The sequence below is a fragment of the Epargyreus clarus genome, unplaced genomic scaffold (assembly GCF_041222505.1).
Source record: "Epargyreus clarus isolate Ecla_fem2 unplaced genomic scaffold, WU_Ecla_fem_2.2 ptg000008l, whole genome shotgun sequence".
Lineage (NCBI taxonomy): Eukaryota > Metazoa > Arthropoda > Insecta > Lepidoptera > Hesperiidae > Epargyreus > Epargyreus clarus.
In genome coordinates this window covers 7610312-7754490 of record NW_027332216.1, presented here as the reverse complement: position 1 = coordinate 7754490, position 144179 = coordinate 7610312, and the positions used below count along the sequence as shown (strand labels likewise).

Sequence of the window (144179 nt, the reverse complement as noted above, 5' to 3'; positions counted from 1 at the left end):
ATTCCGTAAATCATTTATATATCCAAATGGACGTCACTCAACATGAATTGGGTTTGATTTATCGGCCGGGTAATCTAAGTTATACATATACGATATCCAAATGTTATTTTAACCCACAGTACATTGATATTGATACAAATTAATGGCTACTACCAACATGTTTCTATACAGCTACTGTTTTTTTTATAATATAGGAGTAGCAGACGAGCTTGCAGTCCGCCTGATGGTAAGTGGCTACTGCCGCCCATGGACATGTGAAATCATCCCCAGATAGGATTAGATATTCCTACCTGAGGTCGGCCACAGATGCGCCGCTACCCCTGAGGACTAAGCTGGAACGCCTCGGAAAAGTCTGTCTCCCTTACCACACCCTTCAAACCGGAACATAGCAGCGCCTAACACTGCTGTTATTAGGTAGAAATAGGTGTGGCGGTGGTGCCACCGGAGTCGAACCACAAGGGGTTCAACCTTCAATTGAATACCTATGGATTTGGATACCTATAAGATAAAACAAAAGCCCGGATTTGTTTTTTATGATTGGAATAACAAACGCGTATGCAATCCACCTGATGGTGAATGATCACTGCTGTTCATGGACATAATTATGTAATCAACTCCATATAGAACAAGGGTTCTACCTCAAGCCGTTCACAGAGTTATTGCCACTGCTGGGAACTAAGATGACTCATAATATATGTAAGTCAGTTGGCATCACCACCCTTCCACTGAAACGAAAGAACCGCTTTACTAGAAATAGTTGGTCCCTCCTCGCACGAACCAACTAGCTAGCACTAGTTAGCTAGTTCCTGCTAGCTGCTAGGGAAATCTAGGGGTAACTGAAGAATCATCTAAATCTATTTGTTAAGTGCTTCAGATAATCTACGAGTACGATCGAAATAAGAGCGGTTTGTCAACATAATTGTAGATATCAAGATTCTACCGTACATTTTTTAGGTATGTTTCGTAATTTACTTCGAATCTAAGCGTATCCGCAAACCAATGCAATTATATATTAAAAACTTCTTTTGAAATCAAAAGGAGCTATATCAGAATTGCATTGGTCGACTCCGTTTACTTTTAAGTACAGCCGTAACCACATTTCTCTTGCCTGTGTACTTTGTGTACTGTGTACTTTGTACTGTGTACTTTGTAATAAGGTTAATGTCAATATAATTGAGATATCCAACGTAGACCTGAAGGTAGCAACGCATCTGTGACCGACATGAGGTACTACTCTAATTCTATCTGGGGTTCATTACAGATGTCCATGGGCAGATGGGCACTATTTATATATGAAAAACCTGTATGGGATAAGCCAATAACCCACAGATATATTTAAAACCTTTGAGCTACGTTATTTTATTTAAACCTACTTCAAGCCTACACTCAAAGGCTCTTTCGTAGACGTGTAAAAAGCCAATACGATTATTTAAATTCGTTGCTAAAGTGAAAATCGAAGCTGAAAAATACGCTTCGATGCCGAAAATTCTTTTACGTGCAACGGTGACTTTTTCAAACAGACAAGATTCATTTCATCATTCAGACGCTGAGATCTGTGATAGCATTGAGACGATGCGAAGGTTATTTCGACGCTAGAAAAGTTAATAGTGTAATTTCATACTGGCGAGCTGTATGCATACATATGTCGGAGAAAGACGGCTCCCAACGACATCATTGATAAAATCTATGGGTTTTGTGGGCGTTGTCATAGGGTAGATGCAGGCACAAATACAGTAATCACAGTATTTATTCTTCTTAACATTTATAACTTCGGATTTACAAAATGACTATACTATACTTTTACTATTACTTTGCAAACAAAGGATTTGAGCAGCAGGTTCAAGGTAGTGACTACACGCCTCAAAGCACAACAAAATAATAATCCACCTCGATCGCAAACATCAGTTCTTATCAATGTTTCCCCACTGCGCGGTCACATAGAGACCTCTTAATATACATATATACATACATAAATCGCGTCGCTATAACAAATTGTATGACTACACCTGCTCGTAACAACTTCAGAGCGGACTACCAGTTTGGCACGGATTATACCATCATACATGTTGCCAGCGGATTATTGCGTAGTTTTTTATCCTTTTTATAATATAAGAGTAGTAGACGAGCATGCAGTCCACCTGATGGTAATTGGCTGCTGCCGCCAATGGACGTCTTTAATCAACTCCAGATAAGATTATATTCCTACCTGAGGTCGCCCACAAGTGCGCCGCTACCCCTGAGGACTAAGTTGGAATGCTTCTGATAAGTATATCTCCCTTATTGTAATAAGGGTGTACCCTTCAAACCAGAACACAGCAGCCTTTAACACTGATGTTATTAGTCTAAATATATATAACTCCAAGGTGATTGACTGACATAGTGATCTATCAACGCACAGCCCAAACCACTGGACGGATCGGACTGAAATTTGGCATGCAAGTAGATGTGATGACGTAGGCATCCGCTAAGAAAGGATTTTGATCAATTCTACCTTCAAGGGGATAAAATAGGGGATGAAAGTTTGTATAAATCTTCTTAGTAATAATATTACTTCGTAACGCGAGCGATGCCGCGGGCAAAAGCTCGTCAGAAATAAGTGTGGCGGTGGTGCCGTTTAATTTCATTAATGGAGTCAAGTTTTATTTAAATTAAATCAATGTTGGATTTCCGCAAAGTAACACGTGATTCTATTAATACTCTTATTCACTTGCAATGCATCGTAACTTGTAAGCCATATCTTAAAAAGTATTCAGTTTTCAAATCACAACGGTGCTAAAAAAATCAGTTAATGATTTTGTGATATATTGAAACGCGGAATTGTTGAACTTACTCTAATTAAATTACTAAAACTATAAGAAAATGAAAATATCGTCACTATTATTTATTTTCGGGAAGGTTCTAAAAATATTCGTATTCAAACAGATGGTATCATTCCGATTCGAGATACCGTTGCAGTAAATACCAAATGAATGAATATAGAAAGTCAATATTCAGTGGAGGTGTTTCTAAAGTAATTGGATTTAAAATGTTTTGGTAAAGAGATCTCATTCAGTATTTTCCGTTGGTACATACTGCATCGTCCATTGATGACTTTGGATGAAACATTTTCATTTGATTTACATTAAATTGGTCTATTTTCGTAAATGTCATTGTATATTTTTCGACACTAAAAAGGCATTTCTAAGGATTTTGCACTTCGTTTCCTTGTGACCAATAATATTCGGTTTGTCTCATTGGTTTATCATTGTCATTTTAGTGACGTTTTGATAATAAAGACTACTTTTATCTACTAATTTATTGGGCTGATGTTTCAGAATTAAATAAATTAGTCATTATTCAATTAGGCACCTAAAATGTAAAATGAAATATAATGTTATAACGAGATTATTTTTTTTATTTCATTTTTAAACTTCTAAATTCGTATATGAAAGTGTTTAAGAAAAATGTAATGTACTTGTCAAAATAATATTTCTACATAAATTTTAAGAGGCGAACATATTGTAATAAATGAAATACAGATATGTATTTTACTGTTATAATGTTTAAGTATTTTTACCTGCAACACAACAAGTACATGTATAGTACTTACGGCGAATATCATCCTAATAAATAAAAAAATGCGTAAAGTAATGAAAATTGATTAAACTATCTATCTTCATTTTACGTACATCGTTCAACACCCTCAAGGCACCTTCCGTGAGCCCTTATGAACCTTCTGATGGAATTTACTTTAGCGCAGGACCATTTTTTACAAAGTTTCATTATTTTTTGTCGCTGACGAATGTCTATAGGTACGCGTGAGAGAAAATGTGTTACGTCATGAGTCTTCCAACATTCCATTTATCATGTACGATAGGTAATTTTATTTACTTAAGTTGGATAAAAAATAACCTTCTACGCTAATATATCTTCACTAGAATTCCCTGTGCCGTTATAACGCGTTCACTTATACATATGATTTTAAAGTAACTTTTACACACTCGCAGACACACACCACACACACTCATTCATATTTAATAATCACTCTAATCGTTTAGATTTTTGATTGACTGAGGACATAGAGTAGTATAGATATCTCATCGCCTTGTAACTAAAGGAAGCTACAAATGGCAGACACATACATGAAATAGCTGACTGTTTTCCCATTACGTCTCCGACTGTCATGGTATAATTTAAGCGGAACAGTGCGAATATGTGTAGTTAACTGGTGCAAAAACAACACGCAATGAAAGGAAAAGTCCAGAGAAATATTATTTCATTCGTAAATGCTCTAAAAACTACATTTTTTAATATTTTTCAAACACGAAAATAGATGACAATTGCAATTGTCAGAGCTTGTTATATTTTCTTGTTAGGAGTGAGTAATCTTTACTAATCTATGACTGAGGATTCAACCCGCAGCTTGCAAGTATCAGGCTTGTATTTCTACTGTGCCAAGCAGTTCGTCTATTAAAAGAGGTTAGAGCTCCTTGATATTTAGTTACTTTATAAAAGAACTTGTAATACATTTATATGTTACATTACTTAATGTTATAAAAGAGTGCCTTATACAGTATACAAATTATTAATAACTAAAAACAAAAGAAAAACAATAAAATACCATAATGCAATTGAAATTCGAGATAAAACAAATTGTCCCAAGAAAGCTGGCTACGTTGCCATATTCTGTCTAACTGTCCAAAATACGCTCCAGCCCTTCGGTCTCCTGAAACATCAACGAAATAAATAAATAAATTACAGGGTACTCGTGAATAATTTACTACTTCAATCTCATTGTAATATTACACCCCAGTAAGCTCTCGATAACTCAAGCGTCGCGACCGAGATGAGACAATGTTAAACCTCTTACAAACGGGCATAGTATAATAATTATTGTGCCCCACAATTTGTTAGATATTAGAGGTAGATCTCTTTGATATCGAATTATTTTATAATAGATCGTATAATTCATTTATATGTTATATTTTTAAATATGATTAAAAATGCCTTATATAGTATACAAATTATGAAATAACTAAAAACAAAAAGAAAACATAAAATACCATAATCCAATTTAACTTAGAGATATAACAAAGTATCCCAATTAAGCCTCTTGAAAGAATCTCCAGAATGCTGACTACGTTGGCAATATTGTGTGTCTAAACTTTGTCCAAAATACGCTCCAACCGGCCTCCTGAAACATCAACCAATCGGACGAAATAAATAAATAAATTACAGTGTACTCGTGAATAATTTACTACTTCAATCTCATTGTAATATTACACCCCAGTAAGCTCTCGATAACTCAAGCGTCGCGACCGAGATGAGACAATGTTAAACCTCTTTTCCATAATCGAATAAAACCCGTTTGATGTGCGCAATTTGTTTTAGAAGTGTTCATTATTAGTGAACTGATTGTACTAAAAGGAAATTTTCAAGTGTATTTTTATGATATTGAGATATATATACTAGTGATATACAAACGTGAATGCAGATTACATTAATAAGACAGTAGATTCCAGTTCTATCTTACGTCCGCCTTAGATGAAATACGTTGTGTAAGTCATTACTTAAGCAAGTAAGCCTATTTTGTTGATATATGACTGCCAAAGGAGGGTGGTAATCATTTTGAGCGTATTTTTATACACGTCTATTTCTTTGCCACTCTTTGTAACTTAATGTAATGTAAATACTTAATTAACTTTTCATAAGAAGTTATATTTTCATAGTAGATTAAAGTCGGCTTCCTAGATTTATTTATTTACATAATAGGCAAATGTTTGTTTAGTTACGTAATCCGTAAATACAAATAAAGAAAATAAAAGAGTTTTGAAAATCATGTAGAAATTATTACCATGTTTGTCTACGAGACCTAGAGGGCTCTGTATAAACCTCTACGAAAAGAAAAGCATGAGAGAAACAAAAGTGTTCACTTTTTGACATTTGCTCAGCCCATAACCTTTTCACCATTGACATTTAAGCCGGCTTGGAAGTTCGGTCGATTGAATCCAATAATAGACATTGTAACAAATAAGCCAATATAGCAGAGAAAGAGACATTGCTTTATATTTGTCAATTGTGAACGAAGGGAAGAATCAAAGTCCCATGCTCTGTGAATTGTCCCTGCAGGTCATTGACCTTTCCACCCTCGTCACCTTCATCCCTCTTCCGTGACACTTGATTACTTTACATAAAATTTGATTGCGAATGTTTTATTTTCTGTTGTTATACTGTAGACTGTTTCTACTGTTTAATTCATTTGTTTGCGTGAGTTATAAAATCTATGACAATATTTTGAAGGTGGTAGAACCCTTTGTGGTTCGACTCCGGCGGCACTACCGCCACACCTATTTCTGCCTCATAACGGCAGTGTTAGGCGCTGCTGTGTTCCGTTTTGAAGAGTGTGGTAAGGGAGACATACTTTTCCGAGGCGTGCCAGCTTACTCCTCAGGGGTAGCGGCGCATCTATGGCCGACCTCAGATAGGAATATCTAACCCTATCTGGGGTTGATTACAGATGTCCATGGGCGGCAGTAGCCACTTACCATCAGGTGTACTGCATGCTCGTCTGCTATAAAAAAAAAATTAAAAAATGTGTAAAAATCTTTAGCACTGTCTCTTTAATTTTGAATAGACTAATGAGTTATATATCTACATATGGATTAATAATGAGTAATTGGATTAAAGACACATCATGCAGTTATATTAACTGTCAGCATATTTTGTGTATGATTTATGGTTTAACTAACTTCAATGTGGGTTGCAACTTAAAGTTAACAGATTTTATTCATTAAATCTAGACCAAACACTGTGAAATGACTGCAGAATAGTTAGTATGTAAATACTTTACCTTTCCAAGGCAAGGGAAGCCAGATTTACATTTATATGAACTAGAATAGCGATTCAAGCCACTGATTAACGTTAGGTAGTTTATTCGGAAAATCTTTTCAACACATTTTCTTGCTTTATAAAAAAATAAAAATAAAATAAAATTCCTTTATTTCAGGCAACTAAGAACCCATAATATATGTTAGTAACAGATTACTTAGAAGCTATGTTTAGTATTATAATTCATTACCATATATATTATACCGTTTTATAGAAGAGAGGAGCATTTGAAAATTGCTATTTTCTAGCTACTAAAGTAAATTTAAAGGGGATGATAGAGAAGTGGTTGAAATTTGGCCTCTCAATCGGAAAGTTTGAGGTACAAATCCCAGGCATGCTTGGTATTAGAATTTAATTAACAAATGCGAATTGGTAAACATCTCTTTCGAGAGATTTTTTTTTAATTTCTAAGGTTTTCTTTGTAAAATCATCTCCTTAATTTTTTAAAATCAGAGGTGCGTGCCTGAACCTCGGACCCCTCGATTTCGCGTTTCAACCTGCTATTACTATCACTATCACCTGTCACTGTCTATCGAGTACAACCTACATAGATACATCTAAAGCCATACAACGTCTTTATCAACAACGATAAGACTCCATTTAACGCACGACTGCTGAGATACATCCGCACGTAACCTGAATGCCCTTCTGTATACATAATGTTCTAAGATTCGAACCCTTTAAGCCCTTCGTTACCTTTTCAGGAAGGCAGAAAGCGCGAACTTGTAGCTCTCATATAATTTTATCGCTCCAAAGGTGCTATAATCGATGAATTATGAAATTAATTTAATTGAATACAACGTTTATGACATTTTTATACTTGTATTTTTTAGGTGTTTAGATTTTAAGTTTGGTGGTAGGTATTGTTAATTGTAATAATAATTACTTTTGGCAAATTATTACTAGAGCTGTGGCCCACGGTTTCACCCATTTTTAGTAGTGAAATAAATATAGACACACAAAAAAAAAACAATTTTATTTATTTGTTTAGATATTCCTACCAATAGTAATAATAACTAGGAATATTAAAAGTGGTACTATTTAAACAACCGACTCAGCGAAAATAAAAAGTTTGCCAAGGAAATAAAACAAATTGCCGTTATTCCCTGAACACCCGTTTTCCTAGTAAGCAAACCCTCGGATTGAAGAAATTGTCTCAGGACCCATAAAATATTTACCGAATCATATCCTTTCCTGTATAACATAAGTATAATATGCGAAAAACATACAAGTATATTAGTGTATTTACATTTTTATCGGCGAGAAATTCAAGATTTTCATAATAGAAGTAGCAAAGAACCTGCAGTGCATCTGATAGTTAATGGTTACTGCTATCTCTGTGAAAATCCTAGATAGAATAAGATTCCTACCTGACGTCGGTCACAAATGCGTTGATACTCCTATGGCATAAGTTAGAATGCCTCGTATAAGTAATTTTCCTTACCACGCTCTTCAAACCTGAATAAACCGAGATTAACACAGCTGTTATTACGCAGAAATCGGTATAACAGTGCTTCTTAAGTCGAATATGTGGCCCGCGTTTCTGTCCTTTAACTTCCCTGTCCTTCTGTCCGCTGTACTACACCTTTTGTTATTACTATCACTACTATTTGGGTAAGTTTAATACCATTTATAATAATATTATAATATACTCAAATCATAATGATACACGTCAAGTCAAGTGGTAAAATGGTCGATTCCGCCCATTAATATCTGTACCCGACACCAAATAAGACAAGGGTCCTACCGGAGATCGAATATAGATTCGTTGATGTTGCTGAAGCTAAGTTCAAACGTCTTGTATTAATGTCTCCCTCACAATATACCTACCTACCCTTCAAACCACAATACCTCAGTTAACACTGCAAAGCCGAAACAGGTGTGACAAAGTTACCATTACAGTCTATCAAAAAGAGTGTATCAGAAAATATTTCTGTAGTAACAAAAAAAATAAGACCAACTTAACAAACCACAGAATAAGAACACAAAACAAATGTTCACTTAAATGTTGTAATATTAATGTTTAAACATATTGCTCTAATAAATTTTGATTTATGGTAGCGTCTTCAAAAGGGATTCTCGGAGCGCCCTATTCGGGTACTGCGGTGAAAAGAACGGAATCCATTGTGTCTTCAGTTTGCCATCCAATTTTAGTGAAGGCGACTCCAATCCCCTCAGGAAATCTCCTCCAATATTTTCTCTCTTGTTTATTTGTATCATTTTCTCCTAACTCCGCTTCAACACACTTCTTTATCTAAAACTAACATGTACCAGATTTTGTACACTTAAACTAGATAACTATCTTTTAATAAATTGTAAAATTTAATGTAAAATGCAGAATACTTATATTTTAGACATATATATTATATATATATATATATATTATATATATATATATATATATATATATATATATATATATATATATATATATTTTAGACATATATATTTCAAAAAATGGATAAAAGATTCCAAATAGAATGTTGTAAATGAATATACGGGCTAAAATTATAAATATTGTGTCCTATGATATTGAAGCAGCAATGTAGCATGCAGTACACGTGTGGTAACCGCTGCTTATGTATATCTACGAGTATAACAAACTCCATTTAGAATTGCAATTCTAAATCAAATTAATCACAGATACGCAAGCACAGATAGCCACCAGATGGCTAAAGTCTGATATTCAGGGAGATAACAGCCAAACGGAAATAGGTGTGTCAGTGGTTACTCCCCGATCGAACCATGACTTTTCTACCGCCTTTGTTCTGTTCTTCACTGGTCACTGATGGCTTTGTACTTACTTTGTACTTACTACAAACATCTTCAATAACATCTACACTAATATCATAAAGACGAAAACTTTGTTTGTTTGGTTGATGAATAGGCTCAAAAACTACTGGAACAATTTTAAATATTCTTTCACCATTCGAAAGCTACATTATTCACGAGTAACATAGGCTATATTTATATGAAATATATTTGATAAATAGATTTTGAGGCTGTACAAAGTTTGCCGGGTCAGCTAGTACTATGGACTACAACTAAAAGGTATTGATAAAGAAAGTGATATTACCAAAAACAAAATGGCCTACACGTACAGCCTACTTTCGACATTTCGGTTACGAGTTAGGGACGCTGCAAGAATATGTAACACAAATCAATTTGAAGCAAAAGGGCTGAGTGAGACGTGATAAACTGGATGGTTGTGATGTGGATTCAATTCGGTTAGTGGCAATAAGTTAGGCCGCTTTATGAGATAACGTTTTCTATAACAAGAAAAAAATGGATATATTATATGTTCGGAAGTTTTACAAAACATTCGTAAGATTTTAATGTTATTATTTTGTATATTAGGCCATTGTATATTATATTTGAAAGGTATGGTAGAACCACATATTTTGACCGCGAAGCTGCCACAGCTCTACCTATTTCGAGCGTGACTTCCTTGAGTTTTAATGCCGGTTGACTTATCTACACATGAGGCAATAATCTTGGTCCTCAGGCGTGCAAAGTATGTGACTGGCTTCAGGTGGAAGCCCTGTTGTATGTTTTAGCAGTGTTAAGCGCTGCTGTGTTCCGGTTTGAAGGGTGTGGTAAGGGAGACAGACTTTTCCGAGGCGTTCCAGCTTAGTCCTCAGGGGTAGCGGCGCATCTGTGGCCGACCTCAGGTAAGAATATCTAATCCTATCTGGGGTTGATTACAGATGTCCATGGGCGGCAGTAGCCACTTACCATCAGGTGGACTGCATGCTCGTCTGCTACTCATATATTATAAAAAAAAATGTGAAGTTAGTTACAGATGTCGACATCAGGTGGAAGCGCTATTTTATGTAAGTTGATTTCAGGTGTCCATTAGCAACAGTGAATGCTTAGGTACTAGTTTGCAACTTTTTATAAAAAATAATGTGATGGTAGGCAATAGGTGGCTTTGTCCCATTTGTTAACATATTTCTTGGATATTTGTAAGTTTAATTAAATAATATTTATGATATTTGGATATTTGTATACTTTTATTTTACATTTACACAATTTTTATGGTTTTATTTACATTTATTACATTATTCATAAAAAATATATTTACAATACATATACGAGTATTATAACTATAATTACGTAATACACATTCGCTATAAAAAATGATGTGGATATAAATGTGTGTCTTCTCCAACCAGATCATATAACGTCATCAATCTTTATGAAAGAAATTATAATGAAAAAATGTAATGAAGAGGAACGAATATGAGGTTGTGAAGTAATAAGCATCCCATTCTCAAGAGCATCATTCAATCTTCACTCAACTCCAGGTACCTGCTCCACTCAGCTTTCATTATATGTCATATAAAATGTCGGCTCATAATCCTGAGCCCTTGACCCGTAAAGAAATAAATAAATATTTTTCATTTTCTCACAGCGAAGTAGAAGGTCCGTAGGGTTGTTAGACCTACAATATTTACAAAAGTATACATTTTTAAGATAAATAAAAATAAAACAAAATAAACGCTTTCTACACTCACAGCCCGACACTAGGATTCCCTGTGTCGTGGGTGCCATGGACACACACATAGACAAATACACAAACACCCAGACCCAGGAACAGAAATCTAAATTCATCATTTAGATATCTGACTGCCGGGGATCGAACCCGCGACCCTTTGCGCGTCAGACCGGTATGGTGATCGCTCCGCCACGCGGGACGTTAAGATCCTTTTGTTACTGATTTTTATACCCAAAAAGTTATTATATTAGTAATATTAATACAAGTAGAAACGTATAAACATTGTATTATCGAATTTCAATCATACTTGATAAAAAAAATACATCAGCTGTTTTACCGTACAAGTAAATTACTTAATGGGATAATAAATAGCTTAAAAAATTAACAGACATTAAAACTGCAAAATACAGTAATTACTAAAAAATACACAAAATAGATAATGTACTTAAGCTTTATTTTAATTCTTTCCAATGCGCTCTAAACTTTCTAAAAATAAAATTTCAGAATTAAATTTAGATAAAATATAGACAACCCTACACAAGGATCTCAGTAAATTGGTTTGTCTAATGGATCGTAGAACCGGAGATCCTCTGAATTTCCCTGTGATTGCGGTTCTCAAATTATTTTAATGAACGTCATAATATCTGGTGTTCTTAAACACATCCCAACTTTTTAATTAAGAGGACTCGCTGAATGACATCTGTTGATTTCTGAATATTACAGGACCCTTTTGGATTCCACGTTCGTGATCGTTTATATTGTGGTTTTTATAATATATGAGTAGCAGACGAGCATGCAGTTCACCTGATGGTAAGTGGCTTCTGCCGCCCATGGACATCTGTAATCAACCCCAGGTAGAATTAGATATACCAACCTGAGGTCGGCCACAGATGCGCCGCTACCCCTGAGGACTAAGCTGGAACGCCTCGGAAAATTATGTCACCTTTACCACACCCTTCAAACCAGAACACAAAGGAAGAAATAGGTGTGGCGGTGGTGCCGCCTTAGTCGAACCACAAAGGGGTTCTACCACCTTCATTTAACAAAATTAACTAATATAGATTCAGAGCTCAGTAGCTAGAAGTAAATGACTATGTCTTATGTAAACGTTAGGAAGGTAACACACAAGGGAAACAGATCTATTACAAGAGCAACTGCTCATGCGACATGCGGTGACCATCGCCGCTTTCAACAATGCTTGCTGGTGATAGACCGCGATAGTTCGTGATTATCTTCGATCATCGTCGGCTTGTCTTAAGCGACCGTGATACAAAGTCGTCGTAGACTGTCGCTCGTCTGTATTGAAACCTTTTTCGGAGCCCAAAAATATTGAAACAGTAACGTGAGTTTTGCTCATTTATGCAAGATACTATAAAATGAAATACTTTTCTATAACAAGCTATCCCATGCTTTTACGTAAATTATCGATAGCTGTGACGCGAAGCAAACACTTCCAATGTCAACGCATTTTCAATTACGCTTGGGCCTGAAGCCCCAATTAAAAGTGTATTTTTAAGCAGGTATGTAAGCCAGTAATAAGCTGACATTAAATTAACCTCAACTGATGGTTACATTTTGCATTGTGGAATAATTGGAATGATTTATTCTGCAAACGAAAACATAGACTTTTGAATAGTAATATAGACCTATTCTATTAACAACCTTTTTGCTCTTCCACTACTGGATGCAGTGCATTTCTTACAGAAGTAATAAATAATTTACGAGTAGGTTACATCACAAAATTCCTTTACCGTTAAATAAAGTGATAATTAATTTGCAATACGCACAAATGATTTGAACCATGGACTCTCAGGATGATAACTAAATTTTAGGCTATTGAGCTATCACGAACTATTTATCTTGAATATCTGGATAATAAAAAAGTTTCGTTAATCAGTAAATAATTGAAACAATTATTCAGGTCATTTAACTCAGTTACAACAAACTATTACAATTTAGGTGAATATTACGACATTCCATAAGTTAAAATCAGTCAAGCCGTTTGGGTAGTGGAGTGTGCCAATTAATCATCAACAACGCATTACTGTCCCACTGCTGGGCACGGGTCTCCTCTCATAATGAAAAAGATTAGGCCATAGTCCACCGCGCTGGCCAAGTGCGTATTGGTAGACTTCACATATATTTGAGATATTTTTTTATAAATCTCTCATATATGCAAGTTTCCTTACGATGTTTTCCTTCACCGTTTAGCAAGTGATAATTAATTTCTAACTTGCAGTGATAGCCTAGTGGTTAAGAAACACGGCCTCTCGATCGAGGGGTCCGAGGTTCAAATCCCAGGCACGCACCTATGATTTTCCTAAGTTATGTGCGTATTAGAAATTACAATGAATAAAACTTTAAAACATTGAAACAACAACAAACAAACAAAGATACATTGAGTCTTTACACATTAACTATAGTTGTTGTGGAAGACTAACAATGTCGCGTTACAATGGCAGGGCCAGTGCTACTTGAATTACGACTACACAGCTGTTTGAAACGATTGTAAACTATCGGCGGTACGATTCACTTTCGCAATAAGAACAAACTTCGCGTTTGTTGTATCTTTCTTGTTTATGAGTTAAAAAGTTTAAAAATTATTAGACAAAAAGTAAACATAAGTTACTGTCTAAATGATCACGACTACAGTATTCGAGGATGTATACAGTTGGACAATTTAGTGGTTTTAAACATTGCTATTGTATGACAAAATTTAACATTTTTTTGAGTTTAGTACAACTTTCGGAATGCACTGAATATTAATATGACAGCGAATCATTTTGATAACTATATTAAGCTGTATAAGGAGAGCACTAGACTAGTATTTCAGGAGACAATAACGTTTATGCTTTTTTTTGTATCTTTTTTTTTTATAATACAGGAGTAGCAGACGAGCATGTAGTCCACGTGATGGTAAGTGGCTTCTGCCGCCCATGGACATTTGTAATCAACCCCAGATAAGATTAGATATTCTTACCTGAGGTCGGCCACTGATGCGCCGCTACCCCTGAGGACTAAGCTGGAGCGCCTCAGAAAAGTCTGTCTCCGTTACCACACCCTTCAAACCGGAACACAGCAGCGCCTAACACTGCTGTTGTTAGGTAGAAATAGGTGTGGCGGTGGTGCCGCCGGAGTCGAACCACAAAGGGTTCTACCACCTTCTTATTATGTTTATTTTACTTTGAATCTGGGGATTTGCAAGAAAAATTTTTAGTCTTAGTTTTAATAAAAAATCAGGCGCCTGTACTCTCAGCTTATGTAAAACATTGTAATGCGCCCTCTCTTCTTCTATTCAGATAATCCAAGTATATAAATATTTTACTACAAGTACAAATACAGGTGCCGTCAAATTTTAAATAATTTATATTTATAGAAAATTGCAGTACATATCACCGCTACACCTACATGTACTACATGACAGCATTTCATACATGCAAAGGAAAAATTTATAGATAAATATGTACTAGTATATAGTATATTTATTATAATATAAAAGTAGCAGACGAACATAATTATAGCATGAAGATATATGGCTACTGTCAATGAACATTAGAAGGTAGCCATATATCATATAAAAGATAAAAAGAAAACTAATCTTCTGAGCTGAATCTGCACCCCCGAGGACTTCTCTCACTTAAAACTAGAACACAGCGCTCAATTATGTTGTTGCCAGGTGCTTCAAAAATGCATTAAAAATTTTTAACCTTAATAAATAACGTAGCAAGTTAATTAATACCTGAGATAAATAAAAAAAAAGTCTCAGAAAAGTCCATTTATAAAAATTCATTCAGCATTGTATTTTACTTAAGTCAAAATAGATAGCTACAGCATTGAACAGAAATTATCACTTAACATCCGTTTCCGGATTTTACGGATATAAAATACTCTTCTCCGTAATTTAAGCAAAAATATATTTGTGCTAAATATTTTTTAGCGTAGTAATATCCATTTACAGACCCGAGTACCGGTATACTCGACAGTACTTCGGCAAGGCGGAAGTTTGCTAGACTCATTAGGGAGATGCCTCGAATTTTTTCACGCATTTTCCGTCTGGTACGCAAATACCTGAAATGTTTTTCCACATCGCACCGCTGTAATAGGTGTTAATACCTTACACTTTTAGAGGTAATTTTAAAAGACTTTTTAGGCAAATATGTGGCTACATGATCCGTTTCCATCAGGTGAAATAAGGTAAAACGCTTGTTCGGAGTTATCCAATGAATGTAAAAAATCTCTCTCATAGATTTAAAGTTGTCAAAAGTTACATAACATACTAACCTAACCTAACCTATTTCTGTGACCCAGTAGTATTTATATCCAATAAATATTTTATAGGAACTCTACAAGGTAAAATTAAGGGCACGTTCTAGTAAACGCTACATTAATTTTACCCAGAAACAATTACCCTACTTGAATTATTATTTTTCTTTATAAATATTAGGCCTAGAACTCCGCGTAAAAGCGCGGTAAAGTATATCCCTGAGTTTGGTGGACGCACAGTGCGTCTAGATTTCACAAAAATGAAGAACCGCAGTTTTTCGCGAATGCCTGCCTGCCGTGGAGTAGGCCTCCGCAAACTCGGACGGAAAGAGACCGATATTGCCCATCATGACATTTTTATTTAAAAAACTAAAAACCGGGCCCGTATGTTACTAAAATCGTGTATTATCAGCGGTTCTTGATTATTTTTCAACATTTTGAATTAAACTGATCGTTCAAAGTAAATAAAAATCGAGTTTTAAGATTCCGTTACATACATTCATACATACAGGCTAAACTAATAAAAGCGTGGTAAAATGACAATTATTCATTACTTACATTTTAATACTCTACGTGTCCGTGTGCATTCGGCTGAAAAATGCTCCGCGAATTCCAAGTATTAATATGTTCAAAACAAATCTTTAAAATACTCTCCACAAATTTCGATACAAACCAGAAAAGCCATCCACCCTTTTATTTTTTATATTGGCTTTGCTTTCGAATGCTGTGCGCTCTCTGCCTTTTCCGATGACCCGAGCTCTAACCAAAAGCAAAATATAAATAGAAAACCTTCTGAAAACATTATATGCATACAACATAACATTAAAACTTCGCGAAATGAAATTCTTAAGGTATATTTAGGTTAATGAGGAGCTGCGTTATGCGGGAAACTTGTAAGGTAAGTTTTTAAACTTTTAAGACCTACAATGGTAATATCTATAATCCTACAAAATAATTCAAAAGTGGTACTCAGAATAAGAGCAGCGTTGACGGTTGCTTGGTTTTGTCTTGAAGTGTGCCAAAAACATATGGAGACAGATTAATTCGGGGTGTTCCAATTTAGACTTCAGGGGTAGCGATGCATCTTAAGGTTAAGACCACAAGTGCTCACTGCGGTAGTGAGCACTTGTGGTCTTAACCCTCTTTTGCTACTTCCATATGATAAAAAATAATTGGCTAAGTGCGATTCGAACACGCACAAGGTGGTGTTCGGACCACCAAATGTTCAATTATTATTTTATTGGAGTTTACTCCTTAAGAAACGATTTGAGTTATAAGGCCCGGTACGGAAATTTTATGAGGAGTAAAATCAAGTGTAACACGAAAAGTTGAGGCGTTACGTAGAAAGAGACAAACATACATATCCACACTTTACGCGCAACACCAGTGAAGTCACTGAATAGAAATGTCATAATTTTATTTTTTTGTGACGTGAAGGAATGCGTTGTATCGGTAAAATAGGTTCACAGACTACATATTAAAAGTATTTTTAGCCACAAATAAAACATAGATAATTTAAAATAACCCAAATACGAAGGTGCTAAACTCGGACATGTATACATGTCCGTGGACGGTTACGGTACATTTCGTTTCGGACATGTATACATGTCGCTGGGCGGCAACGTATAATGATCCATTACAATCCCTCCTTTTTATTACAATCATCATATCCTCTCAAAAAGGAAGTAGCGTTTTTAACCAAAATATGAATTAAGAGTGCTTTTATTAATTTAAAATACAGTAAGTTCAAATCCCATATGAAAGTAATTATTACAATAAAAATAATTAGCAATATATAAAACATTAAAACGTCATTAACTATTTTCTATTCGATATATATCATAATTATCGTTCGTAAGGAGTAAACTCCAATCGTGCGTCGTAGCTGACACACGCACACTTTTTTTTTTTAGTATTTGTTATCACAGTACAGGCAGTGATAGCCTAATGGATAAGAAACTCGGCCTCTCGATCGAGGGGTCCGAGGTTCACATAGGTACCTTTGAGATTAAAAAAAAAATCTCAAAGGTACCTATGTGAAGTCTACCAATACGCACTTGGCCAGCCCGGTGGACTATGGCTTAATCCTTCTCATTATGAGAGGAGATCCGTGCCCAGCAGTGGGACAGTAATGGGTTATTGATTATATCTATGTAGCAGTAGAAGTAAATGCATTGTGAAAATTTGAACTATCTACCTACTATGGTTCAATAGATAAAGCGAAAAACGCCGAAAAATAACGGTTCCTCTGTGGCGATCCGCTTTTAATTTGAAGATTTTTATTTTTAGTATTTGTTGTTATAGCGGCCACCATTATACATATTTTGTCAAAACTGCCTATCTATTACCTATGGTTCCAGAGATAGGGTCCTGTGACGGACAGACAGACGGTCAGACAGCGGAGGCTTTTTAACCCTTTGGGAACGGAAACTTAAAAAGAGTCAGTGCTACACACAGACAAACAGACATAGTCGTCAAGCTCTGTATCTGTGTCAGAGTTTAAAAGAGCCATATCTAGCTAGCTATATTGTGTCACCCGGCTTTGTATTTGCTTACAGCCAACTCACATTTCCATTTCCACTCGCTTTTACTAATATCTAGATATTTTAGGTTAATGAGAATTCAGTCGTGTGTAAGCAGTTATTTTGACCTATTTGATATAAAATATATTTTGCCTTCGGGGAGGGCGTTTTTAATATTTGCTAATGTATTACTTCCGTATCTTAGCAAGACTTATTTATTTTTTGCATTGAAGCTTTATGCATGAGTGATCTTATTTTTTTTGATATAGTGCATGTTTAAACATAAAGTAAACGAAACGAAAGTAAATGTGTTTTCATAAAAATGTTGTCGTTTTTCATCCGATGAAGTTCCGAGTGCGAATTTTATTTATATTTTAACAGTTCATATAGTTCACTAATACGGTGAAGGTATTACAGTTACTAATACGAAAATTTACCAAAGAAAGGTTTAATTTAGGTACTGCTTACGATATGTAGCAAATATTTCATATAAAAACGAACAATGTGTGTACAGTTGTACATACAAAACGATCTCTTTAAATAATGAAGATGAAAATGTAGATATTGTAATAGCTACCGATACGGTTATTTCTGTCGACATTTCTCCATGAAAACAGAATTGGGCTGGCCACGGGTTGAATAAATTAGCTCAACGACAAGACAGAACCCAGATGTTATTTTACAAGAATCTGTTCTGTACCGTAACAGTAGTTTACGAAATCCCTTAACAATACACCGCCCTATAAATAGCCCTTCTATTATTTACCAGTTAAACATTATACTCGTAAAATAGGGAATTTATCATTCGTAGGTACGTAGGATTTTAGGTGTTCAAAATGATATTTGTTATAAAATTTTATAAACAATACTTTTTGAATATAGAATTAGTTATTTAAAATTATAAGGGCTCTTTTTTGTTTTGACGTACCGAATCCTAAAATTATGAGATGTTCCATCTAAGACTTTGTAAGGTTTGTAAAATTATTTAAGATCGTCCTAAACAGATAGGCAAACAAACATACAGGTGCTTTAACAATGAATTTCAAGTCACAGGTGGACTTCAATTTATTTGTATAAAAAAAGCTTGTACATAGATTTTATGAACTAAAAATTAAGGAGATAAAGGTATATCATCGTTACCAAATAAACCTTTTAAAAGTATTTTTCAATAATCTTATTTTCACAGCACAGGCAAAACAAGGTTTTCAAATTAACATGATATATGATATGGATGTGTATAAATTTACACACCTCGCCGACCACAACGTAGTACGTACACTAAGAAATTTATGTCCGTAATAATTATCCTGCTGTTATGGCATAAATTGAATTTATTGTATGTAAAATTGTATAATGTATTTTCATTTGTTATTAATTAATGATTTCCATTAAGATTTTATAAAAAGCAAATCATCTAATTATATCTTGCCCTCCTTCAGGTAAGAGTAGAAAGCGTAAAAGGCGTAAAATTTAATTTGAAATTACTTAAATTGGTTAATTACGAATGGAGGTTTCCATTTTTTTATAGATTATTATGTGTCTAAATTTTCTTATTCGGAATTTTGATTCCCAACAAAAATGTCTAAAGCCAAAAATATCGCACCACGTGATACACGCTACGAGAACGTGACTGTAGCACTGTAGCACTAGTTCATATAAATCTACCATTCCATCCATCGTATAATACGAATTGTACAATGGATTTATCTATTGAAACTTCATGAAAATTACATAAATGTATAGCTGGTACTACGTAGTTCTTGCGATTTGGTGGAATGGTGTTGGAAACTAGCTGAGTAACATATCAGGTATCTTAGTCCTTAAAAGTAGCGACGCATCTGTGATCGTCTCGAGGCAGAACCATCTATACGGAGTTAGTTACAATCCATTGGCGACGGTGACCACTTACCATCAATATTGCATGCCGGTTAGCTTCTTTAATCTTACAAAATTCCGCACATACAATATCAGTATCGTCTGCTTCTAGCACTGCCAAACAATTCATATTCAACATCTTATATTTATGCCTCAGCTATACGTTCGACTTCATAATATATTCTTAGGAAATCTCATTTTATTAAATCTCTGTCGTCACAAATCAGATTTAATCGTGTGTAACACAGTGTAACGACTACGTTTCCCGATCGTGGGCGACTTCCCGCATGATCTTGTTGCCAACTTTTAATTTATCTTCCCAACTAGTTAATGCCAACGACTTGTACTATTTGTTTATGAACGCGAAACTTTTACGTTATTAACTTGTCCAGTAATATAACTAATTATTTAAATGTACCGAAGTTATTCTTTTTGGGATTTTTTTTATAAAATAGGAATAGCAGACGAGCATTCAGTCCGTCTGATGGTAAGTGACTACTGCCGCCCATGGATATCTGTAATCAACCCCAGATAGGATTAGATATTACTACCTGAGGTGCGCCGCTACCCCTGAGGACTAAGCTGGAACGTCTGGGAAAAGTATGTCTCCCTTACCATACCCTTCAAACCAGAACACAGTAGCGCTTAACACTACTGTTAATAGGTAGAAATGACTGTAGCGGTGGTGCCGCCGGAGTTGAAACAGAAAGGTTTCTTTAAAATGATAAACATGAAATGATAAACATATGTATGTGTGTATAAGGGATAGTCCGTACTGGCGACATCACCGTCTGTCGTAAGCAACCGACGTCCAGCAGTCATCGGCTGTTGCCGCACGTCTCTAAGGGTCGCAGACCATTGTGAGCGTCGACAGGTTACACATGCGATCGCGATGCGAGTTGTCTTTAGTCGCTATGACAATGCTATATGTGCTGACTGTCGTTAGTATGTTGCACCTATAAAAAGGAATACTTCATTTAAAATTAGCTTTTAGATTTCTGATGAGGGATTAAATACCTATAGGCAACTGACATCGTAAAAAATAAAGCCGAATCGATTTACCTGTTTCCAACATTAGCTCGTGGACAGCTTGACGGCCTGATCTAAAGAGCAAAAACAGATTTAAAGTAAAAAGTGCTTAAACTACGTGTTTAAAAATGGGTTTTTGACGTTGACTATTATTTTTATACGTAAATGAGAAATTTAGAAGAATACGAAAAAGACAAACAACTAGACATATGACTATATTGTATGTACGTAAATGAAATGCAATTACGTAGAAAGCAAATTACAGTCTTAGCAGGTATCACTACGCTTAGTATTCGTATTTTGGTCGTAGCATCGAAGGTAGATAACGTTTGGGCAACTAGTGCCGTTCGGTCGCGGCATTGAAAGGCACGTGCGTTATAGCGTAGTCGCTATTTAGTCGCTTAGTGTGGTAATGAATACTGCATTACATTTTTCTGATGGCGATGCAGCATCGGGCGTGAATATAACTTTCGAAAAATAGTCGATTTGAAAAGTAGCTCGCTAGCTAGTTAAGATTAATAATTCCGTATAAGATAGTTTATTGACCAAACAAACATAACTGTCAAAAATCTTTTATCAAAAATATTTCTTATTTATGAACAATACGGGTATCTACGACCATAATACACATTGTGTGGATTTATTTCCTTTGTCTTTCCTCCCTAACTTGCCCTGGATTTGTGCCAGAAAACACGTGTTATGACTTTGTTAACAGCTGTTTTGTAGACGGAAGAAAGTAATACACATTGGTGCTTTGTCTTAATTTTCTTCTAATGTCTATATTTTTAATATTGGCAATGCCATCGTTTATAATAACGCTTAGTTATTTTATATACGTTATTTGTGATCATCATTAGATATAGAAATGAAGATTGGGGGCTCATCATAATAGATACTAATAAGCTGATCTTTAAGCAACTTCAATATCAAATCAGACAGACATTCAACTACGTACTCATAGTAGCAATATACTGAACATGGGAGGAAAAGTGTCACGAGTTATTACCAACTGGTAGTAAATCGGTCTATCTTATAAGTCAAAATGAGTAAAACGGGATGAATATTTTCGTATAAAAACTAAATAGCCACTCTATTTCTATTTCTCTATTTAAACCTATTTTTGATATTTTTGATTATAGAGCAGGTTGAAGTTATAAAACGCTTTTAAATTTATGGTACAAATTTACAATACCTTAAATATCACGTTTCTAGAATTCCATTTTAGCACGTATACGAATTTCTGTGCGAATTTCAACACGAAAAACAGATTAAATATCACATGTCGCTGCAGCACGCTTGGCTGCAGTCTTGTCAAGAAACTGCAGCATTTGTCACCGGCAACGTCTTCCTACATTAGTCACGTGTTTATGCGCGGGTATAATATATTACCTATATAATTGTATGCTTAAAATATATTCTACGTACAAGAAAATAACATTATTCGCCGTAGACTGGGGTAAATATCTGGTAAGCTTTCAACAAGTGTCCATAAGTAATTCCATTGATTTATTAATTTATTGAAGCAAATCATCGTGAGCAAACCTGGATACCTGAGATATCTTAAAAAAAAGTTTTCAAGGGTATGTTAAAATCTACCAATACTCACGCCAGAACGGTGGACTATGGTTTAATCCTGCTCATTCTAAGAGGATACCCTTTCCCAGTAGTGGGACAGTGATAAGTTGCTGATGATTCATCCATCACCGTTTTATCATTCACTGTGTGGTAGTTTTAAACTTCATCACTGTCTGTCAGACTTCATCCGTCCAGAAAATAAAAATCACAGTTTATTTGACGTAAAACCATATTAAATAACATTAACACCAAATAATTTATGGGCATACAATAACCAAAAACCTGCATGATTCGTATGAGCTCTTGAGCTAGAAATTATTATTACTGTTGTAAAAGAATTTGTAGGGGTATACATGAACAATTTAAGATAAGGAAACTGTCACGTTTTCTCTTGTCGAGAGGCCTAGTACAAGATAAATAATGGCCACCCATTGAACCCTCCGTGGCGTGAAACTTCCCGAAGCCACAAATGTAGGAAGTCACCGCACTTAAAATTTATGAACATAGCCGATACAGTCCCTTCCTCACTTGATTTCTTAAAGCTAAATATAAGATTAACAACTCAATTGTATTATGAAATAAATTGTGCAGGAGGTAAAACCCTTTGTGGTTCGACTCCGGCGGCACCACCGCCACAACTATTTCTGCAGCATAACAGCAATGTTCAGCGCTAGTGTGTTCTGGTTTGAAAGGTGTGGTAAGGGAGTCATACTTTTCCGAGGCGTTCCAGCTTGGTCCTCAAGGGTAGCGGCGCATTTGTGGCCGACCTCAAGTAGGAATATTTAATCACATCACATTTCCATGGGCGGCAGCAGCCTCTTACTATCAGGTGGACTGCATGCACGTCTGCTACTCCTATATTATAAAGAAAAAGTTAAATAATACAAGTAAAATAAAAATGTAAGTATTCTATAAATTCTATACATATATGTCGATCAGTTCCATCCGTCGACATAAAAACTCAATTCCAAATAAAACAAATATAGTACCTAAAGTCGATTACAGTAATATTCGTTTTATTTCGTTGTAAAAAAAAGATCATACACATAAAATAAATATATCCTCGTAACATTGGTGAAGGCAACCATGCACATAACGTTCAATATGCTGAAATAAAATATTTTATCAATATGAGCGGTAATACCTCGTAAAAACAAACCATTGTTGATGTAGGTATTAGGGAATATGCGAACTTGGATATTTTTCTTATTACACTTTTAGCTAAAGAAATTGGTACATAATAATATATTTTATGAATTTCATTAAGATTTTTTAGGATTCCGTACCCAAAGGGTACAAACCTATTACTACCTTCGCTGTGTATTCGTTTTTCGTCTGTCACAGGGCTCTTTCTCTTAAATCGTAATAGAACCTTTAAATGCATGCGTTGCATCTATGGCTGCTATGATAACACGTACTAAAAATAATTGGTGGTACGGAATCCTAGATTTAAAAAACGAGTCGCACATCGTTTATTCAATCCAATTTACCTTTACTTGTCTAAATGATTATGAATTTATCTAATGCTCCCTATTATATAAATATACGATATTCTGGGATTAACATTGTTATTTACAGAACTTAAACAGACATGCATCGATATTGAAATAGTAATTGATTGATTTATTATGACAAATTGTACAGCAGTTTGGCACAGTGTAATGAGCATATGTTATTTGACGTAATGTTATGTTCATTAGCTTTTATTGAATAATTTTAGTAGTAGTATAGTCAAAGGTTTTAAATGAATGGGTGGTATCAAAACCCTAACTGAAATGGTTAAAATAATTACATACACAAATTTAAAAAACTACTTTACGTTAAAATAATGCATTTAAAAGTAAAAAAAAAGTTTCGATCGCAGACAATAAAAACGTTAGAAAATTTCATTTCGATTACAGACAGACACTAAGTTTTATTTATCACCATAGATAGTTACACCAGAAGTTGGGAAGACCTATTTCTTCGCACTCGTGTAAGAATGTTACGAGGCCCTTGTGTTTTGTACTTCGTGTTCTTGTTATATTTGTTGGTGCGAACATAAAAGTGTCTACTTGTTGCTATGTTACGTACGCTAACGACAGGATGTGACGTTTTTAACTGTACGTTTGTTTTGTGCAGCTTTTCCTGTTTGTGTATGTATATATGGAAATGTATACACGTATAACGGCAATGTAAGTGAAGGAGTAATAATGTTCAGAGAGGGTGCTTTGTTTGTTGTATAAATGTTTCGAAATAAGATATTTAAGAGAAATAACGTTTATTTATGGCATCGAAATAAGTTATCTTATTATGGGGTTATTAAATATTCATATAGATGACAACTTAATCTGACATTAATTATTTAATCTAACGCAAGCAAAATCATATAAAAAATCTACGAAATAAATATTAATTGTTTGAATTTGTGGTAATATCTACAATTACCTATCAGATTTCATAAAGTATTTTTGATATTAATAATTAATTTATTATAAAGAATCCTCTTTCATCAGCTTTGATCTCTACAAAACACTATTTGTCAATGTAGACAAATTCGCGGAACACAACTTGTACAATTTATTTAAAGTGTACCATATTATATAACATATAGTACCGTCTTCATATGTCTATATATAATCTAAATATCTTCATACATCTATATATAATCTAAATATAGGTAACAAAGAAAAGGATCAAATACCATTCTTTTACATTACTCTCCCTGTGGGTCCATTTTACTTACAGGTGTGATTTTTCAAAGCGTTTCCATTCAACTGATTTGATCTGCCAAGTGATTCGGAAACACGACAGCTTTGCAGATGAATATGTAATGTCGTGAGATAAATCCTTTATAGTGGCTTAAAGGGGTTTCTGTATTTTTGCTCAAAGAACTATTGAGGCACATGATGTGTTATAACTTAGCCTTTGAGCATCTATGAGCGACAGTGATGAGTAAACATCGGTAAGTGGTCGCTGTCGTCCACGGGCATCTGTAACCAAATCCATACTCCACATAGAACAGGCTTTTCTAAAGCTGAAGCGGTGGTATTCTCGAGGATTAAGATGTTCTCGAAATATTAAATATGTAAGTCTGTCGGTATCCACATTCCACACTCTAGAATCAAAACGCAATATATGCTGCACACTAGATATATGTAAGTGTACTTGTAGTGGTAAATTTTCGTGATTTTAAAAATATTTTACATATCTCCAATTATGGGAATACTCACCCCAATCACCATTGCATCTATATACACGGAGAAGGAAAAAATCAATTGCCCTTTTTACCCTTCGACTCCATTCTACTAACAGGTGTCGTTTCAGAGCGTATCCCTTCAACCTGATTCGATTTCCAAATGATACGGAAATAAAGACACTTCCTTAAACGGGTATGTAAAATGCGCGATATATTTTTATAGTGTTGTATATCGTACCCTATATAAAGTGAATCTAAAATGTATTGAAAGTTCACAATAGTGTTGTTGATCGATAATCGAATATTGATAATCTATCGATATTTATCGATAGTTTATCAAACGTTTCCATTATGTAGATAGCTTTTTTTGTAAGATTACTATTGACCGTACTGCACTCCAGTACACATAGAATAAAAATTATCGATATTATTAATAGTATATAACTGACGAGCTGCAATATCGTTTTTGACGATAGTGTTTGTTATTGATTTATTTATTTATTCCCTGAATCCCTTTATACTAAGGGTTGCAAAGGGTTGTACTTGATGCGTTATTACATTAAGTCAACACCATTACCATTTTCTAAACTATTACATTTACATTTTCTATGATACGAGTATAATCATCTTATCATACTGCCTGTCTTCTCATCGATAGTATGACTAGATAAAAACTCTCCATAGGAACTCTATCGATAGTGTTATACATCACTAGTCACATCAAGTATGTGCATGTGTAACGATGCATCGTGCAAGGTTTTGTGCGCTATATTCGCCGTGCTATTGTCGCTTTTATCAGACTTCAGCACATTGAAAGTCTCCTATTCATATAAATGCGAACAATATAAATGCGTTCAAGTTTAAATAAATATTTCATACGACTCATACAAGTGCTAAAAGATTTTAGAACTTTTTCTTTATTAGAGATACAGCTTTAGTGTATAAGGGATAGCATAGTGGTGAAACTCGGCGATTCAATCGGGGTCTGAGGTTCGATTCCTGGACAAGCAAATCTAATTCTTCTAAGTTATGTATGTATAACACATTTATTACTTGCTATTACGGTGAAAAAAACAAAGCGCCTCCATACAAAAGAGTTCTTTAAAAAAATCTCAAAGATGAAGTGAAGTCTACCGATTCGTACTTACCATCGCGGTGGACTATGGCCTAACTATTCTCACTCCAACAATGAATCTCGTGCTTAGTAATGGGCCAATAATCGGATACCAATTACTTTACCTGGACCTTTAAGTACGTACGCTTGTAGATAATTGTTGATAAATGTAAGACTTTAGATATACTTATATCATCTTACATAACTGAGGTAAAGGAATTGACTAAAGCGACTTGTGGTGTTTCCGTAAAATGAGCCCATAAAGTTTTATTCGGCCGAATCACGACGGACGGTTAACCCTAGTGCGTGCAATGAATTCGACTGTCTCTGTAATTCCAACGATTTAACGCCCTTTTTAACGTTGTTTTCATGGGATGAAAATGACGAGATTTTCACCCAATGTTAAGTGGCTTTTGTTTCGAAACTCATTAGGTATAAAGTCCATAGAAAAAAAATTTGGCCAAGTGCGACTCGAACTCGCTTACGGAGGGTTGTCCTACCTTGGGTACGGAACCCTATAAAGACGGATTTGCTCGGTTTCTGGCCCACAACTTTTTGGATTTAGGAATTTATTTTAGGAGTGAATGGATAAGGTACTTTAATTTTTGTTCATATTGTGATTTATAGATTAACCTCATAGATGTATGCATCCATGAAGTTCTATTTAAGTAAATGACTATAAAATATCTTTTCATGAGCTCGCGGCTCAATTTCTGGACATAATGACTGGGTCAAACTATCCGAGCTGAAATAGCCCTTTCATATGCCTAGAGGTCAAGTGGGCGTCATTCAAAATATTTTCTCTCTATCGAAAATGTTAAAGTTGACCAAGCGTTTATTATTTTCAAGAATTTTCTAGTTTAGAACCCAAAGGTAAAATATGGAAAAAATATTTATATTATAACTTTACGAAATTTAAATAATAAAATCGTATTGATTTTCTTTGTTCAGACTCAAATAATTTATATACGATTAATACACGTATATACAAAAAAAACGTTCATACATCAACTTAATCTAATATGTTTTAAAGGAGAATGCCCATTCTTGGTACTGATTTTTCTCATGCGTCAAAATGAAAGTAATATTAAAATTATTTTTTTATTTTTTTACATAAATTGTCGATCAGAATAGTTTCTTTGAACAGGGGATTCCATTTACCATACAATAAGACGAAATGTTGATTGTTGTTCTTAAAAATTAAAATGGCGGTATTTTATACTCGGAATTCATTATTTTAGGTTTTTAGGATTATTTTAGGTTTAATTACCTACTACGAGTACCTTTAAAAGAAAATAGAATATGTTAATCGAACTACATTATAGGTACCTACTATCAGTTAAAACCGACCATCAATCTATCGTCGGATATTTTCGATTTTGAGGTTATGTAACATTTCGGTAAATAACTTCAGAACCCGGGTGCTGATCTAAAAAATAATTATTGGTGGTAGTATTTGGTTAATTATACATCGTCCACAACAAGTTTCAATTTGATGCAATTCTGGACGGCGGTCCATACTTTCATGGGCATTGTCCTTTAGTAGGTATTCCTTCATTCTTATGTACTTATTTTACGCTAATGGAAAGTCTTTAGAGGCCACTGTGAAGCATATTATATTTAGAAAAACAATCGTAACAAGATTACAAATTCATAATTTATCTTTGTAATATAGAGTTCAAAAATACAATAGTATTTTTAGATACGTTATTTTATACACCGTCTGTTTTATAGTTAATGCATAGTCTCATTTTATCTGCATTTGATGTTTATCTCTCAGTTGGTAAATAAAAATAAGGCTCAAAAGTTTAAACGATGCTATAAAAAACTCAATTTTCTCCAATTGAAGCTATAAAGCTAACCTTCTTTTAGTGCTCTCAAAGAACGCACGATTCTCTTGTTGCTCGTAAAGTATATTATCCAACGCGAATGATTAAAAGTTGAAATATAGGCTCTGTTTTTCAAGATAATTCTTCAACCGTTATAATGATTCTACGATACCAAATAGACGTTAATGTTTTTTTTTCATTATATAAGAGTAGCAGACGAGCATACAGTCCAACTGATGGTAAGTGCCTACTGCCGCCCATGGACATCTGTGATCATCCCCAGATAGGATAATATTCCTACCTGAGGTCGGCCACTAATGCGCCGCTACCTCTGACGACTGAGCTGGAACGCCTTGGAAAATCGTGTCTCCCTTACTACATCCTTCAAACCAGAACACAGCAGCGCATCACACTGCTATTATGGGGCAGAAATAGGTGAGGCGGTGGTGGCGCCGGAGTGGAACCACAATGGTTTCTACCACCTTTATCCGACTGCGGAGGGTAATGTATCTGGAGGGTTTGTTTGTGTGTGTCTTATTCTTTGGAACGCCCTACAGCCAAAACAGTTTAACGGATTTTGTATCGTTGGATTCATCTAAATTGTGGGAGTGATCATATTATGTTAGGTATATATTAGGCAGTCATGTTTTTTATTACCTATATAATAATTGCTAGTTCGTATTGCGCCAGTAATGATAACATTTGCATTTTCATAACACGAGTTTTTCGAAATAATCTTTAGAACTTTGGTCAGATTTTTAGAATTCTGTACTTTATCTTAAATTTAATAAACGCTATAAGTCAACGCTGTACTTCATATGAGAGCATTGTTCATACAGGCTTAGCCGCATTCACCACAATAGTGGTATATTCGTGTCATTGTATATAGCTAAATTGCCTCGAAGACTTCAGTACATTTGGCAGCTGAAGATATTTCGCTGTCGGTAAACGCTCGCATATCAAAGGATTTCACCGTTATGATATTAGCTTAAGTGCCCACATATTGGCCCGCACACAGAAAAAACTGGCGTAAATTAGATTATACTCTTATTCGGTATCCATAAGTTAGGAATAGGATATCGTCCAAGTCTTACAACTACGACATTCTTAGACGTTTTCCGTCGTATCGAAACGGAAACGCAAATATGAGTATGGTTATACAACTTAAATATGTGACTACACCTTCACTGTCGTAGGGTGACGATCAATCTTCATAATTTTGCGCCTCCTGCCTATGTTTGGAAAGAAAGTGAACCATAATAATATACATTGAACAGAACAGAAACCTTAGCCAATCTTGACTATAATCAACACTATGCCACTATGTCCAGTGTACTGAAGCCCTAGCATACTACCACTCTAGGAAACATATTACCGAGTTTGCAAACCATCTCCCAACCATTACGCTCCAAGTAAGCTCGCCCGAGGGGGTCCCATATTATTACTTGTGATACATTCTTGAAACATATACGATGCTAGTTCCAGACAGTTACGACCTCGGAGTTTGAACCGCAGAGTAGCTACCATTATTTAATTTCATAGTTTCGACCTATGCAAAATGTGGTTTAATTATGTACAGCGGTAAAGTTTTGACGTTAGTATTAGTCTGTTATTATAGTTACGGATTAGTTGTTAATTGCTATTGACGTTAATCTAATAGCAAAATGTAATTTTAAGATGATTAACATTCAACTATTTAGAGGTCAGATAGAGGTCCTTTTAGTACACTATTATCTGATTAAAAATACATTAAAGTTTAATCTAATACGTGCGTGATGTTTTCTGACAATCGGTTTCAAAATATTGACTTTATTTCAAAGATTATGGCCCCATATATTTAATCCTTGTTTCATTTTTGTGGTCAGTATTGTCATTAATTTTTAAGTACTTTTCAGGGCATCCAACACCTATGGCTGATATTACAGTTATACCTAAAAGACCTACATGTATACATAGTATGAATGAAAATTTATGTCAGGACATCAATTTTCATTGAAAAGTATCTAAGCCGTTATAAATTTATTGATCCGTCCGTCCATTCGTCTGATTTTCTTCGGTTTGTTCGTCTATCCCAATATTCAGGGCACAAAAAGAGCCACGTTTAAATCTACTTAAGCAATTGTTTATTTGTTCATTACAAAAATTGAAACTATCACAACCATAAACCACAATGAAGGGGCTGCGTAGTTAGTACTCAAACCTAACGTATTATATGGTTGTAGGCTGACCGCAACATTTGTTAGAGCCAAACATATTTCAGTGAAACTAAATGCTGAAAGTCATTAAAGGGCACTGGTCATTTACCGATAGAATTGTGGTTCAGTATTTGATAAAACTTATTTACTATCACCAAATAATATGTTAGTATTCATTGAAGTAATAAGTTACCACTTTTATTATAAAAGATGCTTCGTGTGTAATAGAATTCCAAGAATACATTTATTTCATTCTTTGCTATTAATATTTACCAGTATTATAGCAGCACTATTAAGCGCTGCCGTGTTCTGGTCTGAACGATGTAAAACTGACTTATAACTGAGGCGTTCCTTAAGGTGCTTCATTTTCCGCCCTGGTTTTAGTCTGCAAGCGCATCCTACAGCATAATAATAGGATGCCGAACTCTAATGTGTAATTAGAATTCATCGTAGACTCTTCGCGACCCATGTGCGTATAAAACAAAAGAATTCAAGTGGCACGCGTATAGTTGGGACGCGCGTGCGAGCGAAAACTCGCGACTTGGACAGCATACTCCGGTCTTTCGTCTGATCAAGAAAAGGTAAAAGATTATCAATAAAGAATAAAATTAAAGGCATGATTATCATTAAATCACACTACTCAGTCTAACAGGTATTTCTCGTCAAATCCTTTATCACTTGAAACACTTACGTCAATTGAAGTTGATACGATTACAAATGGCTCTCAATGACCTTTAGGGCCGTCAGGCGAAATGACTTTCTGATTACTGGCCCTTTTATCGAACGATTTTGGCTCGACAAATTTGTAACGATGAGGCCCTGAAATTTCCGATTTAAGAGCTTTCGCAAACTCATCAGTGAATCCCTAACTTCTGTTACACGTTATAAATTGAGAGATAAATTCGTGTTTTATTGGTCAAAGGGTCGGAGTTTGAAGGTGGTAAAATTATTTAAATAGAGTTTGAGAAGTTAATAAGCGATCTCAGTTATGTATTTGCGCTTGTAGTAGCAATGTTTACAATAGTATTTTCGGAATTACAGAGTAATAACAGACTGCATTAATATGTTCGCTATTGCAGGTTTCTATTAAATAAATAACGTCACCACAATCTTAGTTGATTAGAATATACCAAAAATAGTTTGTAATTCTGATAATATTACCGACGTAATACTTATTATTACTTAACATAAAAACAAAGCATTATGACATTATTATAAATTCAAAAGTACATAAAAATTATGACATTATAATAAATTCCAAACTAATGCGGCATTTATTACATTTTACCTTTATACCTAGTGGTAATAAAGCAGTACGGAAATGTGCATAAAATATCGTAATAAAAGATTCCGTTTAACATTTTCTTCGGTATCGTTTATGCATATTACGAATACTGAAGCGGAATGAATATGCAGCATTAGGGACTGTCGCTGTGCATTCACTTCATTCGTATTCCGCACGTCTCTAGCACCAATCTGAAAGAATGGAATGAATACTGCGGTGAATGAAAACTCATTTATTTAACTGAACAAATCTGACGTGTGTCGGAATTTGTTTTTAAAGCTATTGCAAGCCGGTGGGAATGTTTGAATGAATGCCGGGTTCCGAATGTGTACGAATACGGGTACAAGTCTATAGTCTGATTCATAATTAGGTGTCCAAAATGTAAACAAAGAAATGTCACTGTCAAAATTAACAAGAAACACAAACTTTAACAAACTCAACAAAAAAAGAAAATTTAACAAATATACACAATTTAACAAACGCATTATGTAAAAGAGAAAACATTAGAGTTTGATCACAATCACGAAAATGAATAATATCAGTTACGAAACTTAAAAATGACAGCTCAAGAAATGCCTTGGGTTCCGATTGTGTTACCATTATCACATTTTAATTTTCTACCATAAACTTAGTTTTTTATTATTATAACTGTATGGAATGAAATTGAGGTGATATAAATATTAAAAAATGTGAATTAACCTTAATTTATTTAGATTATTATTTTATTATTGTTGTATTACTTAAATATCGACAAAAATAAAAACTACCATTTCTAACGTATTTTCTTGATAGGTCAACACCTTTGTTTACATTTTGGACACCTAATTATGAATCAGAGTATAGTAACTTTACTTTTAATAAAAACACAAATTAATATAAAAATAATACACTCCACTCCAGACGAAAAATAACTAAAACGAAGTGTATACAATTTTATATCAGTAATGTAGCGTGAAGTATATTAAAATGTTAATTAAATATTATAAATTGCTGCATACGAATGACATAGCTTTAGTAATTTATATATTTTTTGTCTATCCCTGCCTACAGCACTTTACAATATTTAATTTTGTATTTTAATATACTTTATTCTACATTACTCAGATAAAAACTCACTGGCACAGACAGGCCAATAAAGTTGTAAGCATGCAAATAAATAAAAATAAATCCCCACTCATTTCATAAAGAACTAAAGTTTAGTGTTATTCATGCGTGTATGCGAGAATATAGCAAAATATAGTTCAATGAAACAATGAAATTTTCAGTTGAATTTGGTCCATATTCAAAAGTTTCATCAATAAATAACTATACAATCATTTGAATAAGTCTGGCGTGATACAACAAATAGTCTAAAATTCAACTCTATTGAGGTATTATCTGTTGAGGTGAAATTATTTCAACCGTTCTATGACACAAAATAGCAAAAACATTCAAATACTTCAATTTCAATAACTTAAAATGCACTAAACTATAATTAAGGTAAAGTCACCTAATGCCGAGGGGTTCTGAAACTGGCACCATATTCCGTGGTATTTAAAAAAACGGCTTTTATAAACTATTTACCAACTCATTTTTAATAAAAGGTATGTTATTTAATAGATAATTTATCACTCTATTGTCATATGGCTATCGTAATAGTATTATGTGTATGGTTTTTTGAATAATCGCATAGTTTTGCATTAGTGCCTCCATCAAACGCAATCTTCATACATTTTGGGCCTTTTGCACGTGAATGTCACGATTTCGCAAATAGTGATTTTTTCAGTAAATTTGCATGTGTGTGATAGTGTTTCGATGAAAACATTATATTGAATATATATGAAATCGATAACATTTAAATTTTGTGCTTATTTGTTAACAGATAAGAGTAAAAATAAGTTTAAAAATACAGCGGCGTTAGGTGCCAAATATTTTGGGCTGTCCTTAAAACTGAGGTATACCACGGAATAGCAATTTCATAGACTTGTTTTTAATTTCAATTTATGTAGTTGTTTTTATGAATAAGCACGTCTTGCTTCGGATTTGACAAATTTAATACTCAATTAATATCAAAATCATTTTCCGTGGTACTGCATTGTACTGCATTACCTAATTATATAATATCAAAGATGACCTATTTATGTACTTTCCTAATTTCTTCTATGGGACAACTAAGGAGACAAAATGAAGTTCATCCAGATATGGATGTTATATTGAACAAGTATTGTATATTATTATGTACATATTTGAATACGGCATGTTTCTGTCTCTAAATTGTGTAAAAGTCTTTTATTATTTAATAATCGGAATTTTGAAACGTGATTTTTAGTTATGAAACGCTATTCCGATGTATATAAGTCGGAATTAGGTTATATGGGCACATTAATCCGCGGCATAACCGAAAAATACTATAAAGGGTGTTTAAAGTTTTCATCGGTATTTAAGAACATTTCTATTGTTTGTATCCGTAATTCGCTTAATCCTAATTAATGAAGAATTAACATTGTTATACGATTATAACGGATAATTAAATAAGAACTAGAACATTTTGCGACGTTTTCATTTGATTAAATTATTTAAAATGAAATAATTCTATAAACTTCATGACGGTATTCCATATTATTATTATTTATGGTGTACGATAATAAACCTTAGTAAAGTACACGAAGAAGAATGTCTAAAATTGTATTGCAGATACACGAATTGACTGCAGTTTTAAAAAAAATACATGATATACATTAGTAAAATTAACCTATCAAGAAACTATACTATAAAATATGTTTATTTCGGCAGCTTCCCTTTAATCATAGCTAAGAACAATTTTGATAAAGCTACTCTTTAACTAATAAAAAAAATTTAATCGAAATTGAAACTAAATTCAATAAATAACATTTATTTTTATACACCATATAGCAGTCGTTCTATCTCTTTCTCTCCCTTATTTTGTATACTCGGAATTAGGAACCAAATACATCGGAATAAGGATTTTTACATCGGAATTAGGGTTTTCTGCCTTGGTTCATATTTATTTAAAATACACATTTAAATCAATATTTAATCGTAAAATGTCGAGTTTATTTCAAGAGTACAGATAATAAAGCTTCTGCTAAAATTATCTAATTCCTTATTAAGCCGTAGCAAATGCTTAATATCTGACGCTCTTTCTAGTTTTAGTGAAAATACCGCGGAAATAGGTGACTTTACCTTACTCATTAATATTTTCTAGAGTGGATGATCATAAAATAAAGAAATTATTTTAATTTTTTATTCGTAAAAGGCATATTTTTTACCTAATCTATATTCAACCGTATTCCGTGTATCTTCTTACAAAACAATTTCAAACCTTCAATAATATAGGTACTGTATCCTAATTTAAAGTGTAGTGCAGACATAGGTACATAAAACGCGTGAAAACTTATACCTCAAGAATAACAACAGATTTCCAATTATATAGGGTTTCTTCCTGTTTTTTTTAGTGTATTATGTGTTGTTGACAGCGGAGTTTCTTACCCTTTCGTTACTTTAAACGCTAAAGTTTTTTTTTATTATATAGGAATAGCAGACGATCAATCAGTCCACCTGATGGCAAGTAACTACTGCCGTCCATGGACATTGGACGTCTATATTCTATAATCAACCCCAGATAGAATTAGATTCTTACCTAAGGTCGACTACAGATGTGCCGCTACCTAGAAGGACTAAGCTGGAACGCCTCGAAAAAGGATGTCTCTCTTACCACACCCTTCAAACCAGAACACTGCTGTTATTAGGATGAAATAGGTGTGGCGGTGGCGCCGCCGGAGTCGAACGACAAAGTTCTACCACCTTCAAAACTTATTACCCATTAGCTTTACTCGTAAACACTGAAGCTTCATCAATATGCACGCTTAGTTCATACAAATAATAGCAATATTCACTGTATTTGCCTATTCTGTATTCTACTCGAACGCTCTTAACTGTAATCGTATTGAATTAACTGAGTGCCTTAGCGAACGTTGTGATCTGGAAATATGATCGTAAATCAGATTATTAATAACATATTTTTACTTTTGCCTTCTGCAAGGGTGCAGGGTTGCATCCCGTTCAGGTAGTTATTTAAATGAAGGAGCGGTTAGTCCACCTGATGATGTCACTACTTGAACACTCCTGAAGACTAAGATGGTCGACTCATATGTAGATCAAACATGGAGCAAAATGAAAAAGCTTAGTACAACGTAGTAGTAGTTCTGTTGGGAGCAGAGCTCTTTCATGAGTCTTATCCGAAGATAGACTGCCTGCATCAGCCAGGATGAGCTCTTATATAGGGGTAGACCACGCCCCTAATTCCCGCCAAACAGCTCTGTTCTATGGCGTTCGGAAATACGTCAAGACTGTACCAGATACAATATATATATGTATCTGGATCTGGAGCCAAGGAAGGTATGTCAGGATTAGGAATTCCCATATTGCAGGGATTAAATAGCCATAAATAATAATCAAAAGGTTTATTTACACACTAATCTTACAGGATAGGACAACACTCAATATAATAACAGGTGTACAAATAGTAAAACAAAGTTAAAATAGTTACGAACAGAATCTTAATTCTACGTTAATATAATGGCAACACTACCACCTGAATAATGACGAACAGAACCTTAGTTCTACGTTCGTATAGTGGCAACACAGCCACCCGAATAGTGACGAACAGAGTCTTAGCTCTATGCTCGTATAGTGGCTTCACAGCCACCCGAATAGTGACGAACAGAGCCTTAGCTCTATGTTCGTATAGTGGTTACACAACCACACAAATAGAGACGAACAGAGCCTTAGCTCTATGTTCGTATAGTGGCCTCACAGCCACCCGAATAGTGACGAACAGAGCCTTAGCTCTATGTTCGTATAGTGGTTACACAACCACCCGAATAGAGACGAACAGAGCCTTAGCTCTATGTTCGTATAGTGGCCACACGTCCACCCGAATAGCGTATCGCCTTGTTCAGGCAATACAGCTAAAGCATAGGGTATCGCGCTAGCGATTCCGCTTATGCAATATACAGTGCTAGACTGTACCAGGTAAACCAACAGTTCTGTTGGGAGCAGAGCTCTTTCATGAGTCTTATCCGAAGATAGACTGCCTGCATCAGCCAGGATGAGCTCTTATATAGGGGTAGACCACGCCCCTAATTCCCGCCAAACAGCTCTGTTCTATGGCGTTCGGAAATACGTCAAGTGTTTACTCGATACAGTTCCAAATTTGAATTATTAAAATTAAATCAAATATTCGTTCAGAAATTATCGTAAAGTTAATACAGTGTTCTTTATTTAAAAACTATAATCTAAATACACCAATACAATATTTGGACAGAAACCCACTTAATATCGAGTTATATTCTCAACTGCCTGCGACATATATATATATATATCCTATATATATATAGGATACGATAGCAGACAATACAACCCCTACGACAATAGGACTCCTATATTTATAATATAGGAGTAGCAGACGAGCATGCAGTCCACCTGATGGTAAGTGGCTCCTGCCGCCCATGGACATCTGTAATCAACCCCAGATAGGATTAGATATTCCTACCTGAGGTCGGCCACAGATGCGCCGCTACCCGTGAAGGCTAAGCTGGAACGCCTCGGTAAAGTCTGTCTCCCTTACCAAACCCTTCAAACCGGAACACAGCAGCGCCTAACACTGCTGTTATTAGGTAGAAATAGGTGGTGCCGCCGGAGTCGAACCACAAAGGGCTCTACCACCTTCAAAAATATAAAAAAGCATATTTTACTTAATCTATTAGTAGTTTTGAAATCGAATTATTATAATAAACACCTTTTTTAGAACAAAATATTTTATTATGAACTTCTAAGCAGTATTTATCAAAGCTATTTATTTATTTATTACTAGCTGACCCGGCAAACTTTGTACCGCCTCAAAATCTATTTATCAAATATATTTCATATAAAATATAACCTATGTTAGTCGTGGATAATGTAGCTTTCGAATGGTGAAAGAATTTTTAAAATCCGTCCAGTAGTTTTTGAGCCTATTCATTACAAACAAACAAAGTTTTCCTCTTTATAAAATTAGTGTAGATATACAAAGATTTTACGCTCGTATACGTCATACAACGAAAGAACTCAAGGGCTAATTTTCACACGCCTAGGCCTATCAATTCCAGTCAATCAGTATTGAAGTATTTTACCTAGATTATTTTCAGCTTAGTTATAATAGTCATCAAGTATCTTTATGTACCTAAAGATCTTAAAAAACTCCTACCATATTAATATTTCCTCCGCTATTTTTGCCCAAGGACAGCCCATCATTTATCTCTCTCCGAACGTACTTTAAAAAGGTGACGGCTTTCTTACCTAAAATAGAAAGTTTTATGGGCGGCTTTATCCGCTAATAATTTCGTCAATGATTGGCCTAAAATAAACATATAGCTTTTTTAAGGGTGTGTAAAAATTTATGTGATTTACAGTTTAAAAAACATTGCAGCTGCAAAAACAGATAAATAGAAACTGAACACTTCTTTATTTACTAACCTAATTTGCAATATTTGGTAAACATTTGTTCATTTAAAAAAAAAATATTGAACAACTCCATATTATTATAATTGTATATGACTAGCGGTTGCGTAGCCGAGACCTCACAGAGGTTGGGCTTCGATCCTCAGTCAGGTAAACAATTGGAACCACTTTAGTTTACTGTTCTGGGTCTGGGTGTTCATGTATTTGGCTATGTGTGTGTCCGTAAGACAATGCTATGAGCGTAAAAACCCCATATGTATTTTCTACATTTTTTTTCAAATAAACGGCTCCAACAAATGTTCTTAAGAATGATGTATTACTTTAAATAAAACTAAACTGATAGTTTTAGTTCACGTTAAGTTACGGTTAAGTTATTGCTAACCAAAACACGGTTATGGAACAACTTTGTACCCAGCATGTGGAACGTGAGATATATTGTCAAAACTCGGAATGGACGACCTCCCTAAGGGGCATTTAGGTATTTGCAAGTAATTCACGCTCGGCTGCCTCCGCTCTGCTGGGTATTAGTAGGTATGGTTATACTAATGCGACCATACGTCCTGTTTAAGTTGAGAGTAGTACGTTTTGACATTCGTATTTCCACTCAGTTGTACCACAGATTAATAAATAGTTACTACGTTGTACCTATGGATCACGATCCAAGAAAACAGTGAAAAGAAATTAATATGTTCTAAATCTAAATCTTAAATTAATGAGTGTCTGTTATTTATTAAAATGTGTTCATGCTGTCATGATATTAGTCTTAAGTCATATTAAGTGGGCATTTCTTATTGTCCAAAAGACACATTTTTTCTGATATAAGTCTTAAGTCATATTAAATAGGCATGTCTTAGTGTCCCAAAGGCACATTTTTTTCGAAAATCTGTACCAAATGATACAGGATTGTGTGGCCTGTATCATCCCATTAATTAATCTTAATCAAAGATTTTTGCTGATTCTCAAAAAACCCACAAATGAGGTACTACTTATATATTGCTTCTTTGCATATAAGAAAAATGCATTTAAAATCTTAGAATAGGGTAAATACCTATACTTGTCACTTTGGGAACCATGCAACTTACAGTTTCAAAAATATAGATATCCCAATTTTGCTTTAAAAATAATGGTTACATTAGTGGTAGGTACATTATCCGCTCTTACGCCATTATGGATAAATAAATTACATTTCATTGACGATACCTAAATTAGTGTTATTTTGTCGGGACACATGACCACATTTTTGTGCTGGATACAGACGTCTAGGAGTATCTACGTATTACACGATGTATCTTAGTCTAGAGTTGCAGTTCAATTCTAGAACCCTTTTTTATCCGACTGGGAGTGTAGTGTTTTTCGAGCGTATTTATGTATGTCTCATTCTTTAGCATGCCCTCCAGGTAAAACGGTTTGACGGCTTCTAACACATGAGGTGGAATTGGAAACGTCTAAAATTGTGAGAGTAACGTCAGATATAATTTTTAATATTCAGGTTTTTGTTCTTAAAATAATTACTAGAAAATGACTTATACAAGATGTAAATAAATATATAATCCATTTAAAGTATTGTCGTTTAAGATCATATATAATTACCGTTAAACAGGAGTTTTATCACGAAGATTACCAAGTTTAAAAGTCATACATCAGACGACTAAGTTACAATATATTATATTAAAAAGTCTCCGAAGTCACCGGTAAACGTCAAACCCATCAATTTAGAAAACGGTATAGTCCGCGTCAAACTGCTAGTCCGCTATGAATCGCGTCGCCATAGCAAATTGTATGACTACACCCGCTCGCAACAACTTCAGAGCGGACTAGCTGTTTGACGCGGACTATACAAAAGTATTAATTTATCATAATTCAACCAGAAATACTTGAAGTCATATTACGAATATTAGAACCACTGAAAGATTCACGAAAATCTTTTAATATCCTAAATTGTTTTTTTCATACGTTTTCTTATTTCGTTCCATAATTTGAATATTTTGCTTTTGGATTTCATTATGAGAAAGAAGAAAATCTTTGGGCTTACCAACCTTCTTTGTATTCAATTTTACTAAGATCTCGTGCTAAATAATACCACCATTCCCAGACTTTATGAAGCTGAACTTTTTGCTTTTTATTTAGAGAATTTCATAAAAGTAAAGAGTGATGCAAAGTTATTCAATAATACGAGACAAGGGACCCTTATACCGTATTCAGTACCCTTAGTATGAGTTTTTACGTTTCTACAAAAATGACTGTTTTTGTATTTGTTTACGTATTTGCCCATACATTTTCAATCAACGCCCCTAGCGGATTATATCAGTATCCTTACCAGGAGTTTTTACGTTTCGACAAATATGACTGTTTTGGTATTTGTTTACGTATGGGCCAATACGATTTCCTAGTTCGGACACAATCCGCTAGGGGCGCTGATTGGAATTTGTATGGGCAAATACGTGAACAAATACCAAGACAGTCGTATTTGTCGAAACGTAAAAAATCCTGGTAAGGGTACAGAACTGATTGGAAATATAATGGGAAATACGTAAACAAAACAAAAACAGTAATTTTTATCAAGACATAAAAACTCATACTAAAAGGAAATGAAGTCGACTCGAGTGCTTTGAGATTTTGAAACTAAGACACAGAAGCGGGGGCTTGTAGAGGCTTTAATTAAAGGTGCGGTGGACAACAATGAATCTCAACTAGGTCTTTTAACGGGGCTTGAGTAGAAAAATAGAATGAAAAGAAAAATAAAGCCCGCCAGCGGTGAGTTGTGTACGTAGATTTTACATTTTTCTCACATTATTTCTACATGAAAATGTGGTTTGCAAACAATTTTGAAGTTTCTGAGGGTTCAATGGTAATGTGGTTCACAAAAAATGAAGCAGGCCTCGCGTATATTTGATAAGATAATGAAAATTATAGCTATTATTATACAATTAAAAAGACGGTAAGATTCTTCATAGTTGGAGGCACCACTGCCACTTTGCCTTACAACTTATCTGTGCTGATTTGTAAGGTGTGTAAGAGAAAATCTTATACTAGGCGTTCCAACTTAGTCCTCAGGAGTAGCAATACATCTATGAACAACCTCCGATATTACCTACCTCTAATCCTATCTAGAGTCGATTATAGATTACTTATCACTAGGTGGATTGCATGGTCATTTCCTACTTTTTTTTTATGATATGGGAGTAGCAGACGAGCATGCAGTCCACCTGATGGTAAGTGGCTACTGCCGCTCATGGACATCTGTAATCAACCCCAGATAGGATTAGATATTCCTACCTGAGGTCGGCCATAGGTGCGCCGCTACCCCTGAGGACTAAGCTGGAACGCCTCGGTAAAGTCTGTCTCCCTTACCACACCCTTCAAAACGGAACACAGCAGCGCCTAACACTGCTGTTATTAGGTAGAAATTGGTGTGGCCGGAGTCGAACCACAAAGGGTTCTACCACCTTCAAAACACTTATATACTGTAAAAATCCGCCTTATTTCCGTTTAAACTCAAATGTTATAAAACATCCGTACAAACGTTCCATTTATATATAGGTGACCTAAACCGTAAGTTACGCAGATATAAATAACTTATATCTCCACGTTATGCTCTATGTAGCGTGTAAATTTATGTGCATCCTTAGGAATGTATCATTTAGTTTACTGTGGGTATTAGTTTTGTTGCGTTAACGTTGTTGATTAATGTTTTGTGGTGTTTTCCGAATTTTGTTGTAAATTTATGATGTACGAGGATATTGTGTTGCTTAGATTTTGGTGATACCTCAGCTTTAATATGATTGGAATAAAATTAAATTTTGACTTAGTTTGTAAATATCTTGTCTTCTTTATATAGGGTCATGCCAAATTTATACTTATTGGAGTTTATTGGAGTTTACTCCTTAAGAAACGATTTGAGTTATAAGGCCCGGTACGGAAATTTTATGAGGAGTAAAATCAAGTTTAATAATGATCCATTACAATCCCTCCTTTTTATTACAATCATCATATCCTCTCAAAAAGGAAGTAGCGTTTTTAACCAAAATATGAATCAAGAGTGCTTTTATTAATTTAAAATACAGTAAGTTCAAATCCCATATGAAAGTAATTATTACAATAAAAATAATTAGCAATATATAAAACATTAAAACGTCATTAACTATTTTCTATTCGATATATATCATAATTATCGTTCGTAAGGAGTAAACTCCAATCGTGCGTCGTAGCTGACACACACACACTTTTTTTATTTTTTTCTTTATTTACAGATTACCTTGTTTAACCCACTGGAAGGCGCTCTCTCCCTGGATAATGTAAGAATCCAAAATTTGATATTTTAAACGACTAACCAGAATTAATTCACCACGGACTCTTTTTTAAGTTACAAATCATGTGATTACAGGTTGTGTAATACTCGGTTCTTCTTATTCACTGATGTAATGCTTGGATTAAAACTGTTTCATTTTTTGTAAAGGAGTATCCTAAAAAATAAAAAATAAATACTTCCCGTTACTTTTCCTGGCAAACCTAGGTAGGTGTTAAACATTATTAATTAAAATTCAACGTCAAGCACAGCACAATATCATAATAAGAAAGTATTAGAAAATTTCCTAACATTGAAAATTTACTGCACCTCGAAAAATTGTTTTCTATACACATTCCGTCCGTTGCATATGCATGCCAGTAAAATTCTCATTTCGCTTTTAATCAGACGTCAGTGGCTATGCAGTGAAATGGGAGAGCGTAGCCGTGCTGCGGAGGAAAATATTTACCTGTGAGGCATTACTTCCGCCTTTTATTATGAAAAGCTTTTACCGGAAAGGTAAGCTATATTTTGGAAACTAAGTTGGATTTAAAAGGTCATTTTCGGATATGTTTATATTCGGAATTGCTGTTACTTTTTCCCTCGGTTATAAAAATAATTATAAATTCGCCAATTTTTGAGGAAGAGTAGTCACATTTTAAATTAAGGTTCACGCAACTATTTTGCATAATTTAATACGGTAATATTTTTGACTATAACATTGTGTTAGATATGGGTTATGACAATAATAATGATCGTAATTTTTTAACAAAATAACATAATAATGTTCCGTCTATATGCAGATGAAATCACGTGCTACAACTAGTTCTGTATAAATCTGCTGAGGTCTTTGAAAAAATATTCGTGGTCCAGTAGTGGAAAGTAATCGATCGTCTCCGGTCGACTGCTTCGTGAATATTTTAGGTTTCACGCCAATTTCGGGTTAACGGTTTCTTTTGATTGTGTTAGAATTTTCGAAACTTTTCACTAGAGTATATTTTTTCTGAAAAAAGTTAATTACTTATATTACATTTACTGCATATATCAATGAAATATTATTAATAACATTTTAGATTCAAACAAGCAAAAAGGTACAATTTCAATTTTTTGTATAGTCCTCGCCAAACTGCTAGTCCGCTCTGAAGTTCTTGCGAGCAGGTGTAGTCATACAATTTACAATGGCGACAGGATTCATTTGTATATTCAGAGCGGACTAGCAGTTTTACGCGGACTATAACGATGTAAAGAAAAATCCTCGAAATTGTGTATTACGCTGAAAAGTTTTTATTCCAAGAAATATATTACAATGGATTTCACGAAGGAATTTCAGTATTCATAATAAATAATAAAACGAGTATTAAAGCTAACTGATAAAGTATTTTACTGTAAAACATTCAGATACTGAAATTATGATACAATAAAATATATTCAGATTTTCAGTTGCATTCCGTGTAATTTAATTTAGCTGACGCTTTTTCATCAAAGCGTATTAATTACTTTGCGTCTTATTACAATGGAGCTATTTATTTCAGTTAATTTTACAGCTTTGAACAGCTGCAATTATTTTCCTCTTTGCTTGAAGTCGCTTCGTTAATTGCATATTGTTTTTGTTACGGTACTTTATCCCGGAAACAGTATACTTTTCTGCAAGAATTTTGTACCAGGGCCTTTAAGTAAAAACTCACTAAAGCCTCTCAAGCGTTCTTTGATAAAATACCTCATTATCAAGGCTCTGGCGTAAGTTAATAGAAAATCAATAGTGTTATAGCGAAGACCAAAGTCTTGTACGTACCTACAATATTTTGTGCAGTAACTTATACGTAGGTATGTATATCACTGACAGTTATGTATCATGTAAAATGTTAGTAAAACACTTTGTGGTGCGACTCCGGCTTCACCACAGCCACGCCTATTTCTGTCTAATAACAGCAGTGTTGAACGCTGCTGTGTTCTGGTTTGAAGAGTGTGGTAAGGAGAGGAAGTACTTTTCCGAGGCATTCTCAGGGGTAGCGGCGCATTTTTGGCTAATCATGATCTCAGATGGGCGGCAGTAGCTACTTACCATCAGGAGGACTGCATGCTTACTTACTACTTTGTTTAATATATTGTAATTAAAATATTGTATAATTTCGAAATGAGGCCTACAAGAAGTACCTACATGTTATGTTTTAGCAGGCATAAGTCGTTTGCTTGTTAAGTTAAGAAATCGTGTAGCACGGTACAAAAACTGAAAATGTATAAATGCCAGTTGAAAATTACGCGCATGACATTTCTAAAAGTATCTACTCTTAACGTGACCTAAATATATATTAATGTGCTCTTAGAGAAATATATTTATATCCATTCTCAGACCAAAAAATTAAAAGAACGCTTCGTGGAATACGGCGGAAAAATAACTTCCATTTATGTAAGTGACTAAGCGTCATGGTAGATTTCGTGAACGTTTTTCTTAGTTGACATCAAATTGTATTTACCTGAACAGTACACTTACAAGATTTTTCTGTGTTTATTGTCATACCATTATACGTAACGTTCTTTATTATACTCAATTTATCAAAATTTTGCTCACCATATAACTTAATTTGACTATTTGAAGATCTTGAGATTTGAAGAAGACTGATTTGACAATCCAGAGTTTGGCAAACGTCGGCCTTTATTAACCAACACATTCGATGTATTGATTATTAATTATGAGCGTTAGAATCATAACGTATCATAATATAAATTTACTTAATGGTATAAACCACATAACAAATCATTTTAGATTCTTGTTTATTTGCGATAATTCAAGTTTGAATTGGCAGAATTTGGTATGCTTGGATTGTGTTTAAAGAGTTTAGTCTATATTTTTTTATCTGAGTTTCCATGTACGTCATTAGAATCAGCAGAAACTCGACACGTTGGAAACTACATTGACAAAATGAAAATTTACCGTAAAAATATTTTTGCTTGGAACGCCGGAGCGGGTTTGTATTTAAAATATTAAGTAAAGTTTATTTTTAATTCATCTTAAAATATTATTTTTCTTTGCGTGGCCACGGTCTTAATAACTACTTAGGTGGCGTTGGTAAAAACTGAAAGTAAGCAACCTATTACTTTCGGAAGAACAAAGTAAGGTCGCTATAGTCGTCATCAACTCATTACTGTCCCACTGGTCTGATGTGAGGAGATATATAGACCTGACCAAGTGCTAATTGAAACGTCTCACACACCCTTCACAACTTATTATTTTAAAAGCTCTGGTATGCAAGTTTCCTCGCGATTGGTTCCTTTCCCATTTAGGCAAGTAATAGTAAATTTCAATCTCTTATACACAGAGGCTTGAAAAATGAAAAGTGCACATCTGGGTCTAGAACTTTAGACTCCCCCATTGAATAGCATTTTCTACTAATTGGCCTTTTACTGCTAATAATTCTCAATTTACATAGTGAATCAATAGTTAAGATAAAATATATATTTCATCGAAAAATGTTCTCCGTGGAATTTTCCGAATTATCTACTAAGTAAAGAGAAAATGATGAATGAATACTTACAAATACAAAGAGTTTTGTGAGAGAAATGTTTCAATTTATCAACCGTAACAATGTGATGTTAGCGTCTAGAATAAATTGGACAAAATGAAACGAGAGCGTTCTTATTCGATTATGGAAAGAGGTTTAACATTGTCTCATCTTGCCGCGACTTGAGTTGTCGGGAGCTTAGCTGTAATATTACAATGAGATTTTATATCAGCTTCCTTTACAGATAATAAATAAGTAAATGGTGTTTACTTAAATGGAACGAAATATAAGAAAACATTGTGTATAGGTAGGTGCTTAGGTATATAAAAAAAAACCTAACGTAAAAAAAATTGTCATCACCAAATACAATTTTAAAAATTCATCCCGCCTGCCAGTAGTAACGTAGAGTACGTTTGTAAGAAAACATATAAAATTAAATCAAAAAATATTAAAACAATTGACTTTCATCATTGTGTAAAGCGAGTTAAAACAAGTATAATATAAATTGAATACACTAAATTCCAAGTCCAATTCCACAATCAAACATATACTATGTAAAGGGTTGTTGTCACATTAAAATATTTACATAGCTGCAAGGAGGTAATAATTTTATTTTGTTTATGAAGTATGCCGCCCATGGGCATCTGTAATAAACGGTCACAGATGCATCATTGCCCCTGAGGACTAAGCGGAAATGCCTCGTAAATGTACGTCTTCCCTTACCACACACTTCAAACCAGTACCCTTACCAGGAGTTTTTACGTTTCGACAAATATGACTGTTTTGGTATTCGTTTACGTATTTGCCCATAAGATTTCCTAGTTCGGGGTACAGAACACAAGCGCGCTTAACAATATTGTTATTAGGCAGAAATAGGTTTGGCGGTGGTGCCACCGAAGTCGAAACCCAAAGATTTCTATCACCAAAGGACTACAAAGTTGATTAATATGTTAAAGAGCATTGCTTGTTCCTGTAGCTCACATATGTAAATCAAGCACACTTCAAAAACATAATAATTTTTCAACAAAATAAAAAGAATTCCTTTATTCGATCACAAATGCCATTCCTGAACTAAATTGGACCGCCTGAATTTGCCAAATACTTATAAACTCTACGGATATTTATAAACCCTCTCTGTATTTCAATGTAAATAGTAAATTCAGATTATAATACTCTCATTTATTTCAATATAGCGTAATATTCATTTGGAAAGCCAACTGGCTCATTACCTTTTATTGGATGTTGTTTTCATGTTAACTAGTGGGTCCGCACTGATATGAACGTTATCAAATGGTATCCAACTGGTTTTATTATATTCGTAACCGCAATGAATATAATCATCAACGAAAATCTCGCAATACTGAAATTGCACGATTTCTTTCATTTTAATTAAATTTAACAAACGAGCCATACCATTATTATAGCTTATTGTTGATCCATCCATGATTATTTAATTATTAAAAGCCTTTTAAAGAATTTGGAAATTTTTGAAGAATAAGGGTTCAAACAAAATACTGATTTTTCAAAGTTATGTGCGTATTAGAAATTAATTTTCACTTGCTTAAACGATAAAAATGCGAGGAAACCTGCACACCTGAAAGATTTTATAAAAAAACATCTCAAAGGTATGTGAAGTCTACCAATACGCACTTGGCCAGCGCGGTGAACTATGGCCTAATCCTTCTCATCCTGAGGAGACTAATAATGGGTTGATGACACTTGATGATGATTTTAAAGAATTGGAAAGACTTTCTTTGTTAGTATCAAATGTTGTCTGGATCAAATATTGCAACACGTAAATTTTGCAAATACGTTTGGTCTGTGTGACTATATGATTAACGTTTGTATGACTATGAACTTAGTTGCGGCATTGACAATCCAATATGTTGGATCCTCAAGATAACGAATCAATATTTGTTTATAAACTGCCACGATAAGCGTATCAAAGAAAATGTTATCTCAGAAAAATACGACAGTACTAAAATATGTTATTAAAAAGCTTGTTTTCAATTTTTTTTACAAATAACTTCATTATTCTGATGTTAATTTAATGTTAAGTATGTGTAGAAAAAAATGACTGTACTACCTTCGTTTAATTAATCTATAAGTTTGTATGTAGTTACTTAGATGGTTACATGGATCTTTCCCCATAACTTATATTCCACCATGTGTCGCATCAAAGATTTCCGGCAAAGTTTGACGATAAAATATAACAACTGGGGCCGGGAAGCATAAATCTTATCTATGCCAATGAGTTCACTGCGTCTCATGTCTCATTTAAGGATGAAATCTTGGAGGCCTGGTAAAAGGAGGTGTGATCGAACGTGTTTATAATCTGTCCATTAAATATCTGATACATTAAAAATAAATTAAATTAAATTTGAATTCGTGCTGCAATCAGAAGAATTTTTAAAGCGCCTTTCAAATGTACATCAACTTCCAAGATTCACACATACAAACATACTGACAGTTAAAGAGGCACACACGTAAGTACTTGGAAGTTACATAGCGTCACAATTATTTTTATGCACGTATTTGTCCAGATTATTAAATATACAGAAAGGAAAATTTTAAAGCTATTAATAAAGGATTTTAACGACACCTTCAATGAATTTTAATGAAGAAGATTCACTCGAATAATGTATTTCGTACGGATGAATATTTAAACAGTCACAAAGGGTTAACGTTTCGGATCAACTCCTTTGTTCCTGAAAGTACACGTAAACAATGGACCAGGTTTGCTGACTTGTTGTATCATTGACGAGTTTATTTACATCTACAGACATAGAGCGTGTCAGACACGTGTCGTAGTATAGTCCGCATACAACTGCTAGTCAGTTCTGAATATAGAAATGAACGGTGTAGCAAATTGTATGACTAAACCTGCTTGCAACAACTTCAGAGTGGATTAGCAGTTTGGCGCGGACTATGGAAAAAAAAAATTCTTTCATACAATGTGCTTGGCCCTAATTATAACCGTGACTCAGCGCGGCTGTGCTTGGCTAAGACACGTCGTGTTACTGGCCGAGCCCCGTCAAAGTTATGAAAGAATATTTAGTCTGCCACGGCCTGTGCCTGACACGTTCAATGTCTGTAGGCATAACCTAAGGAGATCTGCGATGCTTAAGTCAAATTATGTTTTTATGCCACGTTTTAGAAGTTGTTTATTTATAAAAAAAATACTGTTGAATTGAAAAAATACTTACATTTTATTTACTGTAAAAAAATCAAATCAATCAATACACGAACTTAACTTGACATATAACACTGATTACACGCACATAAATATTACATTCTAAACAACAAAATAAATTATTTTCTTTTATCGCCTATCGTTTACACCCAGCGGTTAGACGCTGCAGTTACTTATATTTTCCTTTTAGAGTTGAAATGGTACGATTTAATCTAATTTCTTAAGAGAGATATTAAAACAGTAAGCACATTTAATAAAAATAATTACGTTGCCGTTACAGTTTGTTTATAAATTTCAAAAGATTAAATCGTAAATACTCTCTCATCTAGACAATGAAAATTAGCTTCACCAGTATGGCATATATATACTAATATATTTTTTTGTAATCTGTCAATTGTGAGAATAAGTAAAAACAGCTCATTAACTTAAACGTATAAAATATTACGCAAATGTTAATAATATTATTAGCAGGTAATAACATAGTAATATAATTGACACCTATACGGGATATTGATTGCTGATAAAGTCTAAATAGATTGCTTGACAAATTGCTTAAAAATTAGATTCCGAATTCACACGAACCACAAAGGGTTCCATCTCCTTCTAAACTTTCTATAATCTTTTTTTTTTTTTTTTTGACGAGGGGGAAACCTTCAAAAGGTACCCTATGCCGTGGGAGCGGCACGGGGTTATGTGGGATTCTTACCGCACTAAAACCCCCCCGGTGGCCGTCCTCGGCGCTGCGTAGAGGACTCCGGGATCTCCAACGGAACGAAACCGGAGTCCACTTGGCGCGTTGCCCCGTCGGGCTCCGCCCAGGTGAACTTGAAACTCACCACACCATCTGGTGTTCACGACGGTATGCGACCACACATACCACCGTCCATCCCGGGGTTGCTGGCCAGGCGGTTCGAGCTCCCACTTTTGCCGTCCGCAACCCCGGAAGCCCCCTTTTAGTCGCCTCTTACGACAGGCAGGGGATACCGTAGCCCTATTCTGGTCCCGGAACTACAGGGACAAAACTTTCTATAATCTAAGAAACTATTAACTAAGATTAAAATTTAATCTATCGTAAAATGTTCACCAAAATAAAATATCTAGTGAACATTATAGTTAAGTTAATATAGGTAACCAGAAAAAGTAACAACAAAATCAGCATTTAGCCGACAGCGGATATTTCAACCATTCGGTATTTTATACCGATACCTTTGAAAAACACTTCGTATTTAATAAACTTTTTCCAAGCGAAACACTTAAAATTCTGTACAACATTAACAGCTACTAAAAGGCTGCAAATGGAAACTAAAGAATGTTCCACTTCATTTCAATTTTTTTGTAACACTAGCTTATTTTTGCTGTACATAATGAATAACTACTAATGCTTTGTTCGGCTTATTTATTATTGGAAACATTATGATTCTGTGTCATATTTTCAAAACCTGACATTTATAGTCTAACCGTCCATTGCCTAGCCTTTGCAACCATCGCCCACGCAATGATACAGCTAACATCTTGTTGCTTAAGCAACTGAGCAGTAGCTTGATCCGCTGCTCCTTGGATGTCCAAATTATTGTTTGAACGACCAACTTACCTTTTAGTCAACTTTGGGCTACAATATACGAAAGCTTATAATATTAAAAGGCAGATATGACAGATATCTCCGCAAATAATACAACAACCACAAAAGGGACCATAATCTGGTTATAATATTCCTTTTTAAGAATAACACATTTTCTTTTATGCAATCCATCATCTGATTAAACGGATAAACCGTAGCTCGACTACGGATAAAAGCTTTTTAATATTCTTTCTATGAGATTATTAAATCGCTTATAAGTGAATTGCATAGGGAATACCTACTTTTTTCTACTTTTGTTTCTTTTTTATCAATAGAAGTTTCTGTTTTATTAATAAGCATGCATAGTATATGGTAATGCTACGTTTTTATTTTATGTTTCTACGCGTATATATGTATTATATTTGAAAATAATCAAATATCAGAGGGAATTACCAAAATATGCTTTAATTCCCAGTACAGTAAATTGCGAAAATTAAAAACACTATAGCACGCTTCATTTTAAAATAATTGGAATCGTTGATCGTCAGTTTAAAAATTGCTATCTATAATGTAACCCGGGTATACGGGTATGATCCGGGTATATTCGGGTATAACCTGGGTAAATCCGGGTATGAGGATCTAACGCTTAAAAGAAAGATAGTAAGAAATTCGAACGTCAACCATATTTTCAAAATTGCTATGTGTATTGCGATAAAGCAGATATTAATTATTTATGTATCTGTGATCCAACTTCTTCACTGAACCGTTAACGATTCATAATACCAAATTTGAAAAGGAAACATATAATTCAGATTAGTTGAATTATAAACCAACCCAATTCAGTTTGAGTGACACTGGGATTACAGACGTATTTGGCTCTTTACATAAATTAGAAATCAAATTTATTTCGAATGAATTCAAAATTTTAGGTTAAAGGAATAGAAGATTATGAATTTTATAATTAGGTCAGTTGTAGAGAAATATTTAGAGGGCGGCAGGCATAAAAAAATATGGAAGTATAACATCAGTTTTAAGCGCTTAAGTAACAGACCTAAGGTAGGTCTCTAATTCTTCCTGCAAATGATTACAGATGTCCAATGTCCATGTAAATGATGTATATGTAGAATAAATATAGTTAAAAAAACTAAAAAAAACACGATTTTATGATAAAATCAACTAAAAAGTAGAAAATAATTTTCTTTTTACCCTTTAAGTACGGAACCTTAAAAAGAATTCTACAAGATGGCATTATAGATATGTTTCAGTTGAGTTATAGGGAAATAACATTATTATTTTCAAAACTAAAAATTAATCTAGTAACTTTGCGTGTACTTTCTCTAAGGCGCTTTCTCTCGCCTCGAAAATCGTTATTTAATCCTGAGGATGTTGATAAGGACAATGATACAAAATTATTAAAATCGTGTATTGTCATCGGTTTTTGATAATTTTTCAAAATTTTGAATTAACCTGAACGTTCAAAGTGGATAGAAATCGGGTTCAAAGATTCCGTTACTCTGTTACGCACATACATACATACATACACACATACATACAACCCAAGCTAATAAAAGCGTGTTAAAAAGAACATAAAAATATTTTACGATCATGAATTCTTGACATGTTAATCAAAGTTTAAAATTAAAATAACCACATGACGTACAAATGAAAACGATAGCAATAAAGTATGATATCATAAATTCAATAATCATATGGATATAAAATTCATTAAATAATTAAAATCAGTGAACAAATAATAAATCAAATGCGCTGGCAACATTGCCAATACGAGTTAATTTCCGATACTAATTATGTGGCATATTTATTGCTTGCACTGCAGTTTATTTCTCTGATTAATATCTTAAATTATTAAAATTGCATTGTGATATTATTTTATACATACGTGTTATCAACTTATGCGTAATAAATTACCATGTTGTAACACTAAAGCGTAGACAACTAAATTAAACAGCAGCAATATAATATGCGACTGCTCTTGAAATATGACATCAATCATATAATTACTGATTTACCATGCCCTATACTTAAATTAGATAATTAAAAACCTGGAGTTTTAAAATTTCAATTATGATGTTATTTTCCTATCTATAGTACTTAGAAATTCATTGCCCCTGTTTACAAAAGAGTTTTACGTTACGATCTCCAAGATGTTTTAACTCTATAATAATTATGGTCATGATCATGATCAAGGGACAGTAGATCTGATGGCAGTGACTACAAAATAGAATAAAAAATACAGCCAGTTGGTAAGGTGCAAAAATTTTAATGTTCTCCTATGAATGTAGAACTTACACTGAAATTGCTACAATTCCAATGTCATTTAAAAGGCGCTGCAATGTCTGCAATAGAATTTAATAGCGATAAATATTCCCGTCGCGGCTTCCACGAATTAATCGCATGTGCACCGCGCATTACCGCCAGACCGCAAATTACGACGCAATCTCCTACGAATCTACGGCATTTCCATCACATTCAAAATGTTTTTTTTTTTATTTTCACACCAATTTATTTTAAATTGAATTCTGGCTTTGGTAAACGACTGAGTAATGCTGTTTTTTTAGTTGTAAGTGGCTAAATATAAATAAGGTTTTTGAACAAAAAAAAAACATAAAGAAAATAAATTTAAGGAATTAACCGCATGGCATATTCGTCACTTTAAAAATTCTGATTTTTTCCTGTCGCGGCTTCCACGAATTAATCGCATGTGCACCGCGCATTAGCGCCAGGCCGCAAATTACGACGCAATCTCCTACGAATCTACGGCATTTCCATCACATTCAAAATTGTTTTTTTTATTCTCACACCAATTTATTTTAAATTGAATTCTGGCTTTGGTAAACGACTGAGTAATGATGATTTTTTTAAGTTTAGGTGGCTAAATATAAATAAGGTTTTTGAACAAAAGTCAAAAAAGATTCCGTTACTCTGTTACGTGAGTACATACATACATACATACAACCCAAGCTAATAAAAGCGTGTTAAAAACACAAGGAAAATAAATTTAAGGAATTAACCGCATGTACGCCGCACATAAGCGCTCCATAGCTAGTACAACATAATCTTTTACGAATGTGCGTCATATTCGTCACTTCAAAAATGTGATTTTTTCCTGTCGCGGCTTCCACGAATTAATCGCATGTGCACTGCGCATTAGCGCCCGGCCGCAAATTACGACGCAATCTCCCACGAATCTACGGCATTTCCGTCACTTTAAAAATTGTGTTTTTATTTTCATACCAATTTATTTTAAATTGAATTCTGGATTTGGTTAACGAATGAGAAACGGATTTTGACTATGACTGTAAAGTGATTCTTTGAAAAAAAATAACTTAAGTTAACTGAATAAAAACAGAATTTATTTCTCATATTTATGTACGAGGTACATTCAGTTTCATCTATTCACTTTAGTTTTTGACTTTTGATCTATATTCTGTCTACAGAAGCACTGATACAACTTATCATACTTTTAGATTTAACGGTATACAAATTATATTTTACGGTAATAATATAATTAAAACCATATTAGTAAATACAATATACTTACCGTTTTAATTAATTAACCCATTAATTTAAAACCCATAGCAATTTACTGCAAGTATTTATCTAATTAACGTCCTGCCCAATTACGTAATCCGATTTGGGTGGATCCTAAAAGGATTGAACAATACGCATTAACTCTTTGTTATGGGAAGTTTAATGTGTAGTCAATTTATTTGCTAATACTAAAAATTGTGCCGAAAATATTTCAATATTTTATATTAACTCTTATATTATAGTCACGTCAAGGCGCTGGATTGATATGTAATGATATAGCTACACTTATAATGAAATATAATAAAATATTACATTTTATGATCTCAAACCTAGTAAATAAAATGATTTCATAGGCACAGTTAGATTTAATATTTTTTTTATTAAAGTAGCAAAAGTAATTCAATAGATGTTATTGCCGTTCATGAACAAGAGGGATTCGTGAGTTACTGTCGCTCATGACGGTCTCCGCCGTACCACACTCTTCATATCCAAACAGAGCAAAGCTTATACAGAGAGGCGCTATACTAAAATCGATACTTGTAAAATATTATAAAAACTCGACTGTTAATAATAAACTTATAAGGGATGAAATATAGGCTACGTCACTCCCACAGTCTAACGACATCTCTTATGTTGATCTGTAAATGCCGTTTGGGCTGTAAAATGGGCCAAAAATGAGATGTATAGGTATACGCTCGAAAAATATTACTCTCCTAGTAATTTCATATGTAACATAATATAAAACTCAGAAATAAAATTCCATAAAAAACGACGAATATATTCTTATATAAAATCCTACCCTTTTGTTTCAACATTTTGAGCCGTAATTATCTTTTAACTCAGTAAGCAAAACAAAAATACAACTTAAGTATGACTAAGCTAACAAAAAAGACTCACAAAGGTCCTGAAACAAAAACTGTAACAGCAAGCGTAGCGATTATCCCTTTTATAATGGATAACTTGCTTAGCACAAAAATGATATTAAGGGAACAAACATTTTATAAATGGTGGGCTGCCATTCACGGCTCTACTACGTTTGTTCTTCCTTTATGAATATGAAATTATCATTCAAATGGTACGTTTTGTTAAAATTTCGCAACAATAACAACATTTTTTTGTAACCCTAAGTATCTGTCTTTTTAGGATTTGCTTGTCTTTTATATCTATCAAATAAGTATGTAGGTTGCCTGTAATAAGAGTTCATGGTCATCTATAGAATGCTAGCAAAACCGGGGATTGTCGATGTGACACGCCCTCTTCGATTTTCAAAAATCGATGACACATGTGTTATTATCCCCAAGCACTATATTAAAACACTTTACCACCTTTAAAAACGAAAAGCTGTGCATACATAAACTGGGCGGTATACTACCATCTTCCAAACAAAATAGGTACACATCATGTTAGTACTATAAAGACCAATTCAAATTTATCATGTAAGCGTAAAAAATATCGCGGAATAAATTAATTAATTTACAGAAAAACAATTAATTTGTAGAAATTTAATGATTATATTAATTATGAGTTAAGTTTCCAGTCCGAAATGAATATTAAAATTACGATATAAGTAGATTAAATATAAATAACGCCTTTCCAAGAATTGTAATAACTGCGATATCGCTTTAAAATATTTCTCCAATAATTTCGTACACACCATTAAATATGTTTTATCGCCAACATTATTGCCTATGAAAACTATCGCTTACTTCCGAATCATTTGGTCGATCGAAGGAAATTGCTTTGAAATATGACACCTGTTTGGTGTAAGTCGAACTGGCATGAAAAGGACGTATAATGGATTGGAATTTACGAATAAAGCGTTTAACTTCGGGGACTTTCGTGTTGCTAAGGGCTCGTATAACCGGGAATAGAACTCAAGCAAATATAACATAACACTTAACTTTTAAAAGTATTATAATTGACTAAAAAAGATCCGTCTTATCGCAATTAATAACGCTTTTACACTTGTATTTTTGACATACATAAATACGAATACACAAACACCACGACACAGAATAGATATCTAAATTAATCATTAAATATACGTCTAGTCGAGTTTCGAACGTACCTTGTGCACTAGTGTCAGCTACTTTTGATTCTCGATTCTAAGACTAAATACGAAAAATACATTGTAACATTAATTATGCAGTATATATCACTGCGTTGGGAATTTTTACCTCTGTTGCTTGATTGCTGCGTTTACCTTTGAAAAAGCAGCTTAAATGTCGATCTAAAAGTTACGTAAAGACGTTATTGCCTCTGATGTTAATATAACTACATATTTCGAATGTTAATATAACTACTATTTTAAGTTCATATATAAAATACTTTCTGATTGTCATTGAATCATTTTATATACTCAGTACCTATGCCTTATTTTATTAATAAATAAATAAATAATATAATGTATACAGAAGCTATCAAATCTTTTACACACGTATTTTACATCGTATGTAAACACGAAGTTCGTAATAAAATTTAATACAACATTACGATTTACGTGGAAACTTTTCCTATACTTTAATCTAAATCCGGTGTAAACAGAAAGTTTCCGCGTCAAAGTATCGTAAAACGTTACCATGTACGGAGACAGGATTATGAAATTTATGTTACATTTTAAAATGATGTACGCTGTGAAGTATAAAGTTTAAAGTTTTGGTACATGCACCACAAACTTCGGAATAATTAAACAGTGACACATATAAAGCGGTGAGGAGAGATTACGTCCATGTAATCAAAATCGTGCTAAATATGTTAAAAATTCATAACTGATAATTTTCGCAACACATTTATTTGCAAGCTTTTTACTTATAAAATTTGTTCTCTGTAAAAAGTGTATATCTATGTTCAATTGATAGAGCCCTGTGACAACTACAGGGATTGAAACCGGAGACTAAGTAATAGGGTTCCTTTGAGTACGAACCCCTGAAATAATATGAATACGCAAAATGTTAGCGTTAGTTCGTACAATTTTCTATCAACAATATGCCTAAGGTTTATTCTATAACTCATATCATAACGTTCAAAACACATGCTTGGCAGAATTCCAGATTAAGTTAGGAACTAGAAAAACAAAGGAAATAAATCTTCATAGTTCCGGTATTTGCTAGATAAACTAAAAGTTGGCAACAAGATTACTTGGGGAAAATAATTTAATGATCAGAACTTGTTTGGTCTTGTAATAATAACAAATAATAAAATATGATAAGTCCATTGTTTGCTTGTATGATTTATTTATTTATTATTGTAGGTGAAATTACTATAATAATAGCAATCGTAGCCTAGAAGTATGAAATTCAGAATCGATGTTGAGGTACCAATTCCATGCATTACCAACTTTGATGATTCATGATGATGAATGATGATGAAAATTATATGCGTAGTAAGATTGATTATCATTTAATATAACGATGAAGGTATATTACTAGGAAAGATATTCGCCTTAAAAATACAACAAATACAAATTGTCAAAGATGTGTGAAATCTACTAATGTGCAATTGGTCAGCGCGGTATTATGACTGAAACCCATCACCCATCAAACTAAAATGACCAGCCGTGGGACAGTAACGAGAATGTATATTAACTATACATACAAAATGAAATATTATTTAATTACAACTTATCAGCATTTAAGTTCAAAATACGCCATAAAATTATGTATAAAGGTCGTTATGGATTTCCAATTTTTGAGGATTAGCTGTAGCTTAGGCGACAATTACCTAAGCTTTATTTAAAACTTCAAGCTGACTCCAAGTTTATTTATTTATACAGTGGATTCCGGCCCATATTGGAATAGAAGGTAATGAGAAGGTTGTTTTGCTAGCTAAAATAGCTATATTTAAAATTAAAATTTAATTTTACACCCTCTTTTCAAAATTACCTGATATCTTTAAAATATGACATTCGTAGTATGTGGACTGCTTTGGTTGTGCCATATAATTAACCTATGGATCAATAATTTCAATAAACTCAATAGATACATTGTTATACATAGTATTAAAATTGTTTCTACTTTTGTATAATTGACTAACAAATGCAAAATTAAATAATATATTTCTTATCCTCACTATATTAAAAAATCATCTCAAAGCGTAATGCTATGCTACGTACATGCTATGCACGTATCCTCAAATATACGTACGGATCCAACGTAACATTTGAATTCACTTCAGTCATTTCTACAGCTTTACTTTCATATTAGCCGACCGCAGCACGGATTTATTTTCTTCGACTTAATTTTATTTTTCTTGCCCGGTCTCTGCTTAAAGACGTTGAAATTCATTGTTATCCGCAGCACCTTTTAATTAAAGTCACTGAGGGCCGCCTGCAGCTACGCTCACGTATTTCAAATAGCAAAATTAACTCAAGTCTTTATTTCCTCTAGAATGCCGTGTGAGTCTACTTCTTGTGTTATTAAGCATTTCAATTTCTGTGCAAGATTTTAGTTTTAAGAAAAGTAAGTTCAAAGATTCGTAATGAAAAATATAATTACAATGTTTATGTTCAAATATAAGTATAGTGGGTTACCAAATTACTTAAGTATAATTTAGGCATGAGTGCATACAGAAGAAAATTGAAATATGGTTTAATAGGACGCGAATGCACTGCTTAACTAACACTATTCTTTAAGATGATGGTATTTTATACCCAGCGATATGAAGTAATGCGCTTCATCCTTGTCAAGTTAAAATAAAATTAAAACAACTTTTTTACACAATGTTGTTCCTAATTCCTGGTAATACAAATTAGATAATAGAAAATGTGGCTTATTAAAATTTCTTATTTAATTTTACGAGTTCCTTTGTTATCAAATCCTAATTAGGCAGATATGAAAATCTAATTAATGTTCCATAACAAGGTAACCCTATGAGCTGGTAAACATCCCCTCATATCAACATATGCTACAATCAGGAAAATCAATACCCGCTAACAATGTTTACTGGTAGTCATAGTGAGAGGGGACGCTTGTTTCGCTATTGGCTTAACGGCATCTGTTTTTATATGCCATGGTTACTTTGCTACGTCTCCAAAAGCGTGCGAGACAATATTCACAATTTTACACAGTGCTACAATAAAATTAAACTATGAATCAAGAGGCTAAGAAATTAGCTACAAGTTTATATGGAAGAGTGAACGCACCAGCCGCCGAGAGATGCCGAGTAAACTTTTGCACAGACTTGGAGAAATCAGTTTTAATGAGCAACTTCGAGAGGCGTGGGTGGCACCAAGTTGGACCAGATGATGAATGGAACTTCTATTGGGCGTCCACTCAAACTTGTCGAAACCTATTCAGCGTCGAAAGCGGATATCGGATGAACGACAATCAAATGATAAATCACTTTCCGAACCACTACGAGCTGTCGAGAAAAGACTTGCTTGTGAAAAATATTAAACGATATAGAAAGGAATTGGAGCGAGATGGAAATCCACTCGCTGAGAAAGCAGAGGTCATTCTCCACGGAGGTCAAGTCGTCACACGGTACGTACATCTTGATTTCGTGCCTGTCACCTTCGTTCTACCCGCTGACTACAATATGTTCGTGGAGGAATACCGCAAGTCCCCTCAGAGTACCTGGATAATGAAACCCTGCGGAAAATCTCAAGGTACCGGAATTTTCCTTATAAATAAGCTCTCCAAGCTTAAGAAGTGGTCTCGAGAGGCGAAGGCTCCATTCCATCCGCAGCTAAGTAAAGAAAGTTACGTCATATCTCGTTACATCGACAATCCTTTATTAATTGGCGGGAAGAAATTTGATCTCAGATTATACGTATTAGTGACGTCCTTCCGGCCACTCAAGGCTTATCTGTTCCAACTTGGCTTCTGTAGGTTTTGTACGGTGAAGTATGATACCAGTGTCACGGAGCTCGACAATATGTACGTGCATCTGACTAATGTGAGTGTACAGAAGCATGGTGGTGATTACAACAGTATTCATGGCGGAAAAATGAGCGTTCAGAATTTGCGTTTGTATTTGGAAGGCGCAAGGGGAAGAGCGGTGACGGAAAAGCTTTTTGCCGCTATGCAGTGGCTCATTGTGCACTCGCTGAAAGCAGTCTCGTCTGTAATGGCAAACGACAGACACTGCTTCGAATGCTACGGGTACGATATAATAATAGACAACCAACTGAAGCCCTGGTTAGTTGAAGTGAACGCTTCGCCGTCTCTGACTTCCACGACTGTTAATGACAGAATCTTGAAATATAAACTCATTGATAATATTTTGTCTGTTGTTTTGCCGCCCGAAGGAACGCCAGATGTGCGTTGGAATAAACAGCCTGCCCCGGAGGCTTTGGGTAATTTTGATTTGCTAATTGACGAAGAGCTTTTAGAGAAAGATGAACAAACAACACCGGTTGGTCGGTCCACCAAAAATAAAAGGCAATGAATACCTAAATACGTTTGAGCCGTGTTTTTAACTAATATTGTCGGAAAAATCAAATAGGTAGGAATTATTATTATGATTGTAATTAATAATAAATAATTAATATAGACATTATTATATTGTTATTGTCATCATCATCGGCCCTTTTCGGAGAAGAGTTTAGTCAGTTGTCAGTAGTTGTCATTTTTTTATTAAGTTCTCAGTATAAAATGTCTAAGGGTTTTAGAAAAAGGTTTTTATTAATAACTTTCATCCTTATTATTAAATTTTATTTGCATATAAAAGACTAAGTTTTCTCATGAATAAGAGGGAACAATTTTATTTATAAACACTTATCAGCAGTATATTGTTCGGAGTGCATCAAAGAACGATGCGGTTAAGGCTTCTACGAGTATTTTGCATATTAATGTTTGCCGTCGTGGAAAAATAACGCGCCAGCCTTTTTATATGCTAATGGCCAGTAAAAAGCCCACAGGCTAATGGTTAAACTTTGTTACTCAAAACTTTAGGACATATTCAAAAGTTTTTATATTTTAAAATTCGAATAAGGTGATGTGTTAAGAAAATGTCACTCATGTTAGCCAGAGAGAATTAGATTCCAAACTTTATAAAAAGGTATCTACGAGTATTAAACAAAGATTAGATATATATTCTAGGTCTCGACGATATAGTCTTATATCTGATACGTCAAATAAATGTATTTTTCTAAATCTGAAATATATCACAAAAAGACCTTAAATGTTTTTCGTATTTTATCCTAATTTTTTTTATGACTTACTACAATTGTACGTGTAGATGCCCACCTTTATTCAGGAAGGGGTATGACTTTCAATTTATTATTATTTCAATATTAAGTAAGTAATGCTATATTTTTATATAATTAATTATATTTCGATGTTATAATTTCCAAGTTTTTTTTTACCATTAACAGATTACAAAATTGTAACATTTTGCCATTCTTACAATTTTCTTAGCTTCGCATTTACCGGGACATTTTACTTTGAATACAATGGGTGTTAATGATAAAATCTGTGACATTTTAAACGGCACAAAGCCATTAAAATTAAAATAAATATTCTTGTAATATAATAGTTTCTTAATGCGGAAAAATCAGAACAAAAGGCGGACAACCTTTTGTTCATAGTGCAAATGTAGATATTCTATTTTCATTGTATCTTTGATCTACAGTTTTATTTTTTCCTTCATTATCTTGCGCCAGCTAGCTCGTTGAACAAAATGGGTATTGTGCAATAGAAAAATGCGTTCCGTAAAATATTCGAATATTTTTCATTTAATTGAACTTGGATACGATACCTTCGAGTACTTTGCAAATAGCAAAATCATTCATATTAATTTGCACTATATTGCGATTATGATAATGGAATTTAATCTTATACACATTAAATTTCACAGAGTAATTACAGGAAAATAAAGCCAGAGTAAATTCGAAAAACCAACGCAATTTTAATGTTCCCTTGGTTACAAAGAAACTCTCACAAGATTAAAATTCAAATTCAACCGCGAAGTAAAAAACAGAATTTAAGGATTAAAAATCTTTGCTTGTAAGTTTTAAAACGGAACTTAGAACATATGTATTGTAAGCTGCTTATTCCTGACTGGCTATTTTGTATAATAAGAGATTCAATAACATCTCCATTCTTTGTTTTCTCTGACAATCCTTTCTATGACAATTTCTCTAAACAATATAATATCCTTTTTTTTTACATATTTTTCCGGTAGATAGCTAGCCAGCAATTAAATAGCCTACTAATAACATACAATAATTGTAAAGTATTTTAATGAAAGTATACCCGTACAGTGTGTATATACGATTTTGGGCACAAATTACGTTCCGTGGCTGAACAGGGTGGGAGGGGGCACGGAAATTGCCATGGAAGACGTGCCTATGGATCGCAAATGGAATGCAATGGGTTTCCAATCACTTGGTAGATTGTCGAGTCGTATCTATCTAATGGGTATAGAGGATAGGATTTCAAAGATATGTATTGAAGGTATATAGCAAAGGATTTAAATACAAATGAATGCTAAGAAATCAGTTTATTTATCTATTTTCCACGCTAAATGAAATTATTTATGTCGGAGAGGAATTTGCATATATATCAAAAGTAGTAACTAAGATAGGGGGGCAAGCAGAAGGCGTCAAACCAGTTTTTGCTACACGCATAAGCATTCACATACATTATTGATTATTAACTTAAGGTGTTTCAATTTAAAAACAGCGATAGCCTAGTGGTTAAGAAACTCGGCGTCTCGATTGAGGAGTCCGAGGTTCAAATCTAATAAAATAATAATGATGTGTGTATTAGAAATTAATTATCACTTGCTAAACGGTGAAGGAAAACATCGTGAGGAAACCTGGATACCTGAGAGATTTATTTAAAAAATCTCAAAGGTATATGAAGCCTACCAAACTTGCCCAGCGGCGGACTATGGCCTAATCCTTCTGATTATGAGAGGAGACCCGTGCCCAGCAGTGGGACAGTAATTGTTGATGATTTCTCACTGATGCTCCTATTATCGATCTCCAGCAATACGACAACAATAGTAAACAGCAAATTGAGAGTTATTGTTCCATTTTAATCGTATAATAATTCCCATAAATTGTAATGACTAAGAAACATTAAGTCAACTTTTGGTTTTAACATATAAAAAGTTGGAAATAAATACAGAAATACTTTATTTATGTACCGATGCATTCAAACACGGATCATCAATGTATATTGCCTATACACCACATTCAATTCAGTAACGAAGGTAGAGGGGTAGGGGGACGGAAATCACACCCAATAGGACACATAACGTGTCTTCAATGGATTGTAAATGGATGCGATGCATTTCCAATCATGATCGCCTGTAGGACTACCATGAGTTTACAAAAGTATTACTCGCTAGCGACTGCGTAAAATAAATGTATGAAAAATTGTACAGCGCCTCTGGTGGTTACTCGTAGAACTAAAATCCGTAGTGACGTAACTCGATACGTAAAAAACCTATCGAAATCAAATCGCTAGCGAAGGTCATTATGATCTATTGCCATACAAATTCGGTCTCATGAGTCATTAATTTGACAGACGTTGTCAAGAAATACCGTAACGATAGTAGTTATGTTATTCACTAGCAAAATGACAATAGTTTTCTATTTACCATTTCTATAGTGGCGTTTCTATGCCAACTCATGGTAATGCTACTGGTATGGCAATTTTAGTTAGGTAGGTATATCGTTGACGTTTGTTATTACTGCTGCTTTAAAAACACGTAAGCTTTAGTAATTATTTTAGTTATGAAGATAAGTAAACATGCTAATAAGATTACTGTTTACTGATGTGTTAAGGAAGACATATTTTCCGAGACCTCAGAAGTCTTCTTTTTTATAATAATAAAGTAACACATGTTTTTTTTAATTATAAAGAAGTAAACGAGCATCCATCTGAAGGTAAGTGGTCATTACCGCCCATTGATATTTGTAATTACCCCAGATAAGATAAGAGGTCCTGCTGATGTGTTGCTACCTGAGATGTGAGTTGGAACGCGTCGGGTAACTATTTATCCCTTACCACACCCTTAAAACCAGAACACAGTAGCACTTAACACTGCTGTTATTAGGCAGAAATAGGTATATTGATGGTGCCGTCGAACTGCAAATGGTTCTGTCACCATCACTAAGTTTCTGTTATTAATAATGTAAGTTTCAATCTACGTTTAGAATTATGACTCACTCAGGAAATATTTTTGAAAAGGCGCAAATAAAGAACCTGATGTAGGTAATAATTGAGAAATACACAAATTGTTCAATGTTCTCCTTGTCGCTCAAACTTCCACTCTTAAATCCGGTAATTACGTGTGGGATTTTGTGCGGTTAAGTTATAAATTACGTCGGAAAAGTTCCACAATTATATAAAGTTTGAAGCGTAAAGTTGCGGGAAAACATCTGAGTTATTTACATTGAAGCAAAATATGCGTGGAAAAATCTGCGGCGTTTCTCTAATGAGTCCGGTGAACGTCCGCAGCGGGTCTGAAGTGCCGCCGAGTTCTGGTACTCGTATCTAATGGACATTTGTGGACTTTATATGTAAATACATAAAACTTCCTAAACCTCTATAATGTTCATGGAAATATAAATAAAAAATCCTTTACGAAATTGAGAGTCTGTTTCCTTTGAATATAATTATGAAGTAATGATGCTCGAAATCTAATTTTACAAATTGCTGCATACTTTTGCTTATTTCGTTGCAGTTACAATAAAAACGAGTCAAGAATTTATTTTTCACTAGAAATTATCTATTTTCCAATACGTACAATAACGCACATTACTAGTAGATAAAAACTTACAATAAGCTAAATTATCTACAGATAACATAATTTGCTGCTTACAGAAAAAATATTAATATATCTTTAGGAGGGAGTATTTTGTACTATTAATTATTCTTTTACTTTTAAAGCAACTACATAATTTATACTCCATATAATCCATAAAGGAAAGCATCATAGTAATAAAGCAGATGTGCAGTTAGTTATAAGTCAAGTTGCCCAGGTCACGCCAAATGCAGTTCCACTACACTGTTTGTTGCCGGGGTTCGCTAATAACTTCAGCAGTTGAGAGTTATTTATTGCGCGCCGGGGATTATCCATTTCAGTACATACCTGGAATGTGTTATGTATGCATAATTTGTTCTCAAAATTTGATTTCAAGAATATATTCATTTTCTTCTTCAATATTATAGCAAAAACTAAAAAGCCTATAATTAACACACTTGCTTATCACATTATTTGTTTACTGACGATATTGATACATTATTATAGAATATTAATGAAGAGTAATTAACTCTTTAAAACAGTAAAGGCTTATTCACACTCCATATAATCCATAAAGGAAAGCATCATAGTAATAAAGCAGATGTGCAGTTAGTTATAAGTCAAGTTGCCCGGGTCACGCCAAATGCAGTTCCACTGCACTGTTTGTTGCCGGCGTTCGCTAATAACTTCACCAGCTGAGAGTTATCTATTGCGCGCCGGAGATTATCCATTTCAGTAGCTACCCAGAACGTACTGTGTATGAACAATTTGTTCCCAAAATTAGATTCCACGGGGAATATTCCGTAGTCGCCAGGAAAAAAATATACACATACGAGTATAGTAAATATTTCACCCCAAACAATTTCTGAATAAGTAAATATTTCACCCCAAACAATTTTTGAATATTAAATTTAATGATAACTTTTAATGCAGCTAATATTCTTTAGTTTCTGTACTTTTACAGGTTATATTTATAGCTATTTGACTATGAATAAATTTTAAATACGTAAATGTTAAGTAGGTATTTCGTATCAATTAATTTAATACATCATACAAATATATTGTCATAATTAACTCAATTAATTCGAAACCAATTATGTTGTTCTCGTATATATAAATGGTACAATTAATTTTCATACAATGTAGCCTTTATGTACTCAGTTTAGTGTTAAGTACTAACATTCACGATATATATACATACCTATACGTAACATAGTAAATAGCGTAATTTTTAGGGTTCCGTACCCAAAGCGTAAAAACGGAACCCTATTAGCCTCTGCTGTCTTCTGTCTATCAGAAGGTTCTATCTCTTAAACTTAGACACTATTTTTTTTCAGAGTTATGTCAAAATATCAAGTGTCTATCTGTTACGGTTCATGAGAACACATGGACATTGTGACACATGGACAGACGGATAGGCTTATTAATAGGGTTCCGTTTTTACACTTTGCGTACGAAACCCTAAAAAGTATTGACCTTTACCAAGCGTTAAACGTAGCGAAACATTTTCGCAGTAAATGCAATACCTACTGCAATTTGACAGTCGACAAGGTTTTTAATTTGGGTGTTGGCTGCCGAGGCTTAATTGGAAATGTGTTGACACTACGAGTGTTTGCGCTCCTACCGCAGATGTCGATAATGTTGGATAATGTTCCCGTGGATTCAGAATGAAAGGAAATGGAACGTGGCTCATGTATTCCTAATTCTGCCCTATAATTTCCCTCGGGTATTTGATAAGGGTACGTATGTCCGCGATACGTTATTCTTGGTGTTGTGTTATTGAATAAAGAAAGCAAACAGTCTTATGTTTTAACCTGCCGAGGGCATAGATTAGTAAAGATACTTTGCCGCCTTGAAATTGAATGAAGCCGCAAATGGCTTATTATAGTAAGTTATTTTTTTGAATTCTTGACAAATAAAAACATTTTTAGAGAAAATTTACGAATAAATAACCAATACTGCGTAATTTACAATTACAATGTACAATTTACATGATAAATAAAAAAATATTTCAAATATTTTAGGGCCATTTTAGCACGGAGACGTGGCATAACTTTTTTACGCAACTATTTCAATTCTCAAAACTGGGTACATTTTCTTGTTAGGAGTGAGTAATCTTTACTAATCTATGGCCGAGTGTAATATTTTTTAAGCGTCTACATATCAATATGTACTGTAATATAATTTTTTGGAACTTTACATATTTGGATTTTAACATTATGTGGTATCGTTAGATTCACTTAATTGCGGTAGAAACTATAGGTTATACTATTAAACAGTTTGGTATGATTCCATAGTTCGTTTCTATGCCCTCACATAGAAACGAACGCAGTGTAGTGTAGTAGTGTAGTAGTAGTGTAGTGTAGTAGTACTCAAACAAACACAGGTCTGTGGTCAAATCATACAAAAGATTTTTTATCCAGTTAACATTAACTAATTTAGCTAAACTTTTGCATGCACGTTTAGTTTTGATGATAGTGCATGATTAGTTTATTAACATTACTCTAAATACAAAATGGCGGATACCTCAAGATGGCGGACCAATTATTTTTATACACCCCCGTGATATGAGTATCAAATGAAAGGGTTCGCCACATTAGAATCTTGTTTTTTTTTTCAGGATTCATCAAAACCAAATTTTGTATGAACATTTTCAGCTCAATAGCTTGGATTTAACTGTTTTTTAAACTCAGTTCCAAGATTTGACGCTCTCATACTAACGAGGCAAGATAAAAGCTTGTAAAAAAGATATTTGTTTTCGCTTAGTGTTATTGCGAGTCGCGCACGAGACGTTTTTGTGATATCCGTTAGAGGCGAGAACAGATGCAAACATAATTTACGAAGACAAGAAAAACTTTCCTTCCCTGTTTCTTCAGAGAAATGATTGCAGCTGTATCACGTAATGCTGCTTTGATTTATTATAGGAGGTATATATGAGGAGGTATATATATGGTATGTCTGTTTGTAATGCCAAATTAACAGTTTTTTTACTAAATACAAGTATACACATTACTTATAACAAAAGGCAATTATCTATTTATTGTCTCTCTGTGTGTCTAATTGTTTCAAAACGGCTGGACTGATTTTGAGGGAATTTCATGTGCTGCTAGCTGATGTTGTGAGGAGTATGTTAAGCTACTTTTATTGTAGAAAAAGAATAAGGGTGTAGTGCAAAAATACATAAAACCACCCGACTATTTACACTTTTGAACGCGAGTGAAACCGCGTGACAAAGCTCGTATGTACATAAACGTAATTATTAAGGTGATAATTGATAACATATATTCGTGGGTAAAACTAATCGCGTTCGAGTATGTGTATGTTGTATAAACCAGTCTAACGAAGGTATAGGAGGATTTACTTGTACCTATGTGATCACTATCGTTTATTATCAACACCGTCTGAATCAATGCATTAGGTAATTTGATATTAGCTTTACAATACTGATGTAAATGAATTCACCTTTTTACAATACATATACATAAAGGTCAACGTACTCGTACAGATAAAAACGTGAAGTTTCCAAAAGGGTAGGATATCGTTTATATTCAGCAGCAAATAAAATATATTGCGATTTGTTTTAGAGAGTAAATAATATTATCCCTTTCCTTCGTCATGCAGGTGCCACTCTGTTTGATAGAGGTCTTGGATTTTTTTACAACGATGAAATATAATCTGAGAACGACTGAAGACAGAGGCATTGATTTAACACAATGATATTTAATTTTAGAAAGTTCTCGTAATTACGTGTTTAGAATAGAACTATGCAACAACATAACAACAACTGACTGCTGCTGCTGCAACCCGTTTAGTCCCACTATTGGGCACGGATGTCTCCCCACTACTAGGATGAGCGCTGACGTGTACTCCATCACGCTACTCACGCATTGGTGCAGCTGATGCAAGTTAGTGGCTCACCCATGATTGGTTTCAAACTGCCAAAAGGACCTTTAAACCTGAAGAGGTTTAGCGATTGCCATTCTATAATTTAAACCGCGAACGGTCTAAAGTGCCCTCCGAAGGAAGAAAGTACGCATGAATACTTTTGTCACCAGAGTCAAACTACAGAAGGTTCTTCCAACTTTAAGCCCGTTAATTTGCAACCAACATAGAAGAACTCCTTTCGGTTACAACTATCTACGAGTATGTACTACAATGTCCACTTAACTTCAAGTAAAGTGCAAGCACGTTCGCTTCCATAAAATTATATTAAAAAGCCTTACAACAAATTATGTACAAGATATAATGCGTTCAAGAGAGATAATATTAACGGAAATTTCCTGAGGGGATTCGAGTCGCCTCTACTAAAATTGGATGGAAAACTGAAGACACAATGGATTTCGTTCTTTTCACCGCAGCCCGAATAGGACTCTGAGGAAAATCCCTTTTCATCGCGTGACCATAAATCAACATTTATTTTAATTTGCGCTTGAAAGCATCGAGGTTGTTGATTTTTTATACACCTGCGTTAAGTGGTATAAATGATAATGTTACCGCGGATTTCCTTTATCCGAATAAGAAAATATTTCTTTTTTATTTTAGGCATATACCATTCGTTACTTAGTATACCATAGTTAAATAGGCATATACCAGTAGTTAATGACTTATCATTATATGTTTTTTTAATAAATTAAATAATAACCTTAAAGTACCTTTATATGACCGAAACTATAAAAAAGCAAAATATGTCACTATGACGTCGTTTGTTACTGAGACAGTTTATTTTTATTTTTTTATGCTATTATTTAGTTTTATTTATTAAACACAATATTTATTTTTATATGTAACAATTGTAGACATGGCACAAGAACTCAAGAAGCTTCAACCAAATACCCTCGGCAAAATAGCCCTACCGGTCAACGTAGAGAAAGGGAGAGTGACGTATTGCACCGACTTGGAGAAATCTGTAATTATCAGTAACTTCGAACGGCGTGGATGGGTTCAAGTAGGCCCAGAAGACGAGTGGAACTTTTACTGGTCCTTCACCCAAAATTGTCGAAACATCTTCAGCATCGAAAGCGGGTATCGTATGACCGATAATCAAATGATAAATCACTTCCCAAATCATTATGAGCTGTCTCGAAAAGATTTATTGGTTAAGAACATCAAACGATACAGAAAAGAACTCGAGAAGGAAGGTAATCCGTTAGCTGAGAAAACCGAAGTCACTCTCCCTAATAACCAAGTTGTAACGCGCTACATACATCTAGATTTCATACCCGTTACTTACGTGTTGCCCGCGGACTACAATATGTTTGTGGAAGAGTACAGAAAGTCACCGCAGAGCACTTGGATTATGAAACCGTGTGGCAAGTCACAGGGTGCAGGCATTTTCTTAATAAACAGACTTTCCAAACTGAAGAAGTGGTCGCGTGAAGCGAAAACTCCTTTCCATCCTCAAATCACCAGCAAAGAAAGTTATGTAATATCGCGTTACATCGACAATCCCCTTTTGATTGGTGGCAAAAAGTTTGATCTAAGATTATATGTATTGGTAACATCGTTTCGACCATTAAAGGCTTATTTATTCCAGCATGGCTTTTGCAGATTTTGTACTGTCAAATACGATACAAGTGTTACTGAGTTGGATAACATGTATGTTCACTTGACGAACGTAAGCGTTCAGAAGCATGGTGGAGATTATAACAGTCTCCACGGAGGAAAAATGAGTATTCAGAACTTTCGCCTATACTTAGAAGGGACTCGTGGGCGACCTGTGACAGAAAAGCTGTTTGCGGACATGCAATGGCTCATCGTGCATTCCCTAAAGGCTGTAGCCCCTGTTATGGCAAATGATCGTCACTGCTTTGAATGTTACGGTTATGATATTATAATTGACAATAATCTCAAGCCATGGCTAGTCGAAGTTAATGCATCTCCATCACTACAGTCTACGACCCATAATGATCGGATTCTGAAATACAAATTGATCGATAATATCGTATCGGTGGTTGTTCCAAGCGATGGCATTCCAGACGCGAGATGGAATAAAATTCCCACCAAGGAGGCTTTAGGGGATTTCGATGTTTTGATTGATGAGGAATTAATTGAGAGAGAGGACTCCAATTCACGTTACAATAAATTTCACCGGTACAAATCTTAGCTCCGAACATTGTAATTTTTTATTTGATGTTTTTATTACTTAAATAAACTGAAATAAAAATATATTGTTTTCGTACAGATTTTTATTACACGAATAAAATACCAAGACATTACATAATTTTATCGACAGAACCAATACACTCATAAAACGTTTCATTTAATAAACAACTTCAGCTAAATCCCTTTTACCCATAAAATCTTCATCGATAAGTATCTCAAAATCCTTTAATGCTTTAGTACTGGGGTTCTTGTTCCATCTTGCGTCGGGGACCCCATCCGGAGGAAGTACTACCGATAAAAGATTCTCAATAAGATTGTATTTCAGTATTCGGTCATTAACGGTCGTGGCAGTCATCGAGGGGGACGCGTTCACTTCAATGAGCCACGGTTTCAACTTATCGTCAATAATAATATCGTAACCATAGCACTCAAAGCAATGGCGGTCGTTACACATAACTGGTGATACGGCCTTTAGAGAATGAACTATCAGCCACTGTATCTGTTCGAATAGCCGCTCGGTCACTCGCCGACCCCGCGTCCCTTCCAAATACAATTTTAGATTATGTATGCTCCATTTGCCTCCATGTTGCGTGTTGTACTCCTTGCCGTGTTTTTGTACGCTCACATTCGTAAGATGTACATACATGTTGTCGAGCTCCGTAACGCTCGTGTCATACTTCATTGAGCAAAACCTGCAAAACCCATTCCGAAACATGTACGCCTTTAAGGGTCGAAAAGACGTAACAAGAACGTAAATCCTTAAATCGAATTTCTTTCCGCCGATCAAAAGCGGATTATTTATGTAGCGAGATATAACGTAAGTATCTTTGCTAGACAGATGGTGCTGTATATATTTCTTGGATTCGCGAGACCATTTCTTCAATTTGGAAAGTTTGTTTACGAGAAAAATTCCAGCGCCTTGGGATTTGCCGCATGGCTTCAGAATCCATGTCGTTTGTGGGAATCTTTGATATTCTTCTTTGAATAGGTTGTAATCCGACGGGAGGATAAAGGTTGTGGGTATCAAATCTAAATATAAATAGCGGGGATGATTTTGACCGTTTGTGAGTGTGACATGGGTTTTCTCGGCGAGAGGATTTGCATCTTTTTCTAACTCTCTCCGGTAGCGTTGTATGTTCTTCACCAATAAGTCTTTTCGAACTAATTCGTAATGATTCGGAAAATGATTTATCATTTGGTTATCGTGTAGTCTGTAACCACTGTCCAAGTTAAATAAGCATCGACAGTTTAAAGTACTAGACCAGTAAATATTCCAGTCTCCTTCAGGAGACACCTGCCTCCATCCTCGACTCAGAAAGCTGTTGATCACTATAGATTTATCGAAATCTGAACAAAATGTTACTTGCCGTCGCTCATGTGGTGTTTTCATATGACCATACATGGACAAAGAAGACTTTTTACTGAGAGACGACATCGTTTAACTTTGCAATATAATAAAATTGTTTATTTGTATATTTTATAGAATAAATAATATTTTTTGATTTAGTTCTGAATAAACTTGATTGACATTAACTGTCACTGTTACAGATTTCTATTTATCAATTCACTAAACATCATTGTCTGTACAAATTTATGTTCAGCTAATTTACAATATAATTTTATTAAAAAATGGGAGTTCATAAAATATATACATTCTAGTGCTAAAAGTGTAATACCTTTTATTTGAATGGTAATTAGTTTAGATTACTTTAGAGTATTAATCTTCAACATTATATATTCGACATTAATATTACATATTGGCATTAAAATCGGTTCCACATCCAGCCCTACAACTTGTTGTAACATATATACATATATTGAAAAAAAAAAACTTATAACTATTTTGCAAAAAATAAAAACGGCGAAACTATAAATAACTTTAAAGAGATTATTTCAATAGCTTATCACGAGTTGTTGGCTCGGCAAACAAAATACAGCGCAATAATGAGTATATTCTGTACACATTTCGAATTCATCAAACAAACTGTAGGATCGATAAAATTACCTTTTAAACACTTTGTATATAAAATCAGTAAAATAATGAGTTGAGTCATTAATGCCTCTCTTTTAATTGCCACCTTTAAAAACCACAGTGGTAGATTAAATTAAATTAAATTCCGTGTTTCACAGGGCTCTATCTCTTGAACAGTATTTTTATGTATTTACAGCTTTACTGTCAAACGAGGACATTAAAATAAAAAATAAAATAAATATAGTTTAAAAAACTAAAAAACACGCTTTTATGTTAAAATCAACTAAAAAGCAAAAAATAATCTTCAATCTAGGAATCAATTAAGGAACAGTAAATAGTATCATTGTGGAAAAAGCGTGGGGTGCTCCATTTATCAGGTTCGAAAAGCGCCCCACACTTTTTCCACAATTATACTATTTACTGTTCCTTAATTGATTCCTAGATTGAAGATTATTTTTTGCTTTTTAGTTGATTTTAACATAAAAGCGTGTTTTTTAGTTTTTTAAACTATATTTATTTTATTATTTTTAGTATTTGTTGTTATAGCGACCACCATCATGCATCGTTTGTAAAAAAATCAAGTGTCTATCTATTACGGTTTAAGAGATAAAGCCCTGTGACTCAAGAACAGACAGCGGAGGGTTTCGTTTTATCCTTTGAGTACGGAATCCTAAAAATCATTCTACAAGATGGCATTATACATATGTTTCAGTACATTTGAGTTATAGGGAAATAATATTATTATTTTCCAAAGCTAAAAATCAATCTAGTAACTTTGCCTGAACGCTCCATAAGGCGCTTTCTCTCGCCTCGAAAATCGTTAATCCTGAGGATATTGATAAGGACAATGGTACAAAATTATTAAAATCGTGTATTTTCATCGGTCCTCAATAAATCTACAAAGTTTGAACGAAATCTGGCCGTTTAAAGTGGGTCAAAATCGCGCCCAAAGAAGTCGGTTACAAACATACAAACAAACATACAGGTGAAGCTAATAAAAAGCGTGTAATAAAAAGCGTGTAATAATTAATGCATTATTGTTTGTTTGATTACTTAAATTATTAGTAAGTAATTCTTTATTACGTAACTAACTCATAAATCTTTAAATATTATAAATATAACGTTGTATTAAGTAAAGGACGATATTTTAATTATTTTATCAAAAAATTATATCATTCGCGTAGTAGCATGTTACATTAAGCGCCATTTTCCGGCGTGGGCCTACTTTTTGATATTCTGAATCTGTCCGCGAAAACTAATAAACAACAAAGTGATTTAATACATTAACTCGTACGTACATGCGGTTTGTTAGAAGTTAGAAGTTGCACATGTAACTTTTATTACTAGTTTATCTCCAAAAAACTAACGAAACGAGCTGCACAACGTGCTCCAACGTGGTTTGTACAAAGTTATGTGTTTTTTTTTACTGATTGTACTTGTATATTACTTAATATACTTAACCTTAATGAATTTAACTTAAGTACTAGATGATTAATGTATAAAGTTGATTATAATTTCAATGTACTCACATCGTTTTTAATAATATAAATATATACTTTAGGGCATATTAAAATTATAAGAATGATATACATGGGTTACAAATCTATATACAAATTTGATTTTATTTGATTTTATTGTCTGTTTGAAACATCCATATAAAATGTATGTTATTCAAATAACAATTTTAAATTGAAAAAGGAGATCATATTATAAAAAAAATATGAAATGAAAAAACAGGGCTTACGTTACTTACCACAAACATTGCAAATTGCTTATAATGAAGCTATTTGTAACAAACGTAAGTCGAATCTACACAATACGTAAACCGCAATAAACTGACTAGGCACGCAGAAAACAGGTTGAAAGTTACAACAGTTTTACTGCTCTACCTATTCATGAAGTTTCCGCTGATGGTGCTATGAACTAGCCGGATAGTTCGTGGAACAAGATGAGCCGCATAAACAGGAATCATGTTTACCCACATTTTGGGAACTCGGGTAGCTAGTTAAATTACAAAAAACTTTAATGCATTTCCGCATATGTGATACTGTTATCAAACCACTGTTGGTTTCGTAGAAAAGAACATTTTTAGTTGTTATTGAAGTTGCGAACGAGAATTCAGTCCACCTAATTATGAGTAAAAAGTCGCTTATGAATATCTGTAATCGACTCCATATGGAACAAGCTATAGCTGATCACAGTATTTGGATTACCACACTTTTCATTATACCTAAATATAGATTATGTAAGGTGGCTAGATCTTTCATGGGTAACTGTATTACTACAATAAAATACCCGACCACATCTTGAATCTCACAGAAAAAAAGTTTAAACTTGTCATGTAAAAAAACGTACTATAGGCTGAGTGATTATTTAACCGATCAAACGGTGTGGTTTGAAGTAGCCCCAGCTCCACATGTACCACTAGGTTAAGAGCCATTGTATGAAACGTTTATTTATTAAAAAATATATGTGTTATGGAGTTCCTTTCGCCGCTTCTTCTCCATAACGAAACACCTGGTGAAGTGGTGGTAGTTATATTGACTTTCAAAAAATGCTCTGTAAAGGACCTATTTTAAATTAAAAAAAAAGTGTGTGTGTGTCAGCTACGACGCACGATTGGAGTTTACTCCTTACGAACGATAATTATGATATATATCGAATAGAAAAAAAGGGTAAATGAACGCATCTGCTAAAATTATAAGAGAAACAAACATATATCTGTAATTATTCGGATTATTTATATTACTTCAATAATGCGTATTACATAAAGTATGTTACAAAATAATATAAATAATAATAATAATAATAATTGTGTTCAATTTATACAAGTCCAATTTTATGATGATTGATTTCTTTCACTTTGAATTATAATATCATTCTTAAATACTGTAATTATAGGTTTGTGGTAACTGAAATACGATACGTGAACTTCGGAAGTTACATGAGTTATGAATCGTGAAAACACCGCATCAATAGTTGTACCATATCTAGCGTGCAACAAACACGTACAAACATACGCACACATTCAACTCTCAGACTGGAGGTAGTGAACTATACAGTGAGACTACGAAGTATCGCGCAAAGAGGAGACCCCGAGAATAAGATACGCTGTGTAATGTATTCCATCTCATTCTTTTACACGTTCAATCCTACAGATATATATGTTTGTCTCTTTCTACGTTACGCCTCAACTTTTCGTGTTACACTTGATTTTACTCCTCATAAAATTTCCGTACCGGGCCTTATAACTCAAATCGTTTCTTAAGGAGTAAACTCCAAAAAATGATTTGATTTGATTTGGTTCAAAACAGAACAGGGGGTTGTTTTACCACTCTTATATGGCAAAATAATATGATATTAACGCACAAAATTAGACTGTAGCCACCAAATTTTACCACCACAATATTATCTTTTTTTATCATGTTAGAGTAACAAATGAGCATGCAGTTCAGCTGATAGTTAGCTACTGCCACCCATTAACATCTGTTATCAACCCCAGATAGAATTAGATATTCCTACCGGAGGTCGGCTACAGATGCGCCGCTACCCCAGAGAATTAAGCTGGAATGCCTAGCAAAAGTATTTCTCCCTTACCAAACCCTTCAAACCACAACCCAGCAGCGTTTAACACTGCTGTTATTAGGTAGAAATTGGTGTGGCGGTGGTGCCTCCGAAATCGAACCACTAAGAGTTCTACCACCTTTAGAGTCTAATTAAAGCGTAAGAATTTGAATTACTGATTATATTGAACGATTCAATTATCAAGACCTGTATTCAACGGTAACTGTTACTTAACAGATACACATTCAGTAGATCGGGTTAATTACAAATGTCTCAGAAATCACGCAGCGCTACTAGTGTCTTCGCATTTAATTATAGTCATACTTGCGAGCGAGTAAGCGATAGGCGATTAATTTGTTGGCTAAATAAATATTTTTTTTAAATAAATTTCTGACCAATTAATTTGTTTTCGACCAACTAATTTCTTTACAAATAAATAATTTCATTAATTTATTCATTCGTTTATATGTAAAAATGAGCAAGCTATTTACAGCGGTTTTTTATCAGTAGAAAGATATAAATAAAGGTTTACTTTTGTCCATATTTTTAATGTATTAAAGTACTTTATACAATGTTAACGGATAAGAATTTTTGGAAGAAACTAACATTACATCTGTAACAGTTAATTTTATAGACCGCAAAGGCTGCCCCGACTACCGTCTCCCGACTGCACTCAGCCGGCACGATGGAATATGACCAAAAATTTTTGTCAGCCTGAAATAATTAAAAACAATGATAATAATTTTCTAAGAATACAATTTAACATCAAATTATATTTACACGTTACAAATAGTTGTTTTGAAAACACATATCGCTTCTCAATCTCCATTGGTACGACATGTTCTTTAGTCTGTTATAGGTTTATTATGTCATATAAGCTTAGCGTTTCTGTAACGTCACTAAATGAGCTTCAACATAAAGCTCCTTATTTAAGCAATGTTCTCTAACTACCAACCTTTACTTAATTAACTTATATCACACATATTTACTTAAGGAGTTTATATGTGCTCACGAAATTGGGATTCGGAAGTATTTGCACTGCTTATTGCATAAATTATTTGTGCACAATAATTAGAATATTAATATTTATAGTTTAAAAACTAAAAACCACAAACCATCGCCTAAAAGAAATCATTAATCCTGACGATCCTGATGAGAGACATGGGATAAAATTATTAAAATCGTGTATTGTCATCGGTTCTTGATAAGTGTTCACAATTTTAAATTAATAAATCGGACCGTTCAAATTGGGTAAAAATCGAATTCAAAGATTCCATTTCATACATACGAGTACTTACAGGTCAAGCTAATAATAGCGTGGTAAAAAGGACTTTACTAAGTCATAACTGATGATATTATGTGAACTGATATTATGCACATATAGTTTGGTTTGGCTTTACATCTCGCTCATTCTCTATAATGTGTGCACGAGAAGAAAATATAAAATGTATACCATTTTGGATTGCAAACTTTATTGAAACGAATTATAAATAATAATAATAAATAAATATTTCAATTTGGAGGACAAAGCATGATTGGATTAGTGACGTCATCCTAAATTCAATATGGTGGAACAATTATTTTTATACGTTCCCGTGCCATGAGTATCAAATAAAAGGAGGTTTTGAAAAGAATGCGAATAACTTATTTTAACACCTGCCGCAAACTTTTTCCATTCAACCCTGGGCTGGTACATAATGCCATCAGGCATTATGTTTGCCCTTTTGTACCTTAACTTTCTGTTAGTGTTACAATAAATAAATAAATAAACTTATTAATGTACACTAAAATTATTTTCAAATGAAGTTTATAATACCCTCAAATATTGAACCTATTTCACATAATGTCATCATGACGTTACACAGAGTCAGTTTGATCGTAGCATCCGGCCGATGCGCGCGCGCACCGCGTGCTTGGTAGAACGTGTAGTGTAGTTATAAAACAACTATTAGATTAGATGTGAGTAGTGAGTACACACTACACAGTGTTTCTTCTTAACTAACATAAGCGTAATATTTTATCTCCTCGATTGTATACTTACGAACTGCATAATATATCCTGTCGATGGATAAAAAATGGAAAAGACTTTCTATAATGATTACATAGTTATTAACATTATATTTGTTATTTAATTATGTCAAGCCCTCTCAATGTGCATTATATTTGTGGTCGTCACACACATGTCCCTTATAAAATATGCTTAAACATAAATATGAATTTTTCACTTTTAATATTTTGGCACTGCGTAGTCACATTCTGTACCCTTCAACTCCAAACATGTTATTCAGGCATTTGCTTAAATAAATGAGTAAATATTCTTCAAACGTAGATTTATTGAGCGCCTATCAACAGCCTTTGGAACATTTTTACACGTGACAGTGATTGACGCCGCGAGGAACCAGCCATGTATAAAAGATATTGTGTTTGAATATATTTGAGTACAAAAAATAACTCAACATGTGTAAACGTGATCGGTTATGGACTTTTTTTTATTCTAGGTTCGAGTAGAATACGAGTTGCTGCTTCGTGGCTCGAAGCCACGCTCCAGCCGGGCTCCAGCGGCACCGCCACATCTATGTCTGCCTAATAACGGCGGTGATAAGCGCTGCTGGGTTCCAGATTGGAGAACGTGATAAGAGAGACTATTTTTTTCGAGGCATTCCATAAGCAACGTGATTAAACTGTTCATAATATTAGTTACTTATGGAAGCTTTAATATAATTATGTAGTTTTAAAAGAAACGGAAATATTGTAAGGTATTGTTATTTAATAGCAGCTACTTTTTCCAATAGCTATTAAGTAGATAATATTTGTAACAACCTTTAAATGTTGAACAAATCTTCTGCAAGCGTCTTTTAAATTCTGTGGCACGTTTCCAAAACTTCAAATTATACCTTCCTGCCACGAACGATAAAATTGGTCATTTATTTTACGATCTACGATTTTATCTCAGATTTACAGATAACTTCAACATTTTCTTATTTATCCCAAATTGAACTGCATCGTAGAATATGCACTAGAACAGAGTTCGTGGAATACGGTTTTGTCTCTCAGAAAACATACATAATTTATAATGTACTCTCCTTTCTGCAAATGTGATGGTTTCTTAAAACTTTTCATGTTAATAAATAAATTATAGCACATTAGTAGTAGTAGTAAGATATTTCAAAGATGTAGGTTTCCTCACGATGTTTACTTTACTTTAATTTGTAATACACACATAGGTAACGTTGAAACCGAATCAGATATAGGAACCTCAGGCCCTACCACTGTTTTTTATACAATGAAAAAAAATATTATAAAAAACTATTACCAATTTATAGTTCTATCGCAAAAGTTAATTACCGTCTATTCAAATGGAAATGTAATTCAGAAAGTCAGACAAATCTACAATTCCGTTTATTCCTAGAATTTCAATCGCTGTAGGTACCCTACATTAATTAGGAAAATTAGAGAGTTCAAGGGCTGAATAGCAAAACTACTATGAATTTATTACGACCTGAATAGATACTTCTGATACTTGTTTTAAAATCAAATAACATTGAAAAATGATAAAGTTTCCTTTTTATTTAAACTCTACATGTATTTTTCAGTTTGAGTATACTTTAAAAAAATCAGAAGCCCTACATTAGAACTCTGACACTAACATAATAAGGCAACACTTGTATTACTGTTAATCTTATGTATAAAATTCTCTTATTCTCTCTTCTCTCTTGGCTGCGGAACATTCGAGAGTGGACGGGGATAGCAAGCGCAGCTGAACTATTCCGCCTCTCAAAAAACCGTGAGGGATTTAGACAGCTGATAGCCGACCTTCACTAGTTGGAGAGGCACCGCAAGAAGAAGATAAAATTCTCGTGCCACAAAGTTAGTTACCATACTCCTCCGAAACAGCTTTACCGATTTTCACCAATTTTTATATGCATATTCAGGAGGTTTGAGAATCGGCTACTATCCATTTTTCATACCCCTAAGTGATAAGAGTTGTTCATCCTTAACATTTTTTTATATTTATATGGCAACACAACGTTTGCCGGGTCAGCTAGTTGTACAATAAAAAAATTAAGTTGAAAGTGTCTTAGTACTCAGATTCTTCATTTTTTATATATTTTCTAACCTTTCACACATTATCCCATTTTTCTCACTTTTCCTCTTTCTATTAGATAGAACACATATTACGTATTACTCTGTTTGCATCTATAGAATACAACCAATTTTAAACATCTCGTGTAGTTTTTTTAGTTATGTGCTATATACTATTTTCTATTGTAAGGTAATAGAGCTATAATAATTATTTAAAAACTGTACCATACTAAACGTATCAAAATAAAAGCCATCTAAGCTTATTATACCCAACGAATGCGGTTTACTTTCTAAGCCATTACTCAGCCACTAAATCCCAGCATGGCAGTGTATCGTGACAATTCTGAGGGCCATATTAATGTGCCTACCTGGTGGCTGACTGAGACGAATGGTCGACCCACTGGTTGACCCCGGTGCCTTGAGTAAGGACATTTGTTTTATCAGAAATGCGTATGGAATTCTGCTGCAAAAATAAACCTTGTTACATGTACTTTTCATATATAATTTATATCTTAGCGTAGCGAAAAAAATCAAAAAATTGTAAGTCTAAGTTAGGAACAGATTTTTTATTTAACTCGTCAATTTGATTGTTAGTAAACTTTTAAGGGAACTCGAAAGTTATGAAAATACTCTATTTGGTCTTCTAAATACGTAGAGAAAACTAGTGAATTATTATAAAAAAAACCGACCGTTTAAAGATTGTCTGTGTTACTTCCTTCATTTAGATTCCTGTAACATTATCCTCCGCAATCAAATAATTAACTTTCACACTGAAGTTCGGAGTAGACTTATGTAACTCTAGTTACTCTAGTAAGAACCGATTTTTATATTAGGTACTTATTTACAATATACAGTTAACGTGTGTACAGTACCCTTAGTATGAGTTTTACATTTTCACAAAAATTACTGTTTTTGTATTTGTTTACGTATTTCCCATACATTTCCACTCAGTTCTGATACAGTCCGCTAGGGGCGTGGATTGGAAATGTATGGGCATATACTTAAACAGATACAAAAACAGTCATTTTTGTAAAAACGTAAATTCTTTTACTAAGGGTACAGGTCCGAATTTAAATAGGAAATGATTTATTAAAATCTCCTGTAGCTAACAAAATAATGTGCACGTTTAATTTAAACGCGGACGAATTTGTATAAACCATCGGTATCTGCGTATAGGGAGATTAAAATAAATGTAATTGGATCTCAAACAAGCGTAAATGATTCTACAGAGCAAATGTTTTGAGGTTCGAAAGTATTTACATTTTTATTTTCCACATTGTTTCGTCGTATTCAAATACGTCGGTTACGAATAGAATATTTAACATTATTAAGTAGTACAAAAGGTTGTAAACAAAGTGTATTAACTTATATTGTCATAGGTAGATGCTTTTTCAAAACAAACTATTCTATTGTTTGTAGCAACTTCTGTCTCGACCGAACTACATCAATTTAAATGGATAATAAAAAATGAAAACCAAATGACCGACTCAAAATCTGTTTTCTTGTGAAATTTTGCAAACAAACATTAGAAAAAACAATAGTTAAGAAACCCCAATATTAAATGCCATTTTCTATACTAATATTATAAAGAGAAAAACTTTGTTTGTTTGTTTGATTGTAATGAATAGGATAAAAAACTACTGGACCGATTTTAAAAATTCTTCCACCATTCGAAAGCTACATTATCCACGAGTAACATAGGCTATATTTTATATGAAATATATTTGATATATAGATTTTGAGGCGGTAAAAAGTTTGCCGGGTCAGCTAGTATTTAATAAGAATACAAACCTACTTAAGCAGTGTCATTAAGATCTTCATTTAAAAAAAGTTACGCGAATCCTTCAATCTTAGTATTTATAATTTTATACGAGTATTACATACTTAAATTAACTATGTACTGTACTAGCGCTTATTTATTCCTGGAGGCAAAAACAAAAGAAATTAGAATAAAAGATTATATTCATAAGATCTTATTTCAATGAAGTATAGGTTTCATGAACAATTATCTTGGTAAAAGACTTATCTTGGCTGAGCCATGTATAGGCGTTAGTTAAGAAGTTCCCTAATTTCCCAAAGTGGAAATGACTATTAAATGACGGAAATTGAGCTGCTCACTTCTACTTAGATATCAAAGAAAACAGGCATAGAAAATAAAATATGCGAGTATTATTTAGGGTTTTAATACAGGCCTCTGAGGTTATGGTATATAGAATAATCCGTGTAGGAGGTACAAATTAGACAGCACGTTTTTTTTGATGACCGCCCGTTAGCTACTAGTGCTTGAGCAACTAGTACTTTTATTTAAGTTGTACCGCAACTGTCAAAATTCTAGGTGACTAAATTGAAGCTTATGGATTTATACAGATGCGTAAACAATCAACTAAAATATTCATTACGAATATCGTAAACAATCATTAGAATAAAATATGTATCGTTAGGCCGTCGCTCAAAACTAAAGTTGGACACCCGAGCAGCAGTTACTTAAGCAATTTCTTTGTAGTTTAAGCGACAAAATGATAGCAACTATCGTTCTGACGACAGTAGCTAATAGTCGGTAAACCTAAGATTAAGAAAATGAACAGCTTGAGTATTGTACGAATGGATGATAGTGTAAAAACTAATATCCAATTTCGTGTTTTGTCAGCCACGATAAATGTTACAGTTTTTTTGTTGGTGACTGTAGTAGGTGCTTAGATGAATAACTTCGCAAGAAGACGTAATTTATGTCTTGCGTTAGTTTACTAGTCCTTTCTTGTGATATTTACTGTAGTTAGTAGTAATGTAGACCGACATCAAATGGTATACGTTGTTATAAAGCTGCTATTTCATTCTACTTTTATTGTTTGAGTTTTGTTCTGTTACTGTACCTAATTCTCAAGGAAACATTGGTAGAAAACCTATACTTTCTATAGTTTAAATGAAACCCATAATTCCATATAGAAGAAGTAAACTACCACGCAGGCTACCTGACGATAAGTGGTCAATGCTGCCTATGGATATCCGAAATCAACCCCAGATAGTATTAGAATCCTACTTAAGGTCGGAAACCGATGCGATACTAACCCTGACTGCTAAAATAAAAGTATTTCTCTTTTACCATACCCTTCAAACCAGATCACAGGAGTAACGCTGCTGTGCTGCTGCACAAATAGAAACCTATTTGTGTTAATTAGTTATCTAGACTCGAAAACATGTGCGCTTAAGTATATCATTATGATGTCATTGTAACTCTAAGACTTAAGCCTATTTGGCATCGGTATGTTCCCGTATGCGAGAAAGTTTCGAGAGATTTCACAATAATATACGCAATATCCTTGACTTGTTAGTTTACTTACCCAAGTTTCTAAATGACACTGAACAGACAAAATAGATACCAAAGTTTCCATGTGAATTGGTAGATTGAGACTTACTTTCCTTTGTATGATGTTAGAAATGATCCTTCTACTTTAATAGGACATGTAAAATAATAGTCATATGAAATATGTTTTAGTTGCCACTGTCGTAAATACGTAAGGTATACCTATGTGGTTGGAGTCTGGCGGCACCACTGTCACACCTATTTCTGTTTTATAACAGTAGTATTAAACACTGCTGAATTCTGATTCAAAGGATGCTGTAAGGGAGACATACTTATCTGAGGCTCTCCAACTTAGTCCTCAGCGGCAATGCATCTGTTACCAACCTCAGATAGAAGTCAAATCTTATCTGGCGTTGATTATAGATGGTGTTAATTACAGATGGACGGCAGTAGCCTCTTACCTGAAGTCCTAAATACATATATTTCTGACGTAGATACTAAATTACGCAATTGTGCACGCAGTAACTAAGGGTATTACGTCAGCTTACAGTTCAGTGGAAGACAATCGGTAGCCAACGTATCAATAACACGGCTTATTAGCAATTATCAGCTATTAACTGAGCGCGCTGGATGTAGGTAATAATCTCGTTAGTAAGTACCTAAACTACTGGTGTTCTAAAGCTCCACTTCATAATGTAATAGGGAATAGGGTGGAACAATTTAGTTTGTAGTTCATTATATTAAAGAAATAACTAGATGCCCCCGGCAAACGTTGTGTTGCTATATAAATAAAAAAAATGTTAAGGGTGAACAACTCTTATCATTTAGGGGTACTAAAAATACATAGTAGCCCATTCTCAGACCTACTGAATATGCATATAAAATTTGGTGAAAATCGGTAAAGCCGCTTCGGAGGAGTACGGTAACTAACAATGTGACACGAGAATTTGATATATAAGATAAATATTCTTAAAGCATTTCGACGACCCAATACGGCCCCACTTCTGGGCACGGATTTCCTCTCATCTCATAATGAAAAGTGTTCACAGTATAGTCCAAAGCGCTGGCCGGTGTGAATTGGTAGACTTCTAGAGACTTTTTTTTTTAATTTTAAATGAAGTGAAATCCTTTCGGGTTATGCAGAGGTGGTACCGCACCTGCAGAGGTGTCCTATTACTGCCTTACCTACACTAGACAAATAAAACGATGCTTTCTGGTTTAAAAGGTGTAGTAAATTGGTAATGAGAAAACGTGAAGACTAGGCAAGTAACTTAATCATCAACAACCAACCCACGCATTCAATTGAAACAACTGCGTACCTTATTAATTAAAATTTCTTTATAAAATCTCTCTTGATGTAATTAATATGTTACAAACATGACGATCTTATAAAATTTAGTCAAAAAATACCTACATAGATGTTATTCACTAGTTTTCACGTATTTTTAGGTACTCATACCTATGCTTTCCGCGTTGCATTTAAATCCGGCGTCTATTTGCGGATAGCCTTTACAATCAAACCAGCATTCAGCTTATTTCAATTGGTACAACACAGAGCATGCATGGAATAGCAATGACCTAAATGAATTTGATATAGCAAATGCCTAATACTGAATGGTCTAAAATAAAATTGAAGTTTCGTTTGAGTTTTATGTGTTGACTTTGTATCATTGATACATCGCTACTTAGCGATAAGACCGCCTATTGCGTACTGCTTGACTGTTATGTATATTGCTTATTGTTAAAATTGAACTGTAAGTGTGCAATAAAGAGTATTTTATCTTATCGTATCTTATCATTAAAGCAAATTAGCTTCAGTCTACTTGATGGTATGTGGTTCGGCATCATATGCGAAGCCACCCCCGAAAAATAAGTTATAAGGCCTCGGATAAGTAAATATGTCTCCCTTAGCACTTCCTTCAACCAGAATCAGAATCCAGCCATTATAATGTAGAAGTAAGTGTGGTGGTGCCTCCGAAGTCAAAACAAAAAAGGATCTGTCACTTTTTAAATAGTTTTAACAAATAACTTCAATACTTACATTACAAGTAATTATTTGTATTACAAAATCGTTGCATATACATACCGTCAACTTAATTATAGAATAGAAGGTCATTTATCAAAGAAAACAAAGAATAACAAAACTAATAATAATTCATGAGTAACAACGTCTTTTATGCCTACGCTTATTATCGAATACTAATATTGTAACATCAGCACATCCATTTATTTCGTGTTTCTTTCATCTTTTGTGCCACATTTCTATTACAAAGCTTCTGTTTGGCGAACGTATTACTGGGGTCCTATCTTGTGACCACAAAAGGCTGTACTGTACGCTATGCCGGCAATATCGGTTGTATCGGATCACTTTTGTTATAGAGAATTTATTTGGCTACTACGTACCGTAAATAATTGGTTTTGCCTGTACTGTACTGTACACTAGTTTAAAGCTATGGTTCCTCCATCGGTTTCTCTACTTCGCAAGGTTTCTAAGCATTCACATATCTGAAATATGTGAATGCTAGTATAGTTTTACCAAGAGGGTAACACCGACACATCTATTTAAGCGTGGTGCAGTTCTTCCGTTTTAGAAGTCTGTGGATACCGATTAGATCCTTAGTCCACTTGTCATTAGTCCATTCGGCAGTGATCTTATAATTATTTCACGTATTAAATTACTCACTTCTCAATTTTGTATGAGTCTGCTTTTTTATGCAGTTCTATTATTAAAGTTGGCTCACTTAATCCAATTAAACATATAATCTAAAATTTCACACGCAGGTTCGCATTAAAATGTTCACAATGGCAACACGTCATAAACGTCATAAACGACGACATAATTAAATGTGGGTTTTTAAATATTTTATGTGTAGACCAACCGTTACAACAAAACGTTTAATGCCGGTGTGACGCGCGTGATTATCCCTCTTCACGAGGGATAACTTGGTTTGCACAAAGACGTGGAAGGAACAAATATTTTTATATAATTGTGCCTCTCCACTAAGGTTTGTTTGAATACAAAATGATAATTGAAAATGTCTGAAACAAACTTCAACGTAGGTTCTTTGTTTAAAATAAAGTCTAGAAGATTACTAGGCTTTAGATATTCCGTTATAATTATTCATTGATTAATAATGCCCCGAATAAATCAATGTCTTAATTATGAATTTTGGTACAGGCAGTCCTCGACTTACGTCGTTTCGATTTACGTCGCGTATTTCGAGAACCTAACATGCCGTAAGTATGAGGACTGCCTGTATTTGTGTAGACGTGTTACAGGAACAAATGTTAATATTTTCACTTTGTTACGTAAACACAACATAATTAAACGCATGATCTTAAATATTTTATGTGTAGAACAACCGCCTCAACAAAACGTTTAATGCCGGTGTGACGCGCGTGATTATCCCTCTTCACGAGGGATAACTTGGTTAGCACAAAGATGTGGAAGGAACAAATATTTTTATATAATTGTGCCTCTCCACTAAGCTTTGTTTGAATACAAAATGATAATTGAAAATGTCTGAAACAAACTTCAACGTAGGTTCTTTGTTTAAAATAAAGTGTAGAAGATTACTAGGCTTTAGACATTCCGTTTTAATTATTCATTGATTAAATATGGTATTTAAAACCTAATGGGAATTTAATAATATCATCGTGCCGAAATATCCAAAGTATTGTTTTCAAGCCTGAAATATATACTACATATTTAGAGTATTATTACGCGTAACATATAATATTACCAATAAAGTATCTCATTATGAAAACCAGAAACACAATATGCCGCCCTAATTAATGTGTACTACCAATATTAAATTTCACGTAACCTACATGACAGCAGTAATAACACATTAGCACATTAGATGTCAATAACAGCGTATTCCGCAGTTCTAATACAGAATTTTTAGTTTTAAACTTGAGAGGTGACATACGAGCGACAATTAGCTAATATACCAACGACAATCTGTGTTGACGACCGTTGCCGACTACTAGGCTAACGACAGTACCATTGAAGGTGGTAGAACCATTGAAGGTGGTAGAACCCTTTGTGGTTCAACTCCGGCGGCACCACCGCCACACGTATTTCTACCTAATAACAGCAGTGTTAGGCGCTGCTATGTTTCCTTCTGAACGGAGACTTTCCCGAGGCGTTCCACCTTAGTCCTCATGGGTAGCGGCGCATCTGTGGCCGACCTCAGGTAGGAATATCTAATCCTATCTGGGGTTGATTATAGATGACCATGGGCGGCAGTAGCCACTTACCATCCAGGTGGACTGCATGCTCGTCTGCTAAATATTATAAAAAAAAGTCTACAACAGTTTTATGCTCGTAAATAATGACCAATTTTTACTTATGAATGAAGAAATTGTCAAATGACGAACTTTAATAGGCAAAACATTAGGTAGATTAATTATTAATAATAACGGTTATTATACTATTACAAATATACTAACTCATATTAAAACGAGCTACTTCATGACACGTTAGCTCTTATTATTTTAATTAACACATCAAATCTAATCTCATGCACACGTTTTCACACATTGCCTTAAATAAACTCAATCATGGTTCCTTCCAATTTATTCACACAATAACGCTCAAGCAATCTCCGTAATTTCTAACTTGAGTGCCGCTTACCTACTGCCAATAAAATGTAAAATTACGGTATAAATTTGTAATGTGCCGCTGAAGTTAGGGGTTCAAGTGATGAGTTTGCGAAAGCTCTTAAAACGGACCTTCGTCCTCGTACACAAATCCGCCGGGCTAAAATCCCTCGATAAAAGGTCCAGCAATCAGAAAGTCATTTCGCCAAATGTCCTTTTAGGCTATTGAAAGCCATTTGTATACCCAACAATTTGGGAGACATAAGTGGTTACGGTGAAAGGACGTTTACCTGAATCTCTGTCTAGATAGAAGAGATTTACTTAAATATATATTTTTTATAACAATGAAAGAACAAGATGCATGCTGTCTACCTGTGCTGTAATTAGTTCCAGGTAGGTTTAGATTCCTAAATGGGCTCAGCCAAAGCATTGCTAGCCCCAATTCGGTATGCCTTTCGTAAAGACGCTTTTCCTGTCGCGCGTGTTAATGCCCGCATGCGTTCCCTCACACTGCCTACTGCGCGTGAATAGCATGTTATAGCTTCATACCGACATGCACACGTTTTGCAAATACTGAGGCGCGTTAATTTATTTCTGTGCGCGTGGGAAACGCGTGCGGGCGTAAACACGCGTGACAAGAAAAAAGATCCTTCATGTTTTCCCTTACAACTCTGTAATCAGCAATGAGTTTAGTGTATAACTTTATTTTCAGTATTTTTTTATATAAAATATTTCGAGTAATGAGTGAAAATAATGATGTATATTCTAGTTGTTACACTAGCCGTTTTGTTACGATACAAACAGTATTTTGTTAGAGACTTAAGTAAATCCTCTATTATATTCTCCATGTCTAGACAGCATTGTATATATTTTCGCCCATTCAGTCCTTAGCTATTGTAACAGCCTTATTATACTTTCTAGACACATTATTTTATAGTACAAAACTGTTTCTTTCGTTCGCTTTCTTTTCGTTTTCTAAAAGATTGGTAAGTATTTGTATAACAAATAAGTGTTATGATTTGTTACGCACGAGGAAAATATGCTCACTATACTTATTACTAAAGTAGGGAGAGAAAATAAATTACAAATTCCAAGGTGAGAATAACATTCCTAAGGTTGACTGGGAGAAAATGCTATTTAGCATTACGTCCGCCTTTTGCACCACATGTTTTTAAGATGGTCATTAAAGAGTAAATAAATAAATAAACTATCTTTGGAATTAAGTAGGTAATAGCGTCTGTAGTGAAATTATAAATTCGGTATCTCAGTAATTCCATTAAACTAATGTATTAAGGTTTGTGAAATATACGAAAAGGAAAACGGAGTCTCTTTTAACGTGTAGCAACTGAATTTGAATAATATTTACTAACTCTGAGTAGTTGCAATACTAAACTTGTTTTTAATAGGTTTAAAAGGACTTAACTTGCTCGACCGAAGAGGTAGGATCAACTTACCTTCCTCCTACCGCCACACTTATTTCTAACGTGAACTTGTACATTACAAGTAGGTACGTATTGAATTACAAGATCTTTACCTAAAATTTATTGCTCTTTCCTCCTCTTACAACCTTTTTTACAGCAATAATTTGTAGCGGTAATATTCTGAACGGAAAACAAATGTGCCTATCAAATATCTCCCTTGTTTACCACACCGCGAATGAAATACCGAGCCATATAAACTAGAAGTCACTAATAAAATGGATGCAAACATATTCGTTGAGACAAATATTTGTTAGCGCTCTACATATTTCTGTATCATAACAAAATTGTTTTGACGATAAATTCTTCCGATAAAATGGATGTATTACGGTACATATGATAACAAAGAGCTTATTTCGTGAAACATAGGTATGAGAACTGTTGTTGTTTTGGTAAAAGCTGCTTACATAGGGATAGAGGGAATACATTCCAAAGCAGTCAATTTACTTCTCCTATCTTTTAATCTACAAAAGTGTTTTTCTCACGAAGTAACAAAGGATCTTAGATTATACCAGGACAAAGTTGATACCAGGATTATCCAGCCTTCGATTAGGTATCTTACCTACCTACCTAAGTCTGATAAAATCTAATCTATTCTCAATAAACGTCTAATACTTACACACTTTACGTTTAGATAATTTCAAACAAACATTGTAACTATGGTAAACAGACAATAAATTATATTGACTAAGCTAAAATACCTTAGTGTACATCGTTATTGTGCACCTTACTGTATTAAAAGATTATAATAATATTAATTACAATGATAATATTTAGTACTTACATCACTACGAATATAAAACAAGAATAAACTAAGTTAGTAACGGCTTTCCTTAATGTAAAGAAAACATAACATATTTATGTTACTTTACACTATAGACAATTAAATATAAATAGATTAACTTTTTATATCATTTAATTAAGTTTAACAAACATTTCAGTAACCTATTCAAAAAGCAATTTGTCTTTTAACATAGGGCATTTTTATGACCTTACATGGTAAGGTCACATTTCTACTTGACCCTTTTGCTATTAAGTGGCAGTAATAAAGTTAGGAGGGTCCCTATCCTCGCTATTAAGTTCAGGATCCGTTGTGTTAGTCTCTACTTATAAATAACAGTATACCTATATACCTACTCTGTTTTTATTGACTAGAACTGATATAGGACGTTGTTAATTCTTACACGCTTTATATTAGCTTCACTTGTATGTATGTCGGTGAGTAACTCCGTTTTCCAGTAGAAAGAGATCATACATCCTTATCTTACCCTGCATGTATGAAAGAATGAAATAGAATACTTTTCTACTTTTTAGTTGATTTTATCATAACAGCGTGTTTTTTAGTTTTTTGAACTATATTTATTTTGGAAAATATGAGTAAGGCATGTAGATGCCATCTAAAAAAATCAGTAAAAATTACTATAGTTACATTACATTACAATTGCAGAAAGAATTGCTTGTAATTCTACGAGTATCTATAATATCAATTATTTGAACACTTAGGTAAGTATTATAAGTAGGCTATTTTATTATCAAATCTATGTTTCACAGACACGCCCCTATATAGTTTATTACTTTTATTTATTTTACGGTTGTCGAAGTCTGTTATGGCAGTAATAAATATGCGAAATGTACGTATTTGTTTGTGGACCTGACGTGGACAAACAACAATGAATTTTGTACTGTTCCTATCAGCCGTATCATGTGCAAAGTTAAGTATATCATATTTTCACAAGAACTTACCGTTATGGAAAATAATCTTATAGGTATATAAAATTCTCGTGTCACAATGTTAGTTACCGCACTCCTTCGAAACGACTTTACCGTTTTTAGCAAATTTTATATGCATATTCAGTAGGTCTGAGAATCGGCTACTATCTATTTTTAATACCCCTAAGTGATAGGGGTTGTTCACCCTTAACATTTTTTTATTTATATGGCAACACAACGTTTGCCGGGTCAGCTAGTAATTTATAAAACTTAAAATATAAAGAAATTGTATACAGTTTGAAAAATATAGATCTATACCCGCTCATATGCAGAACCATTAACAATTCGTAGACCATAAACCAGGGAATTTAGGATACTAATGTCTGTTGTCGCTTTATGAAGAGAGCATACGGAGCATAGAAACGGTCGAAATTCAGTAGCAAATAACTTCTATCGCTAGCAGAGCCACTAACCACTGGCTGTTGTGAAGCTGCGTTGAAGCTTTATGGGGTAACTGGTTTATGCCCGTGACTTCGTGCGACACAAACTGTATCGCTTTATGAGACGGAATGAAATAGCTGAATTGTGTTGTCTAAAATTTGTTAGACATTGTTGTTAAGCGCGAAACAAGTTAAAGTACGTGTTAACTTGTTAGTTTAATTCAACCGGAATTTGAGTAGCTTGACTTCATATTTATTGATTTTATTCCAACGTTGTACTCACAGACCTATATTTGTTTTGTATTTGTTTTCTGTGGTTATACTTAACTGTTCTAGAAAATGGTCAATACACCTAACATTTTCATGATATAAAAATTAAAATTAACACTGAAAAGATAATCGTACATACTTACATCAAAACTTAAAAAAAAAATTCCCTCATTTCGAAATCGGATAAAAAGTAATAAGTGTTGAATAGGTCCCCTGTGTACCGAATTAAATGCATTTTTTACATCAATTTTAAGAAACACAGTGTTGAATTATAATGGTATAGATAACATATTAAAATGGTATCTAGGTACCTAATTGTCCCTCTCTTAAATGAGGACAAAATCGCAGAAATTACCTGGTTAGCTAATAAACTTCCGTCTGTCCATCAGGATGAGTGAGCGATAGAACGTGCTTTGAATGCAGTTATTTCATTCTCACAATGCTACAGTGTATTCCCATGAAACTGGAAAATGTATGAACCTCGTTATCTTCAAGTGAACATAAGAGTCGAGACTATTTGAAACAGATCTCCATTTAGTCTGCTTTATGTTGTTACGTTAAATTAAAATTTTTGCCCGAAATTTATAAAATGAAAACACGTAGTTGAATAACAGTGGCACTCAACCTAATTTCAATTTAAAATGTGGTTTCATGACATTTCAGAATTAATAATCCAACTTTTTAATTTTGGTAAAACCTTCATTAAAATGGTCATAAAGATAAAATTTTGGCCGATTCTTCAAAACGAATGTGTATGTTTTATTTTTTAATACAAGAAATATGATTTTGTCAAACATAAAAGTACTAAATATAGCTACAACTCCAGAGTTTAAATTTGGTAAGAATTTTTTTCTATTTATTTTTAATTCAAAACTGTATAGGTGGTTTTTGACTGTTGAACTAAAGGTTTAATTAATGAAGTTCTTGAACCTCAGAAAAAGTTTGATTGCGCCTGTCTTTAAAATAAAATGCGGCTATTTTAAAATTAATTTACCTAGGTATGAAAAGACTAATCTACGTGTGTAGATAAGTATATCCAAGTTATTCTGAGCAACTGCAGACTGCTTTCTAGTAAATCCGACATAGTAGGTAGCTCATAAAGTTTCATTTGGTCCACGTCCGCAAGCGACGAATGGTTAGCGGCAGTGCGTGTGGCGAATGTTACCAACTAATTTGAAGCCATTAAACGGCATGAGGCAGTGATAACGACGCACGCTGAATTATGGCCATGTCCCATAACAGTTAGGGTGATAATTCGTATGGATTACTGTATGTCCTTCCGAAAACGCGTAAATTGGTGCAAGATAATGTTCGTACAGCAAATAGCATTTAAATTTTTCATGGTTGTAAGTTGTAACTGATTGTTTGCTAAGGATTCAAACCTTGAACCAGAGCGTTTATCTCACTCACACTATTAAGATTTAAGTTTTGCATACACAATGGTGCAAAATCTTTACTAATACCTACTCTCACTACATTTCTTTTCACTGCATATTACTAGAGGCACATCTGTTTAGGTAGACATAGGTACGAATAGGTAGCTAGGTAGGTACTATTGTAGGACATAAATAAAATAAAATAAAATAAAATAAAAATAGCCTTTATTTCTACTATATCCTATACTTTACATATTATAATTATTGTTTCAATTTACTTTCAATATATTAACTTTCAAATTACTTTTTTTACTTGTATATTACTATACATACTTTTTTTATAAAATAAATATTTAGTGATTTTTAACAAATAAACTATTTCTAACAAAACATTGTAAGTAAAAGTAATTTTAAATATTAAATATAGTAGTCGCCTCTTCGGCGTAGGCCTCTCCTAAACTTTTCCATTTATCACGTTCCCGTGCCTCACGCATCCATAAGGGTCCACGTCTCTTGTTAAAGATGTCATTCCACCTTTTACTTGGTCGTCCTCTTTTCCTTTTCATGTCTCTTGGTATCCATTCCGTTAGTCGTTTTGCCCACCTAGTATTATTCATCCTACAGATATGCCCTGCCCAGTGCCATTTGAGTAGCCTTATTCTTTTCCTTACATCTACTATTTTAGTTTTTTTTCTGATGCTGATATTACTAACTTTATCTGATAGTTTTAGACCAAGCATACTTCTTTCCATCTTACGTTGGCAGATGGCCATTTTATCTTCGTCTTGTTTCCTCAATGACCACGTCTGGCATCCATATGTTAGACAAGGCAATATCGTTATTTCATAGAGTTTTTTCTTAATATTTATATGAATTTCGTTGTTTTTCATTATTTCCTTCAATCCCCAGTATTTCTTCCAGGCTAGAGTTATCCTTCTTTCTATTTCTTTTCCTGTATTGTTTTCAAATGCCACGAGTTGTCCCAGATATATATACTCTTTTACATATTCAATCTTTTCATTTTTTACCATAATGTCTTGAGGAATTCCATTGGTTAGGATCTTGGTTTTCGTCATATTCATTGACAACCCTACTTTTTGACTTTCCGTTGCCAGTTCATTCATCATGCTCTCTAGATCAGTGGCGCATTCTGCGAAAATGACTATATCGTCCGCGAAACGTAAGTGGTTCAATAGTTCTCCGTCTATGTGTATTCCCCTTGTTTCCCATTCTAGACGCCTGAAAATAGATTCGAGCACTGCTGTGAATAATTTCGGAGAGAGCGCGTCTCCCTGCCTAGCTCCTTTTTTTATTGGAAATTCAGCACCTTCGCATTCTAGGCGTATTTTGGCAAGACCTTTTGTATATATATTTTTAATTAAGTTTACATATTTTTGGTTCACGCCTTGTTGTATGAGTGCTGTCCATATGGCTTCGAAGTGTATAGAATCGAATGCCTTTTTGTAGTCTACGAAACAGATATATATCGTCTTTCCATACTCTTTTGTTTTCTCTATTACTTGTGTGACAGTTTGAATGTGGTCTATAGTCGAGTATCTTTTCCGGAAGCCTGCTTGTTCGCGCGGTTGTTGTTCATCTAGAGTCCTCGTTATTCTGTTCAGTATAATCTTTGAAAAAATTTTGTATACGTTGGACATGAGACTAATAGGCCTGTAGTTGCTTAGATTGCTTCTATCTCCCTTTTTGAACAGTAGAATGATGGTGGAGTTTGACCATTGGTCTGGTGTGGTTTCCGTTCTAAGGATATTATTGAACAAAGCTTGCAGAGGTTTCAAGAGTGCAGTGGATAAAGTTTTAAGGGTTTCGTTTGTAATATTGTCGCTCCCTGGAGTCTTGTCATTTTTTTGGCATTTGATAGCGTACTCGATCTCTGAAGTAAGAATCGTTGGTATCTCTTGGTCTGCATTTTCCCCATTAATCTCGTTCGGTTTTATGCAAAGGGGAGAGTATGTTTTATCTATACTAGTGTAGAGTTCTTTGTAGAATTGTGTGGCTTCATTTATGATATCAGGACGTTTTGTTAGTGTAATTCCCTGTTTATTCTTCAGATTTCCTGTCCATTCTGATTTATCACTTAACTCTTTGTAGGCTTTACGTAGACCTCCCGTTTTACTAATGAATTTTACGAAGGTATTCTGTCGTATTGTCCTTTTCTGTTGCATAAGATTTCTATTAATTTTTTTGCTTATTCTTGTTAATTCGAGTTTTACTTCATTCGTTCTCTTTTCCTTATATAATTTTTTCCTTTGCTGTAGTAGACTTTTTGTTTCGTCATTTATATATTTATTTGTATGTTTGTTCTTTCGAGGTAGTTGTTTTGAAAAATTTTGTAACTCCTTTTCTAGGTTATCGTATTGATTTTGTACCCCTGTATGTGTATTAATCGTTTCAATAAATTTATTTTCCCAATGTCTGGCGTCGTTATCTGAGATATTCAGTGTGACTCTAGTATAGGCAATAGATTTTATTTTTCTTCTTGGTGGCTTTGAAGTCAATAACAGCTCACATCTAATCATCCTGTGATCAGAGTTGAAGTTCAAGCTTTTTATTATGTCGAAATTCTTTATACTGGTTGGTTGGTTGGTTGGCTGATTGTAGGACATAGAGAGACATAAAAGTTATTTTAAAGTTTTCAAAGATTCGTAAAGTCTACTAATCCGAACTTAAACGGCGTGATAGCCCATAGCCTAAACCTCCTCAACAACATAATATTGACTACATGTGGAATTCACATAAAAATATGCCACTTTTAGAACAAATAACTGTAAACATTGTACAAGGTTCCAGTATATTTTTCGGCCAGGCCATATCGTATAAAATATTAGTACGACATGTTTTTGTTACGAATCCTTCTTTCAACGGCCAATGTTGTGTCGTTTTTATGAAATATGAGATCGTTACTCTACATCATGGGCCGATAACGGCTACAACGGCCTGGGAAATGTCGGTTTTTAAATAAATTTTAAAATCCGTAATATATGACATGTGCGAATATGTCTATAAACAATTTATGTTACGAGCTATTAAACAATGCGGCTGTAACAAAAAATAACGGAAATTACACGAGTACGTATGTTAATAGAAAATGTTCACAATTTTTAACGTAGTGTGTGCAATTACCTTACCATAATTACATTTACCATAAAAAATATGATATTTTCAAAAAGTACTTTACTAGTTTCTATAATTTTATAACATTTAAAAGGCAATTTTACACCATTGTGTTTGTTAATCGGATTCATAACTAAATACTCATTTTCTGTAGGCACATGTAGCCAAATTACATTAGCCAGCTTAATGGGCCCTAATAGAGTAATGGGCCCTAATAGAGTAAGCGTCACCGCTGAGTGCTGTCGGTAACAAATTATTAATATTGGCAATGTTTAATAGTCTAGTAAACAATAATGCTTGTAGTTTTGAAGGTGGTAGAACCCTTTGTGGTTCGACTCCGGCGGCACCACCGCCACAACTATTTCTGCCTAATAATAGCAGTGTTAAGCGCTGATGTGTTCTGGTTTGAAAGGTGTGGTAAGGGACACATACTTTTCCGAGGCGTTCCAGCTTAATCCTCAGGGGTAGCGGCGCATTGTGGCCGACCTCAGGTAGGAATACCTAATCCTATCTGGGGTTGATTACAGATGTCCATGGGCGGCAGTAGCCACTTATATTATCTGCTACTCATATATTATAAAAAAAAGTTGGCAATGTCACACATGCTGCAATGATGGACGAGTCTTCTTTCAGAATGAAGAGAGCTTAGGCTATGGTCCACCACGCTGGGCAAGTGGGTCAATTTCGCATACCTTTGAGAACATTTTTTTATAACCCTCACCCATAGAGGATTCAACAATATATTTCCTTCATCGTTAACAAGTGATCATTAATTTCTATTACGCAGATAACTTTTAAAAAATGAGTTACGTTGCTTAGGATTCAAACCTTGGACCTCCTGGTTAGATGTAGAGTTTTTAACTAGTGTATCGCTATCGCACAAATACCTTGCGGTTAAGCTTCATTATTTCATATGATTCGTGTGTTGAGATAATAATGAAAAACAATGTTAAATTCAATAGAAACTTTAATTTGTTTTCACTTATACATATAACTATTACAAGTAAGAAATATTTTGGACAAATAATAACAATTTTTGATAATAAAAATACAACTTTAAATATTATTATACCTTTATTATATCTGATAATCGTAGCTTAATAATAATTATTCACTTTTTTCAGTATTACTTATAATTATTGAGAAAAAAAAATAAAAATGTTAAAACCAAAGGCCATCCTCTGCTTCCTCTTCACTATCCGTGACTTGTAAATCGTCTTGTATAGCGGGTTCCGGCTGAGAAACAAGAAGTTAGCGATTGATTATATGAGTGCATAATATAATTATAATCTAGCAATCATTATAATAAACCAACACCTGACTGCTTAAGAATATAGACAGTCATTCCCTCAATTTAGACGAATCCAAAACACCTCATACGCAAAAAACGTTAAGCCGTTCTGAAGGGTATAATAAGACACATACATACATATCTATACTTTACATACAACTCAAGAACAAATGCCGTTCACAGTCTAAAAAAATGTATTGAATGTCGCCTTTAACTGTCTCAATTACACTAATATAAAGAAAAGACAAAAAATTAAAGTAAACATAACCCAAAACATTAAAATTAAAAATAAATAATAATAAAATGAAACTTATAAAATAAATACGTTGTCCAAAACTATTTTTGTGGCAATTATAAAATCAGTAATGAATAGTTTTAGATTGCATACCTGCCAATTCTCCATCGGCTCTTCCTTGAAGGTCGGAGTTTCTCCAGGCAATGGCATTCTGTCCATCATCGGCGGATCCATATTCATGTCGGGTTCTATAGGCTCCTCCTAAAATAAAAACAATGAGGTGTCAAAATTATCTTCAAATGAAAATGATACTTTTAAATGTCTGTACGCATAAGCAAAATATAACGTCACCTATGGCAGAAAATGATGTTAAATTGCGAGTTTCAGACAAAATATTCGCGTCTTCACCTCGACTAAGTGTTATCTCAAAAAATATAGGTAAATATCTTCATTACGAAGAGATAAGATCTACGAAAAGATTATCTTTTCGTAAAAGATATTTTACGAAAAATAGATGTTTATTTAATGTTGATTCCCAATGATTTGGAGCAGCTATGATAATAATAGACGATAGCTCTCTATGCTGAGGTCACAAATTCATTTGCATAATTTGCATAAGTTAAGGAATAGAATCGTAGAAATAAATCAGATAGATATGCAAAATAATTAATTAAATTTATATCAAAACTCATTAGTTCATAATTTGCTTAAGGATAAAATAAATCGTATAAGTAAATCATGACAGATGCAAAATAATGAATTCATTTTAATTCGTCGTAACGTCGAATTACCTTGACAACTGGCGGGTACGTGTAATCCGTGTGTTGGTCGAGATCGACAAGTTCGTCGGACGCTTGCGGCGGCTCGTCGGGGATCTCGCGTTTTATCAGGAACTCCGATGTGTCGAAAGTCGAATCGCCTGGCATGTCGTCGTCTGTGAATAAAATAAAATTGTTAAGTATGATTTTTTTTAAATACTACTCTAATGTCTAAACGATTTTTAAATGCACGCTAGCGTTGTTAAGGCATGACATGAAAAATATGTATAACATTTTTTTAAATATTTTTAGAAATTGAAATGAGACAAATATATCTTAAAAAACAAGTTATGTCCGTTTGTTAATCGGTGAATGGGTTAATTCGGCGCTATAAGGTATTCTTGTACGTAATCATTATGATAAAATACTGTTTACTCATTTTGACAGACTATACTAAAAATAAATGCTTTTGTTAAATTTCATACATCATTTTTGTTATATTTCATTAATTTGGCCAGTAAATTACTTCAGTAATAATGAGTAAATACCTGGTCCCGGATTTAGTTGCACCATGGTCTCGATGGCATCTTTCTGTTCAACCTCTTCCAATCCCGAGCTACCACTATCAGAGTATTGTAGATCTGCAAAAAACATAAGAAAAAAACAACATTAGTATGTTGACGAACTTCTATTTTGCAAGGAAATAAGTTTTTTTATAATATAGGAGTAGCAGACCAGTATACAGTCCACCTGATGGTAAGTGGCTACTGCCGCCAATGGATATCTGTAATCAATCCCAAATATGGTTGCCTATCTGAGGTCGGTCACCGATGCGCCGCTAACCCCTGAGGACTAAGCTGGAACGCCTCGGAAAAGTCTCCCTTACAAAACCCTTCAAACCAGAACACAGCAGCACTTAACACTACTGTTATGAGCCTTCAATCAAAGTAATTGCTAAATCTTACCATCAACCAAGCTGTTTTCGTCTTTTCGCGGTCGTCCTCGCTTCCGGTGTGGACCTGTGACAACATAGAGTGTCAGTATAGTATTATAATAAGGTCAACCAATATTATTGACCCGCTGGTCTTGGATCAGAATGAAAACCGCTTAGGCCATAGCACACACACAATTAAAAACATTACATTGAACTTTAACGAAATATAACTTTCCTCGCGGTGTTTTCTTTCGCCCTTAAAGCCAACCCACGAACCTTTTTACTGAACAATATTGTTTCACATTACATTAGTTTATTTGCAAATTGAATTTTAAACATATAACAATTAGAAGTATTTAAGTAAACAGATAATATGTAGGTTAACACCTCGTATTGTAATCAATATTTTTAACTTTTTTGTAATACTTTTGGATAAGCGATAATACTACTATTATATACTACTAGCTGACCCGGCAAACGTTGTGTTGCCATATAAATAAAAAAATATTAAGGGTGAACAACCCTCATCACTTAGGGGTATGAAAAGTAGATAGTAGCCGATTCTCAGACCTACTGAATATGTATATAAAATTTGGTGAAAATCGATAAAGCCGATTCGGAGGAGTACGGTAACTAACAATGTGACACGAGAATTTTATATATAAGACGAGCTTTTGCCCGCGGCTTCGCTCGCGTTACGAAGTGATATTATTAACTAAGAAGATTTATACAAACGTTCATCCCCTATTATATCCCCCTGGGGGTAGAATTGATCAAAATCCTTTCTTAGCGGATGCCTACGTCATAACATCTACCTGCATGCCAAATTTCAGCCCGATCCGTCCAGTGGTTTGGTCTGTGCGTTGATAGATCACTATGTCAGTCAGTTACCTTTGAGTTATATATATATTTAGATATATATAATACTACTATTATCGCGTATTAAACTAAAATCATACAGCGCATACCATCACCAGTAGAAGTGGACGGCTTATGTTTTCTCGGTCTGCCACGACCTCGTTTCTCATCATTCTGGGGTTGCAGGTCATCATCCAAGTCTGAATGCTCCGCCGCCTCTTCCAGCATCTTCTGTTGGACTCTGGCTATGTTCGCCTCTAGCTGGCTCACGTGCTCGTCGAACTGGGAATTAAAGTTTTGTTAAACATTTTTGTTTTTACATTTTATTTCATTTGTTTGGTGGTATATTTTTAACGAAATATATGGTAAGGTATAGTATCTTATAGGTGTATTAAGTAATGTATGAATAATTATTTGTTTCTGTTTTGCAGAGACGTCTCAACAGCCTGCGCTGGGCCTTGCACGGCGAGCGACGGAAGGCAGGGCTGCTTACCAGGAAGGATCTGTTGCGTGACTTCCAAAGCGCTATCGAGAAGGTAAAATGTGATTTTGCTTGTACTTTTTGCTATGATTGATGTTCTGACCCAGAAAAAATGCTCCTATTTGTTCTCTTTACTGTATTGCATGAATGAATATACTTTAGGTAGTATACTTTAGGTAGTTAAGAGGAATTTACTAATTTGATGCGATAAAGCTGTTTTTTGACCTTAAGTAGATTTATGTTTTGTTCAAACGAATTAAGATTTCCAGGCTTTAGTTACTGCGTAACTCAGTTGGGCTACCTAACTTCTAAATTGCCTGCATAAACATGCATTGAGCACGAGTCCCAACAGTGAAATATAAACCAGCATCCAGTACATAAAAAACATTACCTGTTCCAGCGACTCCTGCGTAACTTTAAGCACTGCCTCGGCCTGTCGCGTGAACTGCGAGACGGGCCCGTTGTACGCGCGGCAGTTGTCCACTAACAGCTGGATATCGCGCAGGAACTCCTCGCGGCTGTGGTATTTGTGGGCTGTAATAAAGATGAATATTAGTTTAGGCTCGTTATTCCACAATATTATGCATAATAATTATATAGTTATTAATACAGTTTTTTCTTCTGTCACATAACAACGTTGTTAAACGTGTTCTGGTTTGAAGGGAGACATACTTTTCCGAGGCGTTCCAGCTTAGTCCTCAGGGGTAGCGGCGCATCTGTGGCCGACCTCAGGTAGGAAAATCTAATCGTATCTGAGGTTGATTACAGTTCTCCATGGGCGGTAGTAGCCACTTACCGTCAGGTGGACTGCATGCTCGTCTGCTACTCCCGTATTATAAAAAATAAAACCCTTTTTGAACACATTATTAAAGGAGACCAGTGTCGCAAGTTTACCAAGAAAGTAATTTTAAATATATTTTTTCAAGATGATATGATACGATATAATATATGTTTTACCTTGTTATTCATAGTTTAACCTTGTTTTACAATATTATTTTACAGTTATAATAAAACGTAATAAGTAAGAATTATAAGTAATATAATTATAATTAGACCGTGTTTTATAATATATTTAATGCTCGTATTATATTTAAAGTGGTCACAAAATTCTCCCGAACTTTACAACCCATACAATCTCCTAGTATCTATAAATTTCCCGACAACTGTACCTTGAATCTTTTTGCCGATCGCCTCCAAGTCAATGGGTTTCTTGATGACAGTGTAGTAATCTTTCACTTGTTTCTTGTTGACAGGCTTCAAGAACGGCCACGCTTCCGGCATCACCTTCAGCTTGGTCGTCAGTAAGTTTTCGAAGATGAACGACAATGCCACCTGCAAAAAGCATCACAGTATTTTAACATTTACGTCGTGTACGTGTACTCAAGAGTAATTTATATGGTAGCCCATCATTCTCTACGGGGTTTTCCAATATTTTTGCAGATAGCTCTGCCCTTATTGATAAAGTTTTATGTTCTGAATTCGAGAGTTTCTATCTTTTTTTCGTTCCAATGCTGGTTATCAGTTTTTTACTAGAATTTAAAGGTTGAATACGCGCTGGTAGACTTCGTACACTTTTTCTAACTTCATAGAAAACTTAGGCATATATTTATTAATTCGCCATTATAACAAGTGATAAAAAGTATATTAAAAGCATGACTTCAAAATTTAGAGCCTTCGATTTGAACCCGGACATTACGAGGAGACATTATAAAGGAATATATCATTAGGCTACTAATAAATTAAATGTGTACCTGGTCATTATCGTCAAGGAGAGGATTGATCTGCTTTTCCAGCTTCATAAACTGTTCCTCCTTCTCGGCGAGCTTCTCGAAACACCGTTGCATCATCCGTTGCGCCGCCACTGTCAAACTGCTTGTTGGTCCTGTCAAAAGCGTAACAATGTAAAGTCCGCGCCAAACTTCTAGTCCTCTCTGATTATAGAATCGAGTCGGGTCAGCGAGTGCTGATTTCAACTATTACTATTTTAATTGATTAATTATTATTTATATTTCAAATCATAATAATCATTGTTACTTCTGAATTTTAATAATTATATTTTTTCTTATCTTTTTCTTTTTTGAAAACAATGCTTCCTGCTTAAAATTTTAAAACTGTAGTACATTTCGCAACCACAATACAAACCATTGTACAAAGACGAATTCTCGACAATCTGATTGACGTCAGCTAGGAACTCTTCTCGACTTTGATAGTGCTTCTGTCTTAGATGATCCCTGATCGTTTGAAGGTCCATAGGCCGCGATACGATTCGGTAGTAGTCAGCCACAAGCTGCAGAAACAAGACAAATATAATAAGAAAGTCAATAATAACTAAATCTGAAGAGGAAGGGCTGTACATCAGGTAAGTGACGCATATGATTCAGCACATCTTCCAGCAGCGATGTGAGTGTGACCAATAGGTCAGTACGACGCCGTTCTTCCGGTCTTCGTACAAGGTAATCACATTCACTCGTGGTACCACGACGTCGCGATCGACATTCATGTTGACCCATACCAAGGTGTGATATAACCCAAGTTAATACAACACACACTCACCTTGGTATTAACAGGGAAGAGGAAGGGTTATTACATCGGGTAAATGACGCATATGGTTAAGCAGCCACATCTTCCAGCAGCGACGTGAGTGTGACCAGCGGGTCAGTATGACACCTTACTGACCGTCGCACTTACTTAACATGCCGCGATCGACATCTTTGATTACCTATATTCTAATTAGTAATAACTAATAACTCACTCACCTTGGGGTTGACAGGGAAGAGGAAGGGCTGTACATCGGGCAAGTGACGCATGTGGTTAAGCACATCTTCCAGCAGCGACGTGAGTGTAACCAATGGATCAGTGCGACGTCGTTCTGCCGGTCTTCGTACGAGATAATCACATTCACTCGCGGTACCACGACGCCTCGACCGACCGCCCGGACCGCCTGTACGCGAGTCGCGGCGACTGTTGCGACGCTTTAACTCTTCTGCTGACTGCTGGAATAGAAGTTTTGATTTTATTAATTTTATTATTGATTTTATTAGTTTTGGTTTTTATTTAATGTTTATATGGTTAAAAAAACATTCGTTTTAGTAAGTATGTTAATTTATGTTTTTGCTTAATGAACCGTCGCAATGCGAAATATTTACTCGTTCAGCAAGATTATAAAATGTATAGTAAGCAAAACAATAAATATTTCTTTAAAAATAACAGCAACTTTTATATTATTTTTGATTTACATTGTGCCTAGAAAGAAGGGATATTCAACCCTTTGAATATAGAAAACCAAAGAGATAAGTTAAGACTCAAATACTCGTTTTTAAAATACTTTCCGCAACCTTTTTTCCACATAACATATTGATTAACAAACATATTACACCGTCTAGAAACTCAATACGAATTGTATCTCTCATCCATACACGGAGCTAATCTTTATATTAATTTTAATTTCTTACCTTGACAATCTTAGTGGGCACAGTGAGTTTGGTGCCATCAACGTATGTGAGCGACTCATCGTCGGGCTCCATGGAGGGCTCCGCGTCGGCCTCGGGCGGCGAGCACGGGCCGCCCATGGACCCGCAGTACAACGGACACGCCTTGTTCGTACGCATGTGCCCCACTTGACCGCATGCACCGCACTGTAAAAAATAATGTTTTGAAAATTGATGTGTATACGTGTAATTTTGAATTAACTGAAGTTTCGTTACTCTAGCGGCTTAATGGGAAAGGGGCGGTCCGCCCCGGGCCCCGATCCTGAGGGGCCTCCACAGTTGTTAAACAAAGGTGTCAGAATCAAACAATCTATGAAATGTGTTGTTGCGATAAATTTTGTTCGTTTGGCGTTTAAGGCCCCGTTTACATAGACAGTCATTGCATATGTCAAACACGGGCACTAGCGGACACAATCACAATATTTTGTATACAATATTTAAACACACCAATAATTAACTGGGCACTAATTTTGATAGGCATTTCACACGATACCACTCCAGTATAGATTTTTATCAAAAAAAAGCATCCTGGATGCCTACTAGAGATTTAAAAAAATCCTTAGGGTTTTTATATTTATTATGGGATGTGTAGGATCTTTATTAGGGATACAGGCAAAAAAATATATTCTATATTTGAATTATTTTTTATTACTTACCTTCAATTTCAGATCCGGCTTCAGCTTAGCACGCCTTCTAGAAGACGCAGACATAGATTCTCCCGGTTCCTGCTTAATTTGACCCAACGGAATGAGCCCTGGCGACGGTGATCCGAGGTCCATTGACGATGACATCATACCTAGAATATAAAAATAAATGTATATGCTAATGAAACTCATGAATAAATGTATTAGAAGTTTAGTGACTTAAGAAAAAAATCGTTATTACTACGAGTTTATTAGTTTGATCCGTATGTAGGTATGTATAGTCCGCGCCAAACTGCTAGTCCGCTCGGAAGTTGTTGCGAGCAGGTGTAGTCATATAATTTGCTATGGCGGCGCGATTTATTTCTATATTCAGAGCGGACTAGCAGTGTGGCGTGGACTATATGTATGTAACGCAATCTTTGAACTCGATTTTTACCTATTTTGAACGGTCAGTTAAATTCAAACTTTTGAGCAATTGTCAAGAATTGATGACAATACACGACTTTAATAATTTTGTTTTGTTGTTATGAAGGAATGAAATGAAGGAAGGAGGAATGATCCTTACTGTCATTAGAAAAGGTTGCGGGTACTGTAACATTCCCCGCCAGTCTTTCTCTCTCTTGATTTCTCCTGATACGCCGAAGTTGTTCCTGTAAATATATACTTATGTTGAAGTCTAAGATTTGAGATTATCATCTAAAAATTATTCATTTGCATTTAGTGTAGAGTATAACGATGGTTATAGTAGATTGATTTAGTAAACAAAGACCAAAATCATAGAAATGCATTAAAAGACATGAAGTACAGTCATATTACACATAAAATATGATAGGTAAATATTACTATAGAATATTTTTTTTTTTTTTTTTTTTTTTATAATATAAGAGTAGCAGACGAGCATGCAGTCCACCTGATGGTAAGTGGCTACTGCCGCCCATGGACATCTGTAATCAACCCCAGATAGGATTAGATATTCCTACCTGAGGTCGGCCACCGATGCGCCGCTACCCCTAAGGACTAAGCTGGAACGCCTCGGAAAAGTCTGTCTCCCTTACCACACCCTTCAAACCGGAACACAGCAGCGCCTAACACTGCTGTTATTAGGTAGAAATAGGTGTGGCGGTGGTGCCGCCGGAGTCGAACCACAAAGGGTTCTACCACCTTCAGATAGCAATTGTGTCGATTTTAGGCTGTCAAGGCCATCTTACATTTACGTGTTAGATCAACTCCGCCAGATGGCGCTGCGACATGCGACAAAAAATCAATTTCAAATTTAAACCTGAATCCTTCTCTTTTCCCGCTTCATCTCTTCTTTCTTAGTCTCGTCCATGGTCGCGAACTGTCGTATGAACGCGTCATCTTTGGTCGTACGGATCTTTGTGTACGCTTCTATTACAGCCGCTTTCCGTACAAGTTCCACTCTAGTGTATCTCTGGCCGGACGGGTTACGGAATGTACGGACTATTCTGAGGACTCGACCTACAAACGTAAGAGTTAAGCCTGAACTTTCAAAGTGAAATACAATTACTTAATACGAGTACTATAATTCGTTTACATATTTACATGTCTACCATACTATAGAAGAAAATATCCCTACTGTATTCTGGTTTGAAGGAGAGTCAAGTACACAACATGTTTTAACTGTTCTCAGGGGTAACGACACATATGAACAACCTTCGGTAGGACTCCAATACTATTCGCGGTATAACAGATGTCGATGGGCAGCAGTTAATACTTAACATCAAGCGGACTGCGTGTCAGTTTCATACTTGGATTTAAAAAAAAAAGTTCCATTAAAATTCCTAGCTATAGAAGTAAAAAATCCTATAATATTATGCTATAAGGTATATTCAAAAGTTTTTTGGCCATATTACCTTGACTTGATGACTGTTGTTGGTCATTTTGATTAATTTGCGGCTTCTTTTCAGACTGTCCGAGAATCATTTTCCTTAATTCTGCCCTCTCAGCTTCTTCCCTTTCCAGTGACAACTAAAATATATTTGCGATCATATTATTAATATAACATGAATTTATTAGAATCATTTATTTATTTCAAGGGGTGTTCTAATTGACTATTGCCGAAGCATAATAATTGACAACCACTTGTAACATATTTATATTTTTCATATTTATATTTTTATCTTATACTACAATTGCCTATGTCATTTAGTGTCATGATGAAACACATACAAATGTAAGATGCACCTAAAAATAGTACAATTTTTTTATTAACTTATGTCTGTCTGGAAACTAAATACATAACGTGGCAACTGCTCCACGATGGTCCTCACACACGTTATATTTATTTGGCTTTTACATACCTGTTCCGTAGTCTTCTTATTAGCGAGCATGTTCTCGAGATTCTTGCCCATTTCCTCAAGGTCCGACTCCTCGCTCACAGAACTCTCCGCTTCATCTGTACTGAGCACTTCGGTGCTTTGAAGCACACGGTTTTGCAACTCGAATATACGTTGACACTCTTCCTTATACCTAATTGGTAATAAATTTACGTTAAAGTTAATAAAAACAAGCTTTTATAGCTAAAACTAGAAAAATAATCTTATCCAATAGATACTTAATAAATATTTGTACTTATAATGATCTGTTTCAATATATTTTTTTAAAAGCTTGTGGTTAAAAACTTAGTGTAAATTCCCCTTCCCAAATTTAATTTGCACCGTAAGCTATAAACAAATACATATTAATAAGGCGCTATACATGTGTGAACTGGCGAAATTACAATAAATATTGTAATATCAGCATGTATGACCTTGTATGTATTAATGTTGTAAATTGTAAATAGCCTACATTTATTACGTTAAAAACAAATTATTCAAAAATAAAACTTCAAAAGGAAAGCAACAAAATTTATAGTACCTTTCTTGATGTTCCGCGATGGAAAATCTGTTTCCACGAGAGAACTTCGTCATTCCCTCTTCACCAGCTTTCGCCTTTTCCGTGGATAATGTTCGCACCACGTCGATGACTTCCCAACGAGATAATTTTTTGATCTAATAACAAAACAAACAATATTGACTTTATTACATTACATTACAAAGATTATTATTATTTCATAAGAAATTTTCCCACTCAAGTAATTTTAAAATATTTTAAAGGGAAATTAGTTACAATAATTTTAATTGATTTCAACTGGCATTAGACTTTGTAGTAATGGTGAAAGGTAAAGCTGTTAATAGGACGTAAAGAAGATTCTCTGCTATTTTCTACTGTAAGTAAAGCTTACAAGCGCGGAACTTAAACCTACTACTGTAGCTTGTGTAAATTGCAATTTTTCAGCAAAGATAAGCTACGTTAAGAAATGTATTGTAATCGAAGTCTTCTTGAAGGTAGTCATGTATAAATATAGTCACATATACGGTACAGAGTAACGATATTAATTACACGTAAGTAGGTACACACTAGTGATTAGAGGTATTATAACTATTCCCGTTATTAAACTGTTCTTGCTGAAGTCTCCGACCAGAATGTCGCTCTCTGTTAACTCAAGCGTCGCCATGATATCATCCCCACTTGACATCCCCACTGCATCTATGTTTGAACTGTAGTAATCAAATGAGTGACTTATTTTCAAAGTACTAATATAAAAATGCGATATCGTTAATATTCAAGCTTCGTATTAACGATGATAACAGTATCATATCTCCATGCATTGGAAGGCCTATTAAGCTTTCGATGCAGGTTGTTTTCATTCAATTACTAACCCATACTTCTCCCTACCAATCCGTAATGACGCAGCATAGCGAACTATGCTCCAGCCCCTCTCTAATTGACTGTGTACAACTAATGATCCAAACAGTATTTACAATCAAAGTCTTACAACAAAACATAGTTAAAACAACACCCACCTCCTCCTCAGGTACACCAAACTTCCTCAACAATGCCTTAGCGTTATTCAAGCTCAGTCTTCTCAGATCAGCATCAGTTCCTGTCACAGTTCGCTTTGGTTGCTGTTCCTCATTCGGTTGTTGTGTTGGTTTATTAGGGACCCGTACGTAGGAGAACCCTTCCCCGCAACCAGTGGGGTCGGCTGGACCCGTCAGTTGTAGTAGACATTTGCCGCGCATCGCTTGGATGTAGGCACGCGTTGTGTTCCATGGAGCCACTTTGACCTAAAAATGAAAATAAAAATGCCTCATTATGTATTATCCTGTGTTGCTCCATATAAACACATATCTTGATTGAAATTAGGTTTAAGGAATCTTTATTTCTCATACACATATTACATTGACATATTACATTTGTGACATAAATGAGAAATTTACAATAGATTAATAATAACGTATGGTAATGCTCGGTACGTATGTGTTTTGAAATCTATCGGTGCGTATGTTCGTGTGTGTGTAGCGCACGTGTGTGTGTGTGCGCGCATGTGCGTATGCGTGTGTCTGAATGTGTGTGTGTAATTTGTGTGTGTAATCTGAATGTGTGTAATTAACTATTCAAATTTATTTTTATCGAAATAATCAGAATAGAATAAACCATTAAAAATCAAATTATAAAATTCCCGAAAAATATTTCAATTCACATATAAATTTCTAAAAGATTTTCAATATTTCAGGTTATAAGCACCTAAACTGTTTGAAATGTAGTTTGATCATTTTTTTACAATATTTAAATAGCAGACTAGCATACAATCCATCTGATGGTAAGTGATGTTCCGCACATGGACATCTGTAATCAACCCCAGATAAGATCAGTCCTACCCGAGGTCGACCACAGATGTACCACTACCCCTGAGGTCAAAATACCTCGCTCTAACTATCTCCCAGGGAGATATACTTATATACTTTGTTAAAGTATTGTGTTGTGTGACTTGTAAGGCTTACGTCATAAGTCACACAACATTATACCGTTTAACACTGCTGTTATTAAACAGAAATAGGTGTGGTGGTGGTGCCGCCGGAGTCGAACCACTAGAGTTCTAACAACTTTAATTATACCTCGTCATCCATTTTCAGTTGCATCTCTTCATCATCATCATCCTGCGGTGTGAATATGAACTTCTCTCCGTAGCCCGCGTCCTTCAACCGTTGCTCCGCGGCCGCCATACTGAAGTACGCACAGCACTGCTCGGGGGACACCATCGCGCGGATTTCTTCCTCGGACGGTAGACGGAAGTCTGACTTCATGACCCACCTGTAAACCCACCAAAAATATTTAGATAAAAGGTCGCTTAGACCCGACAATATGTGCCTAGGCAACAAATCATAAGTCAAGGATTAATCAATAATACGAATATCGTATTCAATTATGAGAACCTAGAAAGAAATAAAGATAACCTTTTCCCTTATTATTAATTAATAAGAATATATATTTTTTCAAATACGTGAAAATTTAATCGGTTATTTTAAAATATTTTTCTTCATTTAGCAATTATTTCTTTTTCTCCCTTTTCCGTCTCTTAATATCGCACTCTATCTATATCTATTATTTTTAAAGTTAATATGAACATATCAATACGACTTTTACGGCAGTGTAAATATGTACTTTGTATTTTAAAATTTACGCCCTTCCTTTGTAAATAAATGGCAGTTCACTAAATGTTATTATTTTGTTCCTAACCAAATCATTGTTATTAAATCATTATGATTTAATAACAAACCGGAAGTCATTATTAACTCACCAATTAGATTCATGTCCCGTCCGTTTAAAGTCCGCGCAAAGCTTCAAACGTTTACGTATAGAACTCTCAGAGTGCGACGGGAACGCCTTCTTTATATCGTCCATCTTGATACGCGGCGGATTGTACACGGATTTCCAGAACAGCCTGTATATGTAAACCTAAAAATAAAAAAAAACGCCTTTAAGCGCTCGTCCATCAATTACGTGACGTTTTAATATATTTTTAACCCAACCTTCAAGTTTTATGCAGCACCGCTCTCTCTAACCAAAATCTATATACCAACTATAAATACGCACCGCTTGTCGGTTATATAAATAAATTCATAAAATAAAAAGACGTAACAAATAATCTCAACAGCTATTTGAGTTCTTATTTTTTCCGAATCCTCCGCCCCTCCCCCCCTTCGATCTTCCCTTGATTTATGGATCCAAGAGTGGTTTTTATCTTGAATAGCATGTATAAACTTAAATGTCCTTTTAAATCAACTTTATTACAATAGTAAAACATGTTAAATTTTATGGACAGGCACGTACAGAGAAATTCATAAATACAATTTAATTTCACTTACTTGCAGAAAATCTCTAACAAAATTGTTAGCCCTTTTCGAGTTAGGGCCAGGCACCTCGTAAAGCGGGCATTCTTGGCCCGCGACGAACAACGCGTCGACATCACGAATGTAGTAAGCTTGTCTGAAATGGACAACATGGGGGACATCAACTTATTTGTGGTACAGTCCGCGCTCAACTGCTAGTCCGCTCCGAATATAGAAACGAGTCGCATCGTAATAGCAAATTGTAATGAAATGAAATGAAATATCTTTATTTGTTGCAATGTGGTTACAATTTGATGTTGGTTACAGACATATAAGAATCACACATTTGCCACATGGTGGCGTACAAATTGAGTAAATTAAAATTAAATAATAACTTACATTAAGATATACATTAGATATGTATGTCGCAGGCAGTTGAGAATATAATTCGATATTAAGTGGGTTTCTGTTCAAAACATTGTAATTAGATTATAGTTTTTAAATAAAGAACACTGTATTAACTTTGCGATAATTTCTGAACGAATATTTGATTTAATTTTAATAATTCAAATTTGGAACTGTATCGAGTAAACACTTGACGTATTTCCGAACGCCATTGAACAGAGCTGTTTGGCGGGAATTAGGGGCGTGGTCTACCCCTATATAAGAGCTCATCCTGGCTGGTGCAGGCAGTCTATCTTCGGATAAGACTCATGAAAGAGCTCTGCTCCCAACAGAACTGTTGGTTTACCTGGTACAGTCTAGCACTGTATATTGCATAAGCGGAATCGCTGGCGCGATACCCTATGCTTTAGCTGTATTGCCTGAATAAGGCGATACGCTATTCGGGTGGTTCTGTAACCACTATACGAACATAGAGCTGAGGCTCTGTTCGTCTCCATTCGGGTGGTTGTGTAACCACTATACGAACATAGAGCTAAGGCTTTGTTCGTCTCTATTCGGGTGGTTGTGTAACCACTATACGAACATAGAGCTAAGGCTCTGTTCGTCACTACTCGGGTGGCTGTGTTGCCACTATACGAACGTAGAACTAAGGTTCTGTTCGTCATTATTCAGGTGGTAGTGTTGCCATTATATTAACGTAGAATTAAGATTCTGTTCGTAACTATTTTAACTTTGTTTTACTATTTGTACACCTGTTAATATATTGAGTGTTGTCCTATCCTGTAAGATTAGTGTGTAAATAAACCTTTGGATTATTATTTATGGCTATTTAATCCCTGCAATATGGGAATTCCTAATCCTGACATACCTTCCTTGGCTCCAGATCCTACATGTAGATATTAGCGGGACTCCGCTGCCCGCTCTCGCCCGAGGGTACATAGCTGCGTTAGTGTGCCCTTACCTTACGGAGTATATGCTACCTAAACCTGCGCGCAACAACTTCAGAGCGGACTAGCAGTAATTGACGAAGACGTAAATTTGAAAAAACATATCGCGAATGTAAATAAGTACGTTGCCTCCATTGTAGTATTATGCGTCTACAAGGTCGACCTTATGACAGGCAACTGTGACTACATATTCTCCACAGACTATAGATATTTTAAAGGTGGTAGAACCCTTTGTGGTTTGACTCCGGTGGCACCACCGCAACACCTATTTCTACCTAATAACAGCAGTGTTAGGCGCTGCTGTGTTCCGATTTGAAGGGTGTGGTAAGAGAGATAGACTTTTCCGAGGCGTTCCAGCTTAGTCCTTAGGGGTAGCGGTGCATATGTGGCCGACCTCAGGTAGAAATATCTAATCCTATCCGGGGTTGATTACAGATGTCCATGGGCGGCAGTAGCCACTTACCATCAGGTGGACTGCATGCTCGTCTGCTACTCTTATATTATAAAAAAATATATATATGTGTTTATTTTTTTTCTCATGTGACTAAACAAACTGATACTTATTGTCAATATGCACAAGAAAATAATATTCTATTTGAAGATTGTAATCTTATTTCGTCCCTTAAAAATCTTAGGAGATAGCACATTATATTATACAATTTGCAATAAAAGTGATACATCATATACATAAAACCACAAATTCTTACCTAGCCCTGATAATAAGGAAGTCAGTAGGTTGCAATGTATGCTCGTAGATAGGTGCTCTGTACATGTTGTTCTCGACGACTGTCTGAGAAGCGCCCGGGGGCAGTATCCCAAGGAAGGGAGATGTATGTGCGTACACTATCTCGCCATATTTGAATGTTTTTGGGCCAGTATCCTGCAAGAATACGATATATTAATATTAATTTATACTGTTCTTTTTTATATTTGAGGCTAATGCTAAAGCAGACGTGCTACCTCATGGAAAGTAGCCAACGTCGCCTATGAACATTTGCAACACCAGAGGAGTCGCCAATGCATCGCCGGCTTTGAACCGGCTCTTTTTGCACCTTTTTTGAAGAGCCCCATGTAATAGCGCTCCGGGATTACCTCAGAAGGAAGTTCATTCCACATCTCGCACGTTCGTGGCAAGAACGTCCATGCAAACCGAACCGTGGAGAACCGCCACGAGTCCAGGTGATGTGGATGGAACTTCATCCTTCGACGAGTGGTGCGATAATTCTTGGTTTTATATTATTACCCGACTGCCAAGGAAGGGTTATGTTTTTCGCGCGTATCTTGTATGTTTGTTTTTCTTTATTTGATCGGATCTAACAAATGGCTGGATGAATTACAACAGTTAAAGCGTCATTATACTTGTCTCAATGACCCGATTGCCCTTAGATAGGTGTTACGAAAAAAAAAATGGCAGATTTTTGGCGCGAAATAGTAACACGTTTCAAAAAAAAAAAGTTAACCGAACCTATCGAGTAGGAGATTATAAAAACATATTTGTATATACAAAAAATAATAAATCTTGGTTTGGCATAGTTTTACATATAAATCTAACTACAGCTTTTTTATAAGCTTATATTACAATTTTCGTTTTTATACCGTTTTATACACACTCTTTAACCACAGTTCGTTTATCGATACTAATTCTTGATATGAAACCATTTCCCACACTAACCTTAACCGCAGTCCGCTTATAATAATACTTGATCTTCGTGCACATGCCGACTTGACTGATGAGCGGCGGGTGCTCCTCACAGAACTCCACCAGAATCAGTTACCATCCCGCCCGCTCAGGTCTTCAGGGGTCCTCATAAAAAAGACGTCACCACCACCCTACGCTTCGTGATCAAATATTGTTTATAAATTTCCCCAAAGCATCCTTATAATTTTTGATGTTAGGTCCTTTTTCCTGTCATGCGGGCTTAATAGTCTTAATACCACTTGCCTTAACCTATCGTTTTATAGACACTATTTCTGTCAAGCTCGCTATACGCACGTGGGTCGCGAAGAGAATGCAGCTAATACATTTGCAGACATTTGAGACTTACGTGCAGATGCATACCCGTGAAGTAGGACAAACGCCCTTACATCATTTTTCTTACTAACCTTAACTGCAGTCCGCTTATAATAATTCTTGATCTTCGTACACATGCCGACTTGGCTGATGAGCGGCGGGTGCTCCTCACAGAACTCCACCAGAATCAGTTCACCATCCCGCCCGCTCAAGTCTTCGGGTGTCCGCATGAAGAACACGTCACCACCACCCGACGCTAGACGCTCGGCTTCGCGTTGCTGTACACAATATAAATAATATATATTATAATTTAAGACTTTAATAAAGTATGTAGGTATGTGTGTATCTATTCTATTTTAATGTTTGTGTATGTGCGCATGCGTTTTTGTGTGTGTGCCCCCATATGCTAGTGTGAAATGTATGCGTGCGTGCATGGGTGCCTCCTGGCATCTGTGGGTGCTTGCGGGCATGCATCGGTACCGGCGGGCATGTGTGTATGTATGTATGTGCCTTTGTTATATTCTGTTTCGTTCGTAAAATATATAAAGACAGTTTATACATGTTTTCATAACAAATTCCATATAATATTTTTGAAATTAATAATGATACACCAAAAATCGGAATTTTTGACATCTTGTCTAGTTACATGATGATATTAAGGAAACGTACCTTAGCCTTCTTCTTAATATACTTGAGCAGTGGCTGGACAGGATGCGCTCCAGGCTGAGCAAGGGGACCCGAGGGTTTCCTCAACGCTGGGCGGTGGAAAGCCCTCAACCGAGCTGGTCCCATGTGAGTCTGTATGAACGGAGCCCTTAATTCCACCACTGGTGTGCTGTGCTGGATCAGCTGACCTCCACCGACCTTCAGCCGCGGGTTTTGAGTTTTGGGTTGGTAGAAGCTAAAAGTGCACATAATTAAATTACACAATTATATGTAACTTAATGCCAATAAGATTATAATACTAAGCCCTTTTGTGGCCTATTACGAAGGCTTATCTGTATATCTGTCCTGGGATTCTATCTGTTGATCTGTAATGGATAGGCACTAATTGTATCTTTACTAAGTATATCAATGGCCGCTATAACAACAAATACTAAAACTACACACACATACTAAAAATGGTGTTACAAGTGTTGGAGTTGGACTCTGACTTGTACAATTTTTAATCAAATCGTTTTACTGACTTTAATAACAATTGTTACTGAAACCATTATGTTCTCAAAGAAGTATGCTAGTACTTACACGTCATTCGAGATGTTAAAGGGATCCCGATCAGGTGATTTGGGCGGCGGGGGCGGAGCGTCCTCTTGTAAAACGTTGATCACACCAGCTTTACCCAGCAAGATCTTCGATTTCTTCACGTGAGGGTGTGGAATCTTCACTTTAGGTGTAGGACCTCGTTCTAAAATAAAACACCATATTCATATAGAGCAGATTCAACCTGACACCAATCACAGATGTATTGCCAGTCCTAAAGACAAGATGATCGCCTCAAATTATGTCACCAATGCAGAACTGCTTCACTTTAGAAGCGGGTGAAGTGGTTTGCGTTTGTTGTCATTTGACCTTTGAAAATTAAAATATTGTATGCCTTCTTTACCACCCTTGTCAGAAAGTGACTATGAGCCTATGTAAAAGTAAGTATGTAAAAGCTTAGCTTAAGACGGCACGGTAGTTTGTGCGACGAATGCATCTTAGCAGTATAAAGGTAGAACTCTAATTTAAATTTGCACAATAAAAACAAGGATGGAGTAATTCTATTTTCATACTGTTATCTGTTAAGTTATAATTCTATCTATCGTATAAGATTACCGACAGTCAGCGCTGACCCTAAAATACTTATTGGAGCGAATGGATGGAATGATAACAAATTAAATACCTCTGGTAATCTTAGACGGATCAACATCATCCGGAATTCCCAATATAATATTCTCATCATTAGGATCCAACGTCAGTATCTTCGGCTTGGGTATCTTGGGCATGTTCTCAGCATCCCATATAACGTCGTCCTCCCACGTGCCGTACACCAACTCCTCGTTCTCGACTGGAAAGATGCTGTACCAGGTGTTGTCTTCACCGTCAGCTGATTGTCCACCCGCCTGGTTGTTGGATGTTGCTGAACTGTCAACAAAATGTTTAGATTCAGTGCACTGCGATGTATACGAGACGAGAATTCCAATACATCTGAAAAAACCTCCAATTCTAAATAGAATGGCAGTTTTTCTTGAAATCGATGCGAGATACATTGCCTTTAAGAAGCACTATGGTGTAACTATAACGTATAGGTTCGATTATATACATATTTATATTTACTTAACAGTATCGACGCTTGAAAGGCGATCCTTACTAAGCGCCTAATAAAATAAGATCACGTAATTGTTGAATTGAAAATATTTCTATATCCATTAAAATAATTTGAATCTAACAAGGTGAGATTTTTTTTAATTCAGCTTTAAATCACTCTACTGCAATTTTTACGCAAAGTCACTTAGTGAAGATTGCCTTTCATATGTCGAATTATTTTCTCAAAAACACCAAGGATTATAGAACAAAACTGAACAACGATTGATTAAATAATATCATAACTCACGTCGCCGGTTTAGCCTGTAAGGGCGCGGGCGGTTGTGGTCGCGGATGGGAGAACTGCTGAGCTGTACGGCTCACTGACGTCGGTACCCAGCCCGCTGCGTTGCTCTTACTATTCAAACGTGCTAGAACCTGAAAACAAATTAGTAAGTATTTAAAAACTTTTTTTTATAATATAGGAGTAGGAAACGAGCAATCAGTCCACCTAATGGTAAGTGTCTACTGCCGTCCATGGACATCTGTAATCAACCCCAGATAGGATAGAATATTCCTACCTAAGGTCGACCACAGATGCGCCGCTACCCCTGAGGACTAAGCTGGAACGCCTCTGAAAAGTATGTCTTCCTTACCACACCCTTCAAACAAGAACACATCAGTGCTTAATACTGCTGTTATGAGGCAGAAATGAAATAGGTGTGGCGGTGGTGCAGAGTCGAACCACAAAGGGTTCTACTACCTTAACTTTATAGTTATAGTAATAGTTAAAGTATATTGCACTTATTTCTAATAAGCAGACAATCTGGATTTCTAGGAGACCAGAGGTTGCTTATATCTTGTTAGAGGTTACAAGAAGGGTGACAGAAGTTTAATTTACTAAACATTAAATATCACTAGATAATGTTAGCTTGATCAGGTGCCTATAATGTATTGATGATCGTGATAATAGTATTGATGACATATAATTTTGAGCAATGAAGACAATGCTGTCAATACTATTATCCATTATATATTTAAATATATCATTATTACATCATACAGATAGTAAGCTTTATACATCATCTATAAAAAAATAATCATGTACTGTTTATAAAAATGAAAACCTATTAACCTTATGTTTCATCTCACTCCCATCCCATATGACGTCATCTTCCCATTGCAACTGCGACACCATGAGGAAGGCGTCATCTGGGAAGCCGCTATCAGGGCTATCGTTCTCTTGCCTTTCAGTGGACGCTTCAACTTCTGGCTCCTTAGGTTTTTCCTCACGCTCCGGGGAAGGGGCCTATAAGTATTTTTTTTTTTATAAGTAATAAAATCTAGCCAACCGGAACTGTCGTTTTAGCTGAAATCGAAACCGAACCCTGGCTTTCTGTCCCACTTTCAGGTGAAACAGAAACTGAAACTTTTATCGACTTACAAAAATTTACACAATTACATGTAATTTTGAAATCTACACACTGATAGGAGTGTTAAGACAACCTTTATCTAACGATTTTTGACCAAGAGCGAAACTTCAATAGGTCAGTAATTAAATAATCTAACAGCTTTAAGAATCATAGAAGCACTAACAATAAGATTTCGGTTCTTTTTTATTTTCATTGATACTAGCATATTCTTAAAACTACATTAAAAAACTAGGTACATGAAAAAAACTACATGAATCAATAACACCCTTATTTACTACCGAATCATATCAACTACTAAAACTTTAATTCACCTTAAGTTTGAAGCCATAGTCAAAACCTTCCCCGCTCTCAGGCACGTTGAGCATGTCGTACCACGCCTGGGCGGGGCCGAAACGCCAGTGCGCTGGTGTAGGCCTCTGGGACTTGTCGCCAGATAAGTTATTCGCATTGTTATCGCCAGATGAATGTTGGTTTTCTTCCATTGGCCTGTAATGTAAAAAGGATTAAAACCTCTGGCTATAGCATTATAGAATCAATGTAATGGACACTGAGTATTATGAAAACGTGGTCAAAATGAGCCTACTTCTACTAAAAAAAATTAAGCTTGCTACTATAATGTAGGTTGATGTTTTGTGTTACTATTTGCCAAGTGCAAAATGATAACACTTTTAAGCTACTAAATATACATACCAATTGCCATCTTTACTGGACATAATACTGACGATTCTCAAAATTTCAGTTTGTTAAAACATACATTGTCTTGGGGCCCTTAGATGTTAGTTACTTTATATAAAGAACAGTTCTTAAAAAATTACAATACAAGATATTCTTTGGAATAAATATAAGAGATAAAACCGCATTTTAGTATTTTTTATACATTATTAATCTAGTTTTAACAAACTGAACAATTAAATTAAGCAAAAATGTATTACAAATGAAGTTCTACATATTTTTTTAATACTTTTATCTGATAACTCAAAATTCTTCCAAAGTACAACAAGCCACCCTAAAAGAACCTTCTATTTTTTACTCACTTAAGAAATTTCTCCTCATCATCGCTAGCATACTGCACTTCCGGCAACTCCTGTGGCTGTGGCGGAGTGTCACTACTGGTGCTGCCACTGCGCTTGCGTCGTCTCCGCTTCTTCACACCACGCCAGATTTGTGGTAAGCTGGACAGTTTGCCGGGGCCAAACAAGCGAGAGAATAGGAGCACCTGGAAATAAAATAAAGAGTTACTGAAGGACAGATAAAATACTATTAGTAAATAATATGTTTCATGAAACTGTCCAGCAGTTCATCATAGCATATAATATAAAATATTGTTGCATATATAAGATTATGACTGGCAATCAGTACAAACTCAATATTTAACTTAGTTTCATTTGTTTTAAATAAATAAGAATTGAATATAGATTTTCGTGATAAGTTTCATAATGACTACCATATTGCACGACTACTTTATATGTAGAAAGTTTATCAATTTTAAATCAAATGAAAATCAGATAAATTCTGCATTAAAATGCAAATTGAATAATAAATTTTATTTTATATGGCAACTAACACATGTAATCGTAAAAAAAATATCAGAAGTATTAGCAAAATCAATGTGCTTACCTTGTCTGGCCTAAAGTCAGGAAACAGTTCTGTGACATCAACATTGGCATACTTTGATGGCAACATTGCCGCCAATGGTGTTTCCAATTTCTTAGGTCTTTCCGATTTGTGTTTGCTGCAAATTATAAGATTCCTACAATAAACATCTATCAACTCGCAAATCTAATTGAAATTAAAGAAGGTCTTAATGTTATTTGATTTAGAAGGGTGGTAGAGCCAGCATGGTTAAACCAGGAAGCCACCACACTAATTTCTGCCATGAAGCCATTCTTGTCTTTCGGTAAAAGCGTGTAGCCTATCTTATCGTATCTTATCGTATCTTACTATCTGCATAATAGTCCTTAAGAGTGACAATGCATCTGAGATCAGCTTCAGATAGAAACAGTTCAATATGGAATCTGTCACTGTTATCCATGAGTGCAAGAACCACTTACCATCATGTGGACTGTGAGCTTATTTGCTAGCTAATCTTATAAAAAAAAAATACTCACGGAACAGATGACGGTGGAGGCATGAGTCCGCCATCGCCTTCCATATCACCTTCGTAGCCCTCATCATTGTTACCCTGCACATTACTGAGTTCATCATCATCATTCTCCTCTCTTTCAATTTTCATATCATTCTGTGGACAATCGCTTTCAGGCTCTACAACATCATTTTTATCTTCCTCCTTTACATCAACTATATCTGTATTTGCTGTCTGTTCGTCCGTTGGCTCTGTGCACGTTTTATCACTACTGTTTACCTCCTAGTGTTAACACAAGTTGCCGTTAATATTGTGCAACTAGATGTTAGTAAGGCGTGATACTTTAGTCAAGTGCTGATTTGCTTAACGGTATGATGGATGAGCCAGTGATGTTAATGACTGTCGTATGGTTAATTATATGCATGATGTTATGGAGGATGACCGACAAAACTACCTTACAAAATTAAAATAATAGAGAATGGTTTATACATTCTATTTCACACACTTAATGTATGTGGGACGTTCAATGCATTAAAATAAAATTATAGATTAAATTAAATTATTCCTTTTTTTTTGCAAAGAATAGAATTTAAAGTTTTATAGAATTCTAATGTCGAATAAAAGAAAGTATAAACTTGGATAGGAAATGGGGACATAAAAATATTTAGTCAAGAAGATTCTTGTACGAAACATCAAGTTAATATTATAATTATTAACAGTACATTCTTAATTAACAATAAATTCTTAATTGAAAATTCTTTGGATTTGGTATACTGTAATTATTGGAGGTTATGTTAGTTGATGTCGAACCATAAAATCAATCACCCACAAAAATGTTGATATTAAGCATAGTAAAAAACAAAGAGTAATAACAAATATGAAACAGGTAGCAAGTACTTTGTTTGCAATTAATTGATATAAATATTACAAACATCATTTTAATGTGATTACAGAATAAAAGGTGCAAAGAAAAATAAAACAACATTATACATTTGAAAAGTGAACAAAAATTAGTTAATAATGTGAAATTGTGAAAAAATGGGAATGGTTAAGTGGCAAATGTATATTTATGTTATATCTAAACTATAGTCGTCACAATCTAATAGGCCCATTTTGACACATGCCATCCTAATGTCATAAAATTTTTGAACTAACTTTGTATGAACATATAACACGTAATTGGAAAGTCAAATACTTCTAAACATATTATTACGAAATAATTTATTAACAAGAATAATTAGTAAAATCTATAAATTGTATTACACATTTTACTTCAATTAAAATGTGTCCAGAAAACAATTTATCCTACATCAAAAAGTATCATAGGGCGTTGTTGCAATGTTATATCAGTCGGGTTATTTAGCAGTTTACGGCAATTTACGGCTACAGCTTGCGGCTTCAAACCATTCGGAAGAAACCATAATCGATTAACTTTCAAATAATCGAAACTTAAAATTACCAATAATTATTTTTTTATCGCTTTTTCATCATAACAACAATAACATAATAGAGACATTGTTTCTTAGTGAATGTTAAAATGAAAAAAATAAATACAGGTTACGATAGCATGGACATGCTTTATTTAATCTTCAAAAAATGATTAATTTTTTAATTTACGAAATAATTTATTTTCATTTCTCTTTTTTATTAAATCTTAAAATAATTTAGATAAATACTAAACAAATATTCTGTTTACAAAATGTTAAGTAATCTATACAGTATGATATGGAGTTGTAATCGATCTGTAGTAAAAATCGGTTTCTTTGGTTATCGATTTGTGTGGCACATCCTTAGTGTCGTAGCGATGGCACGTGTCAAAATGGACCTATTAAATTGTGAAGACTATAGTGACCAAATTTATTTGAGAAAAGAGTAAAAAAATAACCTTCTCATCCTCAGCTATGTCATCAATATCAAAAAAGTCAACTGCAGATGGACTCTTCTGCGTATAATCTGAAATTTAAAGAAATATATATAATAGTTCAGTTTAAGAATAAAACAGTTCGAAGTATACATAGGTTCACAACTTTGTTTATTTAGTCAACAAAAATCCGATAATCTATTCACGCAGAACATTTAATTAGAGCAATATTCTAGATGTATTCATTAGGTCGGCCCCCTAAAGCTAACTGAAACAATCTAATACAGAATACTTACCAATTATCAGAGCAGAATACTAATTCATTTACTCTTAGTAAGGAAATTCAAACGATTTGTTTATGTTATGGCCTGTCTTACGACGTTTAATATACAGTGAATCCTAGTGGAAAAAACAAATATAGTATTTTTTTTTTTTCACCAGATGCTATTGCAAGCTGTCCCTATGGACATTCAGCAATATTTAGGACGTGTGGTTTTATGCGAGGAACAGGTCCTGTGACATGCCCTCAAAGATCTCATCAGAGTAGGTCCTGGACTACTCTTCTTTTAAGTCTTCTTACGCTAGGAAATATGTCATCCATAAGATGGGATACTAATGTATTTTGGTTGTTTTGTATCTTATATTTATATGTTAATGTTTAATATGTTCATGTAATAGTAAAAATATAGCCTACAAAATGTACCTTTTAAGTAATTTAGTTGAAGAAATAGGAATATAAGATATAAATCAACGTGTGCTAAAAAATATTTCTAATATCTGCACCGCAGAGCAAACTAAAACCCGTAACATTTCAACAATATTATTGTATTTACGACATCTCAGTACAAACCTTTCTCTTCCTCTTCCTTTATAAGATCTTCGTTTTCAAGAACTTCTGATAACATCGAGCCGAGGCCCAAGCGATTGAGAGACGACAAGAGCCGCTTGGACTCACCATCAAGTAGACCATCATCCTCAAGTTGACCACTCTCGTCAATATTACCAAATAGGAAACCAGTTAGGTCCATGCCAGACTGGCCCTGGTCACCTGGGTCATCGCTGTCACACATTTTAACGATAAATTCACTTTTATTATTGTTTTATAACGCTTCTAGAAAACTAAAAAAGTGATGCAAACAACAATCTAACATTCAACATCACCACAATCGTCGAATTGACAATAAAACGACTTGACGTTAAATGTCATAATTTAAAAGCACAGATTATGTAGATATGGTTATTTAACGGCAAACAGTTTACATTTCATGCAGCCAGACGTGAAAGCGTGCATTTTAGCCATAGTGTTTTTAATTTATTATTATTATTCCAATTATTCCTCATGAATATGAATATTGCAAAATAATGAAGACAAGGTTAAAGTAATACTTTACAATTTTAATAATTTTACGAAAAAAGAACGTCCTCATTAGGTTACTATACTCTTTGGTCCTCATAATCAAATTACAAACCTACTCAACACCACTAGATGGCGCGGTGTACCAACAAATATAAGAACTAAAGTTTTACTTGATACTGATTCCTACCAAAAGTTTTTGTACTAAAATAGTTCTGAACTGGTAAACAAACTCACCCCATTAATATTTGATTTAAATATTTTAAAATATCCTATAAAGCTATTATACTTATTAAAAAAATACTATTAAAAAATTATAACTGAACAGCAATAATCTATCAGAAAATCCTGTAAAGAACTGTATAGCTGAATAAAACCATAAGAAAACTTAACAGAACGTTCCAGATTCGATCCCCAGCCAGGTAAATACCTTTTAAGTTTTCGGATCCGAATGTTCCGGCAGAATAAAAATCTTAATATTATGTTTTTTAAAATGTATTTTTTGTGGAAGTGTTTGATTTGCAGATATTTTTTCAGTGTCACATCAACGACTCAACGACATACAAATTACTAAAACTTTTGTTAAAGTGAGAGGCACTACTCTAGTCAATTCTGCGAAAATATACCTATTACAAATATGACTTAGTTAGATTTTAGGTACAGACTACCTTTTAATTTTAACTAAAATAGCCTTACTTAAAATGTACAAACAAACTTAACTAAACTAACTGAAGTATCACAAATGTGTATTACAGCAACTAACAACTTCAGTCTACAGTTTAACGGGTCAGTCAACTTGAGAATAGTTCTATTATTCGGTTCCGCACCAATGGAGTTGGCACAACATTGTCTAACCGAGCCACGGCAATATTATTCTCTCAATGCCGTTCAGCAGTGCTGTGCGCTATTGTTATTGTATCGTTTTCGAACGGTTTCAAATTTTATAGATATGTCTTTTAGGTATATAGCCAGGTACTTTCGGTAGGGATGTAGGTGCATAAGGGCGTAGATAAATAGAATCTTGGGAATAAATAACCTATCCGTGTAAAAAAAAGTTTTAACCGAATCGGCTCAAAGCCTATTTTTAGAAAGCGTAATATTTAGAAATGATTTACGAATATTATGATTTTGACCATGTTTTTAAGTAAGTATGTTCAAACTGCTTTCTGTTATTCTTTAGGTGTTTTTTTTTAAATAAAATATTAAACTATATTATAATTATGGGTTTCAACATTTTATCCTAACAGACGTAAGTATAAATTCAGTTAGGCAGTACGTTTGCCCCTAATCATTATCACGATATAAAAAAGAATGATAGGTCATCATTAATAAATATTTATTTATAAGTCTTTTGTTACAGATTAGTAAAGATTACTCACTCCTAACAAGAAATTGTACCCAGTTTTGAGAATTGAAATAGTTGCGTAAAAAAGTTTAGCCACGTCTCCGTGCTAAAATGTCCCTAAAATATTTGAAATAATTATTTATTTATTATGTAAATTACGCAGTATTAGTTATTTAATCGTAAATTTTCTCTAAAAATGTTTTTATTTGTCAAGAATTAAAAAAAAAGAACTTACTAATAAGCCGTTTGTGGCTTCATTCAAATTCAAGGCGGCGAAGTATCTTTATTAATCTATGTGTTTTGTATTAATTATCTATGTGTGCATAAATAAATAAATAAAAATAAAATACGCAACGCCCACTTCCCTTATAAACTTTATTCAGAAACGCGTCGGTGGTTGAGATATAGAGCCATGATTCCAGATATGTTTGCAAATCAAACCTATCTCAATAATTTCCGGAACAAAGGGCAATGATTAATCACATTTGTCTGCTAACTATTAGTAATGTTAATAGCTCGGATGTCACCCTAAACAAAGATAAATGAGTTAGACACACAACATAAATTTGATACTAATCAATTTATGGGTCGCCAGTTTTAGCCATTATGCTTATCATATTTGGAACTCTGAAATAGAGCACATACGTTTGTTTCGTTTGTAGACTAATATCTGTCATGCAGCTATAACATACCTATCGATATTATATATCCTTAGATATGTTTGTCTTTGAGAATACACTAATAACTTAGTTTAGAGTAGGTACCTATTTTAAGTTATAATTAGATAATAAAGAAGCATAATGAATAATGTTCAATTATTTCAAGGATTATTTAATTTGGACAAGGGCATATAGAACAAAATAATGATTTTGTACCTTTTTGTAAGATTTACCGACTAGATAATATTTTGAAACTGTATTTAATACAAGTAATTTCAAAGGAAACCTTCAAAAGGTACCCAATGCCGTGGGCGCGGCACGGGGTTATGTGCGATTCTTACCGCACGAAAACCCCGCCGGTGGCCGTCCTCCGCGCTGCATAGAGGAATCCGGGATCTCCAGAGGAACTCAACCGGAGTCCTCTTAGCGCGATGCCCCGTCGGGCTCCGCCCAGGTGTGCCTGACGCTCGCCACACCGTCTGGTGTGCACGACGGTATGCGACCACACATACCGTCGTCCTTCCTGGGGTCGCTGTCTGGGCGGTTTAAGCTGCCACTTAGAAGCCAGGTAGAAGCGCCTTTTAGTCGCCTCTTACGACAGGCAGGGGATACCGTAGCCCTATTCTGATCTAGGCACTACAGGGTCAACACATGTATCTACCTACAATTATTTTTTCAGACACAAGTGTCTAGTAGTTCATTAAGAAGCAGACCGCACTACGCACACAATATTCTTCAGTTAATTCCAAGCTTGTTGCAACCATAAAGTATGTTGTAATTAAATTACTCAGATAAAAGTTAAACTTGGTAGAGCAAATAAAGCCTGATAAAATTTATTACCCTCGCAATTTCGGCCCGGTGCCAGGAACCGATATACTTCTGTTCTGCGAAATGGTAAAAACAAGTGGAGGGTAATAAAACATCGAAAACATTGTAGGACGTAGCTATGAGACCACATCTCACCGCTAAACCGTTATAAAGCTCCCGACGAGCCTCACAAATTAAATCGCAGACCACAAGCTCGGCATTAAATTAGCCTGCGTCTAATATGAGAATAATTTAAATTCTAAGGGATTGCCTTGCCTCTTACTAGGAGCGTACATTTGTATTGCATTAATTAAATGAGCTTTTATACCCGACTTACATTTACCTTAGTATCTTAAAAAATCAGTAAATAAAAACATAGTTTAAGTTTATTAAATGGTTACTGTCGCTTGCGAAATCATTTATTAGTCACATTAAAAGAAATCCAATCGAGCCAATAAAAGATTTAATCTAGCCTCAGATGGTCTCCCAGAACTTATCTTTCTTCCAACTTCGAAAAAGGAAGGTGTTCAACCGTATATATTTTTATTTAGGTATGTTTTATTCGTATGTCTGTCACAAATTTAAGTAATAACGACATTTATTTGTGTTTAAAAGCTCTCTTATAATTTTTATAAACTTTCTAAGCTAAATGGGTGCTTTCCTTTAGATTAGCGTTGTAAATGAAGTTTACTCGGTATAGATAAGTTTTTCTCAGCGATAGAAAAGCTTGCTAATAATGTTCGTTACGGAATTAACCGGTCTCAGGGCTCATTAGGCCGAGCCAGCACATTTTTAACGCTTAAAAAACTTGGTCCCCGTTTTCTAATTACCTATACTTATAGCAAGTAGCCATGCGGAAAACAAAAGGTTTACTTATTCAAAAATAGAGATTTTTAAATAATGAAAATAGTAAAGGAATTATAAGCAGCTAATGGCAGTCAAGCTAATATTGGTACCAAATTTTCCTACCTGATGTTAATCACAGTATCATTGCTCCTCCCAAGGCATAAGCTGGAATGTCTCATATTAGTGGTGGTAGAACCCTTTGTGGTCGACTCCGGCGGCACCACCGCCACACCTATTTCTACCTAATAACAGCAGTGTTAGGCGCTGCTGTGTTCCGGTTTGAAGGGTGTGGTAAGGGAGACAGACTTTTCCGAGGCGTTCCAGCTTAGTTCTCAGGGGTAGCGGCGCATCTATGGCCGACCTTAGGTAGGAATATCTAATCCTATCTGGGGTTGATTACAGATGTCCATGGACGACAGTAGCCACGTACCATCAGGTGGACTGCATGCTCGTCTGCTATTCCTATATTATAAAAAAAATGTTATAGGAAAAAAGGTGGAACATTGGAGACCGGTCGGTCACAGTGGAACCGCTTCAGAAATCCCCTGCAAGATATTACACAGGCATCGCAGTATCAGAATTTAGCATTTACTCTTGTAAGTCCCGTGACGTGCGAGATCACAAGTAAAATCATATTGACTTGACAGAAGGTCTGTCGTAGGACTAAGTAATCTACTCTTGGAAGAGTAAGAACTACGCGATGGAGTAATCACTCATACATACCCCTCACAGAAACAATAAATATAAAGTAAAAATAGAATCAAGAGAAGTGAGAAGAAGATAGCTGATCTTTTAGCCTACGAATATTACCTATATCTCTGTAAGCAGCAATTGGAAAGTGCGTGAGTATTGCGCATAAAATATTCCGTTTGAATTTCAATATTCCCCTTTTAAGTTTAAAGTAATCTTATTTCATATTAAAATAGACAGATAAGGATTTTATTTTAAGGAATTAAGGGTCTTACTTAATCTACAAAATCTTAATTTTCTCCGTCAGCATTTCGCCTGTCCTCTTAAAACCCGTTGAATTATTAAATAACGAATAGAATATTTGGGTATTACTTTAGTTGACGCAGAAAGCTTAAAAAATAGAAGACAATTTAAAAAAGGCTTTTTTCGTATCCAATGTTTTGTTTATGAGTTATGAAAATAATTAGTAAGGTTTCGTAGTGGCGGCGCATCTGTGGCTGAACTCAGGTAGGAATCTAGTATTTTCTTGGCTTGAGTACAGATGTCTATGGGCCGCAGTAAGCCACTTTCCATCAGATGGATTGCATGCTCGTCTACTACAACTAAATTATAAAAAAATACTTACATCCCTACTTCAAAGTAGCCCATTCTAGTCAAATAGACACAATAATATGCTATACTAGTTTCAAGAGTAATAAAACCTCCATATTAGCTTTAGTAATGTACTATTGCAGTTAATTACATTGCACAGATACTAGTCTACTCCACAAACCTAGAAGAAATATGTTGCTATTACAATACAACATCCAATTTCTGTAGGTATATTTAAAGCTTGCATTAAACGTAAGATTTTTTTAATACTAACTTAAAATAAGCTTAGTGATTCAATGTTGAGGTATTTGATACTCGTAATATATTATGGTACTTACATAAAAAAATGGTCACCATCTTAGTGCGACCTCCATACTGAGTCCATAACGTCACTAAATTAATCATGCATTATAATTAATCGGAAAGTTTTTGGGAAATTTCAACTCTATCGGTTGGGGTAGACTGGATTAAAATTCAGTTGCAATATTTAACTCATACATGTGGTGGTAGAAGTAGGTGGTAGAAGGTGGTAGAACCCTTTGTGGTTCAACTCCGGCGGCACCACCGCCACACCTATTTCTACCTAATAACAGCAGTGTTAGGCGCTGCTGTGTTCCGGTTTGAAGGGTGTGGTAAGGGAGACAGACTTTTCCGAGGCGTTCCAGCTTAGTCCTCAGGGGTAGCGGCGCATCTGTGGCCGACCTCAGGTAGGAATATCTAATCCTATCTGGGGTTGATTACAGATGTCCATGGGCGGCAGTAGCCACTTACCATCAGGTGGACTGCATGCTCGTCTGCTACCCTTATATTATAAAAAAAAAAAAAAAAAAAAACATACACACGAATTATACGCAAACTAACAATGCAAGTTAAATACAAGCTCGTAATAAAAATACCCATAATAATCTTAGAAAAATTGTCCGTATGTAAATGTACTGCTATCAGTACAATAGTTAACTAGTTAAAAAGTAGTCTGTCTTCCCACAAATCAACTCTGAAAGAAAATGGAAATGAGCCGACACCGCAAGCAAGAGGTTCCCGGGAAATCCTTTTTGACGCGCTGAGGCGATAGACGCCTCGAAACTGATATTCTTACTGAGCTTGAATCTCAGTTCCTTTTGAGTTCCATTGTTAACGAGGAAATTAAATCAGACTATATGTGTATGTTATATATGTGTGCTATATATGTATGTTTCGTATTATCTCGGCGTGAGAAAATAAAATGAAGTCGTTGTCAATCTATTAGTGTTTATTATAAAAGAGTGTCCCACTGCTGGACACGAGTCTTCACTCGTTCAGTGAAAGGAGTTTAGATACCGCGCTGGCCAAGTGCGAATTGTTTGATAGAAGTCTTTGACAACTTAAAAAAAACAATGTCGCGTAGCATTCGTCGAGATCTGTTCCTTCATCATTATAATATTAAATGACAATTCATTTCTAATATTCACATACCTTTGAAAGACAGACGTGCGTGGGATTTTAATCTCCGATCCTTCCATTGAGAGGCTCATTTTCAATTACAAGACTATCACTGCATGTTGCAAGAAAATGAAATGGCAAAGGTTAATTACGTAGACTAAGTAATTGCAGGCCATGGCTTGCCAACCCATAAAACCGTTAGATAAATTAATGAAGCCAAACTTGAGCTTAAGTTCATTTTAGCAGAGCCATTAATTAAGTATAAGCCTCTCAATTGAAAGTACGTATAAAATTTAAGAAATACCAATGTAGTGTTATTAGCCATTTCTATAGAAAATTCGGTATAAATTTTATACGTCAAACCTATTGTGATTTCATTATAATTGAAGGAATGCTATAAACGGCTGGTCGTTTTATTCATATTTATCTCCGATATTTAAATCCAACACCGATTTATATTAAAATAAGTTTTGATCTCAAAAGTAAATACTTTTAAATCATGCAACATTTTTAAAAGGCCATTTCCGCACTTGCGCTAAAGTTTCTCACTTTTTATAACTTTTGCTAACAAGCAAAAGCCACATTCTACAACTTAAGATGCTTCTCAGTTAAGTAGTTTGAATAACTTTGTTAACATCAAACTCTTTGAATTTGTGTCCTTTAAACGTGCCAAGTTAAAAAGCGAAAGTACTAGGTGTACATAGATGTAGAGGTACGGAACTATTCGAAGATTGCTGTCAAATGGGAAAACCGATTACTTGCGAACTGTACCCTTACCATGAGTTTTTACGTTTTGACAAATATGACTGTTTTGGTATTTGTTTACGTATTTGCCCATACAATTTCCAATCAGCGCCCCTAGCGGATTGTATCAGAACTATAGTATCAGTAACATAACATTAAATGTCTAAATTGACAAAATTGCGCTTTATGTTTTGTCTATCTTTTTTGCGAACATGTTAGGCAGACAAAAAGACTTGAGCACTTACTTATTGTTACGTTTACTCAGTCTACTGATGCAAACGGAACAGAATAATTGATTGAGTAAACGTAACGTAAAATTGTGGAATGTTTTAAGAACTCATGGTAAGGGTACTGGTTCACGTCTCACGTTAAAGCTTGCTCACGTACATAGAAAATTGTACGTTAAAGTTAGCATTTACGCTATTTGTGATCGTTTTCGATGTCAGCACTAGCATGAGAGTGAAATTGAATGGAAAAGCTAAAGTTATTTGAATACCAGAGATTGTTAGTTTAAATAGTTATTTTTATTACTATTGACCCAATTTGGTCCCACTTCTGGGCACTGGTCACTTCTTCAGTTTCCTCTTATAGTCCGAAACACTAAGACCACAGTCTCTGGCTAAGCGCGGTTTGCTAAGGTGCACATAATACGAGTATATTTCTGACATAGATTAGTAAAGATCCTCCTAACAAGAAAATGTAACCAGTTTTGAGAATTAAAATAGTTGCGTAAAAGTTTTGCCACGTCTCCGTGCTAAAATGTCACTAAAATATTTGAAATAATTATTTATTTATTACGTAAATTACGCAGTATTCGTTATTTATTCGTACATTTTCTCTAAAAATGTTTTATTTGTCAAGTATTCAAAAAAAGAACTTACTAATAAGCCGTTTGTAGCTTCATTCGATTTCAAGGCGGCGAAGTATCTTTACTAATCTATGATTTCTGAATACATCTTTAATTACTTTGTATTAGAAATATTATACAAAACATTTAACGTGTGTAGATAATTGAGTAACTCCAATGTATTAAAACGTAGCAAATATCTAATTAATTTAACGAGAAACTCATATCTTTTATGAGTATAAAATGTTAAAGCATTCTAATGACTGCTATATACTCGTAGTGCTCTTATCAAAAAGATTTTCGCTAACATTTTTAAATTTTATCCAGCATATAAAAGTAAAGAGAAAATGATGTACCTATTAAATTTTTATGTTCTTACAGCAGGTACCTAATTATCTTAATGTTCAGATGAAACTATTATTTAGCATAATGGCAATATCCCAGAGGAGCTCATAGCTCCGTGGTGCTAGAGTTTCACCTGAATTCCGGTTAAGTAATAGTCATATAAGGCAGTGATAACCTAGTGGTTAAGAAACTTGGCCTCTCGTTCGAGGAGTCCGAGGTTCAAATCCCAGGCACGCACCTCTGATTTTTCAAAGTTATGTGCGTATTAGAAATCAATTATCACTTGCTAAACAGTGAAGGAAAACATCGTGAGGAAACATGCATACCTGAGAAAAAAAAAAAAAACTCAAAGGTATGTAAAGTCTACCAATACGCACTTGGCCAGCGCGGTGGACTATGGCCTAATCCTTCTCATTATGAGAGGAGACCCGTGCCCAGCAGTGGGACAATAATGGGTTGCTGATAATGATGATGATGAATTGTCATAGATTAGTATGATACCTAAAGATATTTAAATCTCTGGCACTAGAGGTACGTGGAGTATCGGTCACCATATTGATCTGACACGCAGAAAATTCTTCAATCGATGTGGGTCTGATATACATTAATATGATATAGATTTCTCGCCTAAATATTTGTGAACTGTAACAAAGAAGTATGTGACCGAAGACTACACATGTGGAATTCTAGGCTAGGAACACTGGCTATAACTGAAAAACCACGGAACAGAAAAAAATAAAAACCGATTTATTTAATTGGCAAACACGAAATTAAATTAACATAGAGGGTCACTAACTCTTATTTATTTATTTATTTGTTTAAATTGAAACTCTTAAATTTACTAATACGCATATAAAAATACACACATAAGCGCATTGTGATTGATTATACTACAAAATTCTTCAGTTGTGGTTCATTTTTCTTTAAAAACTAAATAAATGTACTGTCATCTGACGCATGAATATACTCGGATTAATTGTATTATTGACCTTCAATGCAGCATATAAGACAGTTGTATCCCAAAAAATTCCAACGTTACGTAAACTGGAAGGATCCACGTCTATGAGCGCACTAACGGACTAAACTGCTAACAGACCCGGAGGTATTATTATATGGAGCAAGTTCTTGAACCCCCATATTCGTATTACTCAGAGTAATTCCAGCAATTTACATAGAAATTGGGTATAATTTTGAATCCCCAGATGATTCTACATAAACTAGCAGTTCTGAGTATTGGTATTACGTATGTTCTTTAAGCATATTCTGTGTGCCTTTCAAGAATATTCTCGTATCACGTATTATTTTAGTAACATTGAATACTCAAGAGTTAAATAAGTTGATTTTATATAATCAGCAGTTGTGTAACCCATTTGGTGTTAAGTTGTCATTAAAGGGCGTCAAAAGCCTTTACCAAGCCCAAACAAGTATTCTACTAATATTTAGGAATTCTTACTCTTGTGTTCAAGTGTTTATAGATGATAATCACGTCTTTTTAATAAGCAGTGCGTCAGAAAGAAAAAGTGGTAGGTCTGCCGCAATCAGGCCAGTTTCAAGTAACTTCAAAAAGGTACCTGATTTTTTTTATAATATAGGAGAGGTAGACGAGCATGCAGTGCACCTGTAACAAGTGGATACTGCTGCCCATGGACATCCAAAACCCATTTCCAATACCACCTAATTCCGATGGTATGTAAAAGATATTTCTATACAAAAGCATCTCATGATCCATAAAACACTATTAACGTTATTTTATTCTCAAATCCGTTTTCCTTGTACAAAGAACATTTTCACCTCATAATTTCATTTTGCGTCAAATTTGCCGCTATTGTGAAATACTTTCGTAAGCCCCGAAAATGATGTGCAAAGGTTCGCTCTTAACTTTTTCCTACTTTGGCAGGACTAGTTCGAATTTGTCCGGAAATTTTCATAGGTACCCAAGTATAAAAGAGCATTTGTTGTCTGTACAATTGGTCATACATTTCCGAAACTATTTAAGTAAATAATTGCGTTTTCATCATTTTTTATAAGAAAGTAAATGAGATATAATAAATAATTATAGTAGTGTGTACGTGTTTGAAATAGCCATGAGTAAGCCTTGTATAAGCTTATTATATAATTTTTGTGCTTATTTATTATTTTGATGAGATTTTTTTACACATTTAGTTTACGTACCTAATGTATTGAATAAAAGATGTAAATATGTAATACATTAACCGCGGGCCGGAAGCTTATTCTCATGACTTTTAATTACTTCGCAGTTGTAAATTTATTGTTTATTTTATTTCTTATAGCAGCAAACACAAAATATAAGGTCTACGAATAAATTTTTGATGACCCAGCAACACTAGCATGTGCACCACTTGCATGGAGTCACCGTGCAAGTGGTGCGCATGCACAGCACTCAAAACCCTACACTCAAATTGATCTTTGCAATCTGCAACAATATTGTGTTAGACGTTTTCAAAATTATTTATCTATTCACGTCGTCGTTTTTTCAATTCAATATTTATGAATTTAGAAATACGAATTAAAAATAAGTACAATATTATTTACAAAATTTGTAAAAATAATTATAAAATGTACAAAAAGTAAGTGCATTTATGTAAATATATTTTTGTTTCGAAATAAATAATAAATTTTGTAGCCATTTTGTTTGTAAAGTAAATTATTATTTTGTTTTTAAAACACTATATAATGCTAGAGTATCGCACGATAAATGCTTAAAATATTCAATTAAAGTTTGCCCAAAGTTGCGAAAACATAAACTAATTAAGAAGAATCAAGTCCAGTGAAAGCTTTCTGTAGTAAAGGAGATGTTTCAAAATGTATGGGCTCCCGGCCACCTTTTGTACACTACACTAAAAACTAAGAAAACTTGCAAAGAACAATTCGTAGGGGTTCATTTTCTTCAAATCATGTTCGTTTAATTGTTAAAAAACAATAATTTACACTTAAACTTGCAACACAATTGTGGAAAAACATCATGGCGGTAGTGATTACCGTAATAATGTCATCTGTCATTCTATTTTAACTTACTATATACATTATATACTTTTTAATATATTTTTACGCGAATGGGCGTAGATGTATAAATATTGTATTGTACCTATGTATTGAGAAACACTACCTATATTTTATAAACATTAATTATATTTACTTTCATAAATCTTTACTTAAAACAAACATACCAAAATAAACCAAAATGTACTTCTATATCAATATATTTTAGTTAAAACATTTAAGTGTGTAAATAAAACAACTTTAAGTACACATTTGATAATATTTTACTTATTCTTCACTTAGATACATTATTTATTCATTTTAAATATCTTCCCTTATCAATATTTTTATCCAATCATGTAGCAGGTTCTGTAATATCCTGTGACGAGCTCAGCCCAAACATCAAACAATGGTCATAATGTGAGCGCAACTACGAGTACCTACGAGTACGGTTCGTTGCCCAGCGATGCAGTTGCAATAATAACTGATTATTTTGTCATCCCAAGAATGTCCTTGTCTTGCTAATGTAATTATCTAAAAAAAGAGATATGTAAAAAGATTAGCTTCTCTAGTTTAAAATTATTAACGATTATTTCACGATTAATACAACTAACTGATGTATATTTTACCTGATGATATTGAATCCTTGTCAACACAATCCACAGCGATCGCACGAAAATCACAAAAGTCCATAAAACATAAGCTGGGTAAACAAGTAAGGTAGAATCACTCCAAAATCGTAAGCAGCACAGAGCAGAAATATATTCAGGATTAAAATGGAATCTTCTCATCAGTACATATTTATTCAACGTTTACATTGGAGTCCACTATAATATAATATGTATATATCCAATTTTTCACATATCAAATTGACAACTTCTTCTTTTTTAATTTGACATGTCACTTACATCTATAAAACCAGATACTATTTAAAAGGTGGTTTTGTTATTATTAATATAAATAATTAATTAAATTCAGAAATAATGACGGGATACCCAAAACACAAGCCAGGTTGTAAAGTACTAAGGTAACAATAACTTTAGGACAAAAACAGCTAAATTCAAAATTACCGACATCCAAAGAGTATAGTAACCTATGTGTGGGGTACACATAGGTTCCCTGACCGACATCGACAGTTTTGAAAACTTGCCATTGACAGTATTCCGCCATATTTAATATTTCAATGAGGAATGCTTATTTTAAATATTTTTAAACAGGAATACTTTAGGTTATCAAAATATATGTGTATTTTTCTTCAATTATACAAATTATTCGTGTTTTTTAGATATAGTGTACATGAGATGGCCGAAAATGAAACATCTCCTTTCGCAGATAATTTTATCTTCAATTATTTTTGTATCTTAATTATAAATAGAAGTTGGAATATGCTTCTAAACCTGGTGATGAATAGAATCTATCAGTTTGACAAACACTTGCTGGTAAGCAATGGCGGATCCTTGAGGGTTAAGGGGATCAAACCAACTCAAAACCTAAAATGAACCTACTGCAGTTCATCCGTAGCATTAGAGGTTAAAATTGATAAAATTTAAGAAACAGGAGGGCCTTTTTTTCACCAGCTTTATATTTATTTTAAAGACTGATCAGGTGGTCATCAACTCATTATTGTCCTAGTGCTGGGCATGTGTCGCTTCTCAGAGTGAGAGGATTAGGCAATGGATACTGTATACTTCATTTTTTTTTATTGTTTAAGAAGACCTTTTTGCCACTGATGCTGGGAATAAGATTTCAGACACCTTATAAAGCCATAAAGAACGCTCAACCGAACTCAATTTTCCTTACAACGTACTCGATCATCGTTAGTTATCTAAAGTTATGAAAACAGTGGTCAAATTAGTTACAACTAATTAAATAATACAACTTTCACAGATGGATATTCATTGGCTACGCGGCAACTTTCAGTTCAATGTTAGAGTCTGGTATAATTAAAAGAGTTGAGCTCAACAGTTTCAAAGCTGATTTTGCCGTGTGTTTTTCGTAAATCCAGAAATAGTTAGCTCTTTATCCCCGGCACGGAGTTTCGTATGGCTTCTCGTTTTTTATTCCGCTTCGGGAACTGATCACTGTGTATCCTACGTCTTTTTGGAAACATTTTGCATCTGTTTTTACATTTATTGTAATAGTTTTGTATTGCGCTAGTTTGTTATTTTCAGGGTGGTGGACAGCTTTGTGGTTTGTCTCCTGAGGCACTATCGCCACACCTATTTCTGCCTAATAACATCAGTTTTAACACCTGCTGTGTTCTACTTTTAAGAATGTGGTATGTAAGACATACTTATCCAAGGCGTTCCAACTGAATTCTCGGGGGTAGCATTTGTGACTGACCTCAGATAGGACTCTAACCTTATCTGGTTGTTTGCAGAACAGAAGTAGACTTACCCTCAGGTGGGCTGCATAATCGTTTGCCAATTTTGTAGAAACGGTTTCAAAGACAAATTTTATTGTAAAAGTATATGACAATATAACGATAGTATTATAAAAAGTCCAGCAGTGCTATTATAAAGGATCTTGTGGCCTTATTCGCTTTATTAGTTCGCGGAAACTGTTTTATGAGATAACATTGAGTTCGTTCAAGAGGTTAACAAGTGCTTGTGGAAATTTAATGTTCACTAAGAGGATTTTCGCGCTTTATAATAGTCAACGGTGAATCGGAGCAATATTTTCTTACTTAAAGTGTTATTTGTTATAATTTATTTCTATTTCTTGCAGGATCTGTCGTCAGTTTATTACCTTTTGTTTTGTTTTTAAATGTTGTATTTTATGTAGAAAATCCTTAGTCATTTTTATGGCATATATCAGGCATAGGAATTCCAATAGGCAAGTTTATTTATTATACGATAAAAACCATACATTTTAATCACACTCGCTCTATTTCTTGTGAATTGTAGATCAATACGAAATATACAATAACTTAAAACCCGTATCTGTATCTGATTTAAAAACACGAATTACCTTCAAATCATTTTAAATACTGGAACAGTAGCTTACCGTTTTTACCACGCTTTTATTAGCTAGGGTTGTATGTATGCATGTATGTAACGGAATTTTTGAGCTCGATTTTTACCGATACCGATTTTATTTTTACTTTGAACGGTCCAATTAATTTAAAATTTTGAATTATCAGGAACCGATGACAATACACGATTTTAATAATTTTATCCCATTCTCCTCATCAGGATCGTCAGGAATCAGGATTAACGATTTTCCTTTTGCGATTTTAGCGTGGTTTTCAGTTTTTAAACTATTATTATTACCTTTTTTTAGCTCCAGCAAAATTATTTTTGAATTTCACTCCCTATTCTTCATAGTAACGTAATGTTGAAAACATAACCAAAATCTTTCAATATAATACGCCACTAAGGGAAACTTTAGATACCAAAAAGAGTGAGAAAAAGTTTAGATTGTGAAAAAACTTACTCCTACTAGCCACCTGCCAGAGTGATGGAGGCTTAGTCTGAATATGACAGCGACTATTTCAACACTTTTTGTGATTATGGTTTCATTTCCACAAGTTAAGGATAACGTACAGTAGGTTCACATAATTTAAGTTTAGTCGAATCGCAGCCACGGTATGCTTATATTCTATGAGTACACGTATCTTATATTCTTATATGAGTTACATTAATATTCACGCTGAGCCAGGTGGCCATCAAATTGTTCGGAATTAACATTAACCGCACGTGCGCTGCGTGCGTACGCAAGCAGTCCACCTGGTTTTCTTTTTATATGTAACCTAACGATAAGGCAGACGGGCTACCTGTCCCTGTAGTTTCGGGACCAGAATAGGGCTACGGTATCCCCTGCCTGTCGTAAGAGGTGACTAAAAGGGGGCTTCCGGGGTTGCGGGTGGCAAGAGTGGGAGCTCGAACCGCCCAGCCAGCGGCCCCGGGAAGGACGGCGGTATGTGTGGTCGCATACCGTCGTACGCACCAGACGGTGTGGCGAGCGACACCGGGTAGTGCGTACGACGGCGTAGTCCTGAGGGAATACCTAAGGAGGAAGTTCATTCCACATTTTGCAGTCCACCTGGTGGTAAGTAGCCACTGCCGCGATAAAAAATTTGCAACCAACCCTCACACATATATTTCACATAAAATAGAGGTTTTATCTAAAGCCGATCCCAGATACGTTGCCACATGGGGACCAACATGGACTTAAATTTACGTCAGCCGGCATCCACACCCTTCAATCGAAACGCAAGAACTGCTTCAAGGTACGAAAAAGTATGAAGGTGTTACACCCCTGATTGACCTGTACTGGTTTTTTTTTTTAAATATAGGGCGAGCATGCAGTCCACCTAATCGTAAGTGGCTACTGCCGCCCATGGACATCTGTGATCAACCCCAGATAGGATTAGATATTCCTACCTTTGCTCGGCCACAGATACGCCGCTACCCCTGAGGACTAAGCTGGAACGCCTCGGAAAAGTCTGTCTCCTTTATCACACCCTTTATAACGGAACACAGCAGCGCCTAACACTGCTGTTATTATGTAGAAATAGGTGTGGCGGTGGTGCCGCCGGAGTCGAACCACAAAGGGTTCTACCACCTTCAAACCACTGGTGGTTTTTACTACCACTTTATTATTGTACTAACATAGTTTTACTTTGCCATATGCCATAAACTCAATGTAGCGTGCGTCATCCTTTATTTTAGGAGACAAAAACAAAATAAGATGCTTAATCTATTTGTGACAAAGTTTTCGTTCTAATAAGTACGCATCGTCGACGGCTTATGCTTAAGCAAACTTGAACTTATTTTAACAAGTTATGACGTTTAATCCTATACCTTAACAGTAGACTCAACTGAATAGGAATCTATTTTATTACTTCATCTACAGTCATCATAGCTTTTAATATAATGTTAAAGAAGCAGACGAACATTCTCTAATGCCGCCCATTGACATCTGTAATCAATTTCCGATAAGATTAGATTCCTACCCGACGTCGACCACAGATGTGCCGCTACCCCCGCGGACTAAGCTGGAATGCCTAAAAAAAGTGTGTCTTTCTTACCACATCCTTTAAACCACAACACAGCAGCGATATACGCTGCTGTTATTAGGCACAGATAGGTGTGGCGGTGGTGCAGCCGGAGTCAAACGACTGAGAATTCTACCACCTTTAATTTTTAAGCTATTGCATAGCTTTTATCGCGGGCTTTTAGCGCGGCGACCGAATCGAGAAATTCCGTAACGAAAATAAGTAACACCTTTCAACAACTCGGTTGCCTGGAGACTTGATATCCAACTATCAAGTCTCCAGGCAACCGAGTTGTTGACTGTCAATAGAAAAATATGGATATAATTGAATATAGTATTATTTTACATTCCTTATTATTTTATTTGATATTGGCGACGAGATGTCGAATGAACTAAAAAACAATAAGGAAATACGAGCCACATTACGTGGGTTAATGAAACGAACCGAAAATTACATTTCGGGAATAGAAAAAATTGACATTGAAGAAATAAATATACGACTGAATTCTTTACAAGAAAATTTGAACAAATTCTACGCGATTCATGAAAAAATTGAATGGCTTACAGAAGAAGAAAATTTAGAAGAGGAAATAAAATACAGGTACTAATTTGAAGAAATATATACAAAGCTAAAATTTAAATTTTTGAATGTACAAAAAGAAAATAATCGGCTAATACCTGAATGTTCTTTTATATCAGCAAGAGCGGAAGTTTATTTGATAAACTGTTAACTGTCAAGGCACGCTTGAGACGTACACCTAATACAAAAGAGTTATCACCTTATCAGTTAATGTTCGGCAGAGAGGTAAGAACCTATATGCATGCCTTATTTAAGAAATCCGCCCCACTATCCAGATTACATTACAATGCACCGCCAACGCAGGAGTTCGGACAAGGTGATAAGGTACAAGTCCGCAGTTACACCAACCCAAGAGTTAAATGGGAGTTCGGAGTCGTCATCCGAAGATTAGGTAGACTCCATTATGAAGTCAGAACTGAAAATGGCAAACTGGTGCGCCGTCACCTTGACCAAATGCTGCCGGCGGCCCTGGTGGTGTAAGTGAAAATAGCGGTGGAGGACTGTTGGATATCAAGTCTCCAGGCAACCGAGTTGTTGACTGTCAATAGAAAAATATGGATATAATTGAATAAAGTATTATTTTACATTTCTTATTATTTTATTTGATAACCTTAATTCGTCAACTTGAACACAGATGGCAGTAATACACATTTTTTTATAATCCGTGCAGAAATCTTAAAATTGCGTGAAGTATATTTTATATTCCCATTATAAAATTCAAAATTATATTACCATATTATCCAAATAATATGTTTTATCAACATAAGCTATGTTGAATTCTGGATTGATAAAATAACGTAAAAGAGTGTTTGTTATTTTTAAACGTACAATTACAACTGACAGACTTGACAGCACAAAATCAAAACGCCATTATGATTTATGGTACAAATAATTTGTGTACAAAGTGTTTTAAATATGAATAAACAAAGTGCATTTATAAATGAAAAATGCGATGTACCTGTAACATTCGGCCAAATGTCACAGGCACATCGCTTTGATCCATTTATATTGCTGGTTGTTAATACTTTATGTCACTTATTAAATACTTTTCTATTTTATATTTTAGAATGTTCAGTCTTGCTTGGAGTTATGAAATGTCAGCTGATATTTGCAATGTCTTATATAATGGAGATATGATAAAATAGTGGATAAAGATGTATTAACGTAAATGTTGATGATTATGGAAGAATATAATGTATTTCTGGAATTCCTTCTGAGCGTTTTCATAGCATAAAAAATGCTATGCAATAGCTTTACCGCGGCAGTCTCCGAGTGCCACACGTATTATTTTTTTTATGTTTGAGAATTGTACCACCTTTAGTGTTTGAAAGTAACACAATATTATAATAAAGTTCCAAAACGTACGTAAACATTTAAGCGCACCTCACAATCAGTTTTTGGTGTGCAAATTACAGCTCGCAACTCGGAGAGATAAAGTTACATCGCTTCTGAGCTCACATCAGTGTCTAAACACAAATACTTCCAGCGAAGGTTTATTTTGCACTCTCCTACAAGGACTACTTTAGGTTGAAAGCGCAAAGCCACGTTTTCAAGCGACTTTTGTACGCGCGGATTATCTATTTATTTGATTTGAGATCACCGTTACTCCATTTATCATTACTTACTAGAATTTGATCCTTATAAGCAACACTATCAGATAGTGGAATAATATAGAGAGTGTATTTTTTTTTTCAAAATGAACTCGTTCGATTCTTGGCTAGGGAAAAAGATATTTTAAAAAATCAATGATGCAGTTTTTGTTTCTATCAAAATCGGCCTCGTAGCTCCTTTTAGCACTTTTCGCTAATCGTTGTACATAGTTTCGGATTTGGTCCTGAAGGCCCGTTTGAAAAATTCACCCTGTATATTAGTATTCTGGCTACACCTATAACCACTCGAAGATATCTGCAACCAACTTCAAGTAGAACAAGTACCGGGCTTTATAACCTTCAAGCTGTTTGATACTTGGAACCGGTGATCTTTTAGGCACAAAATAGTTGTAATAGGAGAATAACCAGCATCTTCATACCTTTAATTACAATGATTGATTTCATATCTTTAAATATTAAGTAACTGTACATCTGAAGACATTTCGGTTAAGTTTAATCAGTGTGGTAAAGTCTAAAAAGTTAATTATGACCTTTTAATTACAAAATAACGACAGAAAATACTAAGCTTGCCTATTCCTAATCATATCCGGTAGAATAAAAATGCATTCCATTTTAGACTTACATTTTATTATAATTATGTTAAATAAACTCTTATTCTACAAAAATATTTTACAGAATATCTTTTTATAGCGTAAATTTGCAATAAAAATAGTTCTAGATATTTTCTCAAATTTGTCTCTACGTAAGGTATTTGCAGTCACCAGTTTCTCCAGTCGTACATTACTGAGCCCACTTTATCGCCGTGTCGTGATCCCAATAGCAACGTGTGTAACATCGCCCTAACACACTTGTACGTCTACTTTATAAGTTCGTAGCTTCAGTCGGAGTTTCTTTAAGCACACGACT

At 34.6% G+C, this 144179-nt stretch overlaps 2 protein-coding genes, 1 long non-coding RNA gene and 2 pseudogenes across 3 annotated transcripts; 2 read left to right on the top strand and 3 right to left on the bottom strand.

The window, feature by feature from the left end:
• Positions 1-59904: 59904 nt before the first annotated feature.
• On the top strand, positions 59905-61222 carry LOC140744007 (polyglutamylase complex subunit TTLL1 pseudogene; annotated as a pseudogene).
• Positions 61223-70187: 8965 nt separating this feature from the next.
• LOC140744302 (polyglutamylase complex subunit TTLL1-like) lies at positions 70188-71691 on the top strand. Its single transcript, XM_073075863.1, has one exon. The coding sequence runs from the start codon at positions 70316-70318 to the stop codon at positions 71618-71620; it is 1305 nt and encodes a 434-aa protein (XP_072931964.1). The 5' UTR covers positions 70188-70315; the 3' UTR covers positions 71621-71691.
• Positions 71667-73165, bottom strand: LOC140744303 (polyglutamylase complex subunit TTLL1 pseudogene; annotated as a pseudogene).
• A 25334-nt stretch (positions 73166-98499) lies between these two features.
• Positions 98500-124599, bottom strand: Taf1 (TATA-box binding protein associated factor 1). Its single transcript, XM_073075862.1, has 35 exons — positions 124289-124599; positions 123463-123530; positions 121603-121733; positions 121112-121226; positions 120529-120710; positions 119806-119980; positions 119197-119370; positions 118372-118499; positions 117661-117902; positions 117024-117183; positions 116448-116679; positions 115871-116056; positions 114475-114647; positions 112452-112572; positions 111884-112041; positions 111201-111396; positions 110106-110369; positions 109117-109250; positions 108561-108729; positions 108114-108228; positions 107519-107718; positions 106805-106889; positions 106252-106391; positions 105560-105742; positions 104864-105100; positions 104250-104394; positions 103859-103989; positions 103277-103439; positions 102499-102641; positions 101731-101908; positions 100800-100853; positions 100383-100475; positions 99868-100010; positions 99230-99337; positions 98500-98786 (listed from the first exon to the last, which is right to left on the bottom strand). The coding sequence occupies exons 1-35, from the start codon at positions 124506-124508 to the stop codon at positions 98712-98714; spliced, it is 5421 nt and encodes a 1806-aa protein (XP_072931963.1). The 5' UTR covers positions 124509-124599; the 3' UTR covers positions 98500-98711.
• An 11752-nt stretch (positions 124600-136351) lies between these two features.
• Positions 136352-137076, bottom strand: LOC140744006 (uncharacterized). The gene is made up of 2 exons (XR_012102519.1): positions 136715-137076; positions 136352-136619 (listed from the first exon to the last, which is right to left on the bottom strand). It is a non-coding gene; the product is annotated as an uncharacterized LOC140744006 (long non-coding RNA).
• Positions 137077-144179: the final 7103 nt, after the last annotated feature.

Bases quoted from the DNA above. Each gene is read 5' to 3' on its own strand.
- LOC140744302 (XM_073075863.1), top strand. From the start codon at position 70,316: ATGGCACAAGAACTCAAGAAGCTTCAACCAAATACCCTCGGCAAAATA.
- Taf1 (XM_073075862.1), bottom strand. From the start codon at position 124,508: ATGTGTGACAGCGATGACCCAGGTGACCAGGGCCAGTCTGGCATGGAC. The intron at 118,500-119,196 runs GTTAATAGGTTT...ATTTGTTTTCAG, and splicing joins GGAGTGAGATGAAACATAAG to GTTCTAGCACGTTTGAATAG. The intron at 110,370-111,200 runs GTATAATTAAAG...TTTCATTTTTAG, and splicing joins AACTGAAAATGGATGACGAG to GTCAAAGTGGCTCCATGGAA.